Source organism: Eucyclogobius newberryi, unplaced genomic scaffold (assembly GCF_026437365.1).
Source record: "Eucyclogobius newberryi isolate DKJ021-1_F unplaced genomic scaffold, fEucNew1.0.hap1 SCAF_3, whole genome shotgun sequence".
In the NCBI taxonomy this organism is placed as follows: domain Eukaryota; kingdom Metazoa; phylum Chordata; class Actinopteri; order Gobiiformes; family Gobiidae; genus Eucyclogobius; species Eucyclogobius newberryi.
Genome location: NW_027315945.1, coordinates 10,214,112 through 10,358,290, shown reverse-complemented (window position 1 = coordinate 10,358,290; position 144,179 = coordinate 10,214,112). Strand labels below are relative to the sequence as shown.

Genomic DNA, 144,179 nt, shown 5'->3' with positions numbered 1-144,179 from the left:
TTCAACAGTCCAGGGGTCAGGCTTCAACAGTCCAGGGGTCAGGCTTCAACAGTCCAGGGGTCAGGCTTCAACAGTCCAGGGGTCAGGCTACAACAGTCAATGACGGAAAACTTCTCGATCAACCCGATCGGGAGACTAAATCTCACGATTTTAAGATATTTCAATCGACCTTTTGTACGCCGTTATCCTTTATTTTGGTAGCGAACATGTGGGGGACACGGGCGCCGCCATGTTTGTTGTGATGACGCTACTGGGCGTGTCCCAGAATGCACCGTGATAGAGCGTGACATATACTATGGACACTGAAGTGGCGCCGACAGAGGCAAACCAACTTGTAAAATGTAAAACGATACTTAAGTGCGCTCTGTTTTATTACAGACGCATGTGGGGGACCGAATTTGTTGACGCACGTGTTGCGCAGTGCATTATCAGTCCTTTGGGGTGTAAGATAGGTTAACCAGCGTGATAAAAATATTCGACACGCCGGTTTAGGAAAGACCGGTCGTTGAGTCGGCGAAATAATTGATAAATAAAAGATTTTGATATTTTTTTCAACAAAATGCTGATATTTTTTTTTCAGTCGGCTAGTTTCATACCGGGTCGGTTGGGTTACGGCAAACAGACATATTATTTTGCTCAGCCTTATAAAATACTATTTGACTTTTACCTGAAATGTCAGTATATTAGTACTTCAGTTGTTTGTGCGCAGTTTGGATTGCAAATAGCAATCTAAAGGTAAAATCACCATGGAATTTGGAAGTAGTAGTAGTAGTAGTAGTAGCACCGACCATCCTTTTTTCTTCCTCCACTTTCCCTTTGTAAAACAAGCTTGGCTAATATGTTTCTGATATCTTCCTCCCATTGACTGTTTTTTCCCTGCGTCGAAAGTATTTCTCAAGAGACATTACGGGGAAAGTGAGCTTCCTTCAGGCTGTCTAACTTTGGCATGCACCTATTCGTTTCTGTTTGCACTGGCGGAAGAGTAACCCGTGATACAACCACACGTTTATATACCAACGTGTATCTGTGATATAGAGAAACAAAAAGATTGTGACTTACCTTATTGAACAGGTTTGTTGTTGTCATGAGTGATGTGGGTTTCTGTTTGTGGTGCTCATGTGCGTGCCCTGGATGGTTTTGTAGCACATGCCATTCCTCCCTCCCTCCCTCCCTCCCTTTCCTTTCACTCTGTCTCTGCATTCCTCAAGAATTCAGAAGTTGTCAGGCTGGGTCAATCCAGATTATGGGGTCATATGCTGCTTTAAACTGCTGTTTAAGATTGACATTGGTATTTTTTCCATCATGGATATATTTAGTTTTACCTGCATGGTTGCATTTGAGGGTGTAAAAAAACAAATCAGCATGCGTACTAACATGCGGTTAGTATTCAACTTTTTTTTTTTTTAACAATTAGAATTGTACACTCGGTGCACAAACTGGTGCACATTACAACTCTTTTATAAATGACACATGAGCTCCCTCTGGTCTATGTCTTTTTAAATGGGATTGTTCCTGTCACACCACAGGACACCTTTTGGATTGCAGTATTACCCTTCAAACATATATCATGCATATATATATTTAAAGTAGATCTAAATATGTAATTTATCTTTTGCCAACCCCTTTTTAACCCTTATCAACAGGACAAAGTTTGAAAAAAGTGTTAGTCACACCACCACAAGATATTTGACTGTTTTGAGTTCAAAATAAAACACCTATTTTTTTTTTTTAACTATGTACTTTAGAGGAGACATTTTTGTCCAGTGGTGATTTGGAAATTGGTAGAAAAACCCCCAACATGATTTGGAAATTAATTTGAAGTGATACCAATATGTGATACATCAGATACCAATGCAAATGTATATTTGTATCCTTATTGAACTTCAATATTTGCTATTTTGCTACTGTTGTGATTTACATTTGTATTACCATTATATATGCCTTTTGCTAATAAGAACTGTATTCTAAGCTAATTTCCTTTGTGGATCAATAAACTTTGGCTCTAAGGTTGCCTTCACACTTCCACACAAACCTGGACTAGACCACGGCTTAGTCAAAATCAGGACTAAAGTGTGAACGCACCCAGTCAGTCCTGCACCTTAAATCATCATATGTAATAGGAAAGAAATGGAGTATTGTGTAGCAGTGAAATATTTGTATTTATAAATAACATTTCAGTTCTGTGTGACAGTATGCTAATAGCTCCATGGACAGTATACTAAGCACATTTCAATAGAATGACAAAGTGTTTCATGTTGTCTTGACTGACTGGTTAAGGTGATGCCACTTGGCACTGTCATAACTTGACTGTGTAGAATTCTTGTCTGTGGGTGACACATCACTGCGTCCTAGTTTGGCTGGAAAACAGCCTGGCAGGTTGCAATATGAAAAGTTTGATTTCCACCCAGTGTTGCATTATTTCCAGCCAGTTGATCTTGTATTGATGATGTGAGAGTGACCACTGCACAAAGCCTCCTCCGGCTCGTCCCAAACACTCTCACTGGGGCTCAGATCTGTAATAGATTAGTTCCTGCTTCTCCCTAGATGTTTTCTCTGCTTTATGCCAATGATTTGAAATGTTAACCTTTCCTGAACAGTTTTAGACTTTTAGAATTTGAGCTTTATCAGAACTTAAAACAGAACGAGCTCACACACTACTGTAAAGCTGTACAACCAGAGCTGAAACACGGACAAACAAACTGTTTCACTCACTGCGTGGTTCACTCCTCTTTTCCCCCTTCTCTCGTGCAGCTCGCGTCTGCCTTTGGAAACATCCAACTTCTTCACTTTTGTTACCACTTCAGAATCCTGGGTGAGTTAGCGTCACTGCCACAGCTTGGAACTGTTTTGGTTGGTCATGGGTCACATGACACTATTTAACCAATGGAAACACAACAGCCTAAATGAAGCATTGATAAACTATGCTCTCTAGTTATTATAGATTATAAGGATGTTTTTGTTGAGCAATGATTCGTGTAGACTCTTACATGACTGTTAAGTGTGGACCTCAGACTGTGGTCACTCAGAATCCATGTAACGTGAACCCTCCACAACGTTCTAACTCTCTCACAACTGCCTGTAGTTGTAGTAGTAGTAGTAGTAGTAGTAGTAGTAGTAGTGTAGTAGTAGTAGTAGTAGTAGTAGTAGTAGTAGTAGTAGTAGTGTAGTAGTAGTAGTAGTAGTAGTGTAGTAGTAGTAGTAGTAGTAGTAGTAGTGTAGTAGTAGTAGTAGTAGTAGTAGTAGTAGTAGTAGTAGTGTAGTAGTAGTAGTAGTAGTAGTAGTGTAGTAGTAGTAGTAGTAGTAGTAGTAGTAGTGTAGTAGTATTAGTGTAGTAGTAGTAGTAGTAGTAGTAGTAGTAGTAAGTAGTAGTAGTTGTGTAGTAGTAGTAGTAGTAGTAGTAGTGTAGTAGTAGTAGTAGTAGTAGTAGTAGTAGTAGTAGTAGTAGTAGTTGTGTAGTAGTAGTAGTAGTAGTAGTAGTAGTAGTAGTAGTAGTAGTAGTAGTAGTAGTAGTAGTAGTTGTGTAGTAGTAGTAGTAGTAGTAGTAGTAGTAGTAGTAGTAGTAGTAGTAGTAGTAGTAGTAGTAGTTGTGTAGTAGTAGTAGTAGTAGTAGTAGTATAGTAGTAGTTGTGTAGTAGTAGTAGTAGTAGTAGTGTAGTAGTAGTAGTAGTAGTAGTAGTAGTAGTAGTGTAGTAGTAGTAGTAGTAGTAGTGTAGTAGTAGTAGTAGTAGTAGTAGTAGTGTAGTAGTAGTAGTAGTAGTAGTAGTAGTAGTAGTAGTAGTGTAGTAGTAGTAGTAGTAGTAGTAGTGTAGTAGTAGTAGTAGTAGTAGTAGTAGTAGTGTAGTAGTATTAGTGTAGTAGTAGTAGTAGTAGTAGTAGTAGTAGTAAGTAGTAGTAGTTGTGTAGTAGTAGTAGTAGTAGTAGTAGTGTAGTAGTAGTAGTAGTAGTAGTAGTAGTAGTAGTAGTAGTAGTAGTTGTGTAGTAGTAGTAGTAGTAGTAGTAGTAGTAGTAGTAGTAGTAGTAGTAGTAGTAGTAGTAGTAGTTGTGTAGTAGTAGTAGTAGTAGTAGTAGTAGTAGTAGTAGTAGTAGTAGTAGTAGTAGTAGTAGTAGTTGTGTAGTAGTAGTAGTAGTAGTAGTAGTATAGTAGTAGTTGTGTAGTAGTAGTAGTAGTAGTAGTGTAGTAGTAGTAGTAGTAGTAGTAGTAGTAGTAGTAGTAGTAGTGTAGTAGTAGTAGTAGTAGTAGTAGTAGTTGTGTAGTAGTAGTAGTAGTAGTAGTAGTAGTAGTAGTAGTAGTAGTTGTGTAGTAGTAGTAGTAGTAGTAGTAGTAGTAGTAGTAGTAGTAGTTGTGTAGTAGTAGTAGTAGTAGTAGTAGTAGTGGTAGTAGTAGTAGTTGTGTAGTAGTAGTAGTAGTAGTAGTAGTAGTAGTAGTAGTAGTAGTAGTTGTGTAGTAGTAGTAGTAGTAGTAGTAGTAGTAGTAGTAGTTGTGTAGTAGTAGTAGTAGTAGTAGTAGTAGTAGTAGTAGTAGTAGTTGTGTAGTAGTAGTAGTAGTAGTAGTAGTAGTAGTAGTAGTAGTTGTGTAGTAGTAGTAGTAGTAGTAGTAGTAGTAGTAGTAGTTGTGCATCCCCAGCTTTAGTCGGCCAAATTATTTTATTGGTTATTATATAATTTATATCATCAGATTTTTGGAATTAATAATACATTTTTTCCACTTTTTGGGGCAGTTACTTGGTACTTTTCTGTTTGCAAGGTGTGAGTAAATGAACTTGTGCAAATATATGAGCTTTTGTGAGCATTTAGGGTCAAATCATTTTTTACAGGAAATTCTTACAGCCCTAATCGAAATCCTGTTTAAAATATTAGTATCGTGACAACACTAGTTTTTTTTTTGTTTTAATCTAGAAAAGATGTGTCACAATCCAGCACATTTTGATTTTGTAATAAATAAATACTATTGAATAACAATAATTCAATAAATCCCTGTAAATCAAAAACAGCTTGATCGTTTGGCTCAAGTTAAACATATTCCAGCCGCGAGTGTCATTCAGCCAAGTGTGTTCCTCCCAGCGTTGACACAGCATTTGCAAATATTTAATGATGTTCATTAGCTTCCTGGGAACACGGCCTTCTGTCTGTGAGCCGGGTGACTGCCTTTTTTTCCCCACCACATTTTTCCACCCACTGTTTGTTTGAGAATGTGCACGTCCCCTAAACAAATGTAAAATGTAATATTGTGTTTCACTGCGTCTTATGAAGTGATAATACAACGTGCAGGGTTTGATCACATCTTGCTCAAGTTTGAAATGAGTTGGCTAAATTACTTTTGCAAAACGTGTTCAATATGCCTACTTAGTTACTAGTTAAGTAGATTTTTCAGGTATCTGTACTTCTACTCCTGCATAATCAAAGCGGGCTCGTATCTTTTGTTTAAATCGCTTTTGTTCCTTTCATTTTTAAACTTTTTATCCTGCAGCGTGGACTCAGACTCACGCACCACCTGCTGGGAGAAATATCAGCCGATTAACCTAAGAAGAAGAAGAACCTGGAGAGAAGGAGGTGAGAGGAGCGCGGCCACGTGACGACGCCGGTGCTGATGGATTTAACAAACTGAGTGTTGCTGAGCACATGTGTGAGATCATAGCTGTGTGTGTTCATGAACAGACTAGACTTTAGCTCCGCAGGTAAATAAACGATTTGGGGAAGGATTATGTCAGTCACAGTGCAGTTGTCAGCCTTTACATTGCTATTTTGTAGACCAGAAAATCTAAACACGTGTCTGATTATTAACATATACATTTTTACTACTCTAAATATAATGAAGTAATATAAAGCCCATCATTCAATCGTTTTTTTTTTTTTTTTAACACAGTCCCATCAACTGTATGTGTTTACTTTTTACTTTAAACTTTAAGTACCTTTACAATGGTGTACTTTTGTATTTTTTACGTGATGTTTCTTCTTTTCTTTTAAGGCAAGACACGGCAGGTGAATTTTTATTTTAAAATGTTGTCAATTTACAACAATAATTCCAAAAAGTGAATGTAATGTTTTTATGAGTCATTTTATTTGCCAACATTGCACACATTTGGAAAATCTGAAAGATGGATAGAGCCAGGTTATTTTTGATAATACAACATACAAAACTCCTTTCGTATTGGAAATGCAGAATTTTATTGAAAAATGTGCCTAATTTTTTGGTATTCAAAAATGTGTAAATCAAGTTTGTAATTAGATATCAACAAATCCCTATGTAAGATTGTACAGTTTGGTGTGTGTAGGTGATAGGGCTGATGTCTTTATGGGAGAGACAGTCCTTAAAGTTACAACATTTCTAACGTGGCCTCTATAGAGCTCTAGGATCACGCTTCCACCTCTAATGCCTCAGTTACCGCTTGACTCTGTTTCCTCGACCCGCCCTTCTAAGAAGACTGTGCTTAATGAAACATATTACAAGGGGAGGGACGACGGGTGTCCCAGTAAATAATTGTTATTTGCACATCTTTGTGGTTGTGTGGTCCTTGCTAATGAATTTCCTGTAGTATTTGAGGATCCTTGTTTTCGACACGTTTAGCTTCCAACATCTTTAACCTGTTCTGTAAATTGTTTAGGTTTTTCTGCCTTAGCTGGAGTCCCGTTTGGGGGCGGACGAGGCAACAGGGCCGGAGCCGCGGCAGGGTGAGTGTCCAAGCTCATTACATGTTTGATCCCACGCAGAAATGTTGAATCTACACAGGTGAACTCGTGTGGAGCAGTTAACATCTTAGCACGTGTTGTAAAGTTTCATAATGACACAATAATGGTTACGGTTTCATTTCAGTTAGTAATTTTGCTAACTAATGATCTGAATCAGCAGGAACAAGGGTTGAAATAGCTGATTTTGCAAGTCATCAGTAATGCTAAAAGAGAAAGAAGAGGTTAAGAAACACCACACGATGAAGCAATATAAACTTCCCTGTCCGTCCATGTCAGACACAGATGTGGACAACTGCCTTGTAGTCAAAATGATAGCAACATGATGACTCGGCCCACTTGCTGCCCACATATATCATTTCCTGTTTTCTCACTGGCTTGTCAACGGTGATGAAAAGAGACAGAAACAAATGATACACCAAACCATGAACATCACACTTAAAGACAATAAGTAACTGTTTATAATGTGCTCCTGCTTGTTAGAAATGGCAATATAACCATAGTTGAACCTATGTGCGACTGGCCGCTATAAGGACACATCATATTCGTCAGACAGGCTATCTCCATGGAGATATTACTGTTGGAAGGTTCCACATCTTTATCAGAGGACACACACATTTTATTATCCTTTAACCCAGGGGTGGGCAATTATTTTTCTCGAAGGGCCATATTAGAATCCAGGCAAGTAGAGGAGGGCCGGCCCGTGATCATTTAAAAAAAAAAAAAAAAAATCATCTGTATTAAGGATACAAGTGCACACAGATGTAACGGAAAAAAAATAAAAAATATGACTTGGCATGCCGGATTATAAAGACAAACGGGCCGTAGTTTGGCCACCCCTGCTTTAACCCATGCTATTATTTTATCCTTGGTACAGATTTAAAATAAAAGCAGCTCTTAGGAACAAAATGAGACAACTGTGTGATGCTCGCATCTAATTATAGTGTTTCTCTGTGAAGCAGGAGCTGCGCTGTGCTAATGTTTGTTAGCTCGCTCTGGCCTCTGAAAGTTGTGAAAAGTGCTTATGAACTCATTGCGGTGAAGGATTTGGATGCTCTGAATGCATTAGGTAAGTGAGAAATATATATAGCTAGTTCTGTTTTTCACATTTTAGCGCCTTTATTGGAAATCTTATAAGCCGCTGTTTTCAACTGGTAGTGTGAGTGAACTAAACTCTGCAGGAACTTAGCAACAATCATCAACACAGTCTTTGTCTTCACCGAGCCTGGGGCCAGAAACAACTATATTCCATGTATTTATTTGTTGCTTCAATGGTCCAAAAAATTGCGTGATGTTTTTCTTTGATTACAGTCTGTCGTTGTTGGTTTGTTGCCTTAAACTGTAATCACTTTCTGGCTGTGAGGCACCGTTCTAGCCAGGCTACTAACCTTCTACAACTAGTCTGCTTTAAACTGGCTTCTTGTACAAATACAACCATGAAATCGCATTCCTTTATTACAAATGTTTAATAGAGCAAAACAAAGCTCTGATTAATGATTATTTTACTCATTGATCAATCTATGCGTAACAAATGGTCATCTGGCACATTTACATGGCCTCACTTCCTCAACCCAATCATTAATCCCAATGCCTGTGTTATCTCTTAACATTTGACATTTACCTTGACAAGGTACATTCACCACTTTGAGATGATGTATCCTCAGATTCTGCAATTGCTTGCAACTTTTTTTTCCATTTTGTGATTGTTCAATATAATGTTGGTCCAGTCCTTGATTGTCGGTGCAATTTGTACCATCATTTTTTTGGCCTTTTTGGCTGCTGCCAGAAGTCTGGTGGGCTTTATTGATGTCAACTCAATATGGGCTACAGTACAGACCCAAAAAACGTGATAATGGTGAGCCTCCTGGCAACCAGTTTCTCTAACAGAATTTTTTTGTCATGCGTTTTGAAAAAACATGACATATTTTTGATGTGATCCCTTATTTGTCCAGGAGTGTTCCTTGTATGACGACTCAGACTTTTTACTCTACTCTGAACTAAATAAGTTCTTCCCACCTTGCGGAACCTCCTGATATTAATCTTTAAACCAGTGGTCCCCAAACTTTTTGACTCAAGGGCCACATTGAGTTCTAAAATTTGGCCGAGGGGCCGGGCCAGGAAAATATGGTGTGTTTGTGTGAACTAATGAATTACTATAAATTACACGCAAGATTTGACCTGTAACTTGTAACAAAAACAACAAATGCAAGGCTCAATGTACAAATTGTTTTCCAAATGCATTAAATAATGATTAATTATTTATTGTCTTCTACTGTCCACCACTTCTTCAGTGTCAAACACTTGTGCTTCCTGCTTGATTGGCCCCGGTGGCCGTTTGTGGTGAATTTTATTTTCTGCGCACTATAGATTTTCTTGTGCGCGCACTAAGTGCGAGCAGTGTACTATGTGCGAGCAGTGCGCACCTGCGCAGGCGCGCAGCTTAGCGGGAACAGTGCCATCTCTTGGGGAAATGTGGGCATTACAGGCGAAAGGTAAAATGAACGGCCAGCCACAGTATCGTGAGTTTGAATCCCGACTCCAACATTTGCTGCATGTCCTCCTCTCTCTCATCATCCTTCCTTTATTTCTCATTCCATCTACTGTCTAATAAAGCCTACGTAAAAAAATAAAAATAAATTCTAAATTCAATTTTTTTTAAATTTTATTTAATTTTTTAATTTTCAATATAACTTGGACAAGCTTGGCGGGCCGGATTGAAAGGCCCAACGGGCCGTAGTTTGGGGACCACTTCTTTAAACCAATCTATTTCTTACCCTAACAGTCCTGTAATGGGCCATATCAATTCTATTGTTTGCTGGCTGCAGGTTTCAAAATGTTATCGAATTCATTTATTTATTTTTAATTGTCCAGATGACTACAACTTAATTTTTTTGAATTTTCAAACGTGGTTTTGTTGTCCTCCATTGAGATGTACATGTATTTCCCCATTCTTCATCTGTGAAAACAAAAATGACAATCTTTTTCCCATTTGTTTTTAGTGTAATCAGTAGAGCAGCTGTCCAAATGGTTAATAAATGCATATAATTTATATATTGTTCCCCTTGAAAGTTCTGATTTATTTGCCTTGATAAATATGTCAGTCAGAGTGTTACAGTGGTGGCTGTAGTTTTTTTTAATTCCACATCCTCCCTGCTCTGCTCCAGGACAAGCTCTCCCAGCTCAACGTGCCTGACTCCACCTGCAGGTGGATCACTTACTTCCTGATGGATCGGCGGCAGTGTGTGCGGCTGGGGAAGAATGTCTCAGACACACGGACTATCAGCACAGGAGCTCCACAGGGCTGTGTACTTTTCCCCCTGCTCTTCTCCCTGTACACAAACTGCTGCACCTCCAGCCACGACTCTGTAAAACTAATTAAGTTTGCGGACGACACCACCCTCGTCGGGGTCATCTCGGACGGGGATGAGTCTGTCTACAGGAGGGAATTGGTCCGGCTGGTGTCCTGGTGCAGCGGTAACAACCTGGAGTTTAACGCCCGAAGACAGTGGAGATGATTGTGGACTTCAGGAAAGTCACAGCCCCCCCAGCCCCCCCTCACCATCTCAGACCCCACCATCTCCACTTGTGGACTCCCTCCACAAGTGGGAGCCCACCATCAGCTCCCTCATCAACTTCCTGCGGCAGCTGAGGAAAGCCAAGCTGCCAGTGGAAATGATGGTGTATTCTACAAGGCCATCATTGAGTCCATCCTCACCTCCTCCATCACTGTGTGGTACGCTGGAGCCACAGCCAGGGACAAACAGAGACTACAGCGCATTGTGCGCTCTGCTGAGAAGGTGATCGACCGCGGACTTACATCTCTGCAGGACCTGTACTTCTCCAGGACTCTGGGACGAGCAGGTTGGATCACAGCCGACCCTTCTCACCCTGGACATGGACTATTTGAGCCACTCCCCTCAGGCAGGAGGCCACTCCCCTCAGGCAGGAGGTCACTCCCCTCAGGCAGGAGGCTACGGTCCATCTGGACCAGAACCTCCCGTCACAAGAACAGTTTCTTTCCCTCTGCCGTTGGACTCATGAACACTGCCTAAGCACTTTGCACTCACTGCACTGTTCACTTCTTATTGCTCTACATATTTTATGTACGTACATATCTGTCATGGAATTAGACATACACCGATGCTATTCCGTAACACATTGAGAACACAATTCAACTTAGAATATGAAACGACACAGAAAATATCAGACATTTGTATGGCATGCATGGGAGAAAACGCGGGGACTGATCACGCAAGCTGTTGTAAGCAGCTTACGTGATCCTCCTGCGTCTCACACCATTTTTTCCCATGCTGGTTGGTTTTATTAGATATTCTGGAATAGGCGGGTCACATTTCTCATTGGTCAGCCTCACATCAAGGCACTTGGTATTTTCCCGTAGAGATAAAGCCTGCAAGGGGGGGTGCAACTCCCCCCCTGGGGCAACATTCTTTGGCCCATCTTTATGATATCTTCACAAACAAATGCAGTTTGTCACACACCCGTTCTTCTCTTAGACTAATGATGCAGATAAAATATCACTATTATGCAGATAAGATATATCACAGAAATATACTCATATATTCACATTTTATCACAATATCATGCCTATTTTCAACCTTATTTTAACTTTACTTATTTTTTATATCTGGTAGCTTTTCATTGTTCAATGTTTTGTTGTTTATGTTGCATCGAATCGCCACGACAAGTTCCTGTGTTTTTGACTTTTGTTCAATGACAATGGCAATAAACCATTGTCAACAATGTTTTTTAATCTAAAACATTAAATGTGCCTGTTTCATTTGTTATTCTTATGTAATTCTTCCTTTGCCGAGCCATAAAACCTAATCTCTCAGCACTAAATCAATAATAGAGAGAATTGTTTCAGCTCTATCCTACATTATAGTTAAAATGTGGAGGAAAAAAAAGTTGTTTCTGATGTCGTGGGTGGCGCTGTTGGGACTGCACTAAACAAAAAGCTCATTCGACAATGTCAGTAATTATATTAAATTATATGTTAATTTCACGTGGGAGTGAGCATTTCTGCCATCCCAGTAACCTGAGAGACCAGAGTGGTAATTTAGTTGTTTTTGAGGGAAGTACATGATTCAGTGCCTTCAATGAAGTTCTTCCCCTGGATTAGTCACAGCTTTTCACTGCGCAGATTACTCATTTGTATTTGAATGTCACTTAGGCTATTTTTATGGGTTCAAACAACTAATTACAAGGCAAACCAGAAATACTTAGACGCCTTCGCAGGAAACGTCATCGAAACACACTTGCCCACTGTAGCCTACGCAGAAGTTACAGTCATTTTCTCATCATTCAAACTGGACACTATGGAGACGGCTCTAGTAGTACACTGAGCTACTGTGCAATAACAGATGCACCAAGGCTCAATCAATTATTTGTGTTTGTCTCTAGTGGCAAGAGCAATTTCGCACCTACCTGAATGTTACTGGTCTTTATGCTCCATTTTTGTACGTTCACGCCGTAGCTTCATTTATCCTTCCAACCGTTTCTAATGTTAAAGCTCTGTTCTGATAATATAAAGTCAGTTAGATAATTGACCAAAAATTAAAAAAAAGTACAACAAGAAGAACAAACATGGCTGTGCTCACGGTAGTTTATAGATCACATTTGTTGGGGAATAGCCAAGAAATGAGGTGAGAGAAGCTTTTATTAGTTTGGCAGCTTGTTCTAGTCACCTTCTAGTCATCCATATGGCACGGAGAGCATAAACAAGCCTTAAATCGCAGCATGGACCCGTCTTTGTTTCCCTGAGCAAAATACTTGGTAACATTTTTATATAACGCTGTTCCACCTACATGCGCTTTTCTTGATGTGACGTGTTGGACTATAAACATACGTAGATTGCCATTTTATATTTTGTTCAGTGTGAGCCGCAATATTGATCTAAAACAGCGTAGTAATACGAACAGGTCATGTTTGAGTCTTCATTTGTCAAACAATTAACCAAGCACTGGGATGTGGGCGGGGAGAGGGGGTAGGTGAACGCTAGAATTTTCTGAGCACTCCAGCTTCAGTTGCAGGACAATACAGGATTACTCAAACATGCAGGAATCAATCCAAACAGAACTCTGAGTAAACTAATGATGAGTGGCCTGTTGCTAGAATGCGGTTGAACTTTACTCAGAGGGTATGACTAACTTCCGAGTTGAAAAAACCAAACCCGGCATGCAAACTGAGGAATTTTAGGTTCTTGCGTTGGTTGAAGCTGGATATAAACCTTCTTCGTCGACTCTGTGTGAAACCTGAGTGAACCCCAGAGCCACTGAGGATGCTGCTGCTGTGCAAAGATCAAGCAGATACTGGCACAGCTCAGCCAATAGGAGCCAGGCTAGAGGGACAGTCTATTTACCGTATTTTCCGGACTATAAGTCATATTTCAGTTTGGCCGGGGTGCGACTTATACTTATATTTATACTTATATACTTATAGTTATACTTATACTCCGGAGTGACTTATATGTGATATTATTTGTTATTTTCACACTTGCAACTGCATTTCATACTCCAGTGCAACTTACATATGTTTTTTCTTCTCTATAATGCATTTTTTGGGCTGGTTCGACTTATACTCCAGTGCGACTTATTGTCTGGACAATATGGTAAATAAAAATCATAATTATGATGCATTCTTTCAATAGGATTAACGCATCTATAAATGAGATTCAATGGGATTCAAATGTACATAGTAAAATGTTTTACTAAGATCTTAATAATAACACTGGGATGAGATGTTACTGTTATGAATTACAAACCTCTTTTGACAGAAAACCTGAACTTAGCCCAAACTCATGATTACATTTGTTTATGCAGTATCAAGAGTTGCATCCCCCATAAAGTGCTTTGGCATTTTGTGGGTTCTAAGCCGAGGTTGTTTTGTGCTCAGGCGTTTGAACGATCGGTCGGAGCCAGAGATGATCGCTCAAAGTGAAAGTCAGTCAGAGTTCAAAAGGAATTTCAATGACGACAAATCTGGCAAGCCACTTTAATGAGCCCATAGAGACGCATCAGGCAGATAGGAAGGCACACCCTATGTGGAAACCTTGATTCAGTTGATCTGTTAAATATTCATACAAATACTGTATGAAAGCAGAGATGAGCTAGTATTCCATTTGATGATGAAAGAATGCATTGTGTGGTTTGTTAATGAGGGAGATTAGTGCAGTTCTATTTATTGCTGTAATTACTCATGACTCAAACTGAAATGAGTCACTGGATATTTATTTGAATTAGGGCTGCAACTAACAATTATTTTAGTATTTAATGAGTCAGCAATTCTTTTTTATTTTTTATTTGCCGACTAGTCAAGCCATAATTTCTGTTGCAGATTGAGATTTAAACTTAATTTGAACCAGGAAAAAGTAATAATACGCTGACTGAAGTAATTTTGTTTATACTTTTATCTCATGTGCAATCTATGTGCTGTCGTGACACATATTCATGTCACTGTCGGGATCACATGCAATGGTATTTATTTATTTATTTGTCTATGGGAGTTTTTATTTATTTATAGGAGATCTTCTACTGAAAGTGTTTTTCAGACTTCCTATAAGTGATCTGTTCTTCTGTATCTACCTCTGTATCTACCTGCGTTGCACCAATGAAATTTCCCCATGTGGGACAATAAAGGAATATCTTATCTTATCTTATCTTATTTGCTATTTTGATTTAATAATTCAGTATTCCAGATAAATATGACTGATTATCAATATTCTATATATTTTATTAAAATGATCTGTTGTTGTTACTTTTAATGGCGGTTGACAGCCAACTGAAAAGGTGCATTTACTGCCACCTACTGTAGTTGTATGTCTTCAAAGTATGTGTTTTATGCTATATCGTAAAAAAAACTAAAAAGGAGAGGGATAAATAGATACATTTGCATAAAAGATAAAGAGGAAATAGTCTTTTCAAATACGCCTCAATGTTTTGATTAGATCCATTGTTTGTATTATTGAAGGGCCTTTACCTGATTAGTTCAGGTAAATGCTCTTTTACACAATGCGGTGATCTAAAAGGAGCTAAATGAGACAATGAATTAAGGCTCTGTGAATAGAAGACAGTTTTGTAGCAGTGTGATATAGGTTAGCCGTGAGCGGGTTTGAGTGCTGTGGAAAAAGGTAAAAACTCAGACCAAATCACCTGATCCACATTTTTGAATTTTAGTTAAGTGTTAACAAAGTGCACATGCAAAATTTCAGAGGGCAGCTTCTTCTCCAGCAGCAGAAACTTTTATCTGGTTTACCTAACTGGGTATAACTATGATGGCTAAACAGGGATGACACATTTATAAGATAAGATAAGATAATCCTTTAATGTCCACACAAGGGGAAATTTCATTGTTACAACGCAATAGAAACAGGAGGAAAGGACAGATTATAGGAAGTTTCAAAACACAATTTCCTGTCTTGGTCCAATCCATAATCTTAAGAGGGCAGCTTGTTTCATGGGGGACCGCCGCTGCAACTCGCCCGCGCTCCTCTCGCACGTGCTCTTAAAGCTCTCATGAGTCCCCCCAGTGGCCAGTCCATTGGAACTGCAGTGAAAAAACCCTCTGCTGCCCAGAAAGCATTTTTCCCATATAAAAACTAACTGCTCGTGTTCGGCTACACACATTATGATCAATTAGAAATAAAACCTTTCTTAATAAATGCAACACTTTGTACGGATTTAAGATTATTCAGTTTGTTTTATTTTTATAAAGCAGTGAGATTGTAGTTCTGTGGTATGTTAAGGGGCAGTAGAATCTTGAGTACAGGGGCTGTAGGGGGGCTTTAATATGTGGGGGTCATTGTGTTGGCAATTTTTCTCTTCATTCTCCCAAAGTTGTCACTAGCAGACCACCAAGGGTACTTGGCTTCAAGCTCCCCCTTGGCCACCAGCCTTTTTGAAGTACGGGGCTAGTTCCTTGGCCTTATTTTCTCCCTCTGCTCAGCTTTGTAGAGCCTGAAGGCATTTGGAGTTTTCTTGATGTATGGCTTGTCAGCATCTTGGTCCATATATGGTCCTGTTGTCTGGAATCATAACATCATCTCATTGATCATAACGGGACAGTGACTTGATAATTGGGTCATTCCATTATAAGGTCCAGGTATTTGCTGATCCTTTCTTGGTACCCGTTGGCCTTTTCTGTCACTTGCTTAGAGTGCAACGGTCTGGAGTAAGGTGGACTGTCTCGAGTGGGATAATAGTTCTTCCTTGCTTCTTCCTTTTTTCACAATAAAAGCTCATTAAAGCATTTTAGATTTTTTTTATAATAACAGCACTTTGCCATCAATAACTATTCCACAGATAAGTACATTTACACAATTTGGAACCTTAAATTCTTTAGCACTACTGTTAAGCTACGTTCATACTGCTTTGACACCTGTACATTTGAGAAAGTGGCTTTGGTGTATTTACTTTACAAAGTCCAAAAACGGAGGCAATGGGCTCCGGGGCTCCGCAGATACTTCAGAGGTGAGCAGAGTTTAGTGAATGTCATTATTTGCTCCAAGAGCTGCGTCTTGAGGATTTTTTTTTTTTATTGCTGCAGGGTTTGTTTTGGGTCTTCTTCCAGGTAGTGCGTAGCACAGGCCTGGCCAACCCGCGGCTCCCGAGCCGCATGCGGCTCTTTGCCTGGTTTCATGCGGCTCTTTTACGTTCACATCAACATTTGTGTTTGTGTTGTGCCAGACGGCGCTCTGCGGTGCCCGCACGGTGATCCTCCGCACGGCGGACGCTGCTAGACCGCACGGAAGTGGAGCTTCGGCATTCTCCGGACCACGGCTCGGCAGCCAATCAGAGCCAAGCACACAAACGTTGTTGACCAATCAGCGCGCAGCATGCAAATTTTCACTTGTAAACAGTAAACTGTCATGGCGCGGGCCGAGATGGACTTCAATCAAACGCTTCCCGGCCCGATTTAATGATAATATTCCCTTTTTTCTAAGATTTATTAATCAAAATGACCCGTCCTTGCACTTGAAAATGCCCGTCCACAATTCAAAATACCCCGTCCAAAATACGGGAAGACGGCCCTCATCTAAAAGAAAACCACCAATATTGAACTTCAATATGGTATGTAAATGATGATGTTTTTGTTTGTGGACTTTGTTGAACTGAGAGTTGAGTGTGAAACAGAGCACACAATGTTCATTGTGAGATAGAGCCTGTGCTGAAAACAGCCTCTACACAAGAGGCTCTATCAGCACAGAAGAAATACAAGTTCAGGACCTCAGAGTGCCGTGCATCTCCATCTTGAAGCCTCTAATCACTCGTTTGAAGACGGTGAGGTGAAGGTTTTAAGCAGGGAGAAAAGATGGTTTGAAAGAGGAGTCAAGGAAGCTATTTTTGTTAAAAAAGAAAGACCTTCTTTAAACAGAAATGGAGGGCTAAGATTTAATCTTCTTGTTATTTATAATGGGTTACTGAACCCCTGGAAAGGTAGAGGACCAGGACCAGGACATTTAGATGCTAATCAGGTACTCAGGGTGGTTGAGCCAGGGTCTCACAAAGACAAAGAGGATTCTAATAGCCCATTAAGATTCTGAATAGGCTAGCTCGGTAGATACAAGGGGGGAGTTTCTGTTGAAACAAACAACTCTTTCTACTTCAGGAAGGCTCCGCCCAATGGGCGGGTCTTACCACAGAACAGTATTAATATCGGAGTTCTCGATCTAAATTCTTTTATTGACAATGACTCTTGGATGAGAGTCGAAACGTCTATTTTTCAAACTGAGTCCAGATGACTACAACTGAAGCTTTTTCTACAATATGTGTAATGTTTTTTTTTTTAATGTACAAAAATGATGAGGGACCCAATGTTGTGGATCTCATGCTTGCCCCAGGTTGCAGTGTCGAGACAAGGAAGCGAGCTGGGTGATGTTGTTCTCTCTCATCAATGTATACCTTTCATTTGAGCCAAGCAAATATTAGTGCTGCCATTAACTAAAAATGGCAGCCATGTTTGATCGCCGGGGCTTGCATTCAATAGTTTAAACATAATTCACTAAAACATTTAAAATACACTAACATACACCTCAACAAAATATTCTTAAACAGATATAGCACCACAAGTTGTTATAATTGGTAAATTTGACAGCGTCTTCTTCTTCCCTTCAGGGAGACGAGAGCTCCCAATTCCAGTGCCACTGAGCCTTGGAGTTAAAAATGTTAAAAGGAACAAAACTCTTCATACTCTCATGTGGAATATTTCAAAATGGGCAAATTATGTTTAAAAGTGCTGTGTGCTATCAAAAGTACTATGTGTACTTTAACTTTAAAGTGTTCAGGTGAAAGTGCTTAAGTGTGTTACTTCTGGCAGATCATTTTGGAAGTAGGGAGGGCCTAGGGGTCTCCCAGAACATTTTTAACAAGCCAGATGTCATTTTCTGTAATCAGGGGTATTTTAGGTGGACAAATAAAAATGTTACAGTCACCTAGTAAATTTCAGTCACGATGATGTGATACGTGTTATGCCAACGCTCCTCACTAAAGTTACATAGTGCAGCTTTAATCATACATTATGATTACAGGACACTTTGTTCATTACAGTTTAAGAACACTTGTTCTTACGTGTGTTTAACCTTCTTCTTCTTCTTCTTTGGTGTTTTATAAGATAAGATATTCCTTTATTGTCCCACATGGGGAAATTTCATTGGTGCAACGCAGGTAGATACAAAGGTAGATACAGAAGAACAGATCACTTATAGGAAGTCTGAAAAACACTTTCAGTAGAAGATCTCCTATAAATAAAGAGATCTTCTACTGAAAGTGTTTTTCAGACTTCCTATATGGCAGCTGGTATCCATTATCACCGCCTACTGTAGTTGTACCTATTCAAATTATGTGTTTTACGCTTTTCCGCAAACAAAATAGAGAAAGAGAGAGAAAAAAGAGAGAGAAAGATAATAATGAAATAAATAATTATTATTATACATATGCTGATGTCCATATCCTTTACTCCCACATCCCTCCGTCAGTGTGAGGCTCAAGTCTTCTCCTGTAATATTGTCAACGTTCAAAAATATCTTAGCTGCATCCAAAATCAACTCTTTTTGCTTTGATTTCCCCTGAAACTTTTCCTATTCCAACAATTTACAAGAACTGCAATACATACAAGAAAAACATTTCTCCTCAATGTAACAGCACATTCCTTTCTTTGGTTGGTTGTCCAACATTTCCAGACTTAACAGAAGTCACTGCCTCTGCATAAGATATGTCTTTCTCCTTTCTTAATGTTATGACACAATTCTCTAGAGTTCTCCTTGGACAGAGAGTAGATCCAGTTGTATGATCTCCTTGACACTGCACACATCTGGGTTCTGCACCCATCACCACACATCACCACACACCAGTCATCACTGCACAAAGTGTCTCCACAATGTCCACATTTCCTATTCCCTCTACAAACTGCTGCGACATGGCCGTACTCTTGGCGACAGTAACACAGCAAAGGCCCTGTCTCAAATGGTCTTATTCTGTAAAACACGTGATCTATAAACTCTTATCTGGCAAGACATACTGACATACTCTCCTGCTTCTCCCCATTCACAAAACGCATCAGCCTCTTTACTCCACACACACCGTCCACAACATACACAAATGTATCCAAATTCAGTGACAATGGTACTCCACTATTCACTCCCTTTGTCTTTCCTCGATTGGGCTCCAGTCGAAAACACTCCACACATATACAGATGGATAAAGCATTGCAGATTGAACGGTTTCAAAAGATTATTATTCTTTTGAAACCGTTCAATCTGCAATGTTTTGACTGACTACTTTTCCGCATTTGAACAAAATGTGGGAGGGACTGGCTGGTCAGGTAGTATGAGCTCGGCGTAGGCATACAGACCAACAGTATATATGTCTCTCCATACAGATGCAAAGTCACATCATTGTAATGTTTGCTCCAACCCTGAGATGTATATTTATGCACAAGCACAAATCGAACCCAGGACAGTCCGTGCGTCCAGTCCCGGTTTAGGTGCGGACCCGTCGCTCAAGTGGTCTACGGAACGCAATGTCGTGTCGAGAGGCGATTAAGGCGAGACAGTGCAGCCGTGAATAGGACAAGATGTTACAGTGAGCAATATGTGTGGTTTTCTCACATAAATGCAAGTACAGACGTTTTACAGGTTTTTCCATCATGTATTGTTTTCAAACTAAGGCCTTTTGTGTGTGCAAATGCTCAAAATTGCACATATTTATTGTGACATATAAAAAATGGAAAGAGCAGGTGTAGATTTCTTGCTTCATTTTGTCAGGTCTGCTAAATACAAACAAATAGTGGGGATTTTAAATGTTAAGTCCAAGATTTTCCTCTGTTACAACCACCCTACCAGCGGGGTCGGTTGTAACACACAATGGGGAGGCTTTTTACATAATTTGGTAAAGGGGTATTACTTCTATCAGGTATTCATTGTTAACACATATGCCATATTCACTGCCACCGCACAGGGAAAGTAAATGATGTGTTTTCTGTCTTGATACTGCCTTTAAACTCACTTAATAGACAAAACAACACAACACAAAAAGACATAGGCACAATATCCTTTTCCATTGTATATTTTATTAATTTCACTGCACATGTTCAGGGAAACACATGTCATAAATGGCATTGTTACATGAATATCTATTTGACTATAGATCATTTGTTATTTAAAAATACTTGTGATGAGATGAGGGAGATGGCACCAATATAAATCTCTTTTCAATAATAGTTTCGTATGTTAAAATGGGATATATCAAGAAGACACACATAGTTTACAGTACTCCACACAGAAACCCCAGAGCAAACAAGCACGCGCCTTCACTCAGAGCAGACGATAGCAGGTCCAGTGGCATGGAGTCCTCACAGGAACAGAATAATAGATCAGCTTCAGTCTGGGATGGACGAGGGGAACTCAGACGAAACTACCAAGGTGTTCATGACTTTACTGAACCTTCAGCAAAGAAACGTGTTTGTTTCCTCATTTACATAAAGTCAAATCATGATACGCTTCAGAGTTGAGTTTGGACCATGTCTGAGTCCAAATAATCAAAATAAGAGGACTTCGACACAATTTAAACATTCAATTTCGGGAAAATTCAGTAAACTAGCGTTGTATAATTTAGGTTGTTGCATCGTTTGCAAAACCAATTTGAAAATGATCACAAACACTCTTACACATTATCACAAATCCTGTACATGATGGCATGACAACCACGTGTGACTTCTATGTATGTATGTGACAGTGTCTACTTTGTACAATAAAAACAGTGATCAAAAGCTTACTTCAGAGCCTTGACCAAACAATAAAATTACACTAAATAAATTAAAGGAGTAAGTGACTAATAACTATGGACACGCTGAAAACTGTTTTGAAAAATGAGTTTTCACGTTTTCATGACAGCAAAAATCAGGACTAATGGCATTTGTTGTTCAGCTTCCATTGAGACCGATCCTTCAGATGATAAAATTAACATAACATTATTATTCTACATTGTCTCTCAAGGTGTCGATGCAAAAGCATTCAATACAAACAGAATTTTAGCCATGCAGAATACTTTTGCATTCCTTTCAAGACCACGGCCTGTAAATACTAAAATTGGATTCAGTATTTCATAATAAAGGTAATATGCAGTGGCCGCATCTGGAATGTTTTATTTCAGAATTTGAAATAATAAAATAAATTAAGTGGAAAATGTAACAGCTGCATTAGAAGACAAACAATAACATGAATTTGCATTCGTCCAGTGTAGCCTCAGCCTCAATTAGAAACAGTTAATGATGCATTTTGACTAATTAGCTCCAGAAACCATGGGTTAATGAGCATGCCCTAGCATTACGGCCTCATAAACCACACACAGCACAGAGACAATAGTGTCATCATAACAGGAAAAGGCCTCTGGGCATGCTGGAGCTAACACAACACTTCGCCTGTCACTGTTCGCTATATTTGGCACAGTGCCCTTTGAGGCGATTCTCATGGCTGCAGCTCAGGCTGACAAAAAGCTTTGTCAAAATGTAAAGTATTTTTGAGGCATTCAGCATTGCAGATGAAATGACTCGAAGCCTTTTTCTTTTATATATATTTTTTTCTTTTTTTGGCACAGTTTGTAGTCCGCGTCAGTGCAATGCAAAGCTCACAGAACTCTTCAGCAACAACCAGCCACCTCCTCAGGCTTGCGTCTTTTGGCTAGCGTAGTGTGTAAAGTACACTGGCTAATATGGCGCATAACGAGATGGCTCCATTGCCTAATTAGTCATTAATGACATCTTTTCCAGCACAAAAGGATTGACGCGGCTAGTTTTCTGCGGCGCCACTGAGTGGTAATTTGCAAAACCCAGGAGAACAGGAGGCTAATCCGCTGCATAATTCATCACAGCACAATCGCTTTTCCACAAACCATCAAGATTCATTGGGTTCGGTTTAGTTTTGAGACTTAAAAGAGACTATTTATTTTTCAAATATTTTACCTGTGTCATTCGAGAAAGGTTGGGATGATTCCAAGTCTCAACAGTGATTTTAAAGGGCATGTACCTGACTTCTTTCTTCTAGTTCAGCAAAACGCCTTTTACCCCTACAGTGTATTGTACAAGAAGCTATTTGAGGAACATGAAATAAAAGAGAGAGAGAATGATATTGCCTGATACAGTTTAAAGGGTGTTCTGTTAAATGAGAACCACAAGGAAGCAAATGCCAGGGACAGACAGAGTTTGTCAAATCAGAGACATTGTTGGATGAGAAACATTGTAGTTATGTTACGTTTAATGGCGGTTGAAAATGTGCAACTGAAAAGGTGCATTTACCGCCACCTACTGTAGTTCTATGTCTTCAAAGTATGTGTTTTACACTATACGGTTAAAAAAGAAAAGAAAGGAGAGAGAGAAAGACAGAGAAAGCCGTTTCTCAGTCATGGTTCAACGCAGGAGAAGTGGGCGGAGCTAACGGTTCATTCTTACGTTCAAAAGCAGGTACAGGCCCGTTAAGATGCTTCTTTTGAGCTGGCGTGTTCAAGTAAAGTTTGCAGTGCTAATTTTTCTTTGCATACTACGTCTCCTTTAATACAGCCCAGTACATGTATTTTATTGTTATGATCAACAACGTGAAATTCTCAGTTGTGGTTTGTTGCTGTTTTCAGAGATCTGTGGAGCTTTTGGATTCACAGCATAAAGATACAAGTTTGAAAAATATACCCACACACGTCATGTTTTAACTATGGCTAAAAAACCCAACATAGGCAGCAATGGTAGATATTATAGCATTAGCAGAGCAGTAAAACACAATTCAAACTGGACATATACAGCACAAGCTTTATTCCTCTACTCTACCAGTCTCGATGTTTTGCTCGTTATGAAATGCTGTTGATTAAAACCAGCAGAGCGTAACCCCTTGTTCACATCTTGTCTGTGCCATTGCCTTCGGACACACGGCTGGGATTTTGGCAAATACAAAATGGATTGTTCTCTACAGCAAATGTCAACTTAAACATATATTTAGCAATGTTGTAGATTTTGTTACAATTTTGAAAGACAACAATCCATGTCCCGGGTTCAATTCTCGGAGCTCATGTAATTTTGCGCACAATATTGGCTAACTTTCACGACTATTTAATGTTCAACAGCAGCATTGACGAAAGGGTGAGACAATAAGTGCAACAAATATCCATATAATGACAATAAGTATATCTTAAGCTTACAATAACACCCATAATATTTGTAATAAAATGTAATACATGTGTCACACTGGACAAAATATGCAGTTTTTGAATGTTTTAGAAAGTAACAAATTTACTCAAACCACTAAATAGATCACTCAAAATATCTTGTAGAACAATCAAGGTTGTCAATTTAGAAAAATAATGGTTAGCATATGGCTCAGATTGCTCGCGGTGCTACGAGTGGATCCACTGATGACTGATGAGTATGTTTGTTGCTCCAGCTGGATCCATTACATGAGACAAATGTAGCCATCATGCTAACGCCCACTTACAAATTGGAATTTCTGACTGGAGAAGCTCACACATTTGTGATCATTTCAGGTATATACCAAACATATTTCACAATTCTCTCCAAGCATATCATGTCATTGCACTTTTTTGTCTTCTGAAGATCTTAAAATTGTGAAACGGCTCACTGTGTGTTAAACTAAACTGTGTTTACTGTTGATCACATGTTTGTGTTTACTGTTGGTCTCATGTTTGTGTTTACTGTTGGTCACATGTTTGTGTTTACTGTTGGTCTCATGTTTGTGTTTACTGTTGGTCACATGTTTGTGTTTACTGTTGGTCTCATGTTTGTGTTTACTGTTGGTCACATATTTTGTGTTTACTGTTGGTCACATGTTTGTGTTTACTATTGGTGTCATGTTTGTGTTGGTCACATGTTTGTGTTTACTATTGGTGTCATGTTTGTGTTGGTCACATGTTTGTGTTGGTCACATGTTTGTAATCATATGTTTCACAAAGATTTATCATAGATGAGGCCAGGCTCAATTTGCAACCAAGATTCCAAAATATCACATCATATAAATCACAGCTTGGTCGTCCAGTGGTTCAACATGTTCTCGTTGTCACCGTCTCATTGTGACATCTACGACTCATGTTTTGATGCAATTTTCCTCATGATTAGAAATCTTTCATCGTCTACGGCCAAAATTGTGCGGTGGACACCTGGCAATACCGAGGCTGACCAATAGGAGGAGTAGGTGGGACAAGTGTCTGTTTCAGCAGAGTTGCATTAAACAGAGAACATTTCAGCCCAGCCCTAATTTCCGACTTTTCCAATTTTAGCACACGATATGTAAAATGTCCTACTGTATTATTCTTCGATTATTCTTGCTGTTGGGCAATGCTGTGTTAATACTAATGTTTCCAGTGATGAGCTCCGCGCCCTCTGAGTTCATTAGAGTGTTTTGTGGCGTTGCTCTGGGGAAAGAGCGGGCGTGTGAAAGGAAAAAGACACCAAACCAAGCTGTGAACAAGGCGTACGGATAAATCTGATCAAACGTGTGAGAAGGCCTGTCTGAGGAGGAGCCCAGCGTCAGGAGGACTCAGACGCACTAAAGATAGCACCAAGTCCACCAGGTCGGCAGCATCGGCCCCGCTGCTCATTGTGCTTAGGAGTGGAGTCCCCAGTTTAAGGCTTTGAATCTCAATACCAGACATTAGAATACTCAAGGAACCATACCCAAATTCAACAACATGGATGAGGAGATGTGTAGCGCTTTTAAAGGTTCACATATTCACAAATAAGCACAATCATTTTGAAAACAAGTAAAAATGGTAAAAAGAATGGCCTGGTATTGGCACATTTTTTGTCCAACTCACAGACTTGTATCTTTTGAGTTAGAAAGGACAGGTTTCCAAAGCATTTAACTATGGCTTTAGAGGAGCACATCTGTAAGAATCTTGATTAGTTTTGCTCTAATCTGACACATGTCATTACTTGTGTTACTCTAAAAGACTTGACAGCTAACTAGGAGAACGGTGTTGCGTACTGACCATGGATTAAATGCTGTGTAAACCTAGCCGTACAGTGGCTCCCTGGTCACTCTTCAGCGGGAGCCTTAGGAGAAGGTTAGCGTTAGCACTAGCTGCAGTTAATGGAGCCATAGAGTGGCAGCAGCCAGCAGCAGTGACAGGCCCAGGGAGCAGGCCAGCAGAGGGCCATGGTTGACCAGCCTGAAGGAGATGACCTCTACTTTGAAGCCGTCCTCAGAGGCCATGCAGCGGAACACGCCCTCCTTCAGCGGGGTGTCCACGGCCGGGCCCAGCACACAGAAGTCTCCGGAGAACATGCATGGGTAGTTGAGCATGCAGTTGTCCCTCTCCCAGCGGTACGTGGCGTGGAAGGAGCGCACCGGGCACGGCAGGAACACTGTAGTGTTTCTGGGAACAAGCACTTCTCTGGGAGAGGTTTTACGCAGCTTCAGGGCTGAGAAAAGACAACCTGTGTTACTAATTTAAACTTAGAAAGAATCATAAACATTCTCCATCTCTGCTTGTTACCCAAACGGTCACTTACCCATTCTAAACAGAGTTACGTCAAATCAAATGTTCCAGACTATCCCCATTGTTAAAGTGTATATACAATCTTTATTTCATATTACACTGTCTGACCAAAGAAAACGCTACGGAAAACTTTTCGGTCGGACCGCCTTTAGCTTTGATTACCACTGCACAAAGCCTTCTCCAGCTCTTCCCAAACTGGGGTTCAAATCTGTGGTAGGTTAGTTTCTGCTTCTCTTTTGTTGTTTTCTTATCTTCTTCTCAAACACACTGACAGCTTTTCCATGACCACAGGATTTGTCTTTCCGCATGGTTGTTTCAGATGGGTTTAAATACCGTGTTGCAGCTGCGAGATCATCACCCATGAAGCAGTTATCCAGTAGGAGAGGACCTACTGTCTTTGTTTTAGTTTAATCCAAGTATTTTTGGACAGGCAGTTTCTCAGGGAAAAGGGGGCCACGACATGAGTCTCCCTGTGTCCTCAATCTGAATGACTGTAATGTAACAAAAGGCTAAAGGTTGTCCTCCGAAATATCGTAAATGAAAGCAGCAACTTTCTTTGTGAAAAATATACTCAGCCTATTTTAATACATTTAGCATTTGAGGTTGGCATTCTCAATGGGTCATGCTTCAGCGCAACCTTTCGAGTCGAGTAGATAAAATCCTGATCCCAAGTAAGTTTAAATGATTGTGTATGTAGGGTATATATTACTGCAGATTGCATGCTAAATTGTGTCAGATACATCCGTGAAAAGATCAAAAGGCGTGTATCGGCGGGGCAGAGCCTGCGCCCCTGTAACATCAGCGGGACGGCGCGCAACATACACTAAAGCCAAGGCGTGGGAGTTCAGGGAATAATGTGCTGATTAGCCCATGGTAAGTGGGATGTCCCTTTGAAGCCGGGCACGTGAAATCTTCCCCCTGCAGGTTTCTGGTCCGCGCTCAATTATGTGATAATCATCTTTGTGCAGCGGCGGCGGAGCGCGTCTGTGTAAGTGTTCTAATGAGGACTCGCAGTACAGAGCGGCGCAGGAGGATAGGACTTACCAGCAGCCTCTCCACACACAGACGAGTTGGACTGGTCAAGGTTCTGAATCAGGCTCCTGTTGGGGAAACATAAAAACGACAAATTAGCCTTATTAAAGTGCAGTGATTTTGTGCTCTCCCTATTTGCTGGTGTGCAAAGGGGAGTCTTGTTAGCAAGGAAAATGGTGAAGGTGGAAATCCTCTTCTGAATTGCTTTCTGCTCAAGAGTATGAGCTAAGAATTGTACTTAAATAAACTGCTACTTAATATTTGGGGATGCAATACTCAAAGTAAGAGTAACTGTCTGACCTTCACACAATTTGAAGTTAATCTCATTGAAGGACTAAACATTAAATCATGCACATAATCTGGTACGTAAGGGACACGACGATGAGAAAAGCTTAATCATGAGAGAAACGCAAATGTTCAAATCACTTCAAGACACAACAGGCAAATGTTACATTCAAAATTAAAACATTGTTGCCCAAAAGCAAGTTTCACCATCAAAACTCTCTTGGTCATGTCTTTTTAAGAGCTCTTTCATTCCCTGGACACTGCAGCTCTCAGTGACCGAAGTGACCACTGCTTTAAATGCACTGTCAATAAACGTCTTAGTGAATAATATGATTTAAAGGAATGTACACATGTTTTATACCAATTTGAAGACTGGACTATATTTTATTTTAATATAAATGTAAGAATAGCAAATAGAATCAGAATCAGAAAGGGTTTATTTCCAACAATCAATAAGTCAAAAGAGAAACAATTTAAAGCTATTATTGTATAAGAATAAAAATAAGCTATCAGATAAAAAAACAAATAAATAGGCCTACATGAACTCTCCTTGTTTGGTGCATGTGTAAATCCTTTGTTAGATTACAGTTAGGGTGTTACAGTTACTTTTTTTGTCGTCAACATAAAACCTTTGCTACTCGGAAGACTTGTAATACAGTGGGCGCAGATACATTTTTTAATCTCTTAAAGGAGGAGTTACTGGAGTAGATATAACCCAGTTCTACTCACTCGATTAGGTCTGGGAAAAGGAACAACAAGGAGCATAAAAGGCAAAGTACAGTTTGTCGCTCTAATCTTTTTCAATTCTCTGCTGTGGCTAAAAACACGGTGCTGGCTTTCTTGTGGCGTAAACAGATGCCCATTATCTGCTTGGTGTGAGGGAGCGTTCAAGCAGAGAGCAGAGATTGGACTTGTAGCAGCCGCGGTTTTGCAGAGCGACTCGGGGCTCGAGACCTGTAGGACACACTCCGAGGATTTCGGCATCGATTTCAAACGCACGGCCCATCGTGGAAGTTTAATGAAGCGCAAGCGCGACTTCACAGTGGAAGTTCAAATTTCCCGCTCCTTCCCCTTCCTGTCACTCGTTTGTCGCTGTCAACCAATCATAGCCGAGCAACCGATGCATGTAAAATCACCAGCCTCCTCAGCGTTTCAATCTCCTCCTCTTTTTCATCATCAAGATTTTACCATTTTACTTCATGTTCCTTCTGTATTTTTAAAGATTCTAATACAATGTACAAGGTAAAATGTAGCTGATTAAACTTAACAATTAACCCAAACTTAGATAACGGTTTCACGCCGTACAAAATTGACTTTCTATTATCTATTCTCATGATATTTCTATAAAAAATAAAAACTACTGGATAAAAGTTTGAAAGAGTGAATACTTTTTGCCACTCATCCATGTCTGAAGGGAGGAGCTAACTACTTAGTTGTTATTAGTTAGGTCTATCAAAGTATCCTAGTGTTTGTTAAAGTGCAGTTAGCTCCTCGCTCCAGACAGATATTTAAGACAGAACTGAGGAAACTACTTGGATGTGTGGAAAAACCTATTCACTCTTCAAAACTTGTTAAGTAGACAGAATTCAATATTCTCTTAGGATGAAACCAACCTAGAGGACTGAGGGATTACACAGAATGTTTTTTTTTTTCCAGCTGATACCGATAGCTACGGTAGTATTCTGTCTTCAAAATCTATTGCAAGGCCCACAAACTGAAGTAGAAATGTACTATACTGAATGAAATCTATTTATCCGGGATTTCATTTATTATTTATTTGTATTATTATTTATTATGTAAAATAAGTGTCCAACTATTTTTAACGTTAACATTGTACATGGATTTACAACTACAGTATACATTTGGGACATAAAACTCCTGCAATGGAAACGATGGCAGAGGCAAAGAAAACAAGGAAGTGGACTTTAACGATACATTGGAACAATTGGGACAGACTTATGTCAGAATGTTTGTTTTGTATTTCTTATTTTATAAAAAAATATAAAAAATAAAACAGGATTTATCTCAGTTTTATTTTGTATTTTTTTGCTCTTGACTTTCCGCCGTCTGTGTGCAGTGACATGAGAGCAGTCGTACCCGGTGGTGGCGTTGTACCCAGGCGGGATGGGGATACACTTCCTCTGGAGCCGGTCCCAGCCGCAGTAGGGGTCCCGGGACAGAATGCACTCCCGACACGTGTCTCCATAGCGACGGCAGTCAGCCAGTGTCAGCCTCTGCACCTCCATGGCTGTCCCCACGTACAGGTGGCCCTAAAGTGAGGCCAAAGCACACATGTCAGATATAGATTTAAGCTAGTTTGGATATAGTACCTGATTTTTTTAATGTAATAAAGTAAAATCCAGTTCAGATATACAAAGATAAAAGAGCAGCTCTCAGGCTCAAAATAAGACCCGTGTGTGTTGTCTGCGTCTAATTATAAAGTGTTTTATTCTCTGAATGAAACATGAAGTTTTGAAATGTATTTCATGTTTTTAAAAAAATCAGGTACAGTATCTTTAGGTTAAACATTAATAATAAGAACTTAATTTACCCAGAAAGAAACAAAGCCAAATTTGGACTTCCTTTTGTCAGATTGAACCAACATTTAACCCATACACTAAACCAGGACTAAAACAAGGCTAAATAGGACAAAACCTTTTTAAATATATAAGTAACAAAAAACCCCACAAAACTAAGCTAAAAGTCTAAGCTAAAACTAACTTATATTTTTCTCCATTATGTCAAATTGTAACAGATTATTTTTGAGTAAGAAAAGTGCAAACATGCCAGACGGAAGGTGAAATATATTCATTCATTCATTTTCTACCGCTTGTTCCCTTTCGGGGTCGCGGGTGACTGGAGCCTATCCCAGTGACTTTGGGCCTTAGGCGGGGTACACGCTGGACAGTGGCTAACTCGTCGCAGGGTTAACACAGAGACATTACAGACAGTTCACTCTCACATTCATTCACTAGGGCCAATTTAGAGTCGCCAATATTACCTAACACATGCATGTCTTTGGACGGTGGGAGGAGCCGGAGAACCCGGAGAGAACCCACGGTAACACGGGGAGAACATGCAGACTTCACCCAGAGAGATCATGTGATTTGGTCTGGTCCGGGAATCAAACCCATGGTCTCCTTCTCGGGAGGCAAGAGCGCTAACCGCCTTTGCCACCGTGCACATGGTGAAATATATATTTAATGCTATATTCAGATAGTAATTACATCAGCTTGTTTTGCCAATGTAGTGATAGTCCATTTTGCTTCACTATCACAGCTCTACACTTTTCCTTTTCTCCTTTACCTGTGTCAGTGTGACTCTTACATGGGACACAGTGGTGGATAACCGATAATGACACTTAACGCTGTAAAGACATGATACCTTTGGAGAGTCGATGACCATGCTGAGGACAGGACTCTCGTTGTGGAACAGCGAGTACTCAGAGATGATGAAAGCCCCGTCGCTGGTGTGGAGAACCTTCAGTATTTTGCCTTGTTCTGGTCAGACAAAAAGAGAAAAAAGGAGACGATTATTTCTCTGTAGACTAAAAGTAACTCCAACCAGCAGTCCTTTTAAGTATAGCGAATAAAAGTGTATGCCACAACAACATTGGAATGTAGAAGAAATAAACTGACAGGCAGTGTTGGATAACAGAACATTTTAAACAGAAAAACTACAAAGGCTTTTTATAAATCTGCCATACTCAAAAAAATAATACACATATAAACATACATAAATATATAAACATACATAAATATATAAACATACATAAATATATAAACGTTGACCTGAAGTAAATATATGTGCTCACCCTTTTTAATTATTTTCTGTTGATTCAATGAAATGGATTCGATTTTGTAACGATCCATTTAAATTTGTCTCAATACAATGGACTCGATTCAGATACAGCTGTATCAACATGAATATATAATCAGAAAGTTGGATACTTTTTTGGGGAGTGTTCTGTAAGTCAATTTTTGGTCAGATAGTTGTGAGGGATCTCGACCGTCATTTACCAGATTGTCCCGTTAAGAATTGACTCATTTTGGGCAGGAAGGACAGGGCAATGGTTAATTAACAGATGCTTAGTCATCATTATTAGCGAATATTTCATATGCATCTCATGGGGAGGCGCTCTCTCTTCTCTCTCTTTTTCTCTTTTCTTCTCTTTTTTACGGTATAGTATAAAACACATACTTCGAAGACGTACAACTACAGAGGATGTACAGCTACATAAGATGTACAACTACAGTACATAGCGGTAAAAGCACCTTCTCAGTTGGCTGCTAACCGCCATTAAAAGCAACACAACAAAATGTCATGGTGAGAGATACCCGCTGATCTTTTCTGGGGTCGGCAAGTCGGCTCACTGTTCTGGTTCTTTGGCAAAAACATTGTTAGTCATTGGGTCCATCCTATATGTAAGAGCACATACTGTCCCTTTAATACATGGCAAAGCCTTTAACGTCTGTTCAAAGGACAAAAGCCTTTAACGTCCTTCAGTCAACTTGTAACCAGAGTTAGCTGTGCCATTTCAAATAACAAGCATCCTTTACAAGGCATTACAGTGTGTACCTACAGTATTGACATATAAGCCATTCATCATCTGAGTTTCATTTCACAAGTGCCAAGTCACTTTGCCTCGAGCTGTTTCTAAACTGTAATAATGTGTTTAACCTGAGCACACACAAACTGTCTAAGCTCTCATATAACAGAAGCTACAGTTATTTAGCTCAAATGGAGACTACATGGCACTCGGCAGTGTTCCACTTATTGATCGCTATAAGACAATTATTGCTAAGTTGCTCTTGCTCTATGGTTACAAATTGTCAGGCTCAGATGAATACTTGAATGAAAATGTGACAGGGTTTTCAAGGCTAGGGCTAAAACAGAACTAGAGAAGGACCAAACTGGGCTCAAACCAGGACCAAACAGGACAAGTGTGCACGCACCTTAAAGGGGACATATTCTGCTACATCAACTGTAATGAGCTTGTTAATGAGCCATGTTACAACAGTGTTTCCTCATCATTTTCTTACTTAAAGTTGTATTTTGATAGATTCCTGCATGTGTGAGTAATCCTGTATTGTCTTGCAACTGAGGCTTGAGTGCTCAGGAAATAGTTGAGCTTGCAATGAAGTATATCATTATATAAACGATATGGGTGCTCAAGTTACTGATCTAACCTAATCTACAGGAGCTATCAATTATAAAACGTGAACAATACTAAATCTAAACTTCCTTTACAGATTGTACAGTTCACAGTTGTTTCGTTGCCGTTTGTAGCTCTTCTGGACAACAGTTGCTAACACTTCTCAATCTTTCACTTTGTCTTTATTGGTAAAACTTGAGCTGGAAGACTTTTTCTCACTGACTGTTGCAGCTCTTGACATCTTTCATCTCTATTACTTCTGCTCTTTGACAATCCAGACTACATTTCTATTCTTAACTCTCTTTACTCGTTGCTATTTTGGCACACTTTGATTAAAACAGTGTCTCAGCACAAAGATGGCAGAAGACAGACAGAGCCCAGGGGAACGGGCGACTGCAGTGTGTGTTTGGGACCAGGACTGCTGACTAAAGGAGTATAACCACCACACTTTACACCAAATATATTCTTCTGTCGATATTTAAAGGACAAATATTATGTATTATTTGTATTGATATTTTTATTTAGAACATGCTCTTGAGGACCTTTAGTTTGGCATCATCAGAACTGTGCTAGCTAGCTTGTCCTGACATGCTATTTTGTAAGAAGGCAGACGTAATGAGAAACATTTGTGTCACAAATGCTCAGAACAAATCTCACCGTAAAAACTATGGCTATGTTGCATTGTTTTAATTTGTTAATGCTGTAATCTCCAACAAACCACAAATGTTGATTCACCTCCACCTTCCTTTTAGTTTATTTGCAGACAAAAGGATGTTGCTGGCTGTGTCTGTATTTGTTTCTTGTTGAACGTTAGACTCATTAAAATATGAAGTCATATAAACACAACATATTCCATTTCATATGTTAGAAGAGAGAACATTACTAGGCTGCCATTCAGCAGCACTTTTTAATAATCTAAGAAACGCACTGAAGCGGGTCCAGATCTAATAGAAAGCCCTGCTCAATGATCACCAAAGGGGCACTTGGCTCCACTGGAAATATAAACTTTTTCCATCCGACATTAAACCGGCATCAACAACTCATCAGTGACAGGAACTCAGGGGCTGGGATTGATTATGTAGCGTCAGAACTCCCACTTTTATTCACGAATGCTCCCACTACACTCAGACTAAAGCTGGCTCAGAAGTAGAACATTGAAAAATCACAAGATTGTGTTCATACATGTCCTCGTTTGGCACAGTTTGAATTACTATAAGGAATTTTAACCAATAACAGTTCCAAGAAATGTTCCCATATCCCCCAGTCCCTGCAGTATTAGTCAGAAGAACTGGCCAGTCCCTGCATGGCTTTAACATCTGCCTAAACTATAGTAGAAAAAGCTTCAGTTGTAGTCATCTGGACTCAGTTTGAAAAAATAGACGTTTCGACTCTCATCCAAGAGTCATTGTCAATAAAATAACTCCTTCTACTTCAGGAAGGCTCCGCCCAATGGGCGGGTCTTACCACAGAACAGTATTAATATTTGAGTTCTCGATCTAAATTCTTTTATTGACAATGACTCTTGGATGAGAGTCGAAACGTCTATTTTTTCTGAGTCCAGATGACTACAACTGAAGCTTTTTCTACTATGGAACACGCCTGGACGAATGAGGGATTACACCGACATCTGCCTAAACTGTAATCCACGCCCATAAAACTGAAGCACAGAGAAAACAGAATCACATGAACAATTACATGTTCTACTTTACTACTAAGGTTGTTGTTTTTGTTAATTATTAAAGTTTGTAAAGTCTGAAAATTCATCAGTATAAATGTCTGTGCAGGTCCCAAAACAAATACTAATAACTTTATACCCTTTTTTGGAAGATTGCACGTTTCTGTTTTATTTTCAATCATTATTTTCAATCATTTTCAATTTATTTTTATGACCGTTTCAATTAGACTTCTAATTTTGCATATCTCCAGAACAGCAACTGTGATATTGTCCATCTTTTACCCACCCCTAGTTGGAACCTCACGATTTGAAGTTTTGGAGCTGCGACGAGACAAAATTTAATGAAATCATTTAATGACTGTAACAGCTAAATATGTTGCTAAATGTAGCAATGAATAAAATATAACAAACTTGCAGTGTAAACTTACAAATGAGTATAAAGTGATGGTTAATTTTATGTTTTGTGCCATATCTGAACCTCAACCAAACACATTTACAGATGAACTGTCATTATATCGTCATCTGGATCACCCAGAATATAATGAGTTATGAATATATATATGATATGAAGTCATGTGTGCTTTTGTTTAAGTTATAAAACATGAGATGCCAAAGCAGAGCTGTTCAATAGCATGTTTATAAGCCAATAATACATATAATCCATAATTTGTGTCCTTAAATAACAGCTTTCTTTCGGGCCTGGCAACATTGACAAAAATAATACATCTAGGAGTGTCCTACTAACAACTCAAGTCAATTCAACAGAAATATATTAAAACATGTCATTAAATGTAAACTACATCCCCATATACCCTTATTTGAAGGTTTACAACATATTTTTGTTCACTGATTTGTTCCAATATGAACAATATACTCACATATATTGCCCACATTTACCTTTCATGTTTTTGTTGGACTGCCTGAATCCATTCCATGTCTTGCAGCCTGTACAACTCCCTGAACACCGGCGCGCCCCGCTCACCTTTGTGCATTCGCTCGTACCACGCTGCGTACAGTGGATTGGACACAAGTGAAGGGGCTGATGTGTGGGGCAGTGCTGATGGAAAGCGTTCAGCGGCTTTCCCTCTCCCATTGATCATTCTGTCAGAGTTAGTGAAGGAAATGAAACGCCGCAGCAACATCTGGTCTTTTGTCGTGTTTACACCGGGCTTCTGTGGCCCACGCTGCCCTGGGACAGCCTCCACAGGCCCACCGCTCAGAGCTGTGCACGTGGCAACGACGGGCACAAGGGGTATTAGAGAGTTATTTAGTGTTTAGGGCTTGTCAGGTATTACTGGGTTTCAGATAACATCTCAACTTTCTAAAGGTCTATGATATTTAATGGATGGGGGCTGATAAAAGGACTATTGTTAATAAAGATATTTGGCACAATAATTCCGTTCGAAAAAGGGATGTCACATTGTCAAATGTGCGTGTTACGATTATTGCGTGAAAATTATTATTATTATTCACAAAGACTGAGAACGTGACCGAACAAATATTTCATTTTATTTTTTTCCAATTGCAATTCCTCAAGTTTGTGCCCAGCTTTACAAACTCAAACTTTCTGAATGACAAAATAAAGCAAATGTGAGAAAAATAGCCAGATAAAAAAAAGTTACAGACAAATAATCTTGACATTCCTTGTTCAAACTCATGAGAATCCATATTTTAACCACTCCAACATTTGAACATTTGTGGACAAAATAAATGTTATTTTAATTTACTTAAAGACTTGGGAGTTTGACACTGTGCATGTACAAGCCTCAAACCTGCCCTAGGGCTGACTGATGGGAATATGGCTGCCAGTCTGTATCTCTTTTACCATCACACTGAGCTTTTGTTCACATTTTTGACTTCACATAATTCACAGAGATTTTTTATAGCGTTTTTTACACATTGAGAAACACTTTGAACAGCACACAAAGTGAAGTATCTCTATTTTACAATCACTATTCAGACTATGGCCTTGAGTTATAGGCATTGAAAATGTCATTGGAAAGCAGTATCAGACTCCTGCACACAAAACCAACCTTAACACAATAATATTAGGACATTTTTGATAGATTTTTGAGCAAAACTTTGTGAAGGCAAATGCCATTCTGTCCAGAGAAGCAGATAAAATACCATGCACATCCTTGCACAAGTTAATGTGTGTGACATGAGCTTCAACTGCAGTTTAACGACCGGGATGTCATGATGAGGACACATCCTTCAGAGCTTGGTTTAGTTTTAAACAACCAGGTACTACGGTTTCCCCCATCAACCCAAAACATGCACCACAGGTAAAACCATCCAGCAAAGCTCTGACCAAGCTGAGCTCAATATCTGGAGCTAGGTCCTCGAGCGCTGTGCGGCCCGTGCAAAAGCCTCAAACACACTCAAACACACTCCAACACTGAGGGATGGAGAACTGCAACGGGTCAGAGCGCATGCACGGACAAAGCAGATGGTGGTCAACAGCGTGTCAGTGCTTCAAATCAAACAAATCAGGCAAAACATTTCACCAAACTTCTGAAAAGACGCAGATACACTTGTGCTCAGCGTGGAAAATGGTAAGCACAGGCTAAATTCATCAAGCAGTTCACCTCAGTAGCGCAGTGGTTAGCGCTCTAGCTTCACAGCAAGAAGGTCCTGGGAACGATTCTGCTTTCCCCTTCCACTAACAACAAGGGGACTTAACGTCAGCCTGCCCAGGGACTATAAGTACAATGCATCTCTCCTGATAAGGTTAATGCACACTGCGCAGTGTCCCAGTCTCAAATAAATAATAAAACTAACTCAAATTTAAGAGCGAGCCTTATATGCAATTAAACCAAATATCATAAACTCAATCAGGTGATAGTTGTTGACAGTTGTACTTGCTACTATTACATTTTTTGACACCAAAGTGGGAATAGTGACATAAAAACATTTTGAAAAGAATTGTGACAGAATCATGGGAAATTGAATCGTAGGTCCTGAATCAAGAATCGAACTCGTTATAGTCGTTATATTCCTGAATTGTTACTTCACCACAGTGTTGCATCACTCACCCACAGCCAGCTGGATCAGACACACGCTCTTCATAAAAACTGTTTTTGGCTTGTTGCAGCGCTCATGACAGCTAATTGACAAATAACATATTTTGTACAAGAAGAGGGCAGTCCAACTACAGATTTAACATGGCACATGGGCAAATGCTTGAAATGCATTTAGAAAGTGACAAATCAAGTAGACGCTACATTTAGGTATGCTTTGGAAATCTCTTTCCAAGCTTCTCAAAATAGTGCTGGAATACTACTATTATCCTAACTAGTATAACTCATGAAGAATAAAGTTGTGATCCCTAGATTTAAGTCACCCAATTTGAATAGTTCCCTCAAATGACCTCACCTTGAAGGACTTGGGTTTGTAAGTGGAAAGGCTTTTTTCCAAGACTTTCAAGTCTTCAACCCTTTGACAAAAAATGACTATTAATGAAAACTCTTTTTTTTCTTCTGTTGCCTTCAATACAACTGTTGTAGTGAAGCAGTTCCTTATTCCAGTATGATGGAGCAAAAATAGTACTTTCTTAACAGATTATAATTAAAACATTTTTAAACTTTTGCCATATTTCAGAGCAGATATATTAAAAAAGGGAGTGTCTACAGAGCCGCGGCGCGCGGCCGAAACTGCCATGTTATTTTGTGCCGCGGCTCCTGAAACTGCTGCGCTATTTGACCGCGCCGTTTTAGACCGCGCCAGGTTAAGGTTAGGGTTAGGGTTAGGGTTAGGGTCAGGGTTAGGGTTAGGGTTAGGGTTAGCCATGAGGCTTTATGGCAGAGCCGGGGTTCCTGAAACTGCTGGGCCATTTGACCGCGCCGCGGCTCTGCAGCCACGGCCATTAAAAAAACAGCAGGTGACACATGCTATTTTGTATGTCTCAGATTAGTGTAATGGGCAACACATTGGACGTGTGCACTGAAGACTGAGATTCAATTCAAATTAGCTGTTTTCTACCCAGCATACCATGTTTTTCCACAACTGACACCAGTGGAACTGATTGTGTGGTCAGAGAATCCAACACCTCTAGAGTAGAGCAGGGGTCTCCAAATACATTTCCCTGGGGGCCAACATTTCAAAATGTTTACACTGGGGTCCACAAAAACATCCTCCAGTAGATGACTTTGATTTTTGTTTCCCATTTCATGTCCAAAGTTCATTAACACATCATCTTGCATCGTGCAACTTTCACCCTGTGATGTCTCTCTCCAGGAGTTTTATCTTGGATTGAAATGCTTCATCTGCTTCGCACATGTCTGCCACTGTATGTTGTTTCCCCTGTGGCTGTAGCTTAAGGCTATTTAAATGGCACATTATATCACATAAAAAAGCCACAAAGCATCATATTCTTGCGATCTCAATGTGAAAGACTTCACTGCGCACAAATCTGTGATAGTCCTGCTCCATAACCGCTACACACACTTCATCATTTACCCTTTTTAAACAAAGCTGTAGTCCCCTTTTTTAATCCTCTTTAGTGGTCCTGGTCTTTCTGAAAAACAGCCTACTCGAGTTTTCCTCCTTCCTCTTTAGAGCCGTAAACTCCAGGAAAATGTTTCAAGCAGCAAATAAGTCCACAGTAGGTTGGTATAATCGATGAACGGTAAATTGTCTTGCTCTTCTGTAACCGGGTGACTAAATCCAGTAAAATGTTGTTGCTTTCTCGATCATCAAACCTAAGTCGGGAAACTATCCTCCTTAAGTCACATGATCAAACTGTCACATTAAATAAGTAAATCACTTTAAGTATCATCAAAGTCATTCAAATAATGTCATGAATAAATGTGTTTATTTTAAATCTGTATGAAATATAACACAAACCCGTATCCCAGAATGCTTTGTTTCACGGCCTTGGTTTTCAATAGTATGTTGTGTATGGCAAAGATCACCTTGACAACTGTCAGTAGTGTCGCATTGATGGAAATGTGTAATAGACATGAATAAAAGGCAGACTCATTACCATAGTTGTACGGGCGATGTATCTCAATAAAGCATTTACTCCATTAACTAGTGATAAAAACTGTGCCTGCTCTCTTTTCTAATGAATACTTCTACTTCCCTTTAAAAATTGTTTTTTGATGACCTCGTTTGTCTAAAACCCTACCACACCGCATCGTATGTTACGGCCCATTACCCTCTTGGATGTTTACTGTGAGAGGTGCACTTCACTCCCCACTTGTTAGAATTGATGCTTGTATTGTGCCCTTGTTAAAAATGTTGGATACGATTAAGTTTGAAAAGTTGTGGAGAGCTTTTGTACTTTGTACTTTGGAGCACCTGTTCTCCGCCGCTCATCACTTGGCTGGGGTGAAATTAGTCTAACCTTCGCCGTCAAGCCCCCACTTGCTTCACACGATGCATAGAGTGTGCATTTGGGAGGGGGAAACGTGGCCGCACACAGCAGACAGTGGCAGCAGATTACAGAGAGGGCAGAGGCAGAGGCACTGGAGTGTAGAGGAGCACCGACTTAATACACTTGTGACAAACTCCATCAGGTTGTGAAGTTGCTTCTTTTACTTGGTGGAAAAACAGGGCGATAAAAGCTGAACAAGAACATCAACGGCCAGATGAATTGCACGTAAATTTGAAAATGCAATTGAAATGATCTGAAAGCTTGACGGCTACAGTTATTTAAAGGTGCGTTATGTAAGTTTTCTGAAGGGCTCACCACCTGCTTGTCTCCATGGATATGATATTTGGACAAATCAAGTTTCTCTTTGCTTGGAAGGTTACATAATATGGCATTAAACATAACTATAGGCATGTTTTGACTTGCTCTGGTTTGTCTACATTGGCGCTCTTGCATTCGGTTACAGGGCGGCCTGTGGTTCCATTCTAAGGGCCCTGTATCGTGGGGCAGGGATCTGCTACGTAAGCAAAGGAAATTCCCCAAACTTAACACATAAATACATATAATTCCTGAATTATACCCTTTCTCCATAAAGTCAATCTCAGCAATTCACAAAAATGTTTAGTAATTCCAAGATTGTGGAGCTGTGAGATGTGGCTTCAGTTGGAGTAAACTATTTCTGGTTTAATGTTTGCTGCATCTGAACTGAGTTTGCCGTCTCTTGATGTAATGCATTGGGTTTGGATACAATTAGATGCAATATCCACTGGGAATATAATATATTCAGTGCTGAGCGTCGATAAACATGAAATAGCTGATGCTAACGTCTGCTAGCTTGGCTTTGCTCAACAAATAAGTTACTATCACTGGAAATGCTCAAGTCAGCGTTTGATGAGAAAATATTATTTTCTGTTAAACCTGCTTTTTGTTGTACATGCGTTCTGTCCTGTCTAATCCATCTCGCTCTAGTGCTTTGCTCCTCTTGAGCTGAAGCGCACCGGGAGCTGATAAGAGCTAGAGCGCTTTGACCGGTACCACTCGAAGTCAGCTTTTGATCGCTGAAACGGCCCGGTATGACCCACTTAAGACAGTGGAGACACTTCACAACTCCAAAGTGGACCAATTGAAACATATCTTATATAGCTTTCATTGCGGGTGTTTTAATTTTAGACCGTGGAAAGCACTCTTGAGGGATGGGGTCGGGAGTGGGGTCGCTTCTCCACAGATCTGACCTGTTGTCTCCACCAGAAAAGTTCCACAGTGCACCTTCTAATACTTATCCTTTATATACCGTATTTTCCGGACTATAAGACACACCTTTTTTTATTGTTTTGGCCGAGGTGCGACTTATATTCCAGAGCGACATACGTATATGTGATATTATTCGTTATTTTCACACTGACACCCGAAGAGGGCGCTCTAGGCTCTAAGCGACACAAAAGAAGAATCGGCACTTCCTCTTCCTCCGGAGTTGGCAAAGTTGTTTAGAAGTGACACAGAGGAAGAAGAATTCAATGGATTTACTGATTTAGTGATACATTTCCCCCCAAAATGCAACTAATGCTTCAGTGCGACTTAAAAATGTTTTTTTTTCTTCTCTATTATGCATTTTTTGGCTGGTGCGACTTGTTGGAGTGGACTTCCAAACACCACACACACAACGGAATAAAAAAACAGACATAAGATTATAGATTAAAAACAGAGAAAGTACCCAAATGCAGAAGAAAAAGGACAATCTTGTATTAAAAAAAAAAAAAAAAAAAAAAAAAAAGAGCCCACAATCGAACATTTACATGTAGCATGAAAAGGGTCACACAGATATGAACAATACAGGTGCAAAGTTACAGCTTATTTTGCAAACAAACAACTGCTATGATGAAGCTGTTTCTGAGGCGCCCTGTTTTATATCCCGGCACCAAGAACCTTGCCCAGATGGAAGAAGTTGGGACCCAGATTTGGCCACGTGTTGGGTCTGCCTCGAGTACAGAAACTCAGGGTGCAAGGTATCTATTGTCACAGCCAAGCAGAAAGATCAAAACCAACAACATACGGTAAAATAATTGGCCTACAAGACAATAGACGAGACTACTGTTTGTGAAGATGGTCAGAAGTGTTGTATTGGACTAAAAGCAGCTCTCAAACCTTTTCAGTATCTCAGAGATCTGACCGTGTATCTGACCCAAACTGTACTCACAAGATCTGACAAATCCTTGTTATTGAAATAAAATGTAGTCACCTAATAAAAATGTTTGTCGACTAAAACACCATGAAACCATTTATCGACTAATGCTCTTTAATACGTACAAATATATTGAGAGGCAGGAGCTCTAACACAAACAGTGTACTTCACCATACCGCTGATCATCAAATGCCCACAGTAACTCAAATTCTATTGTCCTTCAAAATAACGTTGACATATTTTATTTTTGTAGCTCCAGTAGCCTCTCTCTGCAGCCTGCAACACTGGGCTGAGAACAAACTTAAACCGTTTGTCCGTACATGTTTCTAATCTAATCTAATGTGCACCACTGCCTTGACACACATTCTAAAAGCTATCTTAGCTCTTAAGCTAGCTTAGTTATACCAAGTTTGTGGCGCTTTATTATTTTTATTGGTTCACTGTAAATTACAATGTTTATTATTCTCATGTTGACTATTCACTGTTCTAAAACGTTACTACAATGACCCGGAAGTGTAAGTCGCGTGAAAGCGGCCCGGCTACACACTAGACGAGCCTTCATTTTGAAAATGTAGCAGGAGCGAGACAGGCTTACGTGACAATAATTCAAAAATATCTTTAACCATACCTACCCTACAATTGATTTTTTGTGTTGTATTACCAGGGCTCTTCACTCATTCATTGTTCATTCTTGCATCAAGATAAATTGATTAAAAGGACGTCGCAACATAAAGCTAGAGTACCCAAGAAACAACTTCCGAAGAAAGAAGAAGCTTTTTCTGCATTTTTTTCACCTCTCTGTGCCTCAACACCACATAATGTATTTTTATATCATGATTTGGGTTTGGATAATATCAGATACAATTTGTACTGAAAATACACAGTTTTTGTTCTTAATGCTTGACGTTGCTAACGGGCGCTAGCTTTGTTTTGCTAAGCATGCCGTCTCAAGCTATAAGTTGAAATCCAAAGAAGCAAAACAGACCTGTATGGTATACTTAAGACTGCAGAAACACTTCTGGACTGTAGCCATCAGAAAACAGACCAATGGAAACAAAGCTTATCTGAGAGAAAAATCTGCTAGAAATCGCAGAATGGAGCTAGAAAGGAGTTTACTGTGTTTGCGCCTTTGCAAACTCATGCTGTCAGTTCACCTTTACACTGATGATGCAAGCTGCAGTTTGCTAATGACTGTTGATTAAACCGGGGCTTGCAACAGCGACGCAACCCACGTCCAGTCCACCAGACAGGGCACACGCTGGTCGAGGTTTCTGGGAGTCGGGAGGCAGCCTTTGAAGCACCTGCAGCGATGATTACAGTCACCCCTCACCAATGACAGATATTGGGCCTGATAATGTTACTGTGCACAGCGCCGGAGATAAAAGGACCAGAAAATTCACTTTGTCAAATCCAGCAGCTTTGTGTTCGCCAGAGGAGCCCCGCAGAGTGCACGGCAAGGAAGGAGGGCGGTAGAAGTCAGTTAAAATGATTTGAATTCCAAATATTGACTTTTATTTGAGTAGATTTGACACATTTAGATTAATTTGTGCCACAGCTTATGCCGAAAGAAATCTGAAAATACTGAATGATCAAGGTATTCAATGGATTTTTTCATTAGGCTAGGCAAAATAATGTGTCTGTTTGCCGTAACCCGACCGACCCGCTATGAAACTAGCCGACTGAAAAAAAAATATCAGCATTTTGTTGAAAAAACGTCAAAATCTTTTATTTTTCAATTATTTCGCCGACTCACCGACCGGTCTTTCCTGCACCACCGTGTCAAATATTTTTATCACGCTGGTAAACCTGTCTCAAAGAACTGATAACGCACTTCGCACCGCATGCGCCTCTTCATTTTCAGTCCTCCACATGCGTCTATAATAAAATAAACCGCGCATTTTTGATTTTGATCTTTTTTTTTGCCTTCAAAGTAAAAAAAATAAGAATTTGTCTACCGTCCGACCCACTTAAAAAATGTTGACTCGGGTTACAGCAAACAGACAATTTATTTGGGGTAGCCTTATTACTTATGTTTTATTCTTTTCAGTTGGCACGGGGAGGTCTGCTAGTGTCATGCAAAGATTGTGTACTGCGTAACTTTTCTGGCACTGCTCGTTTCCATGGAGATGCTGTGTTTTTATTGCTCAAATGTACCTGAAAAAACATACATTCTTACTGTGAGTGGTGTCCCTCGCCACAGAGATGACTTGTAACCTGGCCTAGTGGCGACTCATGGACAACACCATTGATATTTGTGTTGATTTAATTCCTTGATGCAAAAAAATAAAAGTGCAGATAAACTAAATATTAAAAAAAATTATAAATTTATTCAGTAATGATATTGATATTTTGGTATTGATCACTTCTGGTCATATGCTACTCTTTATGCAAATCCATATGTTTAATTAATTCGTGTTTCTTTTTTTTTTTTCCCATTTTAAATCAGACATGCTTTTTTCAGTTTCCTAATATTAATTTTTTTCATTGTAAACCACAATCTTGATCTAAAAAGGCTTAGTAATAGTAGAAGTTTATTTTTCAAATCATCACAACTCAGTACAGGGACATGGGCGGGGCTAGGGGGTAGGTGAAAACAGCACTCAAGCGACATACGTGTTCAATTTTGAGTAAACTAATGATGTTTTTTGGTCTGTAGACTTTATTAGACGGTACAGCGTTGCGTGAAATGGGGGCGAGAGTATGGAGGACATCCAGCACAGCCACTCAAACTCACAACGCTGACACCGGCACAGGAGCCTGGCATATGTGCTGCTGCTTTAACCTCTCCACTACTGAACAGCACGGAAACCGATTCATTTTTTCTCTGCAACACAATAACATCTCTTCTAGCGGGTGACATTCCGTTCACCAGAAAAGTTACACATTTAACTGCAAACTTTAGCCAGAAATAAAACTGGTGAGAAATGTCAAATGTAGTTCTTGTCGGCCTTCCTTTTTCTGTACAGCGTTGCTCACAGCGTGGGGTTTCTTATTTGGCCAACTGGAATCGTACGACAGCATGGCACCCGTGTGAGTCAGGCCGGGGGCGCCGTCAGAGTGGTTCCTGCGTGGTCGCGTTGCCAGACGAGCGCCATGAGAATAAACAAGCGTAGTGCAGTGCGGCAGGTGGGCGGGCACTTCAGAGCGCTGTAAATGAGATGAGCAATGGTGATTCACCGCTGAGGTGTCCTTGGGTCTGGAGCTCGCACCAGACAGGCAGGCAAGCAGGCAAACCGGACGAGGAGTGAAAAGAGCGAATCGATACTGAGAAACAGACTGCGCCTCCTACATGAATATCTTGAAGACAGAGCAGGATTTTGTTCAGGTATTTAGTATTAAAATATAACATACAAGATCATGGTTTTAAGTGTTGTTCAATGTAAACCAACATATTGATCTAAAATGGATTAAAAGAAGCGACTTCCTGTTCAATACTGTAGAAATTATAAGCTCTTTAAAGTGTCATTGTGTTTTTTATTGTAGCAAACAGCACATTTTAATTTATGTATTTTTATTGTTGAATAAACTACTTAGTGACATTTATTAAAACTACATGCATGCGTTTTTAAATAAGGTGTATAAAAGATGTCTTATGTCGCAAATCTAGGACAATAGAGGACACAAAGTAATTCCAAGTGCTTTACACAACGGGAAAAGATGCTCAAACAAGCATCAATCAATTGAAATAAAATTGATTTAACTGATGGTGATGAGATAACACCTTCATAGCATGGATACAAGTTTTAAAAAGTGTATTTTACATAATATGTCACATTTTAAAGCTCCTATGTTCTTAAAATGTTTTTATTTTAATATTTACACGTTTGTGTATCCTGCATATGTAATTATGTAGGATATGACTTTCTCCTGGAGAGTTCAAAACACTCGCCCCACGCATCGTCATGACTCATTAACACATTTAAAAGCTGTACTTTCCTGTCAGTTAGAAAACATTCATTATTGTGATGTTTTGTGTTTTTGGTGAAATGGATATTGTTTATCTGATATTGTAAGAACATTTACCTCACCCAACAATCGACCTTGTATTTATTCAATAACAGGTGTAAAAAAGTTACATACACATTAAACGTGTTCACATTTTTGCAACACGATAATAACTTATATCTGTTATTATATACCCTATTTAGCCATAATCTCTACCAAGTTTAACATTATTTTTTAAACTTAATTACCACTACTGAATACCTGCAATATAATGAATTACGTTACATAGTCCAATCATAGTACTGTATTACTTTTAATGTAATACTTCACTTTAAATTGCATTATAAACATAACATAGGATTAAAACATGCAGCTTTACGTTTGTTACACAGCTTGCTATGCATTTATCCATCCCTAAATTTACTATTTAGTCATGCAGTTTGAACCGTAAAATACATGATGAAATACAGTCATTTGATTCCAGGAAAGTCTTCTGAATTCTACCAAATGAAAGCGTAATGAAATACAATTATAAAGCTAGTAATTATAAAGATAGTCTTCAAGGTACATTTAGTTACTTTACGCTGCGCTTTCCTAACCATAAAACATCAAGAATTCCCATCAATCAAATGAGTTTATTTCTTCATATGGGACAAAAATAATTCATTCTATTCTTAGTACAGACAGCTACTACATGTGTAGTTGATACTAAAAACTCAATATTTTTAGAAGTCACTCCACACCATTGTATTTAAACCAAAATATCAATTAATCCCAGCATTAGGAAATCCACAATAGCTCCTTTTAAATCCCTGACTTAGTATCTGACATTTATTGCCCTCTTCCTCCAAAGGCCAGTGCGTTCCTCCTGCCCAGAGAACACGTGTGAGTAAGATTAGTGCCTCTCATGTGCCTGGTCTGTCGCAGTAATGACATCATCCATCAGGAGGAGCTGTGGCCCTGTGCGCTCCTCTGTGCCGGCCTCGCTCGCAGGTCTGACATTAACTAAGCGGCGACTGATGGTGTGAGCGTGAATATTTATGATGGAGGCTGCAGCGGATGACAGAAGTCGCAAAGCTCAGGAGAACAGGATCCGTGCGAAGAGTTCTACTCCGACATCAGCTGCCAATACCTGCAATATGTGAACAGCCTGTGCTCCCTGTCCATGTCGGAGCGAGCGTAGTTGAGAACATTTCAAGTTTGCAAACCGAATCCTGTCAGAAACAAGGAAATAGTGAAGGAGTACATGCTAAATTTGGACAATGAGCCAAAGTTTGAGATTCGCAGAGATTGGAAAGATGACTTGACATCTCGAACTAGAAACTATTTTAAACTTAGTTCCCTCATCAAAGTCATACCTGGAGTTGTATTTGGCTTCGTTTGCGATTGTTTGATGAATCCTGTTCCGTAAGTCCTCTCCCTCTAAGCCTCAGAAAATGCTCAGTTTCAAATTTCCCAGTTTTGTGACGTCATACGTAGAGTTCTTCTGAGCTGTTTTTCTCCATGAATCATCCCCAGACTTGTTTTGAGCATTTCTGTCATGAAATCATTACAACTGTGTGTGTATTAACATATTGGGGAAAGGCTAGCTTTTGTTCATCACCCCTTTGTTATCCCCTCTAGATGGACTTCTAACACAATTACACATGAAGCAGGAGGCTTCATAGGGCGATATGGAGAGAGAGCGAAGAGACATTTGGCAACTGTTCGAGGCCAGGAACCAAACTCACAACTACTTCATGGTAGCAACTGCACATGTGCAACACCCTTGCACCCTGCACCACCAGAGAGCAAAAGAGTCTGTTTGAGCCTATCATCGAACAGGTGCAAGATAGATACGGTTAATGCCATTCTGTTGAACATTCCAGGGAAAAATTCTCTATGGAGACCAGGTGTGCCCTCCACCAGAAAAGTGATCAGCCTCCAGTTGTTTCCTTTAACAACTTGTAAACATGTGTGAAGCGATAGAGCAGTGGATGTTTCCGTCAATTACAAAACGTGGCGCTAACAGATAGATGAGTGATATTAATGGTCTAACTATCTTAGTACTTCTTGGTTTCGATTGCACTTGCAGCTGTTCAGAAAGGCATGACCTCCTAAAAAGTGACTTCAGACGGTGGATCGCAAGGTATTTACTATTAGAGGTTTCAGTCACATTCATTCAGTTTATCTGAAAAGCTCCTGCGCAGAACCTTTGAAACCATTTAAACGTGTTATTCCAAATGTGGACAGATGAGGATTCTGTGGGAGTGCGTGTGCCTGTGAGCGCCGGTGGTCACAGCTCGGGAAATTGCATGAAATTGCTCAAGTCGCAGCATCGCCTCTGCATATTAGGTCAATTGCAATAATACAGCACAGATAATTACGTAGACAGAGAACACTGATGTCTCTTTTCTCTTCCTGAAATATTGCCCTTGTGGACCATTATGTGTCCAATTTCTCTATGGAAATAATTGTCATAATGGTTTTCTCTCAGTTAGGCCCGTTGTAATAATGAATATATCAACTTGATTGAACAGTATATTTATTGGCTCAGTATTTAGCTTGTAGACGATACCTTTTCTTTGCACTCGAAGATATATTTGTTTATAGGATTTGAGCCGTAGAAAGTGTATCATCAACAATAACTGACTCACTAATTGACAACTTAAAATGTTGCTGTTTATGTATTGCAGCTCATGTACAATATAGTTCACTTAGAAAAGAGTTTACATTGACCTGCTTTTGAATTATTGTGTCAGCGACATAAAGTAGTTTCAATATTATCGTTTATTCTGATTTTGTTGCATATAAAATCGCACATGATTGCTATCCACAAGCCCAATGAGATTCCCGCATGTTTGAGTAATCCTGTAGTGTCCTGCATTTGAGGCTTGAGTGCTCAGAAAAGTTCAGTTTTCACCTACCCCTTATCTCCGCCCACATCCCTGTACCATTTTCCAGAACACAAAACACCATAAATATCTGGATCTGGGGCAAAGGTTTATCTTCCAACAAGAGAGGAGAACAAAGGAGTGGCAACTGGACAACTCTGTGAATGTCTCCGAGTGTGGACAACTCTGTGAATGTCCCTGAGTGTGGACAACTCTGTGAATGTCCCCGAGTGTGGACAACTCTGTGAATGTCCCCGAGTGTGGACAATTCTGTGAATGTCCCTGAGTGTGATCAACTCTGTGAATGTCCCTGAGTGTGGACAACTCTGTGAATGTCCCTGAGTGTGGACAACTCTGTGAATGTCCCAGAGTGTGGACAACTCTGTGAATGTCCCTGAATGTGGACAACTATGTGAATGTCCCTGAGTGTGGACAACTCTGTGAATGTCTCCGAGTGTGGACAATTCTGTGAATGTCCCTGAGTGTGGACAACTCTGTGAATGTCCCTGAGTGTGGACAACTATGTGAATGTCCCCGAGTGTGGACAACTCTGTGAATGTCCCAGAGTGTGGACAACTCTGTGAATGTCCCTGAATGTGGACAACTATGTGAATGTCCCTGAGTGTGGACAACTCTGTGAATGTCTCCGAGTGTGGACAATTCTGTGAATGTCCCTGAGTGTGGACAACTCTGTGAATGTCCCTGAGTGTGGACAACTATGTGAATGTCCCTGAGTGTGGACAACTCTGTGAATGTCCCTGAGTGTGGACAACTCTGTGAATGTCTCCGAGTGTGGACAATTCTGTGAATGTCCCTGAGTGTGGACAACTCTGTGAATGTCCCTGAGTGTGGACAACTCTGTGAATGTCCCCGAGTGTGGACAACTCTGTGAATGTCCCCGAGTGTGGACAATTCTGTGAATGTCCCTGAGTGTGGACAACTCTGTGAATGTCCCTGAGTGTGGACAACTCTGTGAATGTCCCCGAGTGTGGACAACTCTGTGAATGTCCCTGAATGTGGAAAACTATGTGAATGTCCCTGAGTGTGGACAACTCTGTGAATGTCTCCAAGTGTGGACAATTCTGTGAATGTCCCTGAGTGTGGACAACTCTGTGAATGTCCCTGAGTGTGGACAACTATGTGAATGTCCCTGAGTGTGGACAACTCTGTGAATGTCCCTGAGTGTGGACAACTCTGTGAATGTCCCCGAGTGTGGACAATTCTGTGAATGTCCCTGAGTGTGGACAACTCTGTGAATGTCCCTGAGTGTGGACAATTCTGTGAATGTCCCTGAGTGTGGACAATTCTGTGAATGTCCCTGAGTGTGGACAACTCTGTGAATGTCCCCGAGTGTGGACAACTCTGTGAATGTCCCTGAGTGTGGACAATTCTGTGAATGTCCCTGAGTGTGGACAATTCTGTGAATGTCCTTGAGTGTGGACAATTCTGTGAATGTCCCTGAGTGTGGACAATTCTGTGAATGTCCCTGAGTGTGGACAACTCTGTGAATGTCCCCGAGTGTGGACAACTCTGTGAATGTCCCTGAGTGTGGACAACTCTATGAATGTCCCTGTGAATGTCCCCGAGTGGCCCAGAGGACAGAACCCAACTGAACTTCTCTGGAGAGATCGGAAAATGGCTTTGAACCGACGCTCAACAACCAACCTTTTTGGGGTTGAGAGGTTCTGCAAAGAAGAACGGGAGGAAGTGCCTATACATAGCATCATACTCAAAAAGACTTGAGGCTGTATTAGTGCCAAAAGTGCTTCAACAAATTACTGAGCAAAGGCTGAGAATATGTATGTACAAGTACGATTTTTTTCATACATTTGCAAAGAATTCCAACAACCGTCTTTCACATTGTCATTATGGGGTATTGTTTGTAGAAATGTTGAGGCAAATCATTAATTTAATCCATTTTGGAATAAAGCTGTAGCATAACATAACAGAGAATGTGGAGAAAGTGGACTTTATTACATGGAGAAAATTGGATACAGCTCCTTTAAAGCCACACCCCTAACACTATTTGTTATTCTTTAGACAGCTTAAATTGAGAGGAAAGCTTCACTACTGGTCAGATGGTTGAAAGATGAGAATCAGAAAACTATCCACTCATCACATTCATACCATTCTAACCCACTAAACAAAACAGGAATAAAATATATAAAAAATAATAAAACAGCAGAAACGACAGGACACAAGGCATATTCAACAGAAAAAGAAAGTTCAAAATTCTAGAGGACAAACACTATTCCCCGTAGCAGTTATTACTCTCCAAAGTAATAAATTGAGATATTATTTGATCTTGTATTAGCTCTAACAATTTAAATGTGTCCCTTCAAAACCATCACATTCAAAAAAGGTGAACAATTTCCTTCAAAAACACACTTCTGGGAGTAATTCTTCTTCCTCCTCACAGAACTGCAGTAAGGATCATTTTGTATCTGCAATTTTGATAGAGACTTTTTTGTTGCATTCATTTTGTTGAAATATCCTTGAATAAGAGTTTAAATAGTCAGAAAGAAATGTCTCCCAAAACGGGCAGATTCTGTGTGGGAAAAGTGACACACCAGTTGTACTAAGAATCCATTTGTAAATGATTTTGTTTGTGTTGGTTTCATTTAATCATTTGTGGGAGACAAACTAATTGCTTATCTCTTTTCTTTTTGCAAATTTGAGCAATGGCTGAAAGTAAATTATTAAGACTTAAACAATGTAACAAAATGTTGTATAAATGTATGAAACTTTGAGAAGAGAGAAAAATTCCAGATGTCTCCAAACGATCATTCACAAAAATTACACCTTTTTCAATGCAAAAATCTCTAACATCGCTCAGGTCTCAGAGACAAACTCCATGACTCAATGTCTCATCCTGGTTAGAACACTCCTGTCTCAAATTACATTCTGCAAAAACAGTTGCCATGGTTTTCACCAAATCCAACACTCCCCACACTGACCCAGGCATATTTGTTTCAGGAGAATGACTGCAGATTGTTCCAGAATACAAATATCTTGGCATTGCAATAGATTCAAAATTGTCATTCAAATCACACGTCAATAGAATCTGTAACAAAATAAAATGTAATCTCTGCAATTTCAACCACGTCCGCCACCAAATGTTCCACACAAGCCGCAACAATGTTCATGCGCTCAATGATCATATCCCACATCACATACTTTCTACTCCCCTGGTTAACGTGGCAACGCTGAAACCTCTACAATCTTCACAACCGAACCGCACTCGCTATTGCCCCATACGACACAAACACAGTCTACTCAGCTTGGAGAACATGGTCAAATACTCAAATCTCTGTCTATTGTACAAAGTCATTCATGATCAGTCATCTCCACCACTCAGTCAGTTTATGACCCAGAGGGGCAGCTGACCCAGAGGAGCAGCAGAACCAGAGGAGCAGCTGAACCAGAGGAGCAGCAGATCCAGAGGAGCAGCAGAACCAGAGGAGCAGCTGAACCAGAGGAGCAGCTGACCCAGAGGAGCAGCTGACCCAGAGGAGCAGCTGACCCAGAGGAGCAGCAGAACCAGAGGAGCAGCAGAACCAGAGGAGCAGCTGACCCAGAGGAGCAGCTGAACCAGAGGAGCAGCAGAACCAGAGGAGCAGCAGAACCAGAGGAGCAGCTGAACCAGAGGAGCAGCAGAACCAGAGGAGCAGCAGAACCAGAGGAGCAGCTGACCCAGAGGAGCAGCTGACCCAGAGGAGCAGCAGAACCAGAGGAGCAGCTGAACCAGAGGAGCAGCTGAACCAGAGGAGCAGCTGACCCAGAGGAGCAGCTGACCCAGAGGAGCAGCAGAACCAGAGGAGCAGCAGAACCAGAGGAGCAGCTGAACCAGAGGAGCAGCTGACCCAGAGGAGCAGCTGACCCAGAGGAGCAGCAGAACCAGAGGAGCAGCAGAACCAGAGGAGCAGCAGAACCAGAGGAGCAGCTGACCCAGAGGAGCAGCTGACCCAGAGGAGCAGCAGAACCAGAGGAGCAGCAGAACCAGAGGAGCAGCAGAACCAGAGGAGCAGCTGACCCAGAGGAGCAGCTGACCCAGAGGAGCAGCAGAACCAGAGGAGCAGCAGATCCAGAGGAGCAGCTGACCCAGAGGAGCAGCTGACCCAGAGGAGCAGCAGAACCAGAGGAGCAGCAGAACCAGAGGAGCAGCTGACCCAGAGGAGCAGCTGACCCAGAGGAGCAGCAGAACCAGAGGAGCAGCAGAACCAGAGGAGCAGCTGAAGCAGAAGAGCAGCTGACCCAGAGGAGCAGCTGAACCAGAGGAGCAGCAGAACCAGAGGAGCAGCTGAAGCAGAGGAGCAGCTGAACCAGAGGAGCAGCAGAACCAGAGGAGCAGCTGACCCAGAGGAGCAGCTGACCCAGAGGAGCAGCAGAACCAGAGGAGCAGCAGAACCAGAGGAGCAGCAGAACCAGAGGAGCAGCTGACCCAGAGGAGCAGCTGAACCAGAGGAGCAGCAGAACCAGAGGAGCAACTGACCCAGAGGAGCAGCAGAACCAGAGGAGCAGCTGAACCAGAGGAGCAGCTGAAGCAGAAGAGCAGCTGACCCAGAGGAGCAGCTGAACCAGAGGAGCAGCAGAACCAGAGGAGCAGCTGAAGCAGAGGAGCAGCTGAAGCAGAGGAGCAGCTGAACCAGAGGAGCAGCTGAACCAGAGGAGCAGCAGAACCAGAGGAGCAGCAAAACCAGAGGAGCAGCTGAACCAGAGGAGCAGCTGAACAAGAGGAGCAGCAGAACCAGAGGAGCAGCTGAACCAGAGGAGCAGCTGAACCATAGGAGCAGCTGACCCAGAGGAGCAGCAGAACCAGAGGAGCAGCTGAACCAGAGGAGCAGCAGAACCAGAGGAGCAGCTGAACCAGAGGAGCAGCTGAACCAGAGGAGCAGCAGAACCAGAGGAGCAGCTGACCCAGAGGAGCAGCAGAACCAGAGGAGCAGCAGAACCAGAGGAGCAGCTGAACCAGAGGAGCAGCTGAACCAGAGGAGCAGCAGAACCAGAGGAGCAGCTGACCCAGAGGAGCAGCAGAACCAGAGGAGCAGCTGGCTGTGTCTGAGTCTTATAATGTAAATAATGTAAATATTTCTTATTTCTATGTGAAATCCTGTCATGGGACAACAGATGAAAAATAACCTTTTGGCTAATTCTGGCATATTTATAGAAAAGTTTATTAAGATGCACTGTTCCTGAAATAAATACATAAATACATTTGAAATCGTCCAAAGCACCTCCGTCCTGATGCCGTGAATCGTGTCTGGGGGATTTCACTGGAAATTCCACCACACTTTAAGTGCATCTTTAAAGAATGGGGAAAAGTCTTGTAGCATATTTTTTTTTATAATTTTCTCAATGTGTGTTTCTTTTAATTGAAAATGTAACTTCACCTTGTATTGTGAGGGAATTTCCAACTTTTCAGTCTTTCTATTATAATTGTATTCAACAATCACTTCGAAGTTTTCGGGCAGGTGAATCCCTAAAATATCAACTGCTCCACTGGTCCAATTAATTGGAGCTGAGCTTCTTAAAAACAAGATGGTATCTTTTATTGTCCCTATTCTCAAAATATTGCACTTCTCAAATTTAGGTCTTAGTGTCTTATTTAAGTCCTAGTGTTTAAATCCAAAGTAAACGTTTCTGAAATGTATTGTTTTGGTTGTATAAAAAAGATTGAGTTATCAACATACATTGTCACCTTAACGTCCTTACCATTTGGTACCAAGCCTTTTATCCTTTTATTATTTTAATAGCCAAAATCTCAATACATAAAATAAACAAATATGGTGACAAAGGGCACCTTTGACAGACCCCTTGGATTATTGGAGACACATTGGAGATGTGCCCATTGTGTATCACTCGACTAGTAGGCTTATTATGGCATTGAATACATTTTAATATATTTATAAATTCCCAATGAATACCATCCATTTTTTTTACCAGCAAAATATAATAATCCTGATAACTGACTCTTGCAATCCAAATCTATTGTATCAAGTATTTAGCAAAGTGGCCATTAGAATATTTGTATATGTTAATGAAGTATCCCCAGTTTTAACCCTAATAATTTGACAAACATATGCAAACCCCTCACATCCTGCCCTGGCGTGATTCCCCTCCCTGCTCTAGATTCCTTTTTAGGCTCCCCGGGGACCTGTGGATGTTCCGGCTTCTGCCCAGCCTGACACACTTAGCCAGAGTCCTGTCGTCTAACACCGACTCGCTCATTACGGCTATTTTTACAAACAACCCAGAAATTCTTGATTAATGACGAGCCTTCACAGCGGTTTTGGGTCTCAGATGTCATTCCTCGTGTGTGAACCTCGAAGGAGCACATGAGTGGAGCACTGTATGATGGTTGCCATGGCGATCTCCCCTCGGCACAAAGCAATTTTAGGAGTTAGAGCCACGAGCAACAGCAGAGCTTCGACATTGGCACTCTGATCAAACCGAAGTGCGCGGAGAAGGCCAGGAGCGACTCGGTGCATTTGACAACCCACACTACCTCCAGGCAACAAGTGAAATATATATTCAACATGTGAACTGGATGAAAAGGCATCATGATACAGAATTGTTATTTCTTTTTTCATATCTAAGGTCATGCACGGCACAGAATAGGAGCTGTACGTCAAACAGCTTTTCTACGTTTTTTATTGCGTTCTTGTGGTCCTCAGGCGCTTGGGTTTCTGAGATGGCGAGTCAGAGCTACCACTTGCTTTTATCACGGAAAGATGGGATTCTGAGCTCACCAATAATAACAATACCAATGAATTCCCTCTACAAAATTGTTTTAAAGAGCAAACAGTAAGATTTGTTGATGTTTGTTTTGGAAAAGCATCATTTTTCAGTTAGCTAGTTAAAACCAGTTAAGCTAAATAGGTAAGCTAAATTAAGGTTAAGGTACAAATAATACAGATATGCTGCAATTTAAATAATATATAACATCTTAAATTGAACAGTAAATTGTGTGTACATGCTGAGTCTATTTTCATCTTATAGAAAAGGTAAAATGTTTTTCTTTAATGTATGCCTTAGGCTGAGCAAAATAATAGGTCTGTTTGCCGTAACCCAACCGACCCGGTATAAAACTAGCCTACTGAAATAAAAATATCAGCATTTTGATTTAAAAAAATAACAATTCTTTTATTTTTCAAATATTTTGCCGACTCACCGACCAGTCTTTCCTAAAGCGTTGTGTGGAATATTCTTATAGCGCCGGTAAACCTATCTCTCACCCCAAGGGACAAATATGGCATTGCACGATGCATATGCGTTAACAGTCACCCACTTCTGTATTAAATAGACTATGCAGGAGGAAACACGTTTTGCCTTGTTGATATGCCTCTCCCAGCGACACTGGCCTGGCCACCGCTCATATCGTCCTGCATCATGGTGTGGCTTGATTTAAATTTGACTTGTGCATTGCATTCTGGGAGAAAAACATGCCCAGCAGGGTCATCACAACAAACATGGCGGCGCCCGTGTCCCCCCCGCATGTTCCCCCAGCTCGCCTTCGCTACCAAAATAAAGGATAACGGCGTACAAAAGGTCGATTGAAATATCTTAAAATCGGGTTGATCGAGACGTTTTTCCGTCATTGACTGTTGAAGCCTGACCCCTGGCAGTCACTCCGAGTCAAAAAATTGCAACATTTTGATCTTTTTTTTCCTCTTCAAAGTAAAAAATATAAGAATTTACCTACCGACCGACCCACTTGAAAAATGTTGAGTCAATATATTGCTTTTATTATTGTCCATTGTTGTATGTTGCACCGAATCACCAACGCCTCCTGTGAACCTTTTCTGATTCTGATTCTTCTAAACCATGAGTAACTCTTATAAATATATGTACATGTGCAGGGCATTTGTGTAGATTTATCTTTTTTTTTATTTAGAAAACCTAATCTTAATTCCCATTTCAAACCAGTGAGTTATAAGAACAAAACAGCTTTAGATGGCTTACTTTGTATTAAATCTAACTCATTTGAAAAGTGATTTAATGTAATTGTCAAAATATATGCAAAAATATGAGAATGATACAGTCTATTGCCTGTTTCCTGCTCGATAGTGTCTCCTCCTGCGGCTCTGTTTTCAGTCAGGTGTAATGTCGGTCTGCGCTTTAGAGAAGTCACCTTCAATTTGGCGTCTTTATTTATTTTATGGAGCTGGTTATCTCATCCGCTGCCGTCTCTTGATGCCCAGCTCTAGAATAAAAAGGCCTGGTGGAGTTTTTGGCAAAACATAAAGCTTTGAATGAGCTGTTTTATATTTAGACCAGGTCCACGTGGACACATGAGCGAGGCCCCAATCTAAGCACTGTATAGATCAAAATCACCTAAATAATGGGTTCATATTTAGTGACATACAGAAAGTTTCAAACACTTACAAGTTGTTCAAAGATTTATTATAGTCCGTTGTATTTGTATCCTAAATGCTTGAGTGTGACGGAGTGTGATGTTCATTTGTTAAGACTCCAAGTTTTAGTCACAATCGTCTTTTAAAATTTAGCCTGTTGGTTACGGTTCTTTTTTTGAGTAAATACAAATGGAATTATTTTTCAATCTTGTGTCAGATTAAATACAATTTGCCTTGATGTAAGATTTATTACAGTACACGAAGAACCAAAAAACAGACTTTTTGTGATTCTATAAGAAAAATGGTGTTTGCTCCAGTTTTGTATTTCAATGCTTTTTCAGTTTTATTATTGGCCAATAAAAATGCAATTTACTAAATGTCAACTAAATACCCACAACATGCTGTGTGATAACCGACCAACAGCTCTTTAAGTTTATTTTTTTACTATATAAAATTAATTTAATGATTATATTTTTTGAATTTCAGTCATATCCATTTGATGATTTTCTGTGTGATTTGAAAGGATTTGAATGAAATACCTTTCATTCCGAAATACAGCAGTTTATCATGAGATAACATAAGCGTTTGGTGCTGCCTTGTTTTCTCCTGTTTAGACCGCTTTGAAACTAGATTCCTTAAATGGCCCGTTTTGGTTCACTTAAGACAGTGGCATACTTCCCAACTCTCCCGATTTGGTCGGGAGTCTCCCGATTTGGGGCCTGTCTCCCGATCAACCCGATCGGGAGACGAAATCTCCCGATTTGAAGATATTTCAATAAAAAAATAAAAAATCTACCTTTTTCTACGCCATTAGCCTTTATTTTGGTAGCGAAGGCGAGCGGGGGGAACATATGAGCGCTGCTGGGCGTTTCCGTCCCCCAGAATGCAAAGCAGGTCGAATTTATTATTGAATCTACACGTCCCACAGTGATAGGGAACGACTTGAGAGTTGGAAAAGATAGTGGCGCCGACAAGGATAAAGCGGCTGCTGAAAATAAATCTCCCGCTTAGGGGGGGCAATCTCCCGCTTTTTTATGCGTTATCTCCCCCCTGGGATGGTAAATAAGTTGGGAAGTATGCAGTGGAAACAGACCGAACCAATCTGCTCCAAAGCAAGACACAGGAAACAGTTGAGACTTTTCTCCCATCTTCTTATCCACATGAAGGTGTTACGTCTTTGCCTCACATGTTCCACAGTATAGCATCAAACACATGTGTCTTGCATATATTCAGGAGCAGCTGTTTGTATTGCTATTATAATACTGAGCCCTGTGGTGTCACTTGCTTGTTTCTATGGAGATAAAGACATTTGTCTCTTACTGCATTGCTGCAGAATATGTGGACTGATGGATCTGCTAAGCAGTTCCTCTCAGCTCCCTCATTTGTCTGTGTCTATTTAAAAAGCCATTACATTTTCATAATTCAAAACAACATTGACATTCACTGATGCAGAACACGGCGTAGTTAGCAATGTTAGCATCACATGAGACAGCAGCCCTCTGTTTATCTGACCTCTGGGTCAACACCTCTAAGGTAAAGAACACAGATGGCACTTTGCTCACCCATTGGCTCCAAAGACCTGAGCCCTGCGGAGAAGAATCTTCCACTGCAGCTAATATCCTTTTGTTCTCTGGATATTGGATGGAGAACTTTTTCAAAGACAAAGTTCTTGAATTGCTATATTTCACATTGAAACTGACCCCATGTTTCCCTGAGATCTGTAACTAAACCATGTTTGTTAAACAAATGCCTAAAAACTGTGTTTGTAGTGTGATATGTTTCTGTATTTGAATGATAATGTATTTCCTCATTACCTGTGAATGATGTGTGTATTCATTGAATGTTGTAATATTTTGATATGGTTACACGTCATTGTTCAGGTTTAAGTTAAAATAGTTCAAATTAGAAACAACAAAGATTGATTGAGAGTTAAACCGTTCTTAAGGTAACTCCCACTTTAAGCCTTTAAGCAGGCCCTCCCTCACTCTCTCTCTCTCTTGCTCCTGGACTTCAATCACGAATAATTGATAATAGTTGCGTGATAAGAGCAACAAACTGCCTTATTTTGCTGTATTGATTTTTCTGGACAGAGTTCACCTCAAAAACACACTTGAGGTTTTTTTTTTTTTTATTTGCAGGATGTGGTTGTTGAAGATTATTTCTCCTGTAGGGCTCACCACATGCTGTCTCCATGGGAATGTTATTGCTTTGTTTTATCTACCTCCAAAGGTTCAAGCAGGTGTTGCCACCTGGCCAAGTTACAGGTTAGCTCTATTGAGAGGCAAGCCCCCTACAGTAACAAGCTATGTTCAAGTACTTTTTTAAGCAACAGAAACAACTCTAATTGAATAAATGCAAGCTAAATATATTTCTATTATTTTGAATATTCCAGACAACTTTATTTGGCCAAGAGGGACAATTAAAGTCCATAAAGCAGTTAAAATACAATACTAATGGAATAGTTCAACTAAGGTCTCAGTGCAGCTCGACAGGACAGGTAGGATCAGTAGCTCTAGTGTCAGGGCAGTGTTAGGGTAAAGTGATCCTTCTTTTAACTATTTGTATTATTATACACTGTTTTATATTGCAGCTTGATGCCGACGCAAGCTTCTATTTTGTAAATTGTTCACTGACAATGGCAATAAAACTGATTCTGATTCTTCTGAAGCCCAGCCATCACATAACATCTACAAACAGAGGAACAGATGGAAAGTCACATTGTGCACCTTTTAAGATCGTCACATTCAGAAGATTTATTACACATATGTTTAGCTTTTAACCATGTGATAACATAACATCAAAAAGCACTTGGAGTTGTGTTTAGCTTCATTCACACTTGTTTGATGTAGCCTGTTTAGTATGTCTTCTCCCTGAGCCTAAGAAACCATTCCGCCATGAGCTCCATATCATCGCTAAACTCGTTCTGAGCATTTCTGCCTCAAATCACGTTCATTACAACTGTGTGCCTGCATCAGCATGTCAAAGACAAGCTAGGTTTATTTATCTCCCATGTGTAATTCCGTCTGCGGCCACTAGATGGAGCTCTAACTCAGTTCTTGGTGTAGGAAATGTCTGACAGAGATGAAGTAATGTGTGCTTTTTGTAGACCAATTATTTAAAGTTCTCGAACATGAACTGCCAAAGCAAAGGTACTCCAGAACATGTTTAAAGTCCAATAACAACACAAATAATGCATAATGTGCATAATGTGTCCTAAATAAACAATTTGAAGATTCCAAAATGTAATCTGATGAGACCATACAGTCAACAGACAATTCATTACGAGTTTTATTAGCCTCACCAAAATGTTAGCGCCATGTTAACTACAGTCATGCCTTGTTTTAAAATGCTTGACGCACAACTGTTGCCAGCAGAGGCACCTAACACTAAATCAGAGCAAATTAAAAGTGACAACCACATAAATGTCTCATATTGTTAGAATTTGGGGTAATTATGACACATGAAAACGCCATGTGAAGCTGTCTAAATGTGTTACAAAAGCTACACTACAGTAAGCATAATGTTTCTCCTTTAATAGGTGCTGCTGACAATAGCGTGTGCATCTGTTTTGAGCCACAGAACTTTCAATTTCACGTGGCATTATGCAACCTGACAGGTGTTATATTGAAACAAATGCTTTAAGCTGTTGATCTAAGCCATGACTGCCACTCACAAACAACAAGCTGTTATTTACAGCACTGGGGAAGCAGAACACAAACATGACACACTGAGTTGTAAGAAGTCTCACACAATACAATACCAACAGTAGCATGCACAAATAGAGAAGGGGATTGACTTTAACCCAGATAAACATTTTCAGGAACTCTGCAACAAACTCCTTTTGAAATGTATTTTGCTACGATGAATGAGAAGTCATAAAGTTTCCATTTTTCAAACAAATAAAAGGGGACATTTTAAAGTGACCTAATACAATATGAATGTAACTGAGCTATTTGGGACAGGTCCAGCAGCACAATACTTCATGCAGACTTTCTTTCAATATTTGTCCTTGAACCAAAGCTCCCACTCAAATCTCTACATTAAAATTCTGACTGAAGTGTCTTTTGGACGCAGGCTGAATATGTTATGTTCAAAAAGCAGCCTTCAAATTCTGGAATCTGATGATGTCTAACACTGAGATGGAGGACAGAAGGGAATATTACTATAGCCAATAGTTCAGATATTGTCATACAACAGAAAATCCACAGATATTGTAATGGTTGTACGTTGATTGTGTCCACAACCTCATTATATTATCCTAGATTATGTCTGCCATGTCTACTGAATGCAATGCCGTCTGTGTTATTGATTAATAATAATGCATGACTTATGGCCCGTTCAAACCGCAAACGCCTATTCGCGCGTTATGGCGAAGTTGGACGCAAGTACGCACGAAGAAAAACGCAAATACGCCGCGTTCTCGACGCAGCGGAGCAGAGACGAAATATAGTAAGCAGACGCGCGTTTGCCGCGTGCGCATGCGCAGTGGAGGTGTTGTCAGTCTGGCTTCTTTAATGGCGGATCAAAGTTGAGACAGTGCCTTTTGCGTATTTGCTCTTCAAAGCCCAAAAACGGAGACGCTCGGCGGCGTGTCTGGATCCACCAGTGATCAAGTTGAATCAATACCATCATTTGCTTCAAGACTGGATAAACATCGCTCTCAGCTGTAGTTTCGTTTGTCCCGGGTCCTGTTTGATGACTTGTTTCCCGCATTGGTGCGCGGACATGTACCAGGACAACAACTACAGACGCCTGTCCATCTGTCCATCAGGTCAGTACAGAAATATTCATGTCTGAGCGCAATAATAAAGTGTATGTGCTGTGTATGTGCTGTGTGTGTGCTGTGTGTGTGCTGTGTGTGTGCTGTGTATCTGCTGTGTGTGTGCTGTGTGTGTGCTGTGCGTGTGCTGTGTGTGTGTGTGTGCTGTGTGTGTGCTGTGTATGTGCTGTGTATCTGCTGTGTGTGTGCTGTGTGTGTGCTGTGTGTGTGCTGTGTGTGTGCTGTGTGTGTGCTGTGTATGTGCTGTGTGTGTGCTGTGTGTGTGCTGTGTGTGTGCTGTGTATGTGCTGTGTGTGTGCTGTGTATGTGCTGTGTGTGTGCTGTGCGTGTGCTGTGTATCTGCTGTGTGTGTGCTGTGTGTGTGCTGTGCGTGTGCTGTGTGTGTGTGTGTGCTGTGTATGTACTGTGTATGTGCTGTGTATGTGCTGTGTGTGTGCTGTGTGTGTGCTGTGCGTGTGCTGTGTATCTGCTGTGTGTGTGCTGTGTATCTGCTGTGTGTGTGCTGTGTGTGTGCTGTGTGTGTGCTGTGTATGTGCTGTGTGTGTGCTGTGTATGTGCTGTGTGTGTGCTGTGTATGTGCTGTGTGTGTGCTGTGTATGTGCTGTGTGTGTGCTGTGTATGTGCTGTGTATGTGCTGTGTGTGTGCTGTGTGTGTGCTGTGCGTGTGCTGTGTATCTGCTGTGTGTGTGCTGTGTATCTGCTGTGTGTGTGCTGTGTGTGTGCTGTGTGTGTGCTGTGTATGTGCTGTGTGTGTGCTGTGTATGTGCTGTGTGTGTGCTGTGTATGTGCTGTGTGTGTGCTGTGTATGTGCTGTGTGTGTGCTGTGTATCTGCTGTGTGTGTGCTGTGTGTGTGCTGTGCGTGTGCTGTGTGTGTGTGTGTGCTGTGCGTGTGCTGTGTGTGTGCTGTGTATCTGCTGTGTGTGTGCTGTGTGTGTGCTGTGTGTGTGCTGTGTATGTGCTGTGTGTGTGCTGTGTATGTGCTGTGTGTGTGCTGTGTGTGTGCTGTGTATGTGCTGTGTATGTGCTGTGTATCTGCTTGTGGTTGTGTATAAAACCAATGAAAAGTACATAGATAGTAAAAATTAAACATAGTTTTCATAGCATTAATATGTTGTTTCTACAGGACAATCACCAGCAGGAGGTGCTCGACGTGCGTTTACATAGACTTTGAATGTAAACTGGACGCTTTTGCCGCACCGGTCTGAACGGGCCATGACTGTATGTAACGCCTCTCCAGATGCTCAAAGTCGCTTCACTATTTAGTATTTACCATAGACAGACATAGGCAAGGTGGGAGTAGTGTCTTACCCAAGGACACAACTCTAGGCACTGGTTGGAGCTGGACCTTTGGTGGGTGAAGGCTGTAAAGGTTCACATGCTCCATTTTCATTTTTAAACTCGTTCTGAGCGTAGGTACCATTGCATTTTTGCTTCCAGCTGACATTGAACGCAGAGCATAAATAAGCCTTATGCCACACGTGATCTCAGAAACTCTTTGATGGGATCAGAAGACTGCATGCCCACTGTTGCTCGTGTGTTTCACGTGCTGCTCTCTTTTAAGTAGTTATCTTTGCTTTTTCGGGATCTTTATATTCCACCCAAACAGTTCTGAAGCACTTTCTTTCCCCTTCATCGTCAGCTAAGCGCCATATCCTCCGAGCCAACTCCACCGCAGCAGCCAAACCATCAGCCTCTTCAAACTCCCCAAAGATAATTCCCTAAACAAATCCATCAGCACATCACCGCCATCTCTACCAGCGAGGTTCCAAAGTTCATCTACTCAACAACAACTCACTGACCTGTTCCGAGGTAGAGGACGCTGTAGTGCTCGTCGTTGACTGCCAGGGCGATGTCTGCTACGGCGTGGGTGATCTGGTCTTCAGTGGGCAGGTCCAGCGGGGCGATACCCACCGGCCGGATCACGTCTTCGATCTCCGGGTGGTATCGGATCACCCCCAGGTTCTTGATGTCATTGTGGCCTCCTGTGGAACTGGGGTCCTTACGTACGCACTATCGAGAGAGAGGAGGGGCGTAGTCAATAGGCTGCAGGAACCAGTATGTAATTACTACACGTTAATTAGCCTAAATAAAGCAGGAACAAAGACTTGACTCATGATGATGATGAAGTAAATGATGCAGGTTTAGCAACTACTTCTTCATGGGTTTAGGGTATCAATGAATGAAACCTGAATAATTCTTAGTAAACTATATGCTCAAATAAGTCTTTGTTTATGCTCATAAAGGATCCCGTATGTTTTTTTTATATTATTATATTGTTATTGGGCTTTAAACAGGCTCTTGTGTACTTTTGCTTTGGCATCTCATGTGTCAATATTCATGTGTCCGTATTATGTGTTTGCACTCCATCCACTTAGCAATTAGCATGCGCAATTAGCATGCAAAGTAAACAAAGGTTCATTCAGATTGGTGCTGCCCGATGGTCGAGTGGTTAAGGCACAGCACACGCTCCAAGTGCAGCCGGCCGCAGTTTCGTGAGTTCAAATCTCCAAAAAAATACTGCATGTCCCCCCCTCTCTCATTCCACATTTCACCCTGTCCTCTCCTGTCTAATAAAGCCTACAGGCCACAAAAAAGCTCAGATTGAGTCTGGCAATGATTTATGGACTTACAAACAGCACAGAGGGTTTTAGGATCTCTACCTCTGACGTCACAAATTTGAGAAATTTAAACCACTTGTGAGACTCAGGGAAAGAGCAGAGAAGACTATCTTAAAAAACGGATTATTGCCAAGTGTAAATTAAGCTAAATACAGGTAATTTTTGATGAGAAAACAATGTTAATTTTTTTTATTTTGCATAATATGTGTGTTAAAAATGTTGTTCGTATAAAGTGCAATCTTAATTTCACAGTTGCGAGGGCGGGGTGTTTAGAATTCAATTGTAGAATTTTCTGTGTTAAAATGATTTAATTTTTGTCAGATTTATGCATAAAGGTGCACTATTAGGCCTTTTCCATTAGTGCCGACTCAACTTGACTCCGCCCTGCTTTAGCGCATTTCCATTTGGTGTTAGCTCCTCAGACCATTTATTTTTTAGTACCTTCTTCCCCCTTGGGCCAAGTTGAGCCAAGCAGGGACTAAACATGAGCCAAGCAGGGACTAAACATGAGCCAAGCAGGGACTAAACATGAGCCAAGCAGGGACTAAACATGAGCCAAGCAGGGACTAAACATGAGCCAAGCAGGGACTAAACATGAGCCAAGCAGGGACTAAACATGAGCCAAGCAGGGACTAAACATGAGCCAAGCAGGGACTAAACATGAGCCAAGCAGGGACTAAACATGAGCCAAGCAGGGACTAAACATGAGACAAGCAGGGACTAAACATGAGACAAGCAGGGACTAAACATGAGCCAAGCAGGGACTAAACATGAGCCAAGCAGGGACTAAACATGAGCCAAGCAGGGACTAAACATGAGCCAAGCAGGGACTAAACATGAGCCAAGCAGGGACTAAACATGAGCCAAGCAGGGACTAAACATGAGCCTAGCAGGGACTAAACATGAGACAAGCAGGGACTAAACATGAGACAAGCAGGGACTAAACATGAGACAAGCAGGGACTAAACATGAGCCAAGCAGGGACTAAACATGAGCCAAGCAGGGACTAAACATGAGCCAAGCAGGGACTAAACATGAGCCAAGCAGGGACTAAACATGAGCCAAGCAGGGACTAAACATGAGCCAAGCATAGACTAAACATGAGCCAAGCATAGACTAAACATGAGCCAAGCAGGGACTAAACATGAGCCAAGCAGGGACTAAACATGAGCCTAGCAGGGACTAAACATGAGCCAAGCAGGGACTAAACATGAGCCTAGCAGGGACTAAACATGAGACAAGCAGGGACTAAACATGAGACAAGCAGGGACTAAACATGAGCCAAGCAGGGACTAAACATGAGCCAAGCAGGGACTAAACATGAGCCAAGCAGGGACTAAACATGAGACAAGCAGGGACTAAACATGAGCCAAGCAGGGACTAAACATGAGCCTAGCAGGGACTAAACATGAGACAAGCAGGGACTAAACATGAGACAAGCAGGGACTAAACATGAGCCAAGCAGGGACTAAACATGAGCCTAGCAGGGACTAAACATGAGCCTAGCAGGGACTAAACATGAGACAAGCAGGGACTAAACATGAGACAAGCAGGGACTAAACATGAGACAAGCAGGGACTAAACATGAGCCCAGCAGGGACTAAACATGAGACAAGCAGGGACTAAACATGAGCCCAGCAGGGACTAAACATGAGCCAAGCAGGGACTAAACATGAGCCAAGCAGGGACTAAACATGAGACAAGCAGGGACTAAAATGTTGCAGTTTCTGGTTGGGCATTTCTATTAAAAATAGTGAACAGCATAGCCGTGCTGAGAATCACCCTTAGAAAGTTTGTCTCCACCTTTAGCAGAAATCTTCAAATTGCTATGCTTTTATGTTCGGTGTTGAGAGCAGAAGAGGGGAGAATAGATTACCATGCCGGGGCGCACTCCGCTTAATGGACTGCTGTAGCCTTTGAGCTTGGACGTAGAGAAGGCCCGATCTATGTCTTCAATGGAGTAGGCACAAATCACCGTCTTTCCCCTGAATCAGAACAGAGAAGAGGAGTTACAATGCATTCAGCAATGACATTCCTATTTTCATTTAAGATCAGAATTCTTGCAAAATGTGCTTTTATTTGTAATAAGCAATTGTATCACCTTATAACAAATACTCAAGACATGAACGTTATCAAGGATATGCAAATAAAGAACCAAGTATTTAAATGACCTTGTTGCCACCCAATATTAAAATCAACTTGTATTGAATTTGAACCATGAATTATGTGAAAATTATATCCTACTGCCATCTCTCATTTTGCAGTAGTCACTTGGTTTTTACAGAAGGTCGCCCTCTGTATTCAACCCATCCTTCAATGCTGCGTGGGAAAAACTGTCTGGACAACTTATGCCTCGTGTACACTGACACAAGTGCTGGTGCAGATTGCCAGTTAAACAAATTCCAGTCCACTGTGGTCCATTTTTTACGAACGTCATGCAGAATCAAGTGTTTTCAGGTGATTTTAAGCACTTTCAAAGTCTTGTGAACCACATCTGCACTACAATCAGTGTACACAAGGCGTCTGGGGCAGAGAGCGTCCGCAGTGCAGTGCCCTACGACCCAGATCTAAATGTTCAGTTAGGCTTGGTCAAGACTACCTGGATTGAGGATTACTTTGAGACAGTGGCGTGCGGTCAGGGCAATCAAGGCAAACAGTGATTGACCAATAAAATCTAAAATGACTGTGTGTCCTAACTATGTTTAAAATGGTCCAAAAATATATCCAAATAAACCTGTTTTAGCCTCATTTCTGCTGCTGAAGCTTAGCTGGAAATTACTGTGTTTTTAGTGGCCACTACAAGCTGCTGCGCAGTACTGCATTGGAAGCTTGGTTCTTCTTCTCTCACTGCTGCACAGTGTTCAGAGGCCTGCTCTCTAACATGAGCTTTTAGAACCAGAGCGGACAGCAGCTTCTTTTAGAGGTCCACATGCGCTCTGAGGACCACACAGCCTCAAACCACGCTGAATAAACCTGTGTGGGAATCTTGGATGTTTGCAGGTTGTGGGCATGTGCAGAGGAGACGCGAAGCAACAGCAGCGCCAAGTTTGTTTGAAGCTTAAGATCTGTTCATGTTTCTAATGATTAAATGTTAGTCAGAAATACAGGCATCATTTAACAACTGAAAATGCTGATCATTACATCATTTTTCTAACTGAGTCCAGATGACTACGACTGAAGCTTTTTCTACAATGATCATTACATAGAACATGTAATGAATAGATCGGTGAAGTGAGCAAATTTAGTCCATTCAGTATTATCTACTGGTGCGGGAGTATAGCTCAGTATTATAGGTGTATTATATCTTCACGTGTTAGTGTTTTTTTTTTTCGTTTTTTCTTATAGGTGTTTTACGTTTTAGTGTTTTTTTCACTTTTGCATGCAAATGCTCACCTCTAAATATTGGACTTAAAGAAATAATCAAGGATTTTTGGCCGATTTAAGAACCCCCCGCGACGGATCATCTCCTGTCTCCTGTGAGCCAGCTCGAACACGGTCTTTCTCTGTCGCCCTTTTTGTACAGTACACTGAAGGAATTTGCTAAACACACACCGGCATATCAACCAGCTTAGTGTTAGCTAGTAGTTACTTTTAAATATTTTTAGTAGCATTTTAGATCAGTCTTTTGTGAATTTTTTTATAAAATAAACAGTTTAAAGCCAAATTAAGTAGTGATAATCCACAATCTGCATATTCTCAAAGCATTGGCCAATCACAGCATGAGATAAAGTGTCTTTTCATATGTTTGTCGGAGCAGATCGAGGCAGAGACGGCAGTGAGACAGCCTTGTGCTGTCCTCAGTAATGGCCTCAATTTTTTTGCGACAGCATGAAAATTACAAGTCTCCATCAACTAGATGACAAGAGAAAAGTAAAGCTTGTGAAAAAGCACAGGTGGGCTAACACCACGACCCTTGAAAATTGAAACATTTTGACTTTTTTCACTGTTGCCTACACTACATTCAATCAGCAAGAGTTTCATTGTCGGAGCAAAGAGCTGACAACAGAACTGCACACTCACAAAAATACTATTACCACAAGATCAAAGAAGTTGTCATTTTTTTATACCCATGGTCAGCAGAGTAAATAATACTTCAATTCGTCAATTTGTGCAAAAATCTTGTGACACTTGTGCCCCTGAAATACCTTTAAAACCTCACCCAAAAACTACTCATTTACACCAATGTGAGCATTTGTAATCAGGTACATTCCACCCCTGTTCAAGACTCAGAAAAGAACCTGGACTACCTAAACTTTAGGTAGTCCAGGTTCTTAAAGGTCCTAAAGAACACACACTCAAACACAGAGAAAGCATGCAAACTCCACACAGAAAGGCTAGTGAGGTGAGATTAATTACCATTCAGCCACATATTTTACATTCTGATTCATGCTTTGCGACTGACTTCCCTTCTATATTATAATTACATGAACACATGATGGATTTCATGTCAGTCTGGACAATATTGACATGTGAGTCACGTACATTAGCTTGATGTGTTGTATGACATCATCTTGTGGGGGAGGGTAGGCTGATGCAGGGATAGTCTAGACTTTATTTACATTCAAATCCAGTCTGTCTGAGTTCAAATGTGTGGGCCAACTGATCATTAAATCACTCTTGATCCTTTGACAGATTGCTCCCTTCTTTCCCTTCTTTAAGGAGAGGTAAGAAACACCACAACATTTTCTGACTCTTATCTATTCTCAACGTTATATTGGACATTTAGCTCTGTTTTGTTTCCTTGTTTTATCCTTAATGGACAAGGCAATTTGGTACAATTCACCAGGGAACATAAACAAATGCGGTGAAATGGAAAAACAGCTTGGTGCTTATATGGCTATATGCCTTTTTACTCAAAATTCCTCCCTTTATGTATGGACACAAGAGGTGGTGGAGCGGAGAGGATGGAGAGGCTGAGGAGGCTGAAGATTCTGCTGGTGCGGTGGGGATGGGTACAGATAGACGGGGAAAAAAATGACTAGTAAAAAAAAAAAAGAACATTAAAACTCGACATAAATTTTGAAGTACCTGTTTGAAAATGTACTTAAGAGAAAAAGTGTTGCATCCCGATTTGAGAATGGCATTGAATGTAGTCATGTTGATAATGAATTGTACTGAACTTTTGTCAGTAGTGTTAAACGATTCAAAATCTGATTGTGTTGATGGACAGTTAAGTTTGACCTTATTGGTCTGCACGAGGTTGTTCTCATTGGACACTTCAGCTGCCGTCGATCATCAAGACGAGCCGCAGCTAAATACGAACCCACCTACAAAAACGTGGACACCTACGTCTTATAGACAGGTGCGGCTCATATATGTGAAAGAAAAAATCATAGTATTCACTAGCGCTCAATAGTCTTATTTTTACAGTACTAAGTCATTCAAAATTCTTACTTAAATACAGTGCTTTTACTTTTTGTGGTACAAACTGCAGCAAAAGATTGATCAATCAAAACAAATGGTGGGAGGTGGATATTTTAAAGGATTGAAAAAATATGACGCACGGCTAATTCCGGTTGACTCAAATGTCTTACTTCTCTCTCTATGGGGTTTTCTCAAGACCTCGCTAAAATAATCAATGTTTAAAGATTACGTGGTGGACAAAGAGTGGCGGATAATCACAGACAGCGTGATAAAGTCTAGCCTACAATGCAACCACTTCACCTGATGATATATCTGTGTTTACTATGGTAGAATAGCACAATAATCTTAATTAGCTCTTATAAAAACACAATCAACCTGTTCTCAAATTTATTTTTATCAATTATTTAATATCATATTTAGGTTTTCAGTTAGGTGTTAGCCCTGAGGCACATACACTGACCGTAATAAACACAGATATACCCTGTGGTGAAGTTACATTGTTAGTTGACATGAACTTAATGTCAGTGATTATTAGAACTAAAGCATGTTTGAAAAAAGTGCATCACATTGACTGTGTGTCAAAGTGCGCACTGGGAAATACAAGGGGCAGGGTAAACTTGTAGCCAGGAGGCCCACCATTATAATGTGTTCTGGAACTGTCCTGTTGCTCAGAGATATTTAACTGAGATTAACTAATCACTGCAGACCATTTTCAGTATTACTACTATGTATTTGGCCCAAAAACTCCTGCAATGGACACCGTGAATGGATACCTTTGGAGCATATGTTTGACGGCAGGGAAGAAGACCATTATGAACAAATGAATAACACAAACTGAACAAACGATCAATGACTGCACCAAAATTATTACTGACATTCAAAAAATTAAAACAGTATTTAATCTCTCCTATTTACCGCTCTTTACAATTTTCTGTGTTTACGATTTACAATTTTCCAATGTAGTGAAGAAAGACTTCACAAGAGTCTTTATCAGCATAGTAGACATGCAAATTCAGGACCCCAGAGCGCTGTGCATCTTCTTCTTAAAGCCACTAACCACTCTATTGAAGACAGTGAGGTGAAGAGTCTAGGCAGGAAAAAAAGATGGTTTGAAAGAGGAATTAAAGAGGCAATCTTTGTTAAAAAAAAAGACAAACCGTCCTTAAATAGAAATGGGATGCTAATCAGTTACTCAAAGTGGAGGGAGAGTGAGCCAGGGACAATAGGAGGCTTATAGCCCATTAAAGGACTGATAGGAAACAAAGCGTCTAGTTTGAAAGTAAACAAAGAGGGTTAGTTTCTGGTGAAACCAATAACACGTTTTATCATAACCCCTTTTATCTGGGTAGGATAAATATCTGAGTTCCCTGACTTGATTCGCAGATTGAGAATGACTGATGAGAGTCGAAAAGTTTAGGTTTGTCGAGTGTATGTTCTTGTATTTTTGTGTTTAAAGCAGAACTAAGTAACTTTAGCGACAGAGCTCCCCCTGCAGCTCCCTACTAAAACACACACTGTCGGAGAACAGAGCCAAAAATGTTTTTTTTATTTTCTTTCTTTTCTTTTTCATTGAAATTGGGCAGTATAATCACATACAAAAATAACCTTGACAAATATAAAATATGTAAAAAATGTCACTTGGTTCTTCTGCAAATTATTTTTTTTTAGTTTGACGTGACTTGACTATCCCTCCGTGACTCATTGTCCTTCGCATAATCTTTGAATATTGATTCTTTTAGCACACCTCTGAGAAAACTCTACAAAGATCAGAATTAAGAAGATTTCCGAACATTCGGGTAAACTAGCGCTGTGGTGCTGTGTAAAGCCTAATATCGGGATTAAACCATGAAATAGAGATGAAACAGATAATAATTTAATTCACAGAAATTCTGCCCACCGCTAATTCGAGATGGACCAATTTCCAAAAACAAATATGCGACAACAATAGTATCAGTCTAACCAAATACTGAACCCACAAAACTGCTTATTGCTTTTACAATTTACAACTGCTGGTAATTTCTCAGCCCCTTCGGCAGTAATCGACGCCACACTGATCTCATGAGTCTGATAGCTGCAATCAGTGTTACGAGCTTTGCAAACTTTGAGGACAATTCTTTGGCAGATTGTCACAGAAAAACTGCTGTTGTAGAGAAATTATACCCAAACCATGACTGACACGACACATTGAAAGAGATGGAGGGAAATGGTGTGTGCGTGCAAGTCTGACTGAAGAGGCGATGGTGAGCTAGTGTCAATTACTGTGCTCTCCTGCTTGAAATAAGTTTGTTTAGGATCAATGTAGACATTTTGAAGGAAAGATTCTAATTTAGCAGAAAGTGGTGTTTTGTCTTGGCATTGCTGTAATTAAATTGATGGCACCACAGCTCAAAATACAGTGATTTCTGTTTTTTTGTGTGGATGTTTTGTAGCCTGGGAAGTTTGAATACTGGAATTGGTGGAATGTCATTTAAATCTGTAATAATTTAATCAACCAAAAAATATAATTAGAGTTTGATAAGTATAATAAATTGTATTACGTTACCTATTATTGCTATTATTATTCTGTTACTTATTGTTTAGGTAGAAAAAGCTTCAGTTGTAGTCATCTGGACTCAGTTTGAAAAATAGACGTTTCGACTCTCATCCAAGAGTCATTGTCAATAAAAGAATTTAGATCGAGAACTCCGATATTAATACTGTTCTGTGGTAAGACCCGCCCATTGGGAGGAGCCTTCCTGAAGTAGAAAGAGTTGTTTGTTTCAACAGAAACTCCCCCCTTGTATCTACCGAGCTAGCCTATTCAGAATCTTAATGGGCTATTAGAATCCTCTTTGTCTTTGTGAGACCCTGGCTCGACCACCCTGAGTACCTGATTAGCATCTAAATGTCCTGGTCCTCTACCTTTCCAGGGGTTCAGTATTCCATTATAGATACCAGGAAGATTGAATCTGAGCCCTCCATTTCTGTTTAAAGAAGGTCTTTCTTTTTTAACAAAAATAGCTTCCTTGACTCCTCTTTCAAACCATCTTTTCTCCCTGCTTAAAACCTTCACCTCACCGTCTTCAAACGAGTGATTAGAGGCTTCAAGATGGAGATGCACGGCGCTCTGTGGTCCTGAACTTGTATTTCTTCTGTGCTGATAGAGCCTCTTGTGTAGAGGCTGTTTTGTCTCACCTATGTACCGTTCTTTACAGCTTTCTTCACTGCATTGGATCGAATAAACTACATTGCTCTGTTTTTGAGTCGGCAACTTGTCCTTAGGGTGAACCAGTTTTTGTCTTAAAGTGTTTCCTGGTTTAAAATAAACAGGGACTTCGTGTTGTCTAAAAATTCTGTGCGTTTTTTCTGACAGGCCAGACACATAAGGGATAGAAACACCCTTCCTTCTCTGTTCAGTTTCCCTTTTGTCCTGCTTCTTGGTTCTCTTCACTCTGTTGAGAGCCCAAGCGGGGTAACCACAGGCTGAGAGGGCATTTCGGACAAGTTTTTCCTCTTTCTTCTTGCCCTCTGAGCTGGTGGGCACACCTTGAGCTCTGTGTTGTAAGGTTCTGATCACACCCAGCTTGTGCTGTAGTGGGTGGTTGGAACCAAAGAGCAGATACTGGTCCGTGTGTGTAGGTTTCCTATATACTTCTATTTGGAGTTTCCCGTCCTCTCCTCTGATCGTGGAACAATCAAGAAAGGCCAAGGACATGTAGATGCTAATCAGGTACTCAGGGTGGTTGAGCCAGGGTCTCACAAAGACAAAGAGGTTTCTAATAGCCCATTAAGATTCTGAATAGGCTAGCTCGGTAGATACAAGGGGGGAGTTTCTGTTGAAACAAACAACTCTTGCTACTTCAGGAAGGCTCCACCCAATGGGCGGGTCTTACCACAGAACAGTATTAATATCGGAGTTCTCGATCTAAATTCTGTTATTGACAATGACTCTTGGATGAGAGTCGAAACGTCTATTTTTCAAACTGAGTCCAGATGACTACAACTGAAGCTTTTTCTACTATGGAACACGCCTGGACGAATGAGGGATTACACCGACATGTTACTTATTGTTATTTGTTTGGATTTTATTATATCAAAAATTCTAAATATCAGTACTTTTCTTCTACGTTTTGTAAGAAGGCTTGCAGCTAGCAGTAATCTCTTACTTTAAAGGTGCTTTATCTACCTGAGTATACTAATTATTCACTGTGATTAATTCGTAACTGCTTTTCACAAGTCTCAGTCCACAGCAGAGTTTACCGTCTGCCTGTATTTCTAACTAACATCTCATCATTGGATGTGTGAACAGAGTCTTAGCTACAAACACAGATTTGTCTCTAAAAGATAGTTTTTAAATGAGTTTGCTGAAACTTGACGCTGCTGTTGCTTCTCTTCTCTGCACATGCTCAGTTTGGGCAAAACCGACACACATCCTTGATTCCCGCACAGTTTTATTTAGCGTGGCTTGAGCATAGATCCATGGGTTTGAGGCTGCGTTGTCCTCTGAGCGCATGTGCAGACGTCTAAAAGAAGCTGCTTTCCGCTCGGGTTCTAAAAGAGAGCAGAGCATGAACGGGCCTCTGAACACGGTCACAGACTGAGCCGCTTTGGTTAAAGCAGAACACTGCTTCCTGTGCAGTACTGTCCAGCGGCCTGTAGAGGCCACTAAAAGACATTGTGAGTTCAGCCAAGCTTCACTAGCAGAAGTGAGGGGAAAACGGGCTTATTTGGATATGTTTTAGAACAATTCATATATAGTTGTGACACACGGTAATTTTAGATTTGAGTGGCTTATCCCTGATTGCCTTGATTGACTGCACGCCACTGATGAAGACATATTCTGCTGATCATTCTTTCCCATGATCTCATTACTAAAATCTCTACTTGCTGGAGAACCGAAGAAAAAGCTCTTATGTATCTTTTCAAGTGAAAAAGTAGAAATTGGCACTGACCATGCGTTGGAGAAGAGGCCATAGAGCACGCCCGCCCTCTTGTCTTGTGCGGTCAGGACCACAGCCTGTCTGAGGTTGTTGTACTGCTGCTGCGTGTTGCCTGCTCCACACATGACCCGAGCCTTCAGGAAAGTGGTCCAGGAGTCGGCCAACAGAGCTTTGATGCCTCCTTCATCCACCTAGCGATATCAACAAGAACATCATTTAGAAAGGCGCTATAATATTTGTCATGAGCACTTTCATTGAGATTGCCCATTTTCTTTTAAGTTTAGCATATTTTCAAACATGAAAAACACAACAATAGAACAAGAACAGAACGAGAGAGAGAGAGCAAGTAAGCAGACATCAAACAGGTGAGAAAGGAAAGAAAGAAAAAATCAAGGCACACATAAACCCAACCAAAAGTCTAACATAATCTACAGTCCTTCAAATTGGTCCATTTTCAGTGCACTGTCGAATGTGAGTTTTTCCATTTTTTGAATGTCAGAGGTAATGTCTGTCGAGGCCTTGATTGTCGGAGCAATTTCTGTCATCCATTTTTTTGTGATGGCTTCTTTTGCCGCTGCCAAGAGTATGTTCTAGAAGTAACTGTTTATTGTTTCCATGGCAGGAGTCCTCAGGCCCAAGAGATAGCCCACTTTCATAGAGATAGCCCACTTTCATCGCAATAGCCCACTCTCATAGAGATAGCCCACTTTCATCGCAATGGCCAACTTTCATTGAGATAGCCCACTTTCATCGCAATGGCCCAATTTCATCAAAATTCAATTGAGATTAAAATGCCTACTTTCCTGAATCCAATCAATATTTGTGCTTATTTATGGGCTTCCCTCCACATAATTTCTAGTGTAGTGACCTATTAGTATAAGTAAACACCTACATTATTGATGTAATCCCTTATTTGTCATTAAGGGATTATATGCAATGTTTTAGAAATCAATACATTTCAACTTCCATTGGAAAAAGTCATTTTCAATCTAATGGAAATGGTTTGAGCAGCAGCATTTTTACTCTCCCGAGCTCAGATTGGCCCTGCCCAAAGGGAGGAGCTATAACTGGAACTTGCCCTGCCCTTATTTACAAGGTAAGGCCTTTTGAGAGTGATAAAGTCTATGTTTCCTTCAGAGGCCAAAACATTTTTTTAAAAGATACAATTTCCCCTTAGCCTACAATAGCCTCATAAAACCTTGGCAGAAATCAAACCAGTCAAAGGTTGAAGAGGCGTGACAACCCTGAGGAGAAACCTTTCCTCCCACGACTGGATATGTTATTGAGCTCAAATTTACTGCAACTGGGGTGGCATGTGGCCCCTGCCCACCTCCTACACACAACAGCAATATTAGATGTAGTTTTGTCCAAATTTAGACGAACTTTAGCAATTGCTTTATCCAGGTTACATTGTTTTTCAAGTCAAGTTCTGTTTGAGATTCATTTAAATCCCATTATACTACTTTCTATCCCCAAATACCAGACACAATTTGCAATGGGTGACAAAGCTGTAAAACGTTTTCGTCTAAAATAATATGTGTGGGCAATGCTCTCTTACCATGCAGACTCTCCCTATGCGGGCTCGGTACGGCTCCTCGTCCACCCGCGCCGTCTTGTTGAACTCGCTGAAGAAGAAGTACATCTCCTCTTTGTCTCGGAGGGAGGTGGGGATCATGGCCGCTCCAGCAAACTGAGGATCTGAGAGAGCAGAGTGTGAGCGCGCATTTTCACTCCTTCAACTTTTCTCCATGTGTCAATCAATATGCTATTATCTGAACAAAGAGCAGCATGGTATCACGGTTACATCAGAGGGTTGGAGAGAATTCATATTTCAGAGTGACAAGAAATATAGATCCATGGCTGCTGTTTAAATGGTAGTAGTGTTTCATGGAACTGTCTGTCTTGTTCATATAAAAGTCTGACTTCACATCAAATCAGCAATTAACATCAAATACTAATCAGAGACTTCAACTTTATGACTGGTTTTCATGTTATTCTAATTATGACCTGACATAATAGGTCATAATTGCAGAGACAATTAGGACATAGAACAGATTTTTCTGACAGTTTAAAAGAGAAAAAAAGAGAAAAAGATGACAACTAGAACTATCTGTACCATTAAAATTAAATTATTAATTCATTATTAAAAAATATTTGTAAATCCCTGTGATGGTTAAATATGTATTTTTGGTGCGTTTGAAGCGTCTGTCCCCTGCTGGAGAAAAGCCAAACCAAAGAAAACTGTTTTTAGAGACACTAGATCATTTTGTTATATATATTTGGCCACATTAAATGTTTTGTATGTGATTATACAGTCTTATTTTGATAAAGAAAGAAAGAAAAAGAAAGAACAATGAGGGGGGACAAAAAGGTCCTACTTTTGTTTTCTGACAAAGAGAAATGATGGGCCCTCTGTCACTGGTTGGAGCTCTGAGTTCCAGTGATATGAGGCTGCACAGGAGTCTGGCTGAAGGAGGTTTAGAGGTGCCTCTGGGGCATGTGTTGGATTGGACAGTGACAAAGGAGGAAAGAGGAGGTGGAGGCATTTATATTTGGGTAGGATGTGGCAATGTTGATAATACTTCCTGTCTAATACTGTAAGTGCTTTTTGTACAATGACTCCAGAGTTTTTATGGTTGATTGGTGTGTATTGAGTGTTGGCTCTGCGACGAGTTGGCCACTTTCCAGGATAATGAGATAAGAATAAGATGATCCTTTATTGTCCACACATGGTGAAATTTCATTGATACAACGCAGGTAGATACAGAGGAAAAAGACAGATAACAGATTATACGAAGTTTAAAAACTTAATAGAAGAACTCTTATAAACAAAAGCTCCTATAGACAAAACCTCCCATTTCCCAACAAGGGATGGAGGGGAATAATTAGGATGTCCGTCAGGATAACGTGACGATCTCCGGGTAAGACGATGGTTTCCCCTTCAGTTTCATGAGTTCCTCCTTTGGAACAGGAAGTATAGTTCCTGAACTGGGGTGACGGTCTCACCACACCACCATGTTCCTTTGTATAAACGCGCACCGGCGCCGTTCCGTACGGCGGCGGTGGCCGGGGGGGGGGGCGCGCGGTGGGGCCGGGGGGGCTAGCTCGGAGCTAGCGCACATCACGACGACACGACGAAAAGCACTCAAAAATCCAGCCGAACAAAGTCGAAACAAGTTGAATTAAAGCGATTCCAGCGCGTGTCCCGATCGTGCAACTAAAGTAGACATTTTTTTACAAAATACAAAAGATAAAGCACAATAACTGTGAAAAAAGTGTGAAAAAAGAGCGGAGCGTTGCACCGGGTTGCCAGCTGGACCGGCGCCTAAGGCCCAAAGTCACTGGGATAGGCTCCAGTCAGCCGCGACCCCTAATGGGAACAAGCAATAGAAAATGAATGAATGAATGAATGAATGGTGTGTATTGGACCCCGTGGTGAGACAGTAGGTGATGTAAGTCATAATCATTGAATTAAGATACATTTTTGCTGATTGTGATGATAGACAGTTTCTTATGAATCTGAAATTTTAAATGTTTTAAAAAGACCATTCTTGCATGGTCTTTGAAGGAGAGATTGGAATCAATGTATAAGCCTAACTATTTGAATTTGGATTAGAGATAAAGATATTTGAACAAGATGATTCTTGGAGAAGAACTTACAAACTGTTTTTGAAACATTCAGTTGTAGACAGCAATAATTCAGCCAGATGTGACCTTTGACATAGTGCTTGTTATCAGTGTCGAAAGCGAAAGTAAGTAAGGAAGACAGCCCCAACGGTCCCTATAAAAGTGTTATCATAAGATTCTAATTTAATACTATAATTATTTTTTTTGCAATCAACAATTTTCCACAATAATCTGTTAGTAATGGACTAAAAGCCAATACATTTTTCTCCATGGGAACGCCCAGGGGTTCTCACGATAAGCAACATAATTGGACAAAAACGGATGAAGACAATTTCAAGACCCACAGAAAACATTTACCAGCTTCATCCTTATTTCCTTATCCCTATTTCTATTTGCAGTTATGAACAGCAATGTGTGCCTATGGCGTCCAATGGGGATGTGCCCTAGACAAGCCCCCTCTCCACCCCATACTCAACAGAGAGAAGCAATGTATTGTGTTATTATTAAAATATTACTGAGACATCATTTTCCCAACTTTAGAAAGCAGAGCCGAACGAGCATCCTGATTGGGATTGGGCCAACATCTGGTCCAATATTTCTCTAGTGTCTAGAAAGCCGAACCACCAATTGATCCATTATAAATGTATCCACAGGTCCTGCCTCTATCCAAGGAGACTGCATATGATGAAAGTTAAAGATAACCCATACTGCGACTTCGGTTCAGATGATACTATTGAACTTTCTGTCATGTGGTGTGGCAATGCCCAGAGGTCAACTGCTTTTGAGAGTGTGGCCAATGCTCTGTCAAATACCACGGAGAGAGACATTCTCCACACACAGAGGCTAATCCTACTGAATGACACAACAAATTTGAAAATAACTATCTATGAACGCAGACAATTTCTAGCTGGCCTCACAGCTGCTAAAAAGATGATAGCATGCTGCTGAAAATACGGCAGCCTCTGAGTGTGGGACAGTGACTCTCATCATTTAAAGGCACAGCCCTCAGCAGCCCGGCACCATGGGGCAAAAAGTGTTTCATCTAAAATGTTAAAAACAAATAAAAATAGTGTCTAAACTGTTGAAATATCACCTATGATGCACAACCTAATAAAAGACTTGCTCACAAAAAATAAGCTCACTGGTATCACTCTCACCTCCAAAGAAATACTGGTAGATGTTGCAGTAATCAACAGCAAATTTTATTTGGAACAATAAATACACAGGTTAAAATATGATTTATTAAACAAATCTAAAGATAAAGGGGGATTTGGTGTACCAAATCTTAAGTGGTATCACTGGCATTTATACTCTCCCTATGCCAGTGGTTAGGTCCAGCTTCTCCTGCTTCCTGAAGATCATTTGAAAAGAACCTTGTGTACATTCATTAGCTTCATATTTAATAAATTACATTTTATCAGCATGGCATATCATCAACAAGCACTGCAACGTTCAGTCTAAGCTTCATGCACTCCCCAATCATCCATAACACTTACAATTAGAGACATCCCTATTTCCTTTTTCCCCTTGTCAATTGAAAGAGTACATATTGTGATATCTGGTCTATTGATATTTCAAATGTTACAAAAACTGTATAATTTACCAGGTTCAACTTTCTATTTCTATTTTCAGCTTCGGACCGCATTGCGCACTTAAGGCGTCCCTTGGAACAGCTCGACTATCATTCATCCACTCTGTTTAACCATAGACACATGATATTCTCTCCTCCAGTCAGTAGCCCATGCGTCATCAGACTCTAGGGTGAAGATCTACATGACTCATTTAGTGTAAATTGGAAACTGTCAGAATGTACAACTCTCTCCTAATCATCAAGTTATTAATTTCAATTTATTCACTGAACATATTTTACAGACTTTTTAGACATAAGCAGGCAAGAACAATGGGTGTCATAAATGCACAATGCCAAAAAAGCAAATATAAATCTTTGGGATAATATAATTGCAGGGGGGGAGCAGAGGTGATGATGAGTTTAATATTGTAAAATTACTCTACTCTCTCTACTCTACAATATATGTGTATGACTATGCTTGTATGTATAGATGTATCTGTATACAAACAGTGCATGTTGGACTCGGCCAGGGCTGCCCTTTGTCATCATTTCTCTTCATAGTTTTTATGGACAGAATTTCTAGGTGCAGTCAGGGGTCGGAGGGTGTCCGGTTTGGGGACCACAGGATCTCATCTCTGCTGTTTGCAGACAATGTTGTCCTGATGTCTCTCTCGACCTACCCTCACCTATGGTCATGAGCTTTGGGTAATGCCCGAAAGGACAAGATTGCGGATACAAGCAGTGGAAATGTGTTTCCTCTGCAGGGTGGCTGGGCGCCCCCTTAGAGATAAGGTGAGGAGCTCAGTCACACGGGAGGAGCTCGGAGTAGAGCCGCTGCTCCTCCACGTCGAGAGGAGCCAGCTGAGGTGGCTCTGGCATCTGTTCCGGGTGCCTCCTAGGCGCCTCCCTGGGGAGGTGTTTCGGGCTTGTCCGACCGGGAAGAGGCCCAGGACACACTGGAGGGACAATGTCTCTCGGCTGGCCTGGGACCACCCAGGGGACCGCCTCGGGATTCCCCCGGAGGAGGAAGTGTCTGGGGAGAGGGAAGTCCCTGCTTAGACTGCTGCCCCCGCGACCCGGCCCCGGATAAGCGGAAGAAGATAGATGGATGGTGTATTCATACCTACCGTATGTATGTGTATGTATATCTGTATATAAAATGAATTATATTATTTTCTTTTTGTCATTGTTAAGTACTAACAATCATCTCTGTGATTATTGTTTGAAAACATAAATAAAAATGTATCAAAAAAATGTACCATCTTCTGCATGTTACAGTGAAATGCCACTATAACAACCAATACACTTTTCATGTCAGTTCTGCAGTTTTGAACAGGAAGTCATTGGACCTGTTTCCAACATCCACATGTCACATTTGCTCCCCAAGTCCAACCAGTAAGCACAATGATAAACTTGGCAATATTTTTAACAATATCTTCAATATGATTATGTTATGTTTTAGTGGAATGAGTAGTCTAACCTGTCATATGCACTTTAACAGTTGTGAGGTTGAGATAAAAAATATATGACCGCCACCACAGACATTGTCTGACTCCATCGCCACCACAGACATTGTTGATTAATTTCTCCCTGTGGCCCTCAGAGGCAACTGTTGTTGTGATTTTGGGCCTTACAAAAATAAATTGATTTTTTTTGATTGATTTTTTGATTTTTTTTTTTTTTTTTTTTTTTGATGATAATAAATAAATAGTCCAGCAGGTAAACATGTCCAGAGCAAGTTTCAGTCCCTTCAGGGCAGTTCATCTTGTCCAATGGATTTGGCAGCCAAAATGTCTGGAGTTTAAAAACATTCATATATACTTTTTACATTTACAAAATACTTTTAGTAAAGTTATCCCGGGCCAACCACAAGCAATAAATCCAGAGTGATCTAGAAAGTGTTGTGACAGGAAGAGCATATTGTACAGTCGGGCCAGATGGCACAATGCAAGGGGAAGGAAATAATTCAATTTAGTTCATGCTTTAATTCAGATTTATATTTTGCTTTTAAGAAATTAACATATTGACTTGAATTCTAATGGAATTGATGTGGTATAAATGTGTTGTAATGATATTCATCATTAAAGTTATATACTAGGATTCTAAGCAGAACAACATCCATATTTTATGCCATAATAAAAAAGTATAGTGTGATATATGATGCTTTTGTCTAGTGCTTAGTGATACATCATAATTGTATTTTCCAGTGCATTAGATATTAAAATGTCAAATAATACGGGTGTGTCCTGGTCTGGTGCTAGCAACTTAGCAGCGCTAAACAGTTAACTGATAATAATTTAAATACATTTGTGACTGTCCAGATAAAAAACACAGTATAAACATTAAGTACAGTTCTAATTTGTTTGTGGCCAATTTTGCAATTACTAAAAATAAATTAAAATAAACTGGGCATCGGGAAAGGGCCTACATCTCTGTCATTCATTCATTCATTCAGTTTCTACCGCTTGTTCCTGTTAGGGGTCGTGGGTGACTGGAGCCTTATATATAATTATATATTTTCCTGTTAAGCACTTTGAATTACTTTGTGTACAAATTGTGCTCTACAGTTAAACTTGCCTTGCCTTGTACTGTGAGGTTAGTACTGTGATAACACGGCAGTAAGATATCCCTATGGATGATCCTACATGTACTCTCTATTTTCCTACTGCATATTCAAGAGCCCGTGTTGGTGCCACTCTCCTCCTACTCACTCATCAGCCAAATGTTCTCGGTCTTCAGGAGCTTCTGCGGGCCAAATGTGCGGCGTATGGATCCGGCGTGACCTCCCACTGACGACAGGGCTGAGTACAGAGTCCCGTCTGAGGAGGAGAGAGGAGAGAGAAAAAACACTTTCAGAGAGGCCGTGGCTTTGATGGATGGATACAAGCTTCAGTGAGGGAGAGGGAGAGAACATTAAACACAGACTGGAGCAGTGTTCCCGCGAGGGTGCAGACTATGAAATATGCACGAAAAAGAAGACATCAAGTGGCAGTGCGCATCCATCCATCAATCTCAGCCCTGCTCTTTGTAGGTGCTGTCTCCATAGTGACACAGAGCGCACTGCAAAAAGGGAATGTGTAGAATGCTTTGAACGTGACTTGAATTCTGAATCTTCATTTGAGTAGTCGTGACTCATTTAGATTTATTCCCTTTATAGCTTTAAAATATGATTTTATTTTATTTTCTCAGGAGATATTACTAATCCAATTCCAATGGTAGATGATTATGCTTCAAGGTGATATAGCAAAACATTTATATCTGTCTTTTTCCCTATTGTCTTAAAGAGGTTCATGAAATCATCTGCTTCTTCAAAACATTCACATTTTACAGTTATTGGTTAAGTTCAGCTGTCACTCACTCAGAACATGACAATGGCTGACCACTAGGAGGAGTTGGTGAGAAAAAGTGTTTGCATTTAATAGAAAAATTGTCACAATCACAATTTGTTGATTTTGCCAAAAAAAAAAAGCACAGGGAGGGGCTCATAATTCACTTCAAATGAAAAATGTATAAAATATATATAATAAATATAGTAGAGCATTTAAAAACAGGTCAAATAATGCTGGAGTGGCCAAAGTACAACTCAAGTCTCCCTCTGGTCATGGCCTTAAAGAGGCTTATGTAATAAAGTAAAAATGTATTTTGTCCCGGAACAGATATATTGTAAAAGCAGCTATTTAAGTGAAAATGGGATGTAGTTTTGAAAATAAGTCATGGTGTTACAGCCCCTTCACTAAGAAAATGTGTTACTCAGTGCTCAAACAAGATAACACGAGCCACTCGAGCTACTGTACCTCTGAAGGAGAGTGCAGGATCCCAAACATCTGCCTTCTATTCTATTGCAACGAGTCAGTGGAACTCATTACCAACAGAGCTATGCACATGCCCTAGTCTATAACATGTACGCGCCTGACCAAATGGCTTATAGAAAAGCACATTTGTACCCACGTGATGAGTGAGTGATGAGTAGTTCTGATGTGTGGGTGAAGGATCCTAAATGGCTCCTTGCAAATACGGGACACTTGTTTTGTGAATGGATTTTTTTGTGCATTAAGAGTAATAATATATGGTGATTGGTCATGTACCTAGAGGTGAACTACAATGTATCTTTCCTTTAGTCAGTGTTTATGTATATTTACCGTAGCTGCAAAACTGGCTCACTCCCACTGAAAGCGTGTGAAAAGCGCTCAGAAACTCATCATGGTAAATAATTAGGATGTTTGGAACGCATAAGGTAAGTGAGAAATACGTGTGGATGGCTGTAAAAATTCAAAATGAACTAGTTTTTACGACAGGCAACATTTCATAGGGCACCTTTAAGTACTTAAACTTTTATGCATTCATTTATTGAATTTTTGTCGGTGTTCATAAACTTTATTTGAATGGACAGTGTAGTGTGAAATCAGGGTGAGAGCAGGAAGGACATTAAGCAACCAGGAACTGCTCTCACGATGCCGGCGCTTAAATTGACGCACATTCTGAATTTTACGCAATCAACTCAAGTAATTTTTAGCAAATATAGACGTTCATTTTTCAAAGAGCTGGGTAAAGTGGAGGCAGTGGGAGCTTCATTAGGGCTGATCATTATTCGAATGTGTGGAGCTGAGAGCCGGCTCGTTGGCTTCTAAATCGATTCCAATCTGTGAGCGCTCCCCCACAGTGCACCGGGGCTGTGAGAGGCTCCGCAGACAAGCCCGTGTTCATTAGACTGGTTTAGCAGCAGTGAGTACGTCTGGCGCTCTCTTCATGGGATCGCCGACGCCCTGAACTCCAACAAGCCACTTTGGTCTCAGTTTGAGCGTCGTACATGAACAAGAGTTGTCCTGGTGCGATTATGATGACATTTTCGTGTTGACATGCAGAAGTGGTAATGGTGCAGAGCAATAGCGTGCTGTGACTTTTGTGGATGGGCTACCAGACTGTGGGTGTTCATCAGTATTTAGTGGATAACATTTGCACACTAAAGTGGAAAAAAACAAACACGCAAAAGTTTCAAACCCCGAGTCTCTCCCGTGAAGGGCAAACGCTTGTCCTACTGAGCTGAAGTCCCATACCTGGATTGATTGCTGAATGAAGTAAAAAGTCTCACTTCACTGATCAATTCATTACACAAATTAGTACTCTATTGTTCTTCATTAGAAACGTGAACAGAGTCTTAGCTCCGAACAAAGACTCTAAAACTTGGCGTTGTTATTGCGTCGCATCTCCTCTGCACATGCTCAGTTGGGCACAACCTGCAAACATCCAAGATTGTCACACAAGTTTATTCAGCGTGGTTTGAGGCTGTGTGGTCCTCAGAGCACATGTGCAGACCTCTAAAAGAAGCTGCTGTCCGCTCTGGTTCTAAAAGCTCTTGTTAGAGAGCGGGCCTCTGAACACTGTGCAGCAGTGAGAGAAGAAGAACCAAGCTTCCCATGCAGTATTGCGCAGCAGCTTGTAGTGGCCACTAAAACACAGTAACTTCCAGCTAAGCTTCAGCAGCAGAAATGAGGCTAAAACAGGTTTATTTGGATATATTTTGGACCAATTTAAACATAGTATAATGCCATTTTAAAGCTTGTTTTTGCTCCAGTACAGATATAATGTAAAAGCAGCTATTTGGGTCAAAATAAAACCACTATGTCCAATTTGTATTGCAGTATTAAGCAGTTTTGTAATCTGAGAACAAGGAAACGATAAACTCTTCTCTGGCATCTGAAAGTTCACACAATCGGGAAATAACTGAAATGAACTTTGTGTTTTTAAGACTGTCAAGATCCGATAAAGGTCACAGCTTGTCGTATCGCATTATTGTTTCACTCCACACTCGGGGGTAGACAGACGAACACGAGGTTGCCAATCTGCGCCATTGCCCCCTTCGACCACCACCAACTGTTCACGCACCACATTCACAGAAGGGGGTTACGTGTCTTTTCCAAGGACACAATGGCAATTTGAATAAAAGCCACTGCTGCCTCACCGTGGCACCTGATATTCCCTGCGCTCTCACATCCAGGATCAACCCTGGCCAGCTTTCCAGATCAGACAAGATCAGGTACTCAAGGTGCATGGTAAAGTCACTATTACTACTACTGTTATTGCTAACACTACTATTGCTACTACTGCTATTGCTATTGCTACTACTGCTATTGCTATTGCTACTACTGCTATTGCTACTACTGCTATTGCTATTGCTACTACTGCTATTGCTACTACTGCTATTGCTATTGCTACTACTGCTATTGCTATTGCTACTACTGCTATTGCTACTACTGCTATTGCTATTGCTACTACTGCTATTGCTATTGCTACTACTGCTATTGCTACTACTGCTATTGCTATTGCTACTACTGCTATTGCTACTACTGCTATTGCTATTGCTACTACTGCTATTGCTATTGCTACTACTGCTATTGCTACTACTGCTATTGCTATTGCTACTACTGCTATTGCTACTACTGCTATTGCTACCACTGCTATTCCTACCACTGCTATTGCTACTACTGCTATTGCTACTACTGCTATTGCTACCACTGCTATTCCTACTACTGCTATTGCTACTACTGCTATTGCTACTACTGCTATTCCTACTACTGCTAATGCTACTGCTGCTATTGCTACCACTGCTATTGCTACTACGGCTATTGCTACCACTGCTATTGCTACTACGGCTATTGCTACCACTGCTATTGCTACTACTGCTATTGCTATTGCTACTACTGCTATTGCTACTACTGCTATTGCTACCACTGCTATTCCTACCACTGCTATTGCTACTACTGCTATTGCTACTACTGCTATTGCTACCACTGCTATTCCTACTACTGCTATTGCTACTACTGCTATTGCTACTACTGCTATTCCTACTACTGCTAATGCTACTGCTGCTATTGCTACCACTGCTATTGCTACTACGGCTATTGCTACCACTGCTGTTGCAACTACTGCTATTGCTACTACTGCTATTGCTACCACTGCTATTGCTACCACTGCTATTGCTACCACTGCTATTGCTATTACTGCTATTGCTACCACTGCTATTGCTACCACTGATATTGCCACTACGGCTATTGCTACTACTGCTATTGCTATTGCTATTGCTATTGCTATTGCTATTGCTATTGCTATTGCTATTGCTATTGCTACAACTGCCATTGCTAATAAAGTTCAGACTGTTGACAACATTTTTGTACTTAAGAGCTGGCATTACCATGTTAAATATTTTATCTGTGGCTCTTTAACACAGTTGTATGAAAATTACCATAAAAAAATGGCGCATTTGTTTATATTTTGTCCCGGTTTAGTCCAAATTTTGATGTAGCATGTGTGCGCAAGGGTGAGACGCAACTTACTTTCTTTACTTTCTGCTTTCTTAGTTTGATTTCAGTTAACATGGCTGCCATCTCGTAATATATCACTCTTTCTCACTATTGCATCTGAATCATGTCAGGCCCTGATCTTCACGCTGATAAGGCCATTCTATTACACTCTGCCAAACATATTCTTACACACATTTCCTTTCCACTCACACAGTCTTATCGAACAGGTTATTTTTCCGCGAAAGAGCAGCAACCTTATGAAAAACCTGTGCTCAAAGTCATATCAAAGTCCTATATTCATACCTTTTCAAGAGCTTTATTTAACATTGGCAAACAGGCTGAGGAAAATGTGGTTAGCGCTTGACTGATAGCATCTTTAACCTTCCGTTGTTTATTAATGACTTCAATCAGCTCCTTCAGATTGGAGCGGTGGTTTTCATTAGCAGCCATGTGCTTTTAATTGGACTGCACTACAATGGTGGTAAATTGGAGAACCGGGACGTAATTGGCATCCGTTGTTCTAGGCTATGTTTAAGCGCAGCGATGAATGGTGTTTAAATGCTACTTTTCTCCTCCAAGAGCTGCACATGAAATATTGGGAGGCGTTCGGAGTCGGAGTACGTTGGTTTGCATGTTATGGTTGAAAGAAGAGTGATTGGTGAGACAGCCTCCCCGAGAGGACGGGAGTGTAGTGGCACACAGCTGTGATTAAATTCAGTACGACGCATTCAAATAGCTTTGTTTTAAAATAAGATGGTGACAGTTTGTAGTAGGTCTGATTAAATGTGACAAATCTAGGCTAAATATTAAAATTATTATATAATGTTTTATTTTAGAGACAGAAAAGTTTTCTTCCACTTAAATGTGTTCTGTTCAGTGGTTGGAACAGTCAGAGGGAAAGGATTACAGGCCAGGGACAGTCTGGAACTAATCCAATGCAAATCTTTGTCCAAAAGGTGCCAATATGGCAACGGTCAAAAAACCTCTGAACTCTGTTTATCATTCAGCTTAAAGGTTCATTACTGGAGAAGGACACAGAATTCACCACTGTCAGGTACACTCTAAAGCAGGAGGCAAACATTGGATGAAAGAAGAGAACAGCACTGCCTTTTGTTTGTTTACAAGGCTCTCATTGGTAGTTTGCCTGATTATTTGGCACGTATGCTGAACATCAGAACAGGAATTCATCGATTATGATCGCAGTAAATGTTTATTTTGCAGTCACATCGCATCAACACAGAATTGGGGGAAAAGGCTTTTAGCTACTTTGCTCCATATCTATGGGATAAAGCACAGGCTTTTTTAAAAATGTAATAATCTTGTGCCATTTTATGAATTTAGGTCACTTGTGCTCATGTTTTGCATGACTTTATTCAGTTTTTATGTGATTTTGTTATTCTATCCATGAAAAAGAGAGCTTCTCTTATTGAGGTCTTCCCTGTATAAGTTATAATATATAAATATTTTTAATTGAATTGGGTCCAATTCTATGTTTACATACACAGATTATGCTGTCTCAAGATCCCATAAACACAAAAATAAATCAATATAAGAGGAGGGGCTGGGCTGTATCACTGGAGGAGTGCTACTTTTATAAATACAGTTGTACAGGTTTTGGCCGTTTTTTCACCGGTCTTGCACGGGTTTGGCTGATGAAGCCAGGCAACCATAGGACAAAGGACCTCGTTCCATAACCGGTCAGACCACTCTTGACCCAGTCGACAGTCCAGGTCAAAACACCAAATCGCTGTAAATGGGGTGCTAAGTGATGTTCATGGGCGTCTTGTAATTTAGCATTAGTCCTATAAAACCCTGTAGCTGCTACTAGTAATGTTTCTATATGTAAAGCCACACAACTCATTTAATTTGAGCTATTGATTTTAGAAAAGGTAGAGAACACATTGCTCACATGTTGTTTACTCTCCGCGGCACAATTAAACACACCAAACTCTGGTAGTGTTTACTTTGACCTTTTAACATAGCAGACCAAAAACAATGGAACACAAGTGAGGCCGTGGCAGAGGGGCCTTCATTTGTGTCATTACATTGTCTATTATTTTCCTGGCTGTTTCTTTTCGTTGAATGCTTCTCCTAGTGTGATTGGAGAGCGTTACATACGTGCAGTGGTTCTCCAAGTACACACACAGTGTCTCAGTTTATGCGATTTAGAATATTTGAATCGGAATCTGCAAAGTATATGCGTTTTGGAGATCCTGTGTAATTTAGTCTTCTTGGCTAAAATGTACGTAAATGCAGTACAGGAAACCCAGATTTAAACAAAGACAAAAATGGCATTTGGCATTTACCCATTTGGCTTTTAAACCCTAGATAAATTATAACAAACATGACAGAATACTGCTGAGGACTAACTGATGCTAAACCAAGGCTAAAGGCAACGAAAACTGTAACTGAAAAGGAACAATTGGGTTTTTATTTAGGAACACAATGCATGCTTTCACGTAGGATTCAAACCAGCTAGCATACGGTTAATGGTTGAAAGCTTAACCACTGCACCACTTCACACAACCTAATTGAGCGATTGGTGTTATTTTCAAAAAACATTTAAAGCAGATGGAAATTAAGGGAAAAGATGAATCAGACAATAAATATCATCTAATGAAAAAGGTCTAATTATGGTAATCACAAACAAAACGAAAACCACATTAAAGTATGAAACGACATGCTAATAATCTGGAAATAATGATATTGTGAGATGTGGATTGTGATTGCTGTTAATTCCGGGTAGCTCTATTATTATAAATCTAGCTCATATTTGCATATGAGTACACACAAATTATGAGTTGGACTCAGATCAAATGTCTGATCTAATAACCTGTCATAATTTTAATGTCTAAAAACTGAACTGGAAATAGGTCCGATTTACTTGGCAAGTGTTAGGCCCGCCATCCTTTCTCAGGCAGAAGACGTAAACCACAGACTTACTGCAGCTATATTCTGAAAGATGTGTATTTTTAGCTTTCTGTCACTTTCTATTTTATGGATATCGACCCAAGAATGACTACAATCTGAACTCTGAAAAACCCTAAGACTGTTTTTTGGCATGACGTGTCACGAATTAAAGGCGCTCATAAATCACACACGTCGTGACTCGCGGCAAAACGCAATATTTATGACATTATCTTCCAGGTTTTCCTCCTAAAACGACCTGTTTGGACACCTTTACTTGGTATAATTCGTCTAGTAGTAACATAGAAGAGAGCTGTGTGTGTTTTTTATGAGAGGCAGAAGGAAGAGCTGCTGCTAGGGATAAGGCAGAGAAAAAAAGATACACCGAGTCAAGAGGAGCAGAGACTTTAGTCAAATAAATGATTGAAATAAATAAAAGGCAAAGTAAAATGCACAAAATGGAAAGGTTTGATTGTGATTGTATGTTTAATAGCCTATTAGTAACATTTTATGACCATATTTACTCCTTATACTTTTTTGAAATGATTGAAAATTCAGAGCTATAGTCTTGAGCAGGGTACCGGTGGATGTGAGCAAATTCTCTGCGTTGACACGATGTGTGTGAAAGAGAAAAAAATGCTGAGACCTCTGAGAGCTGAATGATAAGCTGAGTTCAGAGGTGTTAACACTGTTGCTGTAGAATGCATTTATATAATATCACCATAATCTAGAACTGAAAGAAATGTAGCCTGGATTAACTGTTTTCTACAATTAAGAGGAAAACACGCATTATTTCTAAAGAAGAATGACAATCTGGCTTTGAGATTATTTGTCAGCTCTTGTGTGTGTTTGTTGAAGGAGACTTTATCATCAATCCAGATGCCCAAATATTTGTAATGGGGTACTTGTTCAATCTTATTACCATCGAGCGTATGAATAGATATATGTTTTGGGTCACTACAGTGTCTTCTAGAGAACAGCATACATTATGCTTTATTTTAATTCATTAACAATTTTAAATTAACACAATTTTGTTGGATGGAGTGAAAATACTCTTGAATATTTTGAATGACTTGTGCAGCAGAAGGTGCCTTAGCATCATCTGCATACTACTTTGTTTTAGATTATACCCAATGGCCCTGCGATGAGTTGGCCACTGTCCAGGGTGTACCCCGCCTAAGGCCCGAAGTCACTGGGATAGGCTCCAGTCACCCGCGACCCCGAAAGGGAACAAGCGGTAGAAAATGGATGGATGGATGAGTTTAAATAAATTGTAAATAACAGTGGTCCAAGGACAGAACCTTGTGGTGCCCTTTGTTAAGGTAAGAACATTCAGATTGAAAGCCATCAGCAGAAACAGTTACCTATTTTTAATACCCGGTAGTTATTTATTGTCCATTGTTTTTGTATTAATTGTTCATTGTTTGATGTTTGTGTTGCACCGAACCACCAGGACAAGTTCCTATGTCCGTGAATCCTGTTCATTGACAAATGGCAATAAACTTTATTCTGATTCTGATTCTGATTCTGAGCTTGAGCTCTATTTGTGAGGTAATCTGCTAACTATTTTTTAGAATTTGTATCAAACCCAATAGATTCCAGACGATCCAAGAGAATCCAGTGATCCACTGAATCAAAGGCCTTTGACAAATCAACAAAAACAGCAGCACATTCTTCATGATCGTCCAATGCAATAGCAATATTGTTTATCACTTTGATAGCAGCTGTAATAGTACTATGCTCTGGTCTAAATCCAGACGTGTAGCTATTTAAAATTGAATATTTGGTTAAGAAAGCACACACCTGGCTACTCCAAGAGTTTTGCTAGGCAGGATAGTTTTGTGATTGGACGACAATTATTCAAATACATTTTCTGGCTTCTTTTGTGCAAAAGGGAGAGTAAAAGCAGTTTTCCATAGTAATGGGAGACTTTAAGAGTGAATTGTGAGAGAGTTAAACAATTTACTATTAGTGGGGCTGATAACAAAAGTAACCTAGGTTCAAAGGTGTCAGCTCCAGTGGATCCATATAGAGCAACATATTTAATACTTCATACTGTGTAAAGTGCTTAAGGGCTTAAGATGTATGCAAAGTACTCGTGGATGTGCACAAAGTACCAGTAGATATGTGCAAAGTATCGGTAGATGTAAGCAAAGTATCAATGGATGTGAGTAGAGTAGCAACACATGTGAGCAAAATATCAGTGTATTTGATAAGAGTACCAGTGTATTTGTGTATTTGAGCAGAGTACCGGTGTATTTGAGTAGACTAAAAGTGGATGTGAGCAGAGTACCAGTGTATTTGAGCAGAGTACCTCTGTATTTGAGCAGAATACAAGTGGATGTGAGCAGAGTACCAATGTATTTGAGCAGAGTACTTCTGTATTTGAGCAGAGTACAAGTGGATGTGAGCAGAGTACCAGTGTATTAGAGCAGAGTACCTCTGTATTTGAGCAGAATACAAGTGGATGTGTGCAGAGTACCAGTGTATTTGAGCAGAGTACCTCTGTATTTGAGCAGAGTACAAGTGGATGTGAGCAGAGTACCAGTGTATTTGAGCAGAGTACAGGTGGATGTGTGCAGAGTATAGCACAAGGGCCGTGGTTTTACCTGTGGCCAGGCTGATGGACTTCTGGGAGGGGTAGGCCGGGGAGATGTCTGAGGCTGAGGAGATGTGGCCCTGGACATCGGTCAGCACTGTGTCATTCACCTGGACACACAAAGACACACGTGTGAGATTTAGAGCAGAGAATTAGATGTCCCTGTGTCCTCCTGTGCAAAAGCTGCTGTAGCACTCAAGTTTTTTAACCTCAGATAGGTCAGTAGTTCATATTCCAGTCTTCTCTTATAAGGTTTGCTCCTGGGTGTGTTTAAAATATGCACTTGACACTTGAATTTTGGTTTCAATATTTTTTATATCAAAATGAGCTGTATGCAACTTGAAATGTCCCCATACTTACTTGTATGTTTCATACAGAGATTAGGCAAGACATTCATCTCAAAACTGAAGAAACCAAAGAGGGAATTATTTATTTTACTGTTAAATGGTATTTTGTGGTAGGTATTACGTAATATTACGTAATTACTTGCTCTTCACTTGAAACAAACTGACAACAGTGGCATTTATATATATATATATGGGGGGACATAAGCAGCCAGTGTGGGTCCTAAGGCAAGACCCTTAGCGCTACTGCCTACCTCATACCATGACGAGAGCAAACAAAATGAAAGACAAGACGGCTCAGACGTTGACCGGCCAAACAAGGTCAGATACTGGGGAACCAGAGCACCCTGATGATAAATGGGCTACTGGAACAAGGAGGAAATGGGTAAGATGCAAGAACTTGGCTCTGTTAGAATGTTACTAACTGTAGTCAGAGGGGCTACATGCAGAGAATGTGGATGAATGGCTAGTACGAAACCCATGGTCAAGACTAAAGACCAAACAACTAGTAGCTCAATGCTCCAACATCCACAAGCGGCAACTGCTATCACAACTAGAGATTTATGAGATCTCACAAATGCTATGGCAAGGGGGGAGTTAGCAGTAACTCCCCGTCTTAAGAGACGTACGAGGCCCCAATAACGACGCTGAACACGGCAGCGACTGACCTGAAAGATAAGATCATGGCGAGAATGAACAACCGGCAACCCCGAAGCCCATTACAGAAGCTCAGTGAAGTACTCTCAGAAAGTCATCTAGAGGATGTGAATGCAGCATTCACAGCTATGCCTACGAGAATGATGAGGTGCTGGAGGGACCATCATGGGAGGACAAGCCCCTACATGGGATGTACCACCGGAATATAACTGATGTGGCTGATATCACAAAATCCAATGGCTAGAAAGAGCCGGTCTGAAGGACAGCACAGAGAACCTGATGATGGCAGCACAGGAGCAGGCCCTGAACACCAGATCAAAAGAGGCCCAGATCTACCACTCCAGACAAGACCCAAGGTGTAGGCTGTGCAAAGGGGGCCCTGAGACAATCCTGCACATAACTGCAGGGTGCAAGATGCTGGCAGGGACAGCATACATGGAGCGTCATAACCAGGTGACTGGCATAGGGTACAGAAACATCTGTGCAGAGTACGGGCTGGAGACCCCAAGGACAAAGTGTGGTGGAGAAAGACCGAGCCAAGGTCCTCTGGGACTTCCAGATACAGACAGACCGAATAGTAATGGCGAAACCAACCGGACATAGTGGTGGTCTATAAGGGGCAGAGGAAAGCAGTGGTAGTGGACAGTGCAATACTATGGGATGGTAACATCCAGAAAAAGTAACATGAGAAACTAGAGAAATTCCAAGGCCTCAGAGAGGAGCTGGAGAAGGCCTGGAGCCTGAAGGTATTGGTGGTGCCCGTAATGATCGGAGCACTTGGGGCAGTGACCCCCCCAAACTTGAGGAATGGCTTGAGCAGATCCCAGGAAAAATATCAGACATCTCGGTCCAGAAAAGTGCAGTGCAAGTAAACCGTAAACCACAAATATGTCATTGTATATATTTGGATTAAATTTTTCAGTGAATATCTACCGTTTATTCAAATATTTATATCGATATTTATTCTCATAACCTGCTTCACTAAAAACCCATTATAAGCTTTTGTGATACTTTCCATTTTCCAGTCAAATCAAAGTTAAAAGCTAAAGAGCCCCAAAAATAGCCCGGCGAACTTGCTCTGCCCCTGAGCTGTCTGAAACTCCGGATGCAGCCGGGCATCAGGCAAAGCCAGTGGACGTGCATCTAACACTGATAAAAAAAACACTGACTGGGCCTGGAAGATAAGCCAGTGCCAGCTAATGCACCAGGAGACACTTCTGCAGGCGACGCATAGTGCCTTTACTCTATTTTACACCGCATCACGACTCTAGCCTGGTATTTAAAGGACTTACAGTTTATTATGCTGAACTGGCATTTCACATAATTTAGCTAAAGCACACTTGGAGTTGTGTTTTGTTTCATTTGCACAATTTTGACTAATTAACCATATGCAAACGTAATCTACACTGGCGCAGGACATCGAGTGGTTTTCCCTGAAGCTCTTGAGTGTTTCTAAAACCTTTACTAGACTTGTTCTGCTCATCAAACTGCTTTTTGGAATTAGCAGTTATATTTTTTACGAGGGATGTAAGCAGGGCCGGCCCAAACCTTCAGGGGGCCCTAAGCGAAAACATATTTGGGGGCCCCTCACCACGTCATCAGAATCAGTTTTATTGCCATTGTCAGTAAACAATTCACATATGGGAACTTTCTTCAACGCAAACAAAGTTCACCAAAACTCCAGGGCATCTGTTTGCCAGTTAGTTTATTCTCAGCACCTCACAAGCTCAAATATTGCTAACTTAAATCCCACAATGCAACTTGGTATTCCGCTGACATCACCTCTACCCCCTGTACAAATATCACACGTTCCAGATATGTTTTTGGGGTGTTAAGGGTCTACAGCCACATTAGCACATTAGTTTAAATTAATGAACAGGGGGGGTCTGGGGGCTCTCCCCCAGAGATTTTCAGACCTTTTTTGGGTCTTCTGGTGCATTTTAATGTGGTCCAGCCGGCTAAAGTAAGAGTAAAATGTTGAGGTTGTAATGCTATAAAATGATGATGTGATGAAACTGTGCCAGGAGAAAATGACTAAAGCCAGTTATTAATACATTAGTGTACTCAATTACTCAATACAATAATGGCTATGAAAAATAATTATGGTCAAATTTATTGATTTTAACTGAAAATGTAAAAGTAATAGTTATCCTTACTAATTTATCTTTTACTGCTCCCAACTGTTCCTTCTTGCCAAAGTGACAAAACAAGTTATATTAAATTAAACAAATGGCATAAGCATTGCTTGATAACACTCATAAAGCTACACAGTGCAAAAATGTTAATTCCCAGAGAATGAACAGAACGAGAAGTGAAGGTCCAAACCTAGCTATAGTGAAGAGACTGTGTTTCTGCAACTTTGCCACTTTTGTATAAAAATATATAGTATTATTCTATAACAGATGTAATTTTAATATGTCTGGTTATGTTTCACTATCAATTTATTATAATTTATAAAAAATAGTCTAATGATGCTTTTTAAATAAATTGAAAAGTTGTATTGCTCTATTAAAAGTTAATTACAATATAAATGTTTGTTCTGATCAGAACACCACACACTGGACTCCTGCACCTTTATGTTCCTCTCATTGCACTTTAAGAAGTCAAAGTAAAACAGACATGACGAGTCACGATTGATCTCACACATGGTGATGTGAGAGAGAGGGACGCAAACTCAAACCCGCTCATCTCTAACTGAGGCTGCACAGGGGCCCGGGACAGGGGCCCGGGACAGGGGCCGCACACTGTTCACTCCAAAGTCTCAGGTCAGATGTTCTGGACGAGACGGCGCTCGTCCGGACCGGATCTCCGCCTCTTAGTGACCCGGGGCATAGAGGCCCCTCACCGGCCTCACCTGCAGCTGACACTACCGGGCTGGTGTAAATGTTAATCTTATTATCTTTCATTCAGACACATATTATGCGTGGGGCAGAGCTCTCGTCGCCTCCAGCCTGATCGAACTAACGTGACAGAATCGTGTTGTTTCAAACAGCAGCATTAACCGTCTCTTTGTAAGAGAAGTTCAATACCTGGAGAGTGTTGTTGAGTTTGCAGTTTCTTTACATCGTCAAGAAGTTTCTTCTTTCGTTTTTCGGCATCGGGGGGATATATTCCTCTGGACATGAGGACCACGCAGGGACCACGTTCTGTTGTGTTTATGTTTTGCTCTCGTTCTCCTCGCGCACAATGAAGTTGACCAATCAGCGCAGGTCTGGTGTCTTGGTTGCCAGATTGTCACTACAAATAAATGCGGTTTGTCCATTATATGTTACCGCTGTGTGCGCTGCCGCGCCAGCAGCGCTACTACACTAGTGGCGCACGCTGCGCTTGCACTTCGCCTAAGACGGGTTGCCAGATTGGGGGCCCTATTAACGCCTCGGGGCCCTACGCGGCTGCTTAGTTCGCTTACAGGCTGGGCCGGCCCTGGATGTAAGAATAATCGAAATCATGAGATAGTACAGTCACAAGTCACAATCAAATTATTAGCTTATTTGCTGAGTCAATAAATAACTGTTATTAAGCACATGTATGTTAACTCTTTGCATTATGACAATACAGACTCGCACCAAAGGTTTGTCAAGGCATTTTAAAGGAAATAGTATAATTTCTGCTATACTTTATCTCCACCGTCTCCATCACAATATACATCATGCCGTAAAATGAACAATATATCGAACAATGAGATTTGCATATCATTATGTTCCTACTTTTTACTACAATTCTAAATGCTTCATTCCTCAGGGCAGCCTCCGATTGAATTGCAAGTGAACGCATAAAACATGTTTATACTTTACATACTAAACTACATGGCCCAGAATAAGCAGGTTGTTACAGTCGAATACACTTTTTCTTTTGTAGAAAAACATGGACCGGCCTCCTGCTGGTGCCAGAGTCAGGACTAAACATGGACCGGCCTCCTGCTTGTGTCCAGAGTCAGGACTAAACATGGACCGGCCTCCTGCTGGTGCCAGAGTCAGGACTAAACATGGACCGGCCTCCTGCTGGTGCCAGAGTCAGGACTAAACATGGACCGGCCTCCTGCTGGTGCCAGAGTCAGGACTAAACATGGACCGGCCTCCTGCTGGTGCCAGAGTCAGGACTAAACATGGACCGGCCTCCTGCTTGTGTCCAGAGTCAGGACTAAACATGGACCGGCCTCCTGCTGGTGCCAGAGTCAGGACTAAACATGGACCGGCCTCCTGCTGGTGCCAGAGTCAGGACTAAACATGGACCGGCCTCCTGCTGGTGCCAGAGTCAGGACTAAACATGGACCGGCCTCCTGCTGGTGCCAGAGTCAGGACTAAACATGGACCGGCCTCCTGCTGGTGCCAGAGTCAGGACTAAACATGGACCGACCTCCTGCTGGTGCCAGAGTCAGGACTAAACATGGACCAACCTCCTGCTGGTGCCAGAGTCAGGACTAAACATGGACCGGCCTCCTGCTGGTGCCAGAGTCAGGACTAAACATGGACCGGCCTCCTGCTGGTGCCAGAGTCAGGACTAAACATGGACCGGCCTCCTGCTTGTGCCAGAGTCAGGACTAAACATGGACCGGCCTCCTGCTGGTGCCAGAGTCAGGACTAAACATGGACCGGCCTCCTGCTGGTGCCAGAGTCAGGACTAAACATGGACCGGCCTCCTGCTGGTGCCAGAGTCAGGACTAAACATGGAGAATCTGCGTTTCAGTTTTGTTGCAGCTAAAATCTGGAACAGTCTTCCTGAAGATGGGAGACAGGGTTCTACACTAACAATGTTCAAATCTAAGCTAAAAATTAATTTGTTTAGCTGCGAGCTAAACAAATAAGCCATATTTTTATTTTATCATGAGCCATAATAAATAAGCCCCGGCCTTCAACTACACGACCGGAGGAAAAAGTGTATGTGGTTTTATTTTACTGGATACTGAGGTTCTTTCTTCTGCTGTCGGCGGCATCGCTTTAATTGGAGTTATTTGATTACAATTATGTAAGAAAAGTGGAGTTACAACCCTGGGATGGGGTGTGTCAAGACTTTGATGCCACTGATCTTGTTTTACCCTTTGAACCCCCAGTACAGTGTTTGCTGCCACCAGGACCACAGATGTCTAACTGGGCAATAAAAGCAAAATCTTGATAAAATGGAACGCTTATGAGATTTGATGCTTTCTAAGAGCACAAATTGTGATGTCGTTTTGAATCAATCCAAACAAGCACAGGCTTAAAACGAAGCGATCTGAGAGAAATTACTTTTTAACCACATGTGACTGCAAGAAGGGTTTTGGTTTTGCTTTCAAATGAATCACATTAAACAAGGTCTGAGAATGCTGCCTTTGCTGGGGTTTTGGTCATGTAGTGTACAATAAATTATAATTCTAATAGTTAAGCTGAGAAAGAATTTTCAAGTAGACACTGTAATTGTTTTTATCTTCGGTTAAACTTGGATAAAAATCTGCTTTCAAACTTAACAGTGGCTATAACTGAACTAATATAAAAGATCTCAAGATGAACATTTCTCTGTGTCCTGTGTTGACCCTTATGAGATCCACAAAGCCCATGAGAAATGAATAAGACTTGAAACACGATTCCACTGCCACTGTGAGCTAATGGAGCTACCATGACTTTTGAAGCACATTTAAACTTTAAAGGTGCCATAACATGCTTTCACGTTTCGTAGTCTATCCTAAGTGTATAATTGATAATAATAAGGGTTGTGCAACACCCTTAACATAATAGTTAAGAAATATCACCCAGACCTTGGACCCGCTCACCAACCTGGAAATGCAAACGGCTTGGTTTGATATTTGCCCCCACCCTTGCGAAGAGCGATCTGGCTCCCCCGCCCAACCCGTGACGTAGTCTCAGAGCGCGTGTGTGCCCCGCCCACCCGTGACGTAGCCCCACAGCTGTCTGCTCCGCGCTGCGCCGCTCCTGCCGCGCGAGTGAGTGAGAAACAATAGCACTTCGGAGGGGGGATAATGATGCGGTCTTCCCCCACCGCCCGTCAGTTTGGAGATTCGCGGAAAGGAGATAGTCTGTAATATAGCTAAACACTGCGGGAATCAATCAAAAAAACACTCTGGGTACATATATGAAGCACAAATAGCAATGTAAGAAGGTTAAAAGCTCTGAAAAGTTGATTTTGCATGTTATGGGACCTTTAAAATACCCCAAACATGTACAGTTTTGGCCTAAAAACGGTTGATTATCATGATTTTGATTTCAGAATATCACTATTTGCTAATTTTGAAACAATACCTAACAAAATATACCATACTATAACTAGGCTTCTGAGACTTCCAAAGCGTTTTACTTGCAAGGTGTATTTTTATTTATAGGGGAGGCAACGTTTTGGCAACCAGGCCTTCGTCAGACAGGTGGTTTAAAAGTATTGGCCAATAATAGTGGCCAATACTACTAGCTACGAGTAAATGTATACATAGAGGTATTGAATCAAACAGGTCAATGGAAAAACCCTGTAAGTTTATATTCAAAAATGAGCCCAAAACAATTAACGGTCAAGTCAATGTTAATAATAATAATCCAAGAAATCTTTATTTTTCTTACACCAAATGTAATAGAATCCCTTTTATCATTTTGTTTCAACTCTGCCAGTGAGTGTTGGCCGTGTCTGGAGGATCTCGGCGCTCTCCAATCTTAGACTTAAACCAGCAACAGGCGACAAGGACCGTGACGCCGCACACACTCTGTTTAAAGGAAAGACCTGCTAAAGCGGAGGACCACGAGGACCACGAGGACCACGAGGACTACAAGGTGGAACGCGGTGTCTGATGCAGATAAATGCATGATTGAGGACATGAAGAGTGGGTCCAGCTCGACTCAGTCGGTCCCTCTTCTGCCTGAAGAGTGGGTCCAGCTCCAGTCTCCTTGTGTCCGTCTGTCCGTCTGTGAGAGTCGGATCTCTCCTTCACTGGAACTCCTCCAGGTTTCTACGCTTTTTTCCCAAAGAGGTTTGAATACAACTCTCTTGAGAGTTTTTCCTGGCCGAGAAGGAGAGTCTAAGGACAGAGGACCCTGGGACATCGTCCCTCGCCACCACAGACATTGTCTGACTTCATCGCCACCACAGACATTGTTGATTCATTTCTCCCTGTGGCCCTCAGAGGCAACTGTTGTTGTGATTTTGGGCCTTACAAAAATAAATTGATTTGATTTGATTTGATTTGACATATGAGATGCATCGGCTCCCCTTCCATGAGCTATTACCGTATTTTCCGGACTGTTAGTGACACCAGAGTAGAAGTCGTACCAGCCAAAAAATGCCAAATAGAGAAGAAAAATACATATACAAGTCACACTGGAGTATGAAATGCGGTTGCAAGTGTGAAAATAACTAATAATATCACATATAAGTCGCACCGGAGTATAAGTATAAATATAAGTATAAGTTGCACCCAGGCCAAAACTATGAAAAAAGGTGCGACATATAGTCCGGAAAATACGGTATTTACAGTAATAATGGAAGAAAAAGAAGAAATACGTGTATTAAACCCAGCGTGTGAAGGCCAAAGGAGCAGTAAGCTCCGGCTGCTCTGATTGGCTGTGGTAAAGTTCTAAAGTTGTGGTAAAGTGAATCTATCGGACCGCTACGATTTGAGGTTTTGACAAGAAACGCTACTCCAGCTTTTTCTCCCCCAAACTTGTGAAGACTTAGTTAAACTTTGATACAATCCACAATAACCTGACAACGAATGATTGAAAACAGTATGACCGTGTTATTTATCGGAGAATTCCTACAGGGCAACAAGAGCTTGACTTTATTTTCCTGTTTCCAATCATCTTCATCCCCTTGTTGAATAAACCGCCGCGGTTTAATCGAGCAGTGTGTTTACTGTTTGGCTACTCACTTGCGTCCTGAAAACGCCATCCTCATTTCATCAGCTCACTATATGTTCAACTAATGCATTTCATTCATCACACAAATTCATTCAGGCAAAACATCCTGAGCCATAATAAATAAGCCCCGGCCTTCAACTACGCGACCGGAGGAGGACATTAGCAAAAGAAACCCAAGCCCAAATGAGACGTAGCCTACTGCGTGCCGTTCTGATTTGTTTCATTACATTTGGACACAATGGATTATTGCATTGTAATCAGAATCAGATTAGATGATTAGAATTTCTTTTTGCCATGGTCGGTGGGTAATTTGCAAGTGCATTCACAAACAGTGCATAGTAATAATAACAATTGTAAGAAATGATAAAATATGATAAAATAATATACGTTATCTGAAAATAATATCACAAAGACTGGACTGACGTAATAACAGGCAGCAGACAAAAGGGAAATGGAGAAATTTGACTGACTTTGGACTAAATGCTAATGGACTTTTTTTTATTTGATTGTGTCATGATTATGTTTATTTTGATGCTTATTTTATGTCTCTGTGTATTTATTTAGATGGTTGCTCTCTGGACTTGTTCTGTTCTGTGTTCTACGTTTATTCCTTTTTAAAATAAAATAAAAATATATATATCCCCTCACACTTAGGGGGTCCCACAAATAGGACGTTGGACTTGTTGGAACTCTCAAGCTGCTTGATATGTTGTACATAAAAATAAAGCTGTAACCCTCTTATTTCCAGTCAAATCAGGGTCAGTTTGTAACTCCAAACCCACAAATAAAAAGTTCCCCTAAAATTAAATGTAAAATTAAAATGACTTTTATATAGATTCCGCCCCAACCTTTTTGCTTAATAACAAGTCCCTAAAACTAATTTTTAGTGAATTTACCTTCAACTTTTAAAAGTGAATTGACAAACTGATGCTCATTTTAGTGTCAATCAGCCAATCTCTCCAGACACTTGCTTTACTCATTCATATATTTAACGAAGACAACCTAGGCGGGATTTAAATTCGGAATTCGGAACAAAATAAATCAAATCCCCGAAGTGCAAGGGGATAATATATTTACAACAACAAAAACATGCTAGTGCACGCTGGCATTGCTGGATAGGAGGTATTGACATGAAAAGGGGACCGCTACACCAATAGAATTTTGTAAACACCCATGAATGAAAGAAAATACTACTTCTAATATTTTAGTGACCCAAAAAGTATCCCATCAAGTGTATAGTGTATTGTTGTTACAAAAGCCTACATGATCTTGTACACAAACTACTGAGACTCTTACCAACATCCAACACCGAGGGCTCCCAGCGTTGGTCCCGCAGACGATGAATGTGTCGTTAACTTTCTGCATGACCGTGATGAAGTTGTCACACTCCAGCTGCGAAGAGAAGAGAGCAGGGGTAAGCAAGAGAGAAGAATGTCGAATCAGGAGAAAGCAGGAATCAGCAAGAGAGAAGGAGGACAGAGGTGAGGAGAGGAGAGCAGAAGAGTTAACAGAAGTGGGCAAGACACTAAAAAGAAGTCTTAAGCCTTGGAAGACAGACTGGTGAGAACAGGAGTTTGCAAGAGACAAGATGGAGAGAAGAGAAAAGATAAGGTGGAAAGATGAAATAAGGAGTTAGCCAAAGACAAGGAGGACGGACAGAATAGAGCGGGAAAAAGCAAGCGACAAGGAGGGCAGACAAGGCAGAACATGCTTTAAGTGGCAGCACAACAAACAACAGGAAACCCCAATCCAAAAGGCAAGAGCAAAACACATGAAAATATGGGATTTCATGGAGTGAAACAGGCAGAACAAATAAGATACACTCTCATTTGCTTATGTGTACATATGTCTTATGTGGGAAATCTGGGCAAGAGGTGCTTCTTTGCTAGCTTATTTTCAGTAACTTGAATTGTCATCTCTAACCCAACCGACTAAAGTTTGAAGTATTTACCCGCCAACACAATGCTAGTCATAAAGCTAGCTAAAACATCTTTCTGGCACAAGTTTGAGGCTCGGGTTTGCTATTGTCAGCATGTGGATTTGCTCTTTGTATCATTAGCCAAAGACAAGGGTAAACCGAAATGTTCTAAAACCTTAGAACAAACCACCACCACAAGTGTGGGCGAAACCATTCTGCACCTTCAAACACATCCATCATTAGTCCAAACCTGTGTCTGTTAGAAAATACAATTCGACATCACATTTCATCACCTTTGTCTGAAATTCAAAAATGTGAACACAACCTATAGACAGCAGTGTTGCGCAACATACTGACCCGGCCCGAACTGTCCAATGGAAACGTGCCTCTACTTTGCCAGGATGCTTTGGAGCCCTGGATAGATAAGCAAATATATCTGCATTACTTTTGGTTATCCGCTTACAATACTTGCACCTTATTTAGACAACTCTTTGACTGACAAATGCCCCATGTATGTGTGTATGCAACTAGATTTCGTGCACAGAGCTGATAAAAATACAAGAAAACGCATAAAAGGGAAAGAGCGGGTCGAGGATATGTGATTGCAATAATGAAGAGTGGATAGAAAAATGGAAAGACGTAGCCAAAGCGAAGGACAAAAGAAGGATGCAGACAGAGGAGAGCGACAGACACAAACGGTGCAGATTATGAACGAGAGGATTGAGAGAAGAAGAACTGGAATGCGGCCACTTTCTGAGCGTTCTGGCAGCGGAGTTTGAGGGTTTAAGCCCCCGCGCACGACACTGCGTCGCCATACTACGCACCATTTAATCATCGAGTGTGAGCCATGAGTGACAGGACAAACTCGCACATGACTCACATGACATTCAATTACAACAGGGTGGTGGTGTGTGGGGCCTTAACCGTTCAAAGCTGTACAATCTTTTCTAGACGTAAAAGAAATGACGATATGGATGACAGTTAAAGGCCCAGTCCACGATTTCGAACTATGAGCGAAGAGTGTGTTTTATTTCAAAGTATTAGTCCCGTCTATAACTTTTATATTTGACAATAAAGAGTGTTAGAAAGTAACTAAATACATCTAAAAATACAAATTCTGAATGTAAATTTTGAGTAATAAGTTGTGCTCATGCAACATCACAACATTCTAGAACCCCAATAGTTTAAAATTGAGATGGAGATTGTGTTCTGGTTTGTGGTCTGTATCTCTGTACTAACGGTGCCTATCCACATGAAACAAATGTCAGAAAGTTCAACATGTGCTCTGTCAGTAGCAATAATGCCTCAAAACGTGGTGTCATAATTAAACCCAAAGACATGATTGTTGAAAGAATGAGATTACAATCACAATTTTCTTGGAGCTGGATCACGAGGCGACAAACGACAGCGACCAGCGACTCTCAACGCAGCAGGTTTCAAATCGAACACAGGGGCAGCGATGATCTGCAGCGACCAGCGACAGCCTCACACGTGGTGCTTTGCTCCGGATTGAGAATCTACCACACATTTCACTGGCTGTGAAATGTAAGGGAATTATGAGGTCTTAAAAGTACTTTAGGGAGTTAATGAGAGTATTTTTCCCTCATGTTTCTGGATTTTTAAACTTTCAGGATTGTTTTCAGGCCCGCGTGTGCAGGTCAACATGCACGAGCACAAGGTTTACATGAAGCACTACTTTTGCTTGTCGCTGACCTGAGGGAGACTGGCATTTTGCATTGTCACGCAGGTTCTATTGGAAATGAACTGAGAAGGAGTGACGTCGCTCCCCGACTGTCTGGCCCGTTATGAATTGGAGAAATGGGTGGGACTGTTTTAAACGTTAAAGCAGAACTAAGTAACATTTTCACTTTATTAAATGTATTTGTAAGTCCCTGTGATGGTTTAATGTGTGTCTTTGTGGCATTTGAAGTGCCCGTTGTCTCCCCCTTTTGTCTCCGGGCGGAAAATCGACCCGAATACAACTCTCTTGAGAGTGATTATAGTGCTTAATTTCAATACACAATGAAGAAAAAGAAAAAACTAGGACAAAGAAACGTTTTTGGGCCTGAGAGTGTATTTTCACAAGGGAACCGCAGAAGGAGCTCTATCGCTATTAGTTATTCAGTTCTACTTTAAATTGATAAATAGTGACTCGCAATTTGACAATATCACCAAAAGAGCAGATCGTCACAAGGATGAGCTCACGATTAGATTTTTGTCATCTTATTGGCCGGCCCTAAGTAAATCCCAAACAAATAATGAGAACATTTAGTGTTTGTAGAAGAAAATTGCCTATAGAGGAACAAATGGATCAAATGCAGAGGACAAATTTCCCCTCGGGGACAATACCATACAGTGCCTTAACCTTAGATTACATGGTGGTGTTTAATCATGTAATTTATTGTTTTATTGCATGTTTTATATTATAATATAATGAAACTCTCGTGAAAGTATACCGAATACAGCAGTCTGATTGGACCATGTCACAGAATACGTTACAAAGTACATTTTAATACAGGTGTTCAGTATTCTGTGAGTATTTCTCCAATCACTGACCGTGACATCTTATCAACTGTCATCATTTCTGCACCATTCCTAATTGGACAAAAAATAGTTCCCCTGGCAGTTGCTTCTTTAGAGTTGTTTTATGGTTAGCTTATATAATACAGGGTGTGTATTGTTTGTTGGTTTGTTATTTGCTATCCCAATAAGCCGTTGCCTTGGCATTGCATGAATTAAAAAACACAATAAAAAATACACAATTTAAAATAGGTAAAAGCTTAAAATACACCTTTGCATAGCAGCAGTTACAATAACATTGAGCACTATTGTCTGCTTCTTCGTACAATCCCCATCAGATAATAATAATAGTGTCTTTTCATTGCTGTTCACATGTTTTTCTCCTTTCCAACTTCTCTCGGGGAGCGCTACTGTTTCAGACACGGCTGATGCTGCTCCAGTGGCGACGGCCCCTCAGACCTTATCTCCCGGCCCGAGGCATCTGCTGCTGTGATTACAAAAATACATATGAATTGAATGTTTGTAATGTTCTAAGCCTCGTTCCTGTGAATATAACAGTTTTGTGCCCAGGTGTTGGGTTACTAGCTGGAAGAACAAAGTGATTAGGAACCGCATGCCGTGTGCCAAAGCCATGCAAGGTGTAACTTAGAACAAGCCGAACATACATGGTATTTTTGTGACAGCAATGTTTCTGAAAGTGAGTCCTTGTGAGACCTAACCAAAAAACAAATATCCAACCAAAAAAAATACAAATAATCATTTTTGAAAGCCACCGTCTATTCAGCCGGGGGTCAGGACTGACTGTGGGTCTGTTTTTCTGCTTCTACATTTGGGAATCAAGTTGAATCAAACTCAGAGCTGTAGACATTATAATAACGCATGCTTTATGGACTGGTGCACCATAAACCGTATTGGCCCTGAAGATGTACATGAGCGCTTCCATGAGGCTCGTACGGTTCTTATGTAAGTCCGTGTGAGAGGACTGTGTGTGGGAGGAGAGGAGGTGAGAAGTGGGTAGTCACACTTTAGCTCAAGACATGATCATTTCAAGCTATCAACCAGGCCAACAATGCTGTTCAACCAGATTTAGATTCTTCTGGTAAGTTTTATGCCATTTGGTGGAATATTATAGCCAAAGGAAAGAAATTTCCATGCAATCGAGCAGGATGAGGGTCCTCCATGTCAAGTTTGTGGTGATGCATGCCCGCTCATAGTCAGGACAAACATTTACAGTGCCATAAAAAACATCCACAATGAAAAAAATCCCACTATTTTTGTCTAAAAAGCTACACAGTGTGGCTAGTGTTCGCACATCGTAGCACCCGGACATTTTTCTCCCTCATCGATTGGACTTTATCGATCACTGTTGGCGGCCTGTTGCTCTAGATGCTCTTTTACGACGTGGGAGAAATATATTGTATACAGTGTGGATGGTGACGATTCAAGTCTGTGGGACAAAGAAAAGTTCTCTTATCTTATTCAGGCAACGTAAAAGTCACAAACTGCATCCAGAGCTGACCTTTTCTTGCCCTTGACTGGAAAAACAGCAAAAATGTATGTATATATTTTTCTTTATCTAAAAAGCTGTTATTTTTCTCAGACCTGGTCCACAGATTTAGATGAAAGGTTTATCAAAAACAGTGTCCAGATGACTACACTTGAATCTTTGTACAACACTCATGGATGTATGAGGGATTACTAAATGAATTTAAGTAAGAGTTAAAAGGTAAGACTTAAAGTGGGAGTGCATCAATGGGGCTTTGTAGTGGAAACAAAAGCCTCTCATTGTGTACCTGCGTGTGAAATGTAGTTCCACTTGCTAATAAACAACTTTTACATTATAATCAGAGTGCCCTTGGACAAATAGGTACATAATGAGAGGCTTTTCTATGGCATTTTAGGAGTAAAAAGGTGATTTCAGGTAATGTAACCAAACAAACAATTATTGTTATACTTTTATATTTTGAAGGTATAGACACATAAACGACAAAAAACAAATCATATTCAGTATGTGTACGCATAAGTGGAAGTACACGCTATCAGTGCAATAAGAGTACTGTAACTTGAAGAAAGATTACAGTGGCAGAAAAGAAAAGTGAGCACTCCCCAGCTCTGGTGCTTATCAGTCAGTCAGTTAAATAAAGCTAATGCACACGACTCACTTAGGCAATGACCTCATTTGTGTGTCTTGTTTTGGCGTCGATCTTATCCCGTGAGCGAGTGGTTGTGTTTGTGCAAAGGGCCGATTCAGCCGCTCGTCCTTCACTCTTCCAGCGCCCGTGCCTTTATGGGGGAAGATTTAGTGCCTCCGTCAGGGCTTTCTCATTCTGCACCATCTGCTGGAGCCAGCCGCTGTGGAGGCTGTTTGTCAGGGAGGTGCCGGGTATACTGACCAGTTCTGTGTTTATGTGGCCTACAGTTATACGGGGACCACTGCAAACAAGGGATTACCTCAAGCGTCCTAAAGCAAAGACTACGGGACTATACTGTTCTGTGGAGATACTATTGTCAATACAGAGCACGTGCCAGTGTGCAGGGCAAACAGGGCGTTGTGTTGAATTACTGGCAGCCTGATAATGGAAGAAGAGCAAAATATAGTAAAGGAAGACTGCGTTTTTTGTTAGTATACCATGACTAATTCTCCTCTATTGTCAAAGAAGGTAGTCTGGTGCTGTTTTATTCTCGCTGAAATTGTATGCCGAACATTGAAAGTTAGTTTAAACAATCATACATAAAGCAGAGATTAAACAAAGTTTGCTGCTTACAGGTGTTGCTGGACCATAAAATACAATACTAAAATGATAAAGGATAATAAACTATCAAACATCAGCAAAAACAGATTATGGATTAATACATTTGCACTATTCTGACCAACTGTAAATTGGGTATCTATTCAGACCAAGTCTTTTGTATTTTATTTTCTAAATTGTATGCATGACCTATTTGATATATTTTGTTTATATTATTATTCATTGTTAATGTCAAAGCAAGTTCCTAGTTTGTGAATTCTGTTCTGACAATGACAATAAACCCTCTTTTCCCATGTAGCTGAGCAAAATGTGTTTGTCCCTTGTACAGATACAGTATATTAAGGTCAAAATCAGACCACTGTGTGCTGCCTGCATCTACTGTAATTATAAAGACTGTTTTATTGTCTGAGAACCAGGAAGTGTGCTGTTAGTACACTAATTGCTATTAGCATTGCTGTGGCAGTAAACACTGTTCTTGGCTGTGAAAATGGTTTAGATACTTATAAACTCATTGGGGTTAAAGTGAATGATTTCAAGAATGTGTTTGAACAGTGAAAAAGAGGTTTGGACTGCTGCAAACATTTTAAAATTAATTAGTTTTGTTTTTTGCATTTGTAGGCAGTATAAATCAGGCGCATCATCTAAAAAATGAAATTCTAAAGTACTCTTTTTGTGTGATACGTAACCCTCAACCAATACAGTTAAAGTCAACAAATGCACAAACAAATTAAACAAGTTAAAAGGGAATACCATTGATCAAAGATGATATTTGAGTGGATCTTGTTGAATAACATGCTGACTATGGCCTGAGCAATGATTTGCTGTGCAGAATATTTTAGGAGGCTGAAGTCAGAGAAAAAATAGCCTAGTGTGGACATTCTAAATAGGTCCCAAAAGAAAATGGTAGTTATTTAAATTCTATAGTTAAAGGTTGAATGGACGATTTTTTTGGCCCAAATCTGAGTCTCATTTCCTCGTGGCGTGGACTGCCGATTAGTCCTGCCACGTATCAATCATAAAACGCACCTAGCGCTCACCTGCAGCCGCGTGTGGCTCGTCCCCATGAGCAGCACGTTTCCACGTGTCTAAGCGCATTGATCTAACATAATATAGTTCCCTCATTGTACGGGACAAAATGAAAACGGAGAAAGACAGTTCGAGCTGACTAAGAAAAAGACGGAAATCTACGGGAGACGAGAGATGCGATGCGAACCGTTGCGCTGATAAACAAACCCTCTTGTATCAGTCCGCACGGGGGAATGCGCATGCGCACTTCCACCTGCGTTCTCAAATCGCCGAAAAATCGTCCATTTAAGGAACCATCTTTTTGAGTGACTGTGTCATCAGAAACCAACTTGAAACCAATAGCTCCAACAGTCCAGTCTATTCTCTATTTGGTAGTATAGTGAATTCACCACAAGTCTGTGAATCCTACGGCCGCTCTACATGCAGTTACTCCCTGTATCTAGTTCTACTTTCACCTAAGTGTGTATATTATGCTACGTCATGAATCACATCAAACACATTATTGTAGTGTGGTATTGTGCATAATCTTGTGTGGCGCATATTGATATTTTCAGAGAAAGTACTACAAGCCTGTGCACTGCTCAGACCATTATTTTCATTGTCACATTGTGAGAAACTGCCCACACATTTCAGTGAAAAAAGCACCCTCCCTGGCTCCTGCTGCACCACTGTCAGCCTGAGAGATGAAAGCGCTGGATTACAATTTGAGATTCATTAGTTTCATTTATGTTCCACCGCAAAACAGACAATTCACAATGTGGTGCCCTTTTGTGTAGGATTTGCGCATTCTCCCTGTGTCTGTGTGGTGTGTACAGCCACATTATGTAATGGTAATCCAAATTTAATACAATGATAATGTTATGTAATAAAATATGTAATGATGTGAAACAACTTACGTATTTGGTTTCAGTATTTAAAACAACTCATGTCAAATAACTAACCAAACAGATATTTGGAGCAGTGGCTCACTGTCCAGAGCTCCCGCAGTCTTCGTCACACAATCCCAGCACGCTGAGAGTTGAAGAGGTAGAGTATTCACATAACCAAAAAAAGTAATAAAATAACTGCCGTGGTTGTCATTAACAAACTTTGTTGGAGTATAATTCAACCATTGTCTCATAACGATTCCAAATGCATTTTAAGGTTGTGTATTGCCAATTGGTTGTTGAGTACACCCGCATTTTATTATCATTTTCTCAATGTAATAACTTTTTTTTCTAAATCATTTAAAGCAAGCAATTTTCAGTTACGGGCAAATATATAAATCCAAGCCAAAAGTAAAGATCAGTAACAGAACAACAATAATATTACTACTGTGAAATAGAGAGGCTTTGTTTTTCAATAAAGCTTTTGCATTTCAACTAAAACCACCCCAGTGCTGTGCCATGAATAGAAATACTGATAAAAAAATAACAACCAGATATTATCCTCCACAAACAAATACTGCATCCCAGATCTGAAATCCAACCAAAGTCCAGAGAGACGGAAGTAATTGTCTGAAAGGAACTGTGGAGTAATTCGAATGGTTGGCCATCCTGTCTTGTCCCCGGAGTGGGCTCGGATACAGCTGTACTGCTCAGAATATCAATTTGAAAACCCAAGCAAATAAATAAGCCGCAAAGCCTTTTGTTTTTGTCTGGCAAGGCTCTGATGGTGGGGTGTCAGTTATTAGACCAGAAGCACTTTGTCGAGGCTAAAATAGAAAAAAAAAACATTTCTGAAAATTAAAGATAAGCCTTGTTTTTTTACAAACAAAATGAATTGTGCTTCTCCTTCAGAGACCGTAAACAAGTGCTTTACCATTGACGGACTGAAATATCATACATACCAACTACGGTCCCTCTTTTGCGAACTAGCACGTCAGGTTGTGTTTTGATCCGCTGCGTTGCAGTGAAAGTAAAAACTCCCAAAGGAGAGTACCGCAGTTCACTATGTTGTAAATAATATGCCACTTATCATATTTTACCAAAAGTGTGGTTATGATTTCTGTTATTATTAGCAATTATATAGTTACAAAGGTTTTAGCGCTAAATTACTAGACGCACCTGAACGTCTCTCAGCCCCCACATGCATCATTCAGTTCTTGGACAAAGAGACAGCTTGAGTTTGGTTGTTTAGCATGTACACATAGTGAGTATGGCATCAGAATGAATATACCTTTACACAGATATGACTAAGTTACATTAGAATGTCTTTCATTTTGAAATATTGTATTGTAGTGCATGAAGATCTGTGCCACAGGTCATGAAGGAATTGAAAACAACAGAAGCAAGTATTGAAGTTAGCTGTGTAGTGAAGGCAGTTTGAACATGTATATATGGACTTTAAAAACATGGAGGAGCCCTTTTTGGATTCTCACGGGATGACAACCTGATGTGGGGCAAAGTGTTTCATACTCTTAAAGCACACATATTATGTATTATTTGTATTGTTATTGGCCTTTAAACATGCTCTTGAGGACCTTTGCTTTGGCGTCTTATGTTTTAGAACTTGAAATAATGTATGTACTGAAAACCACACATGACTTTCTAACAGTCAACAGTCAACACTCAATAGGATTTGTGTTAACACTCCAGCTACAGGCAGCAGAAGGAATTACCATGGGAAATAATGACCCAGTTGTAATGAACATGAATTGACAGCAGAAATTCAAAGAACAAGTCTTTTTGATTTATGGACTTAAAAACAGCTAGCATAACGTACCACCTCTAACTCTGAAGGCGTACTATTATTGTGTGTTTTTGTCTGTGACAGGCAGCTGCATTATATTGTTGCCCTGCCCATTCTGTCTGGTCAGATTACATTGTCAGTGTCAAGAGACTTCGAATAATTCTGTTAAGCTTTCCTAAGTTATTAAACTCCCTTCAGACTCCATATTGTCTGTCATGGATGTCAGCCCCCAGGGCTCTCATTAAATATGGAACTGTGGTTATCATGGTGCCTCATCTGTGCACACTGTGATTTGATGCCGCAATATCACAAGAGTACTCCTCTCTCTCTATCAGACATTACATTAGCATAGCGGGAAGGCTATGTGACATTTATGTGGTTCAATTTGTTTGTGTGCATTTTATGGAAGGCAGTCATGTACATTTTTATATCCGTAATGTTGGAACTCATAGACATAGACTCAAAAGGACATTAGTGAATTAGATGTTTTATTAAAAAAAACACACCTTATGTTTTTGAGGGGTATTTAGTATTAAACCTTTCATAGTGGCTATTCACTGTAGTAAGTATTGGATTTTCATTCACTTTCTACCTCTTGTTTCCGTTAGGGGTCGCTGGTGACTGGAGCCTATCCCTGTGACTTTGGGCCTGGACAGGGGCCAGCTCGTCACAGGATTAACACAAAGACAGAGACATAGACACTCAGGGGATAGGTGAAATTGAATAACTCAGACTTGAACTTTAACTTCCACATCAAATAAATAACATCAGCAGCTTTTTACCATCTAAAAAACATTGCCAAAATCAAAAATATAGTGTCTAAACCAGACTTGGAGAGACTTATCCATGCGTTTGTCTCCAGTAGATTAGACTGTAACGGCCGCTCACTGGTCTCTCTAAACGAGCTGTAAAACAGCTGCAGTACATCCAGAACGCTGCTGCTCAGGTCCTGACTAGAACCAGGAAGTACCATCACATTAGTCCTGTTCTCAGGTCTCTGCACTGGCTCCTGTGGCTCAGAGAAGAGACTTTAAAGCAGCTCTGCTTGTGTACAAGTCTCTCCATGGCCTAGCACCAAAGTACATCTTGGGCATGTTAGTGCCATATGAACCATCTCAAACTCTGACCAGCCTCCTGCTGGTGCCCAGAGTCCGGACTAAACATGGACCGGCCTCCTGCTGGTGCCCAGAGTCCGGACTAAACATGGACCGGCCTCCTGCTGGTGCCAGAGTCAGGACTAAACATGGACCGGCCTCCTGCTGGTGCCAGAGTCAGGACTAAACATGGACCGGCCTCCTGCTGGTGCCAGAGTCAGGACTAAACATGGACCGGCCTCCTGCTGGTGCCCAGAGTCAGGACTAAACATGGACCGGCCTCCTGCTGGTGCCAGAGTCAGGACTAAACATGGACCGGCCTCCTGCTGGTGCCAGAGTCAGGACTAAACATGGACCGGCCTCCTGCTGGTGCCAGAGTCAGGACTAAACATGGACCGGCCTCCTGCTGGTGCCAGAGTCAGGAATAAACATGGGGAATCTGCGTTTGAGTTTGATGCAGCTAAAACCTGGAACAGTCTTCCTGAAGATGTGAGACAGGCTTCTACTCTGACAATGTTCAAATCCAAGCTAAAAACTGTTTTGTTTAGCTGACTCATATGACTGAAAGGATTTTTCTTTGCACTTAAATTGTTTTGTGCTGTAATTTCTTTGTGATTTTAATGCATTTTTTCCTGCTGTGTGAAGCACTTTGAATTGCCTTGTGTATGAAATGTGCTCTACAAATAAACTTGCCTTGCCTTAATGAGCGAACACTGTAATAGCTAAAAGCTCATAAGTCTATTTTAGACTATACATACTGTACTTTTCAGGCTATACAGTGCTCCTGAATAAAAGCAGCGCGCACAACATTTAACAAAGAAAATAGAAATTGTTTAACATACAAAGAACACATCACAGCTGTCCCTACTGTCCCCTCTGTCCCCTCTGTCCTTGGTTACTCTGTGTGAGGTGGTTTACCTGTGTCTGTGTCTTCACATCTGGTTCATCTGCTCGTGAGCTTGTGCTTAGCGAGTGAGTGTTATGTTGTAACATGAGATATTTACACAGAAATATGGTCCATGGTAGTGATGCACATGTTATCTTTTGACCCATGAGTCAAGTCCGGCCAAGAAAGTCTCATTTCAATGCGGCAGGTTCTAAACTGCAGACGCATGTCCACGCTCGGCGTGTGTCTTTGCGTTTCACCGCGTCTAGATTCACTTCCTCATTAGACTTGTTTCTCTGTAAATATGAGTCTGATTGTAATAAAACACACATCATTTTGAAGCTTAAAATACAGAGAAAACACAACGTGTCCCCTGGGCAGTGTTTCCACTGACGTCTTCTTCTACAGTGTGTCAAACGCTTGAGCTTCCTGCTGGATTGCCCCCAGTGCCCGTTAGCCAGTAATAATTTATAAATTAAAATGATGACTGCAGGGTTAAAAGCTTGGGGGAAAAGTAGTGGCTTAAAGTCCGAAAAGTACAGTACAATACATCCCCTTTGAGAAAAAAAAAACAATGTTTAACTTATCATTAAAGCATTGAAGTAATAAGCACCGAATTGCATACTTAATTAAAAACTTTATATGAAGTTTAAGAGCTAGTAAGTTGGCTCACCTTTAGAATCTAAAAAGTGTTGTAAAACAGGGCAGTTTTGGGGCTGGTTAAAGGTAACAGAGCTTTAGACAGAGCAGTGCCTCCAGTTAGCTTCACACCTCTGGCTGATGTTGATGGCATCACGTGATGAGTTCATTAACCATGCACTGTCACCCATCATAAACTATTTTTTTTCTTTTGTCTTGTTTACCATCTTTTGTTTGGTCTTTGTAAAATTTGTCCAAAATTCAACAAAATATGACTACTTGTCTGAGATATGGCTCTGCAAATCAATTTTCATTCCAAGCCTGTAAATCCGGGAGACGGATCCAATCAACCGTGTTCCCTCAATAAAAGAGGATTTGTGGTGTAAAACCTTCACCAAAAGAAAACTTCATTAAATTTAACTTAAAGCAACTACTCTTCAAACTTGATTGTTACAGAAGCCAAGTATATTCAATTTTATCTGGTATTTAGTATAATCATCTATCATGTCAAGTATTTGAATATTTAAATAGAGATGTCTCCAAGTATTTACATGCTACGTGAAGGTCTTAACATGCTGCTGTGATTATCCATCTGGAACTTGCTCTCCACTTCATTTATTTATTTTATCTTCATTTATTATTCTTTTTTTTTGCGAGAATCGGCTACATGCGCATAAGGAATGAATGGACCAGGAAGTGGAGCTCGCTGATCGGTCGGTTTTGTGAAAAGGGCCTATTCGATGGAGACAAAACAGATTTTACTCTTTGAATGAAAATGAAACATGTACAGCCGCTTTAATATTGAGCGGAAACCATTGTGGTTAAAAACTCTTAAAAGTATTCATTATGGTTTTGTTTCATGTTTTTTGTTAATAATTCCTATTATTAAAGGCGCAATGGACGATTTTTCGGCGATTTGAGAACGCAGGCGCAAGTGCGCAGTCCCCCGTGCGGACTGATACAACACACACGTGCGTTTGTTTATTAGCGGATCGCATCGCATCTCTCGTCTCCCGTAGATTTCCGTCCACTTCTGCGTCAGCTCGAACTGTCTTTCTCCGTCTTCATTTTGTCCCGTACACTGAGGGAACTATATTATGATAGATCCATGCGCTTAGACACGCGGAAACGTGGGGACGAGTCGCACGCGGCTGCAGGTGAGCGATAGGTGCGTTTTATGATTGATACGTGGCAGGACTAATCGGCAGTCCACGCCACGAGGAAATAATAATAGATTTGTGCCAAAAAAATCGTTCATTCAACCTTTAAGTTATCAAAATTTGCTGCACATATGTTCAAGTATTCACTGCTTGAGATCTCAGGATATCTAATGCCGTGTTCCGAGCGGGGCGTCAAACTCGCACCAGACGCAGAAGTTGGACGCCTGTACATTTGAAGGTGGACGCCTTGGATGTGCGTCTGAAAAAGACACTCACCAGCAGGAGCGTGTCCGAGACGTCCAGCGCACATGCGCAGTGGAGGAGTTGTTTGGTGTTGCTTTTCTTGTGGTCTAATGGCAGACCAGGTGGAGAGAGTGGCTTTGGTGTATTAACTTTACAAAGTCCAAAAACAGAGGCAATGGGCTCATCATTATTTGCTCCAAGACGCACAAACGCCCCTGATGCGCCGCGCCCGATGCTCAAAGCGCAGGAATCGCGCCGCAGAAAACGCAGGACGCCCATGACGCGTGTTTACATAGACTTTGGAATGTAAACTGGACGGTTTAGTGTGAATATGCTTACAATCCCATCGTATCAACACAGAGACAGGAATAAAAGGCTTTTAGCAACTTTGCTCCTGTGGAACAAAACACTTTTTAAGACTTATTACTAAATTGAATAATTTTATACATTTGAATGATTTTAAAGCACTTGTCAAGGACCCGCAGGGCCGGTGCTCTTGCTTAATATACTTGTATATGTATTGTATTGTATGTGTAAATGTGTTTTTATGTATTGGCCAATTTCATTGAATGTTGAATAAAATTTATGAAAAACTGTAAATGAAAAATGTTCATGAAACGCAAAACACAATAATTACACAGAGCCATTCCTCAGGTGATACAAATGTGACACATTTTCTATAACAACTGACCAAAATTGTCTATATTCCGTGCAATCTCTTGTGATATTCCCGGCTAAATGGGAATACGCAGTGCAGGCTCACCTCTGTGCTGTGTAATGATAATGACAAACAGGATGATTACACGGATGGAGGAGGAGGAGATGGTGATGGCGATGGAGAGGGTCTGACGGCAGCCGTGATGAGCCTACCTCAAGTGGTGCAGCCTTGGCCCGGCAGGTATTCTTGGCGGTCTCATCAGAAGCCGCTGGGATCTGTGGGAGGAGACAGGAGAGGAGATTTCTTTTTAGTCATTTCGCACGGTTGTTCTGTTTCCGTGCAGCAGACGTCAGGAGGGTAGCATAAGATTGTACTCAAGAGGTTAAGGTTAAAGAATACTGCAATAGTTTTTTGTAGGTTGAGTGGGAAAGCATTGTGGCTGAAGAGAACCCACCAAGAAACAGGAAAAACATGCAAAATCCACACAGAAAAGTTCCATCCAACATCCCTCTCCTTTTGGACCAGGACTTTCAAAATTACTGTATGTTTCAATGTTTTATCCTAAGATGAAACAATCTGAATGAAATGATTTAAGTGAACTAATGAAGACTAACCATGAACAAATCCAATTCCAAAACAAATGTTGTGGAACTGATCTGGATAAGCATTGCAGTCCAGAAGTCAAACGTCTTGCTGTGATGAGTTCTAGACATAATATTTTGTGTGTATTTATCATATTATGGGGACTAAAATATGTATGCACACACAGTAATTAGGTTCACAAAACAACTTTGCATTACAGAGATTTGGAAATGCCACATATCAACACTGTCACATCCAAAAGACAAATGCAGCTGTTGTTTTATTGTTTTAATATTTTTTTTTAGGTTACTTTATTTGGACTTTAGTGATTGAAGAGCTGTTGCTATTCTTTCTGGGGTCCATAAAAAATAAAATCAAGCTATTACATACTATACATAAGACAACATAAAATACATAATTCATAGAAACACATTGTATACTATGACATAGAGTCAGATCAGTTCAACCAAAATATTGGATTTTTGTATTTATTTATTGAACAGGACAACGTACAGTTACATGATGCCCAAGGGCAAAGATGCCTCTTATTGGTAGTCATTAGTAGTATTAGTATTAGTTGGTAGTTACGTTTGAATGCCTGCACTAAACATTCAATTATCAAACAGATTTTCAACAAATTTGAGAAAGAAATAATAAATATAAATTCAATAACCGGTCTTATTTCTGATGCTGGTATATTAAATAACAATTTTTTCATTATTTTACCAGCCAAACATTACTAGCCTTTGTGATGCTTGTTGTTTCCAAAAATGTTACAAAAATCTAACTACAATCTACAATTTTACACAGTAAGCTATGTTACCAGGTGACTATTGTTTGTTTGTGTTGTTGCAGACCAACATGAACTCCTTAACTTTACATTAAATTACATAATGAATGACTAAACCTCTATAGACCACTGCAGGATACATGTTCAAAAATGCTTCTTTAGAAACCTGTAAGTAAATTAAAGTGTCCATGCAACTCTTGTATAGCCTCTGCAGACTTCATCCATTCTCCTACCGCTGTTAGTCCAATAAGGTTACATTACTGTATTTCTGTGCACTGATATTAGTAAAAGCTTGTATTTCCCAAGACATATTACAAAACCTGCCCCTTTAACCAAATTATAGCAGTGACGCTTGTTGTAGTCCATGAGTAGAATGAATGTTGCTTATACCTCTGGAGCGCAACCACATTTCCTCATATTCTCCTGTTCATGTGGTTTTGGCTCTTTGCTGCAGCGTTGATGTTTACAGCCATAGTAAATGGTGTTATGAACAACAACAGCAAACCACAGCCGGCAGGTCTCTGTGTCACACATCAGCTCCTTCATATCAGCCATTAGAAAAGAGCTTTGTCTTTGGAGAGAAACTCTGCTGTGACATCTCGGGAGAAGGCGTTATTGTTTTACTTCATTCAGAATCAGATCCAGAATCAGAATCAGAATCAGAATCAAAAAGGGTTTATTGCCATTGTCAATGAGCTGAATTCACAAATATAGGAACTTGTCTTGGTGATTCGGTGCAACATAAAACATTGAACAATGAATAAGTCAAAAGAAAAATAATTTAAATCTGCTATGTGATAAAAATAACAATAAGCTATAAAATAAAAAAAATAAGAATACAAATTAAAATTAAAAATAGGCTCGATATGTGCACAAATTTATAGTTGAGTTTACATATGTGGTGCCACGCCTTGCACGGGCTGTTTTAAATAAGGCGCATGAAAAGGAGGCGACATAAACGCGTAACAAATAACTTTTGAATCAACGGAGGGAGCCACCGGGGTACGTTTTGGCCTCTGAGAGAGGGAATAAAAAAAGTGCAGCGGGTAGTGGCAAAAGAGAGACCAAAGGGAAAAGAGTGTTTCTTTACATTTGCACGCAAATAAAAAATACATAATGCTATAATATAATTTGACTTTAATTTACTATATCTTGAAGGTTGAATGGACGATTTTTTGGCCCAAATCTGAGTCTTCTGAGTCATTTCCTCGTGGCGTGAACTGCCGATTAGTCCTGCCACGTATCAATCATATCACCTACCACTCACCTGCAGCCTCGTCTGCTCGTCCCCAGGAGAGCAGCACGTTTCCCTGTGTCTAAGCGCATGAATCTATCATAATATAGTTCCCTCAGTGTACAGGACCAAATTAAGACAGAAAAAGACAGTTCGAACTGGCTCAGAAGAGAGGGAAATCTACGGGAGACGAGAGATGCGATGCGATCCGTTTCGCTAATAAACAAACGCACGTGTGGCCGCGAGGCTGTTGTGCGCGTCCGCACGGGGGGAGTGCGCATGCGCACTTCCGCTTGAGTTCTCAAATCGGCCAAAAATCGTCCATTACACCTTTAATCTCAGTGGGCAGTACGCAGCTACATTTTGTTTGAGTGACTTTTTAAAATCATTTTGACACTGTACCTTTAGTCCTACTTAGCAATAAGTCTCTACTGTTCGTAAAGCTAAAACATCTTATTGCGTCAATACTTTCACGGGCAATTCTGCAAAATTTTGACAAACGGTTAAATCCTTATTGCAAAATTCTACTCCCTCTTTACTAAATTAAATCGGTAAAGATTCAATCAGCTTGACAACAAAGAAATATATTTGTGATGCGTTTAATCAGCACTTTGCTGACGCTGGAAATATCTTTGCTGCTGCTGCTCCATCTGTTGCTATTTCCCCAATACATAGAATAGACCTGATGATCAAGTATTTCCCCTTAAGCCATTTACACAGTATGAAGTATTGAATATGTTGCTCTCTACAGATCCAAAAAATGCCACTGGAGCTGACACCCTCGAATCTAGGTTACTTTTGTTATTAGCCCCACTAATAGTAAATTGTTTAACTCATGTTTTTAATCTCACAATTCACACTGAAAGTCTCCCATTACTATGGGAAACTGCTTTTGTTCTCCCTTTGCACAAAGGAGGCCAGAAAAAGGATTTTAATAATTCCTGTCAGTGGATCACTGTATTCTCTTGTATCGTCTGGATGTTATTGGGTTTGATACAAATTCTAAAAAATGGTTTGCAGATTACCTCACAAATAGAGCTCAAGCTGTTTCTGCTGATGGCTTTCAATCTGAATGTTCTTACCTTAACAAAGGGTGTACCACAAGGATGTGTCCTTGGACCACTGTTATTTACAATTTATATAAACTCAACTGGGCATAATCTAAAACACAAGTAATTCAAAATATTCAAAAAGATTTTCACTCCATACAACAAAACTGTGTTAATTTATAATGATTAATGAACTCAAATTAAACTAAATGTTTGCTGTTCTCCAAAAGACACTCTAGTGACTCCTAAAATATATCTATTCTTACACTTGATGGTAATACGATTGAACAAGTACCCAATTACAAATACTTGGGCATCTGGTTCAATAATAAACTCTCCTTTAACACCTTAAACACATCCTTAAACACACCTTAAACAACATCCTTAAACACAAGAGCTGACAAATAATCTTAAACTCAGATTGTCATTCTTCTTTAGAAATAAAGTGAGTCCATTCGTGGACCCTCATCCGTCGTTTAAGATCCATTATTCTAAACCAACTTTCACATGCACTATTGCAAATTATTAGTCGACAGCTCTGAGCGAGGGATGTCAGTCAGGACAAGAGATCTGCACGGATTGGATTTAAATAAATAAAAACTAAACTAAACTGATCTTGCTGAACTGTTCAGAGGGAGAAATGCAAAACACGGCCAAGGCAAGGGTTCTCTACAGTGGAATCAGCTCACGACCCACTTACCCATCAGCCCAGTAATCCCTGTATACCAGTCTGACACACACATATTTATGGACCAATACTAATCAAGTTAATAAATTTGGACCACCCATTATTATCAGAATGGACTGGATTATTTTGCTTTTGTCTGGGAAACTATTGCTCTTTTAACAGCTCAAATTAAGGTATGCGGCTAAGGCTAGCAACTTTTCCCTGTAACCGTATAAAGAATTTTGTTCATAACCTCGACTCAACACTGCTTTGTTAAAAAAAAAACTCTCCTGTTTTCATTCAGTCGTGTTCAGTTAAAGACCTGTCCCAATGCATTGTGGTTCCTAGTGACCATTGCTGGACACTACTTTTCAAAATCCTTTGTGGGGTATTTTGAGTGCACAATTTTTTTCACCTGTGGAACATGACATGACTCGTAAATCTTGTCCTATATAGGGAATAGTGTGGACATTTGGACTCAGCCTGTATTTCTTAAGGTATAGAACAAAAACAAGCTCATAAAAATAAAAACCCCTGTGCAGCGAAGTGATTTTAGCGCTGAGGTTTCCATAAAGCTTTAGCAATTAGCAATAGTGTTGTTACGGCCTGTAGCACTGACAAAATGTAGATAAGAACACATACTATTTATATTAAAGGAAAAACAAGAATGAATGGCTTGTTTTCATGTTAAGGCTTCCTGTCTACACCATCCCATACTTGCATTTGCACATGTCGTGTCTGAGCACCACTCTACATGACATCAAGCGCATACATTAACATAGTAAATAGTAATTAATTTGACACATATTCAGTCTTGCAGTGTAAGATTAATCAAGCAGTGCAGCAGTGTGACAAACATACCTCTCTAGATATCACAACTCATCTCAACTTGATGCATTAGCATTTGGATATTTACTTTAGATACAGTATATTCTACTCCACACAAACTCTAAACAAATATAAAGGATTTTACAATTATGTTTTTTGTAATCTTCACTAAGTCTGTGGTGTAAAGCCTTTCTGCCATGAAATGTGGCGGTTGTTCTCTCTCAGCTGCAACCAGTGCATACTTTTGTGTCTTTGGGCATGACACTTTTGTTGGTTTGTTGCAATAAAGTATTTCAAACAAACACACTAATTATCAAGAGTTTTTAGCGGTCAACGATTATAATGTTGACTACAGTTTGAACTGAATATAGCGGGTGCAAAAGAAATCAGATTGAATTAGCTCACTCTATTAATTTACAGGGTTAGAGGTATACTGTATTATAAATGATTGGTTGAATCGGGGAAGATACTTGGAATTACCTTGACCTCACGTAGAGGATGGATGATGTTTTCTTTCCTCAAATGAAGTGTAGCTCTAATAGTATTAGTGGCCCCCTCTTTGTCAGGCTGAGCACTGGAGGCCATCCCTGAGCGACGATGGCCAGAACTGCTTTGATAATCTGTCATTTTTTATTGAGGATTAGTGCTCACAAATACCTCAGAGAAACTGTAATCCTGAAATCAAACAAGGTCAATGAAAAAAAAAGCAACTGGAACGTTGCTACCTAAATTATACATTTCAATCTGAAAGCAGATCTCAGTAGAAAGAAAAAGATGTTAAAAAGTAATAAATCATGCGGGTGTGACATCAGAATATTAATGAGCACTACAAATGTCCCGTATTTCAGTCAAACACTCTCAGTCAGGTATTACATGGGAAAATGGCAGAACAACAGCGATTACGACAGCTAATCTCGATAAAATTGACGGAAGATGACATCCCAGGAGCGAAGCTGAAACAGCATAAAGTAGGGGACCATTCTGTGTTAGAGTTGAAGCGATGTTTACGGTGCAGAGGACGTCATATTAGCGGAAAGAAGGCTGAACTTGTAGAAAAGGTAGGTCCGGGCTTTCAGCGTCTTCATATAGACTCTTCTCTCCCCCCTCGGTTCATAACGGTCCGACAAGTCCGCATTTGTAAGGGTCTACGCGGCAAAATAAAACTGATGTTAATTCTACAGCGTGCACGGAACACGATACACTTATATCCGGGGCTCCAGCTGCAGGCGGCGGCGCTCTCCGGAGAGTGGTCTCAGTCCCGGTACAAAGCCCATAGTCCGAAATTCGGGAAGAAGTGCATTTCCCCCAAACCAGTAATTTGTCCCGGTTTTGCACAGACTAAACAAGGTCGAAACCAAGTCTAAACCGGGACTAAACCAGGTCTAAACCGGGACTAAACCAGGTCTAAACTGGGTCGAAACCAGGTCTAAACCAGGTCTAAACCGGGACTAAACCGGGTCGAAACCGGGTCGAAACTTGGTCCAAACCAGGTCTAAACCAGGTCTAAACTCTGAGTCGTAATACTGTTTTTTGATGGATATTGATGTTCGTGCAGTTTTCATTGTCTGATTTCCGGGTACTCCCTGTGAGCGCGGTGACGTCACATGGCTATTTTTAGCTCGCCCGCGTTGATCTATTCCAAGTTCGTTTGCGCTGTGAGATGTGGCTAAAGCTAGTTTCTCCTCAGCTTTTTACGTATTTATTTCACTTCTCTGCGCGTCTAGTCACATTTCTCTACATCTCTTTATGTAATGTGTCACGTTTGGATAGTGTTAGCTGCGTAATGCACTGCTATGCATCGAAAACAGCTGTTGCTAACATGCGCTAACTTTGTTTTGCTAATCCCGTCGACACAACATATATGTTTCCATCACTGGGACAGCGTCATTGTTTTCACCTTAGTCCAAAGTCATCTCACACTGGTGCTTAGTCACTCCTTAGCTAACCAGGCGAACAGAGCCAAACTCCTGTTGAAGTTGTGGATTGCTCAAATGGGCCATTAAACCGTATCGGTATCGTATTTCAGACCGTACTGATCCGCCACAGAGCGAACCAGTAGAAACATGGCCACTGAAGAGATTAGAGTTGGATATTAGACATTGATTGCACAAGTGTAAATGGTTAACAACTTCTTCCATTTACATCAGGCTATTTGTGTTTGCGCAGTTGTTTGTAGAAATTGCTCTTGAGTCTGGACTAAAACACTACAACGGGCAATTGTTCTCCCGTCAATAAAAACACTTCTACGTGATGAATCTTTTAATCAGGCCAAGACATGGCAAAAGACTACAAATGCAATTTGTAAAGGTAGCCATATTGATTCAGTGTGTGGTCATTAGGGTGCAATGAACAGGATTATGTCTGTCCAGTGTTTTTATGGACTTTTTTTTACCCGTCCACCAATCACCTTTTAAACTGTACAGTAAAATAAATCATCTCTCTTTCTTCAAATCCCCATGCATTGGTTGGACAGGATGTTGCTATGAGTTTCTCTGGTCCAAAACACTTGATGACAAAGTTAAATTCTCCTGACAACAATATACACCCCATGGCTTCAGTGGCTTTAGTTCTTACTATGAATCTTGCATATGTCCATGAGAGATAGAAGCAAAATTAAAATCTGCTAATCCAACAGTTAAGTTTTCCCATATTTACCATTTGTCTGGCTGATATAGCTACTTGAACTTAATTTATACCTCTGTGGCAGCCGTTACAAATAGACTCCTTGCAAAAAATATGTAGACAAATCAAAGATGGGTGAAAGCTGCAGTTTCGACCTCTGCAAATGTGTTCTGAAACACTGTGTCCTGGCTCACGTTAGATTGAGCTGTCGACCTGTTAAAACACAAACGGCAAATCAAATCTAATCGCAAATTCAATGTTTGTCAGAAAAATTGTAATCATGTTGATATTTTGCCAAAATCATTCAGCCCGATCTCTCCCACCCGTATTTAGTTCAATTTTGTTTCCGACATTCCGAAAAGCTTCCATTGAAGGGCCACACAAGGAAAATCGAGGAGACATGAAGAGCTGTGGCCGTCCCGAGGAGACGACGTCGCCGGGTTGGCCTCATAAGCTTCCATTAGTCACCTCTGTCATTGCTCTGGGATAGACATCCATCATATTTTCATCACTGACATTTCTTAGTGCCGGAGTCCAACAATCAAAGTTCATCCCTTCAAACCCCATTCCACTGCACCTCACTCAATTGTCACCTAACTCTTGATTGAGTCTTTTACCTGCAAATCGCTGACGCTATTGTCGGTGAAGTTCAACACGTAGATGTTGGCCTGGCCTCCCACGTAGATGGTGTCGGTGCCCTCCTGGTGGTACATGCTAATGTAGTTCTCCGGTTTGCTGAAGTGGAACCTGGGGGGCTCTGCGCAGACAAAGATAATAAAGAGTCAAGTAATGAGTTGGCAGGTGTGGCGTTTCGGCTGGATTTATTGTTGTCTGAGCCTCTGGGCTAAGGAGCGAAAAGTTTAATTACTTTGCTGGAGGCAGACGATTTCAAATTACACAACACAGAATGCTGATTTAAACTAAAGTGAAGGATTAAAAGCCTTTTTGGAGAATTGTGTTTTATGTCTATGTCTATTCTTGCAGTTTAACCAAAGTTGATGACATATTTTCTATCTCATCAATACCTGATCAAGACTATAAGATAAGATAAGATATTCCTTTATTGTCCACACATGGGGAAATTTCATTGATACAACGCAGTAGATACAGAGGAAAAGGACAGATCACAGAATATAATAGAAGAATTCTTATAAACAAAAACTCCTATAGACAAAACCTCCCATTTCCCAACAAGGGATGGAGGGGAAAAATTAGGATGTCGGCCGGGATAACGTGACGATCTCCGGGTAAGACGATGGTTTTCCGCAGTTTCATGAGTTCCTCCTTTGTATAAACGCACCGGCGCCGATCCATACGGCGGCTGTGGCCGAGGAGGTGGTGGGGCCGGGGGGGGCTAGCTCAGAGCTAGCGCACATCACGACGACACAACGAAAAACACTCAATAATCCAGCCGAACAAAGTCGAAACAAGTTGAATTAAGCGATTCCAGCGCGTGTCCCGATCGTACAACTAAAGTAGAAAAAATATTTACAAAATACAAACGATAAAGCACATAAGTGTGAAAAAAGAGCGGAGCGTTGCACCGGGCTGCCAGCTGGACCGGCGCCTTTGTGACGTATCTTGTTGTGTAAAACATTCTAAATTTCTTATTTGTCCCTTGTCATGCATTTACTTTGATTTTGCATTTTGAATATTGAGTTTTAAAAAGGGCGAGTAGTCTCTTTATGGACAGAAGGTTTACTACTACTACTACTACTATTACTACTGATGTAGTGTAGATGACGTAGTGAAGTGTTAAAGGAAACATATTATAAGTTTTTTTGTCCGGATGCAGTAATTAAATATTTTGTTCATTCTAAATTGCATCATTGCTCTAAAACATCTGTTCAAAACTGCTAAACTGATTAGCTTCATAGTGAAGTTTTACTGTAACAAGCAGTGGTTTGTAATTTCTGTGTTTTTACTTTTGAAAAGTGATTAAGTGGCATTTTAGAACCTAATTGTTCAAATAACCCAAACCAAGTACAGGGATGTGGGCGGGGATAAGGGGTAGGTGAAAACAGGGATTTTCTGGTCCCTCAAGTCTCAGTTGCAGGACAATATAGAGTTACTCAAACAATCAGAACACAGAGTAACTAATAATGAGGAAACACCATTGTAACAAGCTCATTAAAGCTAATTTTGTATAATACGTCCCCTTTAACTCTAATGAATCCAAAGAAAATTCACATCAAAATTAACACAAATTTAAGTTTTGACCACACACAGGAGTGGAACGGATACCAGGTGTACGGTGTACACGACAAGTGACAACGAGGAATGACAATGTCCTAAAATGTACACCGTACAGGTGCTTAAATTGCAGATATATTCCATCAATAGGTCCTCACGTGACATGAGTGCAAAGGATGAAAATGGTATTGGTCTGTACACAAGGAAAAGAAATGTCGCCATAGTGATGTGGAGTTTGATGCAGAGTGCTGTAAAAATGGAGCACGAAAGTGAAATGGGCCACGTATTTTACCAAACTACAACGGGACACTGGGAGACGCCAAACCAACCCTAGCAGCTCGCATCTGTCACTATAAGAGTCAGTTACACCCGCAAGCGACAATGAAGGGCCTTGACCCAACAAGTGACACACAGATCCATTATGATCTGACCAGATTCCGGATTAAATAAAGGTCAATAAATGAATAAACGATAGACTTACATGATCCAACTGGGCTTTTTGAATACATGAGTGAAATACTGAAATATATATATATATATATATATATATATATATATATATATATATATATATAAACGCTTCAAAAATGTGCAATCATTGTTGAAGTTTAAAATTGCCATTAAAATCTGTGTGCAATGCCATTCGATTAATGATATTTCAAAAGGGTGGTTGATTTGATTACATTTTTTAAAATAAATTGACAGTACTAAAACAAAAGATAAAAAATAATATCAGCTAGCTTCAAAGTTGAGATGCTTGTTAAGGTGAAGGCATTTTAAGGAAAAAAAGTTTAAATGCGAGTTTGGTGAAGGTGTGTGAGTATTCCTGAATTAACACAGGAAACTGAATTATATTATTGATTTAATCCAACTGCACATTGTAAGACATTTTCTGGCTTATAACACCTGATAGCAGCAGGCGCCGTTAGCTCTTTATTGTGATTTCTTTGGTAACAGGTCTTCCCTATTCACCACGTAATGAGCCCACTGATTGACTGCTATTATTATACAGGTGTAAAGCGTTTAACACGCAATTTAACACGTGCAGAAACAGCCAGACTCAGGAGCCGTAAAGACTGACAACACAATACAGAAAAAACAAATCAATCTTCACTTATCCCTGTGATTAGGCTCAGGGCTCTTGGCATTTAGTGGCCCTAAACAAGATTTTGGTTGTGGCCTACTTGAGGCAAGAAAACATGAATCAGGAGTTCTAGAGAAGCAATTCATGTAATAATCAGCCTACTCTTTGTTTTTAAAATTATGAAAAATAAATTTGAATGAAATTACGTGTCATTTATGGTATTCTGGTGAATTTTAGATGTATTCTACCATGAATATTTGAATATTTATGTAGAATATAGGGTACACAAAATGTTATAGGCTAATTATTTATTCTAGCAGGTCTTGTACATGGATAGAGTGACAATATATTGTATCTAGGGTACATGTTAAGCCAGCTCAATATTGTGCTGAGGACTGGGGCTCCAGAGAACCACTGCAAAATGTTGTGTCGCAACATCAGGACTTATGTTTTGCACTTGCAATAAATTATGCTTTTGTTTAAATTTAAAAGTTTAAATTAGTGTGATTTGTATCAATTGTTGAGGCAGATTCTCTGTCTCGCTCTGGTCTGGACACAGCCCACCAGAGCATGTGGCCCCCCTACGGTTCTGGCCCTAAACAATTGCTTGGTTTGTTTATGCCACGGGCCGGCCCTAATTAGGCTACACATACAATATGCAATTAATGGTTGTTCCACTTGTTGTTGGTTGTTCAATGACATTTGTGCAACCAAAGATAACTTAATAAAATTGCTAATCCCATCTGATCTTCTCATTCGCATGTTTAATCCCCGGTGATCCAGTGGCAGGTGTATTGTGGTCAGGGCTGGTCATCGCTGGCTCAGTCTGCTCTGGTCCTGTGTGTGCTTAAACAGGTGGCCTTTAGGAGACGTAAAGGGCAGTGTGGGAGTGTGAATATCACTCTAGTGTTGTCCTGCCCCATCATTCAGCCTATACTTATTTGGCATTTCTGATTCACCATCCCTATATCTACCTACACTTTGAGTGGACCTCCCAAAAGGGCAGATTTTTCATGCAGTGTGGATACATAATTATAGAATGTTATGCGAAGGCCAGAATCCATAAACTATTGTCTGATAGATACACCTTGATGTTTCTATGGCAACAATCAGCTGTTCTAGGAGTAAAGTGTGTCTATGCTATAGCAAAGCAGTTAACCTATGCTCTCCAGAACGCATGCAGCAGACAATACTTATTCTTTACATAAGTGGCAAACAGTGGCACATATAATGTACGATCAGCACATGTGCTGGAAGCAAAGCTCATCATAAGGATGCATGGCAACAGCACATTTCAGGAAGCCAAATCATATCAAGTAAATGAGTAAAATACACTGAGCATGAGAGGTAATAACAAGCCCCAGAAATATAAATGAACATCAATATTTCCAGCCAAGAGTACATGCATTTAGACCATCTTTTATTCTTCTTTGAAGTAGTTTGCTCTATTGCTAAAAGTCGCTTACTGTAACTTGGAACAGGCAAAGGAGGCAAGTATCCAGCCCCGTTATTTACAATAACTCTGAACAGAATGTGTTTTAAATAAATCTGCACGTATACACCACTGTGCCACGTCTCCAATCTGCCTGCAGCAAAAATAAGCATGTCCAGTATTGATGGATGCCGCCGTAGTATTATGAAGTTTAACTAGCTATATCAAGCCAAATAAAAACTGGAAAACTGTCCAGTGCTTTTAGTTGCTAGTGGATTTTAGTTTTACTTGTATTTCTTGTGGTCATAAAAACCAGCGCACACTTCCTCTGCTATTTGTTTCTAAATTAGGCCCAGTGTGGTCCAACCTTCAGGCCTCTGTCACTCCTTCTCCACTTCTCCGAAAACACATGTTGTCATGCAATCCTTCTGATTTCAAACGATTTTCAATTGTAATTACTCATAAGAATCTCTCTTGAATTGTTGTTGAGCAGGTATACTAAAGAGACAAAGTCATAAGCACAGTACTCTGGTGGCTGCAGGGCTAAATAATGCAGACTGATCCGGTAGCGGCCCTGAAGTGGGGTGCCGTAAAACAGCATCAAGGACCAGGCGCTAAAGCTGGTTTGTGAGCCTGGTTTGAGCAAGTAGAACATATCACTCTGAAAATCCCTTAATCAGCACTTCCTGCCCCTCTCCCCGCAAACAGACAACCCACTATTCACAGCAGCGCTTTACAAACGTCTTGTTCCATTTTTCGTATTGCATTTACAACTGCACCCAGAGGTAAAAGTCGTTCCCATTCAGCACCATCTCCACGTGTTTTGACAATCAAGGGAAAAAAAACACTGAATCCTTTAAAAGGTCAGCTCTTCAAAAAACAAGAAAAACTGCAGCGGCCTTGTTATTTTTTTTAGCTTGTTCTTCAAAACGCCTTAATGAATCTGCGGCCGGTTATTACTCTCCCAGCGGTGCATGTAAGCCTCTGAATCAGTGTGGAAAAGCCAAATTGTTAATCACGCTCTTAAAAAGTGCTAATTAACTGAAAGTAAAGGCCTTGCGGTAGTTTCGCCAAGATCTTTCCTACATGACTAAAGGGGCTTGAAAAGCTTAAAGTGAGATTTTACATTCAAATCCATCTTAACATCATTTGAAGCTGGTCTCTTTTGAAGCTGTTTGTGGACCAGCTGTTTTCTCTTTGACGTTTGATTCTTTGACAAGCAAGTTGTTTTGAGATGGAGCTCTTAAAAACACGCTTTCGACTAACACGCCTCAGATGTTGTGCAGCTTTTCGACTTTTCGTTGACATCTGCAGGAGAGGAAAAGGTCATCAAAAGAGTGGTGAACTTCACAAATGGCGCTGGTATTTAGAATGGAGGCCAGCTGTCAACGGTGAATTACCTATTGTCCGTCAAACTGGAGAGGAAGGATGAGTTGGTATGGATGAAACATTTCTGCAGCTGTTGCTAGGCAGAAATGTCACAAAGGCTAAGAGGGGTTCAAAAGGACTTCTGGATAAGTTCATTAACAAATGGACTTCAAAACGTCTTGCACCTGCATCTTCAAATAAATACCATAACATACATTGTATTAAAATGTAACTATCCTTATGCTTCACGTATGTAGATGTAATTAATGATTGTTTATCATTGACTGAGGTTCAGGAGGTGGACCACGCCTCAAACTCCGACTCCTCCTCCCGCAACCACGCCTCAACTCATTAGCCACACCTCTAATTACCCAGAAGTCCTATTTATACAGGCCTTCCCCAGCAGCTCTTATTGTCTCTGCTCTCTCGACCCCACCCTCCAACCCTACGTCTCTATCATCTTCACCGTATCACATCACCATCTAAGGAAGGGGCTGATCACCTGAGATGGAGCCCCCATCCAGAGTCTCTACCCAGCACACTCTAATATATCATCATCTTCATCATCTCCATCACTGTTATCAAGAAATATTCTCTGGTATTCCATTGTTGTGGCGTAGTCCTTGCTACTGAATTTACGGGTCCTTTGATGTCTGCTATTCCTATCATTGTGAAGCTATAATTACATTATATATACTGCATTTTAATTAGCCTTAATAAAACATGAAAAAGAGGCTTGATTCACAATTAACAAATACTTTATTAAGAAGTCAAGGTTCGGGTATTGAATGAGTGGTTACTAAGCCTGAATCATTTTAAACACAATAAGTTCATTAGGAATTAGATGCTTTATGCTTTATTAAGGATATTAAAGCTGTAGTTATTATAAAATGCTATTTATGTTTTCAAAAGGCAGTACAAATTTGTGTAGAACTAAGATTTTATTATATTTATCCCAACTAAATTCAACCAAGGAGATTGTGTTTTCTACCAGTTTATGCCATGTCACTTGTTAGCAAATAGCATGTCGGCCAATACCTTTCAACTAGCACCTTCTGCCCTTCTTTTGTCATGACATTTGCACCTTTCTTGATCTCTACCACAGCAGCAGAACAACCTTCCTCTTCAGTCTCCTCTTATTTACCCTGGGGGATCAGTGTTGAAACGTATCCAATTCAATAAACTATTCCATATTCATCCTGTCAGAAAAGATGCTAGAGGCACGTCTGATCGCTGAATATCAACATTTTAAAAATAAAGTTGGACATTCAGCAATCAGACGTGCCTCTGACATATTTCTGTCTTGAACATAGTTTTTTGCGCCCGCTTCAGTGGATTCGAAGAGCACCTGGTCTGCTGATCTGTTGTCTCTGTAACCCAGTGAGCATTCTCAGCACCTCTTGAACTATTCATCATGCAGTCAGTGTGTTTAAAGATGCACTGTGTACGTGTTCAGGTAAAGGATATGCCATCTGGTTGTCTCCATGTTGATGTTACTGCTTTGCCTAGATGTGCCTTTATAATTCTCTCATCTGAATGATCTCTAAACAATTTGAAAAGTCCTGTTTAAAAATTTACCCATGATGATTACAATATATGTGATCAGTAAGTTGTGTCAGTGCTCTAACCAGTTGAGGCATAATTGTTCCACCATCAAATGTATTCTCCGTTTTTTCATTAGTAATTCTTAACGCAAGTTCATTTCAGCAGAAAGTCATTGTATTTATAATTATGTGAATTAAAGAATTGATGACAATTATCTGTCCATGCTGCTATTTATTGAGCAGTCCTAGTCAGTTTAACGTGACTGGGCTGAAGTCATGCAATGATTCAACTTTTCATCAAATCGAGTTCCAATCATTTCTAACTGTCATTAATCAGCTTGGGCCTTTTTCATTGAGACTTCCACAGCTTATTCTGCAGCAGAGCTCATACTTTAGAGGAATAAATTGTTACTATTTTTGTGTTAAATTGTGCTGATTTTAGTCCATCTGGAAGACTCAAAAGAATTGAAAATATGACTCATTTTTGCAACTAAGTGCGCACCATTTACCTGGAAATACTTGTTGCTGTGACTTTGCAGTTGCCAGGTGGCCCATCATTATCATGCGTTTTGAGCATGATAATTCAGATAATATTGGAAATTTTAGAGGGATTAATAAAGCACTGTAAATTATTTTTAACATTAACGTCTCAGTTCACTTTAGAACCATGCATCTGGGACATAAAACTCAATGTAATGGAAACATTGAATGGAATGTACACGTAGACCATTGGTTCAAATGGGACGATTAAGCCAAGAGAAAGATGTTCCACCCATGCTACACTTTTTGTATCTCTCTTAGCCTTGCTCTTTGTTTATATTTCTTGTTTTATATATGAAAAAAAGAAAACATATATACGATTGAAATCATTATTTATTCTTTCACTATATCGCCCAGCCCTAACCTTCAGTTGGTTGTTTAAATCTGTTATTTTTCAAGATTAACCCATTGACATGTCACACCACACGTTCTGGAGGACATGGTGGATATATGCAAAATGGAATCTTTCAAACTCAAAATGTATTAACTACAAAACACTTTAAGGGTAATCACACACAACAAGATAAATACAGATTCTTAATCCGTTCATAATGAGACTATTTTCATGCGCATAAACATCTTCAAACATCAAAATTACAGTCATTTGGTGTTTCCTTAGTAACACACCAAACTAATACAATCCCACTCAGGCTATCGCTGCTTGTTTACAGATGAGATTATTAAAGCCTAAATTTACCACTCAGGACATGCTCCAGGGAAAGCTGTTGTGAATCACTGGTATAATTCAATGCATCTAAAATAAGATTGACTCACAACAGCTTCCTGAATGATGACGAGTGTTAAAGCGGGTGCACCAATTTGTATTATTTTTTCTTCTTCTTTTGTTTTGTGTTTCACCCCGAAGAGTAAATTGTAAAAGCTGCCGTTAGTGACGAAAAGTGATTAAATATTTTATTTCTCATCAACCAGGAAGAAAGAGCCAAATGCAGCGCTCTGATTGGCCATGCTCTGGGCGCTCCGCTCGCGTTTCACTTTACTCAAAAAGGGCGTTCTGGTGCACGTTTGGTAGTTCTAACCATACAGTAAATATTATGTATATACTTGCTCAAAGTCTACTTGAATTTTATTTGAGCAACTCCCTGGTTTATGGTTCATGGTTTAAATATGGTTCATATTTTATATTTTGCTCAATTTATTCATTGTTTCATGTGGATGTTTTCGTTCACTGACAATGACATTAAACCTTTTTCTGCTTCTGAGTTTGATTCTGATTCTAAAGCTGTGCACAAGCCCAAAAAATGAATGCATGTTAATATAAACAATGTGCCAAAGGGTTTGTGAGCGCTATGGATGAGTTAGACACAAAAACCTACATGTGGTTTTGCTGCGTGGAAATCCGATTTCCCCACAAATTCTTTGACTTTAACGTTATAGTTCTGTGATTGGATCCAACTAAAATAGAATCATTAAGTCTGAGTAGAGAAAAAAGTACATGCAAAGTAAAAACAGTTAACTGATATCCACTTTATTTCTGTAGCAAATGCTCATGCTGTCCCTATATATCATCCTCAGGAGCTTATCACCCGTCAGTTGCTCGAGATTCAAAGACATTGGTAGCTTCATCAGCCATGAAAAAATCCATATCGCTGATCTCTAGTTCTCTTCTAACAAAATGCCTTTTGAAATGTGTAGCCAATATCATTCAGTCATATTCATTCGCACTGTGACAATATACGGTGGCGAAAAGTGTCAAAAAAAGGACAGTCCTTTCACATACTCCAAGTGGTGAATGCTCAGTGGAGCCTCTGCCAGCTGTTTAGAACTTATCAGCAAAGTTTTAGAGAACATTTAACTTTTCTTTGCATACTAGATATTAAATAGACCACAGAGATAATCCGTAAGTCTCAAGGACACAAATGCAATCTCCACTCTGCCAATGTGCCTCTCTATTTGAAACCCCACAGTTCATGGTAGATTTGATTTTGAAGTACAGACGGACAATCCTGTCAGTAGTTGGCATTATTCAGAATGAGCAGGTGTGTAATATTGACTGGGTTTAAATACCAAAGCAGCCGCGGCTCTGATCTGAAGGCATTCACACACACTCAACCTTGTTTGTCCAATGGAAGTCTACTTTAGATGGATCTTCTTTCGGTTCTAACCACTAGGAATTCATCTGCACACTAATTACAACACTACTTCCAAATAACATACAGACTTATTACAAAAGGGTGGCTGATAACTGAATAGGCGGCAGTAACATTTCAGCTGAATTTGAGTTGTAAATATGACAAAGTAAAGCTTATATAAGTGCCATAATGCTAATAAAAAAAGATGATGATAGCCAAAGCTGTCCTGGGTAAAACTGACTGTGAGGCTGCCATGGTCTTTGACCACCTCCGACCACTCACTCGGACAAGGCTTGGGATTGAGGCTACCCTAAACCTCTTACCCAAGGGCATAAGAACAGTATACGCTGGTTTGAACAGTGATTGAATCACTAACGACCTCAACCACTAAGCAAATAATTAGAACAGGTTGAGCAAAAAGGAATAGTGAACTCATACACAATTTTAAAGAAGATATAATATGCCCTTTGTTTGCATTATAGTTATAATCTATGACACCTGTCGACCTGTGGATCATTATGTTTTGGACATTTTAAAACCTTTACAACATTGATCCCAAACCACTTATAAAAGAAACAAGTCAGCTGACTTCTGGTCGAAACTGAGGCACTGACTTCCGTTTGCCTCTTTATGGTACGTCACTGTGGACCTCATCACAACAAAGTGCCGTTCTGATGATGGCCCAGACTATGGAAGGCCCCTAGGGGCCTTTGGAAAGATGCCAATTGTATTTATGTGTTTGCATTTCCTATAAAGTTACTGTAATGTCACTCATACCCTTTTGATTTTCAACGCTCAACATATTATGCAGTTTGGTGAAGTCATAAAGCACCTAGCCTGTTACATGTCCAGAGGGTGTGTGGCTGAGGAGGGGATGGGACACCTGACTCGGGTGGTGGAGGTGACCCAGATGTGCCAGCTGTGTGCTCCTGTCACATGAAAGAAGAGCACGGTCTATTTTGGGCTAGTCCCAAGGCTAAGATGAGAGTTGGGTTCCATCTTTTGAGACAGTTCCAACCAGTAGTCTTAAGGTGTGACTGAAGATATTTTGTTATATCAAATCTAAAACTGGAGCTTTTGTTTTTTTCTTCATCAATCATTTGCACACTTTGTAAAGAAAGTACAATTAGACAAATTGTTCACCAAATGCACTTTAAAGAGGCAATGGACATTTCTGGGATTTCAAAACCTCTACTGCCCTTCCTGATCACTCAACCACACCTTTATACAGATAGGTGGATGACGTGTGGAGATTGAACAAACGTTTCAGTTAGAAGGTTTATATGAACTTGAAATAAACCTACATAACGAACCAATCGAGCTTGGGAACAAATGCAACAACAAAAAAAGGCTAAAGCTGGCAAACGTCCATAGTCCACATTGTATGTTTTGGATTATTGGGGGAAACCAAAATCCGAAAGAAACCACCAGACACACGGAGAAACAGGCAAACTCTGCACAGAAAGGTCTGAGTCCAACCTGGAACCTTCTTGCTCTGAGGCGATAAAGCTAGCCACTCTGCCACCATACCATGAGTGTGTTTCAGTTTCAGATTTTAAAAGAAGGAGGAATTCAATTAACCCTACTGAAAGCGATCGGCAGGTTAAAGAAAAGTCACGCTGAACAGAGAAGTCAAAATAGTCTTAAATCCAGTTGAGAGAAACTGTCTCTGTGTGGACATTTTTGTAAAACTGAATGGTCGGTATGTTAAAATAGGCCGAAGTACGTCCGTTTGTGCAGAATAATTGTTTTGGTTCTGTTGTTTTCGCTTCCAGCACCACTGGTGGTTCTGGCCCTATCACAATTTAACTAAGTAGCGGGAGCTTGATACAATGAATAATTAAGATTTTGTTCAATCATAGTCTTGATGATAAGGTTAAAATGTAATAATATTAAGAAAATAGCAAAAATAGAAACAGGTCTATTTGCCAGCAACAAAAGTTAGTGGGTGGAGTATGAGACAAAGTACAGTAGAACAATTGGCCAATAGTACGTATTGTATATCTTCTTAAATCTTACAAAACCAAACCTTTCTATTAACAATAATAATCCCTCTAAATGCTTATGAACCAATCTAGTATGACTCAGCATATTTATTCTATTGTTTCATTGTTTTTCTGGAATATCAGGGGGCACTTGGGGACAAGGGTGCCGGAGCTGTCCATGGTGCTGGACCAACACTTCGCGCTCATTCCCATGATGCGCACGTCGGGACGCGTCACCGTTTGTCGCGCGTTTGGAACCAAGGAGTGAGGGAGAAAAGGGAAGGGAAGGTAAGGAATGGGGAAGGGTACAGATAGAGATTAAGTTGACACTCCAGCAGCAGCACCCTTCTCTCCGGGGCTATTGATTGCAGAATATATTAGAAGAGCGTGCGGTGCGGGGACGTGCGCTGAATGCAAAAACACACGAGAGTAGGCGTAATTTTCCATTGGTTCCATGGTTATTATCATATTATCATATTCCTCCCTACATTTTACATTCTTCTGTCGCTTGCCTTTTCGCTCTCTACCCTTTTTACTCCACTTACCGCTACAAAAACGTGCTCGTATTATCACTGCAGTACGCGTCCCGCATTGCAGCTCAACAATCAAGGACGCGCTACCGATCCCGACCCATAGCGACAACCTCCCCCTCCCGACTCGGGCCATATTTCACCGTAATAATGCATTTTACCAGTGACAGGCGCGGACTGGAAGAAAGAAAGACAGAATGGAAGGACTAGATGAGAAGAACGCGCGCGCCATGTTGCTCCAAACGCGAAAGAAAATGGAGAAGACGCGGTGTTTTTTACGCGCGAAGAGAAGGTCGCCTGTTACACACTATGTGCTTTGACTGAGAAACAGGTGATGGTGATGTCAGAGGGGAGATTAAAGCGAAGAACTGCCAACAACATGTGCTGAAAAGGCGATACAGTTGGCAGAAATCCACCGTAATCCAATTTAGTCCGTGATACTTTTAGAGTAAAACGTCACTCTATTGAGAATTATTTGACAAAACAGCCTGTGATTTAGTTACTTAAGTAAAACGAAGAAAAAAAAAATCTTCGCTAAATTTGATCACTTTGTCCCACTGTTTCCAAAGAAATCATAACGCAGAAAAACTACAACATACTTTTCACTTTAGCAAACTGTCACTGACACTTTCCAATCCCGTACCAATTCATTCAACCATCCATTCAAACCACTAGAAAACAAGGTTAAACAAACCACTATAGCGAAGCATTTACACTGCAATAAGAAGAATGTCCCGTGATAACCTACCGTGCACCACGAATTTGAGCCGAGCCATTTTCCCCGCCACAGCTGTGACCAAAAGCGACATCAGAAAAAGCGAATTCATCATGAGTTATTGGAGCTTCGTCCTTCGTGTCAAATAATTTGCCCGGTGACCGAGTGAACCGTCGGTGCAGTCGTCGTCGTCGTGCGTCGTGCGTCCTCCTCCTCGATCCTCTTGCCGCTGCTGCTGCTGCCGCTCCTGCCGCTGCCTCCGGGTTCGGATGTGTGCCAAAACCAAGCCAGCCCAATCCCACACACAGACCCGCGCGCTGCCTCTACACCTCCTCCTCCTCCTCCTCTCTCTTCTCTCGCCTCGTCTCTTCTGGACACACGCCTGGGTTTAAGGGGGAGATGCTATTGGACAAAGGCGAGAGGAGACGACGAGTGGATTTGGAGGAGCGCAAGGAGGAACACGCGAGATGAGGAGAAGCGAGTGTTCAGGCACAGGCGGGAACGTCAGACCTGTTGCAGAGGAGATTGATGAATGGGTTTGTTGTGGGGTTACGGACGGTTTGGTACTAACTGGAAACTGGAATGTGCTTCTTTTTTTTGCAATACATTGGAAAATTGACAGTTGTGTGATGAGAATATTATTCATAAGATCAGAAACATATCTTTGGTTTTACATTTACATTAACGTCGCAAAGATTAATTGACTATAGTCAACTGCCATTGTGTCCTCAGGCAAGACACTTGTAAATATCGGGTTGAGTGATGGTGGTGGTAGGAGGGGTAGATGGCGAAGCCTCGCTTCACTCTACCCCAGTACCATATCATCACGTTAAAACATTTTTTTTAACTCAATGTAGACTAGAATGTATCTAGTCTACATAGGGTTAGGGTTAGGGTTAGGGTTAGGGTTAGGGTTAGGGTTAGGGTTAGAGGGTTAGGGTTAGGGTTAGGGTTAGGGTTAGGGTTAGGGTTAGGGTTGGGTTAGGGTTAGGGTTAGGGTTAGGGTTAGGGTTAGGGTTAGGGTATATATTTAGTCATTTCATTATTGAAAAACACAAGGGGAAATCAAAACACCAGTAGAAGCAGAAGTGCGCCTCAATATAAAGCACTGAGCATTGGGGAAGTATGGTAGGAGCATGGGCATATATATATATATATATATATATATATATATATATATATATATTAATGTTAACTCCATAACCTCATGATGGCCATCCACCCATCCATCCATTTTTTTCTGTTTATCCGGGGCCGGGTCGCGGGGGCAACAGTCTAAGCAGGGACTCCCAGACTTCCCTCTCCCCAGACACTTCCTCCAACTCCTCCAGGGGGTTCTCGAGGCGTTCCTAGGCCAGCCGAGAGACATAGTCTCTCCAGCGTGTCCTGAGTCTTCCACGGAGCCTCATGTCCGTGGGACATGCCCATAACACCTCCCAAGGGAGGCGCCCAGGAAGCATCCGGAACAGATGCCCGAGCCACCTCAGCTGGCTCCTCTCGATGTGGAGGAGCAGCGGCTCTACTCTGAGCTCCTCTCATGTGACTGAGCTCCTCACCCACACAGCCACACAGCGGGGGGAAACTCATTTAGTTTGCTTGTATCCGCGATCTTGTCCTTTTGGTCTCATGACCATAGGTGAGGGTAGGAACATAGATTGAGCGGTAAATCGAGAGCTTTGCCTTTTGATTCAGCTCCTTCTTTACCACAACAGTCCGATGCAGCGACTGCATCACTGCAGCCGCTGCACCGATCCGCCTGTCAATCTCCTGTTCTTGAACTCTTCCTCTTGGGGCGTGGACTCACCTGAAGAGGGCAAGCCACCTTTTTCCGGTCGAGAACCATGGCCTCGGATTTGGAGGTGCTGATTCTCATCCCAGCTGCTTCACACTCGGCTGCAAACTGTCCCAGTTCATGTTGCAGGTCCGGGTTTGATGGAGCCATCAGTACAACATTGTCTGCAAACAGCAGAGATGGAATTCTGTGGTCCCCAAACCGGACACCCTCCGACCCCTGACTTATTTAAAGTGCTGAACAAATTTCGAATAGGTGAATAATAAAGAATATGTTGGCTCTTTCTACCAGTAAAGTTAAAATCAATGGTCACCTGACACACCCATTGACTCTGGAAGTGGAGTGAGGTGTGTGTTTTGTGTGTGCTTGTTCTCAAGTTTTATTCACTTTGTACTTGGAACCATTGCCTCAATATATTAGACAATCAAAACCAGTTTAAAGTTTTACATCGATGGGATGGAACATATAATTTGCAATGCAGATGATGTTCCATCATTTTTTTATTTTTTTAACAAAACTAGAAATTCCCATAAACAATGTGATGCATTTCCTTCATAATATTGGTCCAATGTCTGGATGCAAACTGAATATACGAAAAAATATATATTCTTTCCTATTGGCGACCCCCTTTGACCTTTAGAGGGACCTTTAGGACCTATCAATTTAAATGGCAAACAGAATCTCTTAGACATTTAGATATAGTTCTCCAGAGATGTATCGACAATTTTAGACAAAAAAATATACCCCCCTCGTTTTTCCACTTTAAAGAAAGCCCTTGAATTGACTCTTATCCCATATTTAAAGGTCCCATAACATGCAAAATCTACTTTTCAGAGCTTTTAACCTTCTTACATTGCTATTTGTGCTTCATATATGTACCCAGAGTGTTTTTTTGATTGATTCCCGCAGTGTTTAGCTATGTTACAGACTATCTCCTTTCCTCGAATCTCCAAACTGACGGGCGGTGGGGCAAGACCGCGTCATAACCACAGGCACGCGTCACCATCTGTTTTAATGTTTAGTGTTCTATGTATGTCGCTTTAAAAAACAAAACAAAATGTATGTGAATTTGTCTCTGTCTGCCATTAGATAGTCAAAACAGCATATACAATTTAAAGTGTTGATACTTTAATTAGAAGTTATGGGCTTTGATCCTTATCTACAGCTGTGAGTCACTGACCACAGCAGTGACAACTTGCCACAGCAAACCTTTGGGGACATTTCCATCTGCTCTTCCTCGTCCACAAGCTCTCTGCCCTGGACAAGCCCTCAAAACTTTCAAGAGCCCGGACTTTGTGTCTGATCCTAAAATATAACACCCGGACAGTTGGAAATTTGGCTCGTTAAAACGGTCTGCAAGTAGGCTAATGTTTATTAGCATAGCATTAGCTGCCATACTTTCCCCAGCATAGTTGCTTCTAGGGCAGCGTAGCTGGGAAACTGTAGGTTTTTATTTCTGTTCCTAACTGGCCTGACCGTAAGCGATTTCAAAGAGGAACTTTTTAAGCCTGGTCTTAAATTAAGAGACTGTGTCGGCCTCTTTAACATGGACAGGAGCTGATTCCATAACACAGGATCTCGACCTCCTACTGTCCTTTTAGAGACTCTTGGGACCACCAGTAGTCCAGCATTTTGAGAGCTCTGCCTGAATTATATGGTTCTATAGCATCTTTGAGATTGGATGGGCCATTTTATTTATGGCTTTGTAAGTCAGGAAGAGGATTTTCCTAAACCCTTTTTTTTAATTGCCTCCAACACCTGCATCACATTCTAACCTCTTCAGTAGAATGTTGCGGTCGATGGTGTCAAACGCTGCGCTGAGGTCCAACAGAACCAGAATTGAGACCAGTCCATCATCAGCAGCTAATAACAAATCATTTGTGACTTTAACTAGTGCAGTTTCAAAATGACTGGTAATGACTGGAACATAACCGCTTTCAAATGAGGTATTTATTATATTAAGGATATAATCTATACAGGGCGACAATGTCTTGGAGGACTCTTAGAATGGGGTCTAGGACACAAGTTGATGTTTCAGAGGACATAATGGCTGAAGTTATCTCTGCTTGATCAACAGCAGTGAACCTTTCTAGAGTTAATGATGGATTTATATGGGACAAATTGGGCTAGTTCAGGGCTAATAGTGGGAGTAATCTCAGCTAGTTTATCTCTAATTGTTGGGATTTTATTGTTGAAAAATAGAAGAAAATCCTCAGAGCTGAGAGAAGCTGGGATTGAGGGCTCTTTTGAGGGCTTATTTTTGTTCCCTTCTATTACATTTGAATAGTATCTGCTTTTTTTGTAGTTTTATTGACTTCAAAACTGGTCTGTTTATAAAATGTGCCATATATGTCAAGTGGATTCTGATTTATCATTGTATATCAGGGAAGTGAGTGTAGTCTTGCCCAAGGATATAACCACATGACAAAGATCTCTTGGTGCCCACGTCTCTTAACGGGTTGTTCCAGCAGAAAATTGGGAGAACCTGACCTTATTGAAATAGATAAGTCCATACACCTTTACCAGACACACTCCTCGTTCACTACAGCTAAGTACAACCGCTACATACTGGTCAAAACTCTCTCCTCAATGTGTTTGCTGGCGGAGTCTTTTTGCCCTCTACTCTTATTCTTTACACACAAATACAAGGTCACAGTTAAATACTTGTCTTCACAGTAAAAGATTGAGGTACACTGTGTTGTTTCTGTAGGGAAACGTGCCCTCTGCATTGGGCTTAAACCTGTCAAACGTGGTGGTGATATATCTCCAGATCAAGAGCTAGGCTTGGCCAGGACCCTATAGCTGGACGACTTTACCTATTGTGCATGTTTTGGGGTGAAGGGGGAAACCAGCCTGAAGAAAACTCACCCAAACACGGGAAACATGCAAACTCGACTCAGAAAGGCCCTGGAGACACATAATGCAAAATATAATGATTGTGTCTCATTGCTAGCTTACCTTACTTAGTGTTGTATTTTGAGTGATTTATGTATGTTTCCGTAATCCTGTATTGTCCTACATTTATGACTTGAGTTCTCAGAAAATGTCCCTTTTAACCCACCCCCTATCCCCACCTACAACTCTGCACTTAAAACAAAATGACTCCGGGTCATTTAGAAATGTTCAAATGTGTTCAAAAGTAACATAAACTGCTGGCTATCATGAAATGCCTCTATAAATAAACAGTTTTGAACAATGTCAGTGGCTAATTGTCCCCATTATTAAGCTGTTTTAGATCAATGGACAAATGTAAGATAATCTACATTATTCTGGGTAATTATCTACCAGAGAAAAAACAAAAACATTATCTTCTTTAAAAGTCTGAGTAACACTTTTGATGTGGTTTACTGTGATTAATAGAAACGACTTAAAGAGAGAATTCAGGCCAAACAAACAGCACTTACTCAATCTTTTAACGCAGCATACAAAATGTTAATACATGCAGGTCATAATCATAAACCAAATAACAAGGGGCCATTTGATCCCGCTCAGCCAATCAGCTTGAACCAACCACTGTGCGCTGATAGTGCCCGGGAGTGTGCACAGCGCGAATCAGCAGCTGGACTATGGGCCAGTGTGCTGCGCTGGCATTTGTGAACCCAACTGAGAGAGATGAGTCAAATGTTCCGTCTTTTTAATGGTGAGCAGTCATTAGAGACAACAGACAGAGAAACATGAACTCCTGTTGTACCAAGTTCAGCGCATGATGCCAAAAGCTCCCATGAAAGAGTTCAGAGAAGAGGGAAAGAGGGTTTAATAAGATAATCAGTTTAAATTAGCCAGTGGCATTCGTTTATTTGGATAGGGGGAAAGCGTGTATTGGTTTTGAATGTTAAAGAACTTTTAATAAGTGAGTGACAGGTTTTAACTTATGGCAATAACTTTTTTTGAGTGGTAAGTTATTGTTTAAGCCAGATGATTCCTAGGGGAGATTCTAGCTGGTTAGATCTGGTTTAGTTCTTGCATGGACCTATTAAAGGAGCTGTATTATGCAAAAATGACCTTATGAGCTTTAAACCATGTAGAAAAAGCTTCAGTTGTATCATCTGGACACTGTTTTTTGAAAAACAAGACTCTCATTCTAGTCATTCTCAATCTGCGGATCGACTGGGAACTTGGATGTTTGTCCTACTCTGAGTAAGTCCTGCCCACTGGGCGGGACCTCCTGATAATAACTTGTCCTTTTTATTTATTTGTTTGCACTAGTTTAAGTTTACGTTGAAGCTACGGTAATCTTTAATCTTAACCTAACAACCCTGTCAAAATGCACGACCGGTAAATTGAACCTTAACCCTCCATTTTGGTTGATAGAGGGATTCTTTAAACCGAAAAGATTGCCTCCTTGACTCCTCTTTCAAACCATCTCTTCTCCTGCTTAGAACCTTTACCTCACTGTCTTTAAGTGGTGTGTGGCTTTAAGCTCTGTGGTCCTGAATTGTGTGCTGATAAAGCCTCTTTTGCAGAGTGTGCTATGTAACGCTCTTTACAACT

At 40.6% G+C, this 144,179-nt stretch overlaps 2 protein-coding genes across 3 annotated transcripts in view; both read right to left on the bottom strand.

Moving 5' to 3' along the window:
• tlr18 (toll-like receptor 18) overlaps positions 1–1,133 on the bottom strand; it is a 13,813-nt gene extending 12,680 nt beyond the window's left edge. Inside the window, exon 1 of the mRNA XM_072460377.1 lies at positions 1,060–1,133. The gene's annotated coding sequence lies outside the window, so the exon portion shown is untranslated. The remainder of the gene's footprint in view (positions 1–1,059) is intronic.
• Positions 1,134–24,553: 23,420 nt separating this feature from the next.
• Positions 24,554–138,071, bottom strand: LOC140373739 (semaphorin-7A). Of its 2 annotated transcripts, XM_072460378.1 has the most exons (15): positions 137,930–138,071; positions 125,033–125,172; positions 116,856–116,918; positions 103,355–103,411; positions 102,376–102,471; positions 92,257–92,356; positions 82,154–82,261; positions 75,804–75,943; positions 74,258–74,436; positions 65,839–65,947; positions 63,144–63,354; positions 30,393–30,508; positions 29,106–29,278; positions 26,736–26,791; positions 24,554–25,614 (listed from the first exon to the last, which is right to left on the bottom strand). In XM_072460378.1, the coding sequence occupies exons 1-15, from the start codon at positions 138,009–138,011 to the stop codon at positions 25,280–25,282; spliced, it is 1,965 nt and encodes a 654-aa protein (XP_072316479.1). In that variant the 5' UTR covers positions 138,012–138,071; the 3' UTR covers positions 24,554–25,279. The 2 variants fall into 2 exon arrangements, with proteins under 2 accessions (XP_072316479.1, XP_072316480.1); XM_072460379.1 differs by lacking the exon at positions 103,355–103,411.
• Between the last annotated feature and the right edge of the window lie 6,108 nt (positions 138,072–144,179).

Excerpts from the sequence above, each read along its gene's own strand:
- LOC140373739 (XM_072460378.1), bottom strand. The coding sequence starts at position 138,011 with ATGATGAATTCGCTTTTTCTGATGTCGCTTTTGGTCACAGCTGTGGCG. Across the intron at positions 82,262-92,256 it reads GTCCATCAGCCTGGCCACAG|ACGGGACTCTGTACTCAGCC; the intron begins GTAAAACCACGG and ends TCTCCTCCTCAG. Across the intron at positions 29,279-30,392 it reads TGGTCATCGACTCTCCAAAG|GGCCACCTGTACGTGGGGAC; the intron begins GTATCATGTCTT and ends GCCTCACTTTAG.